This window comes from Erythrolamprus reginae, chromosome 2 (genome assembly GCF_031021105.1).
Source record: "Erythrolamprus reginae isolate rEryReg1 chromosome 2, rEryReg1.hap1, whole genome shotgun sequence".
Lineage (NCBI taxonomy): Eukaryota > Metazoa > Chordata > Lepidosauria > Squamata > Dipsadidae > Erythrolamprus > Erythrolamprus reginae.
In genome coordinates, this window is record NC_091951.1 from 324406229 (window position 1) to 324550407 (window position 144179).

Sequence of the window (144179 nt, forward strand, 5' to 3'; positions counted from 1 at the left end):
ATTTAGTTTGCTTATTTAGCCAATTTCCTGATTTATCCCCCAATAGGTCTATGAGATGAGTTTGGTTGTAAAAGTGTAATTGGCTCAAAGAATTTCAAGTCAATTCCATTGTTAAATGAGGATTTCAACTCTGGTTTAGCAACTAGTTCATAATTGTACGTATTTCAGTGGTAGCAAAACGCTATCTCTCAAAGATGCTTTTCAAAAGGCTACTGGACTTTCTTGTTTTTTTCCTTGAAAACATTTTGCTTTTCATCTAAGTTCTGATTGAATGATATTTAGACGTTCAACATTCAACAACAAAGGGTAGTTTTTCAATATCTTCATTGTAGACACACACACCCTGCACAATTGAAACCTCATATATTTATTATCTAAACATTTTAACATTCCAAAAGTGAAAATTCTGGGCAATTAAAAGTTGCATATAATTGTTCTGTCGGGCTCTCTGGTAGAATCCTCCCAAAAATTCACAAGTACAAATTTCAGACACACACACGTTTGAAAATTCAAAACAATGTTCTTTATAATGAAAATTCACTTAAACTAAGCCCTCTTTTGGTATAGCAAAGAGCACTCGTCTCCAAACAAATTTATACAAGTCCCTTATCAGTCCTGTGATACTTAGCTTGCAGCTGTGAGGCAATTCAAAGTCCTTCTTTCACAAAGTGAAACACACCTTGCTCTGGTTTAGTTTCAAAGCAGGGAAAAATCAGCACACAAAAAGTCAAAGTCAGTAAAGCAATCATGAAACACAACAAACGATCAGATAATCCTCCACAATGGCCAAACCCACAGGCTGCTATTTATAGCAGCCTCACTAATTACCACAGCCCCACCCAACCACAGGTGGCCTCATTTTCTTTGATAATAATCTCTCAGTTGTTGTTGCCTACGCATCGCTCTCCGCATGCGTGGCTGTATCATTAACTCTTGTTCTGAATCCAAGGAGAAGCTAGATAATTGATCTCCTTCTGAGCTGTCTGCCACACTCTCATCCTCCATGTCACTCATGTCTTCTTGGTCAGAGGAGCCTTCATCAGCAGATTCCACCGGGGGCAAAACAGGCCTGCAGCATGTGGATGTCTCCCCCACATCCACAGTCCTTGGGGCAGGAGCTGGGCCAGAGCTAACCACAACAATAATTATCTAAAAAAGTTGCATATAATTATCTAAATGAAAGTGTGATTCATGTTAAAGGAAAGTGAGATTTTGAATGTGCTGTTCAAATATATACTCTCTCGAAAACGTCCAAAGATATTTCACCAGAAGAGCCCTTCACTCCTCCACTCGAAACAGAATACCCTATGAAAATAGACTAACTATCCTGGGTCTAGAAAGCCTAGAACTGCGGCGCCTAAAACATGATTTAAGTATTGCCCACAAGATCATATGCTGCAACGTCCTTCCGGTCAACGACTACTTCAGCTTCAACCGCAACAACACAAGAGCACTCAACAGATTCAAACTTAATATTAACCGCTCCAAACTTGACTGTAAAAAATACGACTTCAACAATCGAGTTGTCGAAGCGTGGAACTCATTACCGGACTCAATAGTGTCAACTCCCAACCCCCAACATTTCTCCCTTAGACTCTCCACAATTGACCTCTCCAGGTTCCTAAGAGGCCAGTAAGGGGCGTATATAAGTGCACTGATGTGCCTTTCATCCCCTGTCCAATTGTCTTCCCTTACCTTATCTATCTATCTATCTATCTATCTATCTATCTATCTATCTATCTATCTATCTATCTATCTATCTACATATATATATATACATATATCATATATATTCTCTCCTTATTTCTTATATCATATATATCCTCTTTTTCCTTCTATCTTTATATATATTACTTAATGCCTACTCTCTTCCATATGTATTGTATATTGGACAAAGAATAAATAAATAAAAAAATAAAAAAATAAAATAAATAAAATAAATAAATAAATATGTGTTTTTAAAATCAAGACCTGTAATATAGGAATATGGCTTTTGTCAGATTTGATGAGCTTTCTGGTTAGCTGCAGTAAAGATATACTGTGTACATGTGCCGAAATAGTGATTTTTGCAGTAAGGTGTAACACAAAAATATAATAAAACTTCATGCTGACTGCAATTGGGTATGTTGACAATAGCAACAGCACGGCTGATCAATAATAGAATACGGGGAAAAAATGAATTCATAAAACGTCGAAACTTGGAACGAAAGAAATATGAGGCAAGCTTGTCATAAAAGTTCAAAATTGGTTAACTGTAAAGAAAAGTTTCTGTTTGCATATTGACAGAGTTGGTGAAGAACAGCACCCTCCCATTGGCAGGACAAAAGGCATTCAAGTAGAAAAACACAAAAAGTTTGATATGCAATGTGAAATATTCCCTCGATGAATGCTCAAAAGCTTCTGTGGAGAACAATGAGCCTGTGGTCACTGCTGTACACAAAATACCTCATGAAGGACTGAAATAAAATTGGCTGCAGTTGGCAGTACCACCACAGAAGCTATTCTTAACTTGGTTTTTCGTTTGCCTATATTTCTCCCTGCCTTCATTCCAGCTGCATTTTTGTTAGTCTTATTATTTTATTTTATTTATTTTATTTATTTATTTTGTCAAACAATTATAGGGTGATAATTTTTATATATTTATATATTTTTATATATTTTTATATATTTTTATATATTTTTATATATTTTATATATTTTATATATTTTTATATTTTTAATATATTTTTATATATAAGGGTTTCTCTTAAAGTCTACCACCATTTCTACGGTTTTGAACACACTCAAAACCGTAGAAATGGTGGTAGACTTTAAGAGAAACCCTTCCACCCTTCCACCTCTCACAATACTAGACAACACAGTATCAACAGTAGAGACCTTCAAATTTCTAGGTTCTATCATATCTCAAGACCTAAAATGGTCACCTAACATCAAAAACATCATCAAAAAAGCACAACAAAGAATGTTCTTTCTGCGCCAGCTCAGGAAGCTCAAACTGCCCAAGGAGCTGCTGATTCAGTTCTACAGAGGAATCATTGAGTCTGTCATCTGCACCTCTATAACTGTCTGGTTTGGTGATGCAACCCAACAGGACCGACACAGACTTCAGAGGATAATCAGAATTGCAGAAAAAACAATTGCTGCCAATCTGCCTTCCATTGAGGACCTGTATACTGCACGAGTCAAAAAGAGGGCGGGTAAAATATTTACTGACCCCTCACATCCTGGACACAAATTGTTTCAACTCCTACCCTCAAAACGTCGCTACAGAGCACTGCACACCAAGACAACTGGACACAAGAACAGTTTTTTTCCCGAACGCCATCAGTCTACTAAACAAATAATTCCCTCAACACTGTCAGACTTTCTACTAAATCTGCACTTCTATTCTACTAGTTTTTCTCATCATTCCTATCACCCATTTCCTCCCATGTTGACTGTATGACTGTAACTTGTTGCGTATATCCTAAGATTTTTATTAATATTGCTTCTTCATTGCTTATTTGACCCCTATGACAATCATTAAGTGTTGTACCACATGATTCTTGACAAATGTATATTTTATTTTATGTACGTTGAGAGCATATGCACCAAGACAAATTCCTTGTGTGTCCAATCACACTTGGCCAATAAAAATTCTATTCTATTCTATAAAACATTAGATAAGTAATGATAAAAAGTAACAAAAGAATACAATAGGACAGGGAAGGTAGGCACAGTGGTGCGCTTATGCACACCCCTTACAGACTTCTTAGAAAGGGGGAGAGGTCAATTGTAGATAGTCTAAGGCTAAAGGTTTTGGGGTTAGGAGTAGAAACCACAGAATCAGGTAGTGCATTCCAGGCGTTGATTACTCTGTTGCTGAAGTCGTATTTTTTGCAGTCAAGTTTGGAGCGGTTGACATTTAGTTTAAATTGATTTCGTGCTCGTGTGTTGTTGCGGTTGAAGGTGAAGTAGTTGTTAACAGGTAGGACATTTTGGTATATGATTTTATGAACTATAATTAAGTCGGAACGGAGATGACGGATATTGCTCCCACAATTCGAGTCCTCATTTTACCCATCTTGGAAGGCTGGAAGGCTGTCAACCTTGAGCTGGTGATGAGATTTGAACCGCTGACCTACAGATCTACAGTCAGCTTCAGTGGCCTGCAGTACAGCACTGTACCTGCTGTGCCACTCCGGCTCCATAAATATACATAAAGGACACAAATCTACTTCCAGTAACAAAACTGTTTTAGAGACACAACTTGTGATATGGAAAAGTACTCTCTCAGTGGCTTTTGATACAATCAACCATAGTTTCCTCCTGAGCTGGCTCTGTGGGTTTGGGACTGGCTTCTTTTTATAGGTAATTCTTGACTTATAACATGTCATTTAGCAACCATTCACATTTATGACCGGACACACCAAAATGCTACTTACAATCAAGTTTAAAGCAAGCCCTGGTGGTGAGGTGATCACATTTTGGGCAGGCAGCAATTAGCTCACCTTCATGGTCATTTGCAGGGTCCTGCAATCATGTGACTGTAATTTTCAACATTTTTGACTGGTTTCTGGAATCACAACTGGTTTCTGGCAAAAAATGCTTATGGGGTAAAATGGATTGCTTACTAATCAAGGCATTCATTTAATGTCTGTGCTGTTTGCTTAACAACCAATGCAAAAATTTTGCAAAATTGGGTCCAGTCTCATCATGACTTGCTTAATGACCAAAATGATTTACTATTGTAATGACAGAACCAATTAGGGTGATAAGTCATGTTCTAGCTGTATAATGGTTTCTCTCCTCTGGGGCTGGTTCCCGTTAGTGTTAAGTGGACAGAGGCCCCTCTTGCATGGGGTGGCAGCAGGGGTGGGCAGCAGGCAGGACAGGGTGGAACGCAATTCCACCGGTGGAAATGAAGATGCATGCGCAACTCCAGCTGATCGGTGGCTGTCACTTCCTGGATTACTGGTCTCTGCTCGACTTTCCTTTTTCCCCCTGCTGCTGCTGCTGCTGCTGCGCTCCTTGCTTTTTTCCTCTTTCCTCCTTCCTGGCCTCGGATGACCTTCCCTCTCTCCTGCCTGGCTTCCCTCCAGCCTCACGCAGCCATCTCCTGCCTGAGGTGCAAGCAGAAGGCGTGGGTGGAAGCAGCGCTGGCAGCTTTTATGCTTCTGGCAGCAGCCATTTGCCTAGCTACCTAGCCTGAGGTGGGGGGGGGCGACCCAGGAAGGAGAGCACGGGAAATCCGAAGCAAATTGTCACCCCAGCGAGCGACACTGATAAGATTGTAGGTCGAGGACTTAACTGTTCACTTGATCGTTCAGGCCACTCCCACCTGGTCACATGGCCGGCAAGCCACTCCTACCCAGTCACGTGACCATTAAGCCACACCCACAAAATAAGCCACGCCCACAGTGCGGCAGTAAAACTTTTAGCTGCCCATTACTGGGTGGCAGAGATTTGGAGATTTGTGGGTTTGCCTTAACTCTAACTTTAACCCAAAATGACTTCATTTTTCAATAGAGTTTTCCCATGCAATGGGCCTAGGGCCTCTCGGAGAGAAGGGAGCACCTGGAAAGCAAGCTGGTTGCTACAGCATAAAAGAGGCACTTTAAGTTGATGCAATGTTGGTTTTGGGGCCAGATCTCCCAGGGCCTAACCTTATCCCATGTATACAACAGAGATACTGAACGAAAGGCAAAATATCTGGTAAGATCCTGCTTATTGCTTAAAAGCAATAGAAAGGTAAGGCAATGATTCCAAATATTAGAGGTGAAAGAGATGTCAATTTTACAAATTTTATTCTATATAGTAAACCAAAGAACTTATTTTAAAAAAAGATACAGAGGCTTTTAAAAATAAAAATTAATTTATCACTTTGCTTTTTAATATCTATGTGGAATCCCTGGCTTATGCCATTAGATATCATCGGGAGATCTATGGAGTAATGCATAATTTATTTGAACACAAATTGATTTTAGTTTCAAATGACATTATTTTGTTTATTTCTAAACTTCATATCCTTATCCCAGTCTTGCAAAAGAAGCCTTTATTGAAATAGAGGATGTTAACTGATCCAAAAATGGAGTTGATGCTTACATATGGGAGGAAATCATAGTACAAAGTCCATGCCTCTTTTATTTGCTGCCCTTTTAAAAGAAAGTAATTATTTTCCACTGTAAATTGAATAAGAATACATTTTATGCTTGATTTATTTTTCCTCAAGTGTTTGTTTTACAGATGAAATCAAACACAAAGAATCAGCACCCTCTAGTGCAGTTCCAAAACAATGCTTTTATTGTGTAGGCAAGGAAACAAAAACTTGCTCACAAATTGTGTTGAACAATTGTTAAACGAAATTAATAAATATACTTTTTACACAAAAAATGACAATGATATTTGAGTTAAAACATTTAAATAAACCAAATTATTTAGAAATATCTGAAGCCACTGGTTATTGATGGGTTTATCTGTAACTGGAGGTTGGTTATTACATTGGCATCCTTCAGTCTCAAAAGACCGTACCAATTCTTCCAAAATTTTTCCCTTCATTACCCAAAACTATTTTCAGAATTTTGTTCTGTGTTCAGAGTTTTGTTTTGAGTTCTTTATGAAAGAAAGAGTGGAAAATTCTACTTCACACATGTACAGTAGATGCTTGAAAAAAGCAATAATTGCATTACAGCCTCTTCAGCTACCATATAATTCATTGTGAATTGTTAACCAACTCCAAATACTGATCGCTTGACCTAATGCTTGATTGCCTGCAAAACCATTAAAAGGTTTGTGTGCAGTTATTCCCCCCACCCCCAATAACATTTTAACCCAGTTTTGGGTAATTTACTCAGTTTTGGGAAACACTGATTCATATAGTGGATCTTTATTGCAAATTTCCAAAAATCTCTTTTGTTTGCCGTGAATATAGGTAAAATAAATAACATTTGTAAGGAGCAGATATATTCAGGAACTGGTGCATTAGTTAATTAAATGGTTCATCAATTGGCTATATCAAGACATAGCATAACATGAACTAACATGTGAAAAAAATATAAATATGCCAAGGTTTACAACAAAATGTGCAAATAGTCCTTGATTTATAAATAGCCATTTAGCAATCCAAGTTACATCCCTTCCCAAGGTACTTATGACCTGGTTCTTAAGTTCCAATGGTGGGATCTCTCTTGCAGTCATGTGACTACATGTTTGAATGCTCAGAAACTGGGCTGCATTTACAATTGTTTGCACTCTCATCACATGACAATTTTCAATGTTTTTGCCAAAAGCTATTATTTCTGAATTTTGACAAAAACGTCCTATGGCAAACAATTAGCGGTAGTTCATTTAATGACAACTACAAAGAAGTTTGTAAAATAGAACTGCATTACAATCTTCACAATTTATGACCGTAATGGGCAGGCTCTCTTACTGTTCTAAGACAAGGAGTACCTGTATCCCAATAGATAGTCCCCTTTTTGAGTGACCCTGATCTTTTCTATGGAGCAAGCTCTCAGCTGAACATTTAAGACTATACATTTGGCAGTTCTGTTGGCTAGATATTTAGTAATGTAATGAAGGAGGTAAGATAAAGTTATGATTGTAGATTGTTTTGTGACGTAAACAGTTTAAGAAACGGGTCCTGATTGAAGCACATAATTGACATTCGAAGAAACCATGCATAGTGTCTTCTATATTGGGACCTCAATTTTCTCTCAGTTTTCCCAATTTCCACAATTTTCTCTCATTGCATGGTGGAATCTCACCACCGGCACAAAGTTGACTCAGTTTTCCATCCTGCTGAGGTGGGTAAAATGAGAACCCAGATTTATTATTTTATTTATTTATTTATTTTGTCCAATACACAATGAGAGTTTTATATATACACACATGATGAAGATTATAGAGGAGATACTCATAGTAAATATATCTAGGAAAGAATAGAAAAGAAGATATAGGAATAGAACATATCAATGAAAGAATAGAAGAAGAGATATAGGAAAAGAAGAAAGGAATAGGAGATATAGGAGAGCAATAGGACAGGGGACGGAAGGCACTCTAGTGCACTTGTACTCGCCCCTTACTGACCTCTTAGGAATCTGGATTGTTGGGGGCAATATGCTGATTCTGTAAACCACTTAGAGAGGGCTGTAAAAGCACTTTGAAGTGGTATATAAGTCTAAATGCTGTTGCTATTGCTAATTGCCCAAATTGCATTTGCAAAGATACCTTAAGGATGGTGATTGGTGCTTTTCTTTCTTGCTGGCTGGTGATTTTTACTGGAAAGAGCAAAGAAACCAAGGAACCCACTGATTGCTTTCCTTAGTAAATCTGTAAGGAAAACAGTGTAAGGTTGTACAAAGTTTGCTGACATACTTTTCTGCTGCCCCAGTGAGAGGAGGAGGAAAGGTCTCTAAATTGATTATGAAGAAAAACCCATTAATAATAACAAATAGTGCCAATTTTATTAGGATCAGTACTATACAAATCCTGCCCTGAATAATTGTTAATAATGAATAGTGTAGAATAAAAGGCTTTATTTTTGCTTTTCCCCAGCCTTTATTAGATTTCTCTCCCTTCATCCCTAATCATTAGTTATTTGGGATGTGAATGGTGAGGTTTGTAACTTAACACAATTGGTCAGCCCTAGGTTTGAATTTAATGTGTTTAGATATACAGTGGTGCCTCTTCTTATGAACTTAATTCGTTCCGTGACTAGGTTCGTATGTAGAAAAGTTCGTAAGAAGAAGCAATTGTCCCCATAGGAATCAATGTAAAAGCAAAGAATGTGTGCAACCTCATCCCAAAAGTCACCCCTTTTGCCTTGCGCTGCTGGGAATCCCCGCCTCCGGACTTTCATTGCCAGCCAAAGCATCCGTTCCTGCCTTGATGGGATTTCCCTAAGCCTCCCTTCGCTGGAAAACCCCACCTCCGGACTTCCGTTGCCAACCGAAGCGCCCGTTCTTGCGTTGCTGGGATTTCCCGGAGCCTCCCCTTGCTGGGAAACCCCACCTCCAGACTTCCATTGCCAGCTGAAGCACCCATTCTTGCATTGCTGGGATTTCCCTGAGCCTCCCCTCGCTGGGAAACCCCACCTCCAGACTTCCATTGCCAGCCGAAGCGCCCGTTCTTGCGTTGCTGGGATTTCCCTGAGCCTCCCCTCGCTGGGATTCAAAGCAGCGCTGGCAAAAATGAAGGGACTCCCAGCAAAGGGAGCCTCAGGAGAATCCCAGCAATGCAAGAACGGGCGCTTCGGCTGGCAACGGAAGTCCAGAGATGGGGTTTCCCACTGAGGGGAGGCTCAGGGGAATCCTAGGACTTCGGCTGGCAATGGAAGTCCAGAGGCGGGGCATCCCGGCGGTGGCAGCTCGGGTTCGTAAGGTGAAAATAGTTCTGAAGAAGAGGCAAAAAAATCTTAAACACCAGGTTCGTATCTCGAAAAGTTCGTTAGTAGAGGCGTTCGTAAGAAGAGGTACCACTGTATTAGCTTGCTGTAGAGAAAGCAGACAGAAAGAAGATATATATGTAATGTTTTATTTTTTAAAGTTTTGATGGACAAATCCAAGTAATAATTGTCCAATCAGAACTTTGTCACTTGGGCAACCAGGAAGATCTAGGCAGATTTAGAATAACTCACCTGTAACAGCAAATATGAGTTTGGAGGTTGATTTTTAGCCAAAAAACGACAACACAAAATCAACAAACCCATGTTTCTATGTCTATTAGTAAAAGTTTAGCATTTATTCGTTTGAATGTAATTACAGCCTCTTAACTTGTCATTGTTTAACCATATTCACAGTTTCCCAAAGCCTTCAACTGTCACAATTTTGTTCCAAAAAACCAGTTAATGTTACTAGGTGACAAGACCATAATTAGGTATCATAGTTTACAAAAAGCCAAACACTTCAAACACGGAAATAAGTACCAAAAGGTGTAATCAACTGTACACTGCCCACATGATAAACAATCTTTATTCTATTATGCACAAAGAAACACACAGTTCATTATAGGGGCAAAGCCCCAGATCATTTTCGTTATTTGGCAACAGCGGTGAGTCATTTATCATGGACTACTTTGAAGAACTTTGAAGGTCCTCAAAATATGATGAAGAAAAGTACCTACATTAACATGGTTAGAAAGTAAAGGGAGTTATTATTTTACAGTCACGTTTGACAATTTTGCTGGGATTTATTTGGTTTGCGCCCAACTGAATCTCTCTCCCACAAAAAATGTTTATGGATTATGTAGACATTGTGTACGGGTAGAAACAAAAGTGGGAAAAACTGAATATACAAAATTATCTTTAATTCAAATTGGCGTTGGATCAAACATTTTATAATCCTGGGGGAAACTAAACTGATATTGTACTTGAATTTCCTAGATAGTCTTTCCAACTTGAAAATCCCAAAGCCTAAATTAGAAGAGTTAGTAAGGTTGATCTCAAAGATATAGGTTACGTAGTTATTTCCTTCCAATTTTTTCATTAATTAATTAATTCATTGTATTTATATGCCACTCCTTCCAAAAGGACTCTGAGCAGCTAACAATCAGAATAAATACAACAACAATAAAAACAGTTAAAATACAACAATAAAAACACTTAAAATCTAATGATAAAAATTATTATTAAAAATATTAATTAAAAAATACTTCACGGGTTTTTTCCCTATACCATGGTTTTTCCCGCTTGATGACATCATATGTCATCGCCAAACGTTCATCTGCCTTTAATAACTTTTAAAAAAAAACTTTAATAAATAAACATGGTGAGTAATAATCTAAATACTGTAGTTGCTAAGGGAATGGGAAATTGCAATTTAGGGGTTTAAAGTGCTAAGGGAAGGCTTGTGATACTGTTCATAGCCAAAAATAGTGTATTTACTTCCGCATCTCTACTTCGTGGAAATTCGACTTTCGCGGGCTGTCTCAGAACGCATCCCCCGCGAAAATCAAGGGAACACTGTATACTGAATCACAAGCAGTATCCCCGCCCCAGATTTTATACATGCCACACAAATGCTTGGTTCCTGATTAGCCTTGTGCAGTGATGTCTGCAGGAAGAGGTCATAAAAGTCAAGATGGTGGCCACAGCCATTCAATTGAACCTCCCCCTTCCACCAGCACACACACCCGTTGTTGTGCTTTCTGAGGCCCATGATTTCTATATAATGCTACTTCAGCCCATGAAGATATTTTAAAAGGATTTATTACATTGCTTTCTTTCTCACGCTTAATAGGCAGTCCTCAATTTAGACCCAATGGAGCCCAACAACCTGTCTTGAGTCATTGCAGTTGTTAAGTTACTAAATGGTTGTTGAATGAATTTGGCTTCCCCATTGACTTTGCTTATCAGAAGTTTGCAAAAGGTGATCACATGGCCCTGGGACACTGCAGCTAAATGGCATGGTTGCCATGTGTCCAAAATTTGATCATGTGACTGTTGGGATGTTGCACAGTCATAAGTGTGAAAAACATTCTTAAGTCACTTTTTTTCAATGTCACTATATCTTTGAATGGTCACTAAAAAAATGATTGTAAGTCAAGGACTATCTGTATTTGGCTCACTGGAGACAAAACACAGAAACTAATGAGCGATTGGAGAAGAAGGCTTATTCTTCCATCAGTCTAAAGTAGCCAATAAATATCTGATTCCACCCATTACTGATACACCTGGTTACTTCTGACACAATGGACGGCAATAGCATAATTCATCTTTTCCACTCTTTGCAATGGTAAGTGAATACATCTGGCTTAAGAGGAAACACAATTTTTACATGTACAATTTAATCTTATTTAAGACTTTCATCCATGCATTGGTAAAGATGAAAACAATGTGATAGGGACACATCATAAGAAAGAAAGATGTTGCCAGGGTATGTTTGTACCATATATGAACACAGGAAATTGCTATGAACTGACTATACTGTCCAGTATTCCTCAACCTTGGTAGTTTAAGACAATGTTTCCCAACCTTGACAACTTGAAGATATCTGGACTTTAACTCCCAGAATTCCCCAGCCAGCATTCGCTGGCTGGGGAATTCTGGGAATTGAAGTCCAAATATCTTCAAGATTTATTTATTTATTTATTTTATTTATTTTGTCCAATACACAATGAGGGTTTTAGTGGGTATATATCTATATACACATAGTAAAATACATGATGAAGGTTATAGAGGAGATACTCATAGTAAAATATATCTAAGAAATAATAGAAAAGAAGGTATAGTAATAGAACATATCAATGAAAGAATAGAAGAGATATAGGAATAGAAGAAAGGTATATGAGATATAGGAGAGCAATAGGACAGGGGACGGAAGGCACTCTAGTGCACTTGTACTCGCCAAGGTTGGGAAACATTGGTTTAAGATATATGGACTTCAACTCCCAGAATTCCTCAGTCATGCTACCAGAGGAATTCTGGGACTTCAAGTTCATACATCTTAAAATTGTCTCTCTCTGTATGGATACCAATTGGTAGCAAAATTCTTCAGGGTTTATTCCAGTCCACCTTAAGAGGGTTGAATTTGAGCCAAATTAATAGTTGTTCTGCTAAATGACCACCCACCCCTTCCATGTTCCTGAATTATTTACAATGTAATGGGAGGCAATTTCATAATATAATGTTTCTGTGCACAAAAAGATTATCTCCGTATAGAAAATACATTTGATTTTCTACGTGGGGGATTAATTTTTTTTAACATAGACATCACCTATAGGAACACTTGATTTGTTTACTCCTCTTTGTTATTTTTGTAAATTTTCAAATCTCCACTCAACCCTAACTCTTTTGGGATAAATCCAAACTATAACTAGTTTGACCAGAATGCTGCAATTTAAACTGATTGCTTCATGAAATTCTATTCACAATTTTCTTTTCTTAGTTTCCTAAATATGTGAGGTAGAACATTGCCTCAAAGTTGAGCAATCTTGGCTGATGTCTACAGTGTGGAGTTTGAAGGCGCATATACTGTACATTCCTTATTTATTTTTAATGGTCTCTTATGAAAAGTTAAGCCGTGACTTATTTTTAAAAAAGTTTTATTTATAAAACAAATAGACAAGACATACATATAATATAGAAACAAGTACGTGACAGATCTTCTAGTATACACATTTAAATTCCCTTATTAATACGTATGTATGTATTTATTTGACTTCTATGTCGCCCAATACCGATATGTATGTATGTATGTATGTATGTATGTATGTATGTATGTATGTATGTATGCATGTATATCTATTTACATCACTCTTGGGTTCCCTTAATTTACAGTCCTGGAAGTCCTTTTCCCCCACCAAAAACATAATTTAAATTATGCTGGCCCCTTCCATCACTTTGTACCGTCCAGTCTCACCGCCATTACAGTCTCCACTACAGTGCGTAGACTGTAGTTCCTCTGGTGGCCGGAAGTTGCAATAGCGGGAGTATACTGTTGTACCATAGAAGTGCCGTCGTTTGTGTGTGTGTGTGCCATACTGACAGGTACCGTACTGTAATCAGTGTACCGTATGGTACACTTTCTTTGGGGGTGTCAGCTTTTCTGCCTGTGAATTTGTCTTATTTGAGAAATATAAGGCACCCCCCGAAAATAAGACGTAGCACAACTTTTGGAGCAAAAATTAATATAAGACAGTGTCTTATTTTCGGGGAAACACGGTATTACTGAATAGAATATTAGTCTGGAGAAATGAACCTTAATATAGCATCTAAGTCAGTGGTGGATTTAAATTTTTTTACTACCGATTTTGTGGCCGTGGCTTGGTGGGTGTGATGTGGCTTGGTAGGGTGGCAGGGGAAGGATACTGTAAAATCTCCACTCCCACCCCACTCCAGGAGAAGGACACTTCAAAATCCCAATTTCCTCCAGCTCAGCTGGGACTCGGAAGCAGCGAATAGATGGGGCCGGGCCAGTCCAAGGTAGTATTTACTGGTTCTCTGAACTACTCAAAAGTTCTGCTACTAGTTCTACAGAACTGGTCAGAACCTGCTGAATCCTATTTCTGATGTAAATGGGTTTTTAAAGGAAAAGTGCTTTAAAACATCTGCAAAGTTCACTTTCTGCACTGCTCACCTACATTTTTAAGGAATACAGCTGCACCTAAGAAGGCCTTATTTCCAGTTAAAAAAGCAAAGCCTTTATTTATTTTATTTTTCATCTTTATTTACAACTAGAAAGGAAAGGAAGAAAACTGCCGGGTAAGCCTGAATGCTCTCAGCTCCCCTCCACCAAATAAATAAACAAAAAGAATAATTGGAGAATAAAGTAACTGAAATGAAGCCCCCTGTGAGGGAATGAATGGCTGAAGAGCCTTGGCTAGGCATCCTGCAATGCAGGGGTCTCCAACCTTGGCTTGGAGGACTTCAATTCCCCAGCTTTGCAGGGAAATTCTGGGAATTCTTTGCTAGGGAATTCTGGGAATTCTATGCTGGGGAACTCTGGAAATTCTTTGCTGAGAAATTCTTTGCTAGGGAACTCTGGGAATCTTTGCTAGGAAATTTTGGGAATCCTTTGCTGGGGAATTCTGGGGATTCTTTGCTAGGAAACTCTGGGAATCCTTTGCTAGGGAATTCTGGGAATTCTATGCTGGGGAACTCTGGGAATCCTTTGCTAGGGAATTCTGGGAATTCTATGCTGGGGAACTCTGGGAATCCTTTGCTAGGGAATTCTATGCTGGGGAACTCTGGGAATTCTTTGCTGGGGAATTCTGGGAGTTGAAGTCCACCAGGTTTAAAGTGGCCGAGGTTGGAGACTCCTGTTCCAGTGCAATCATTTCCTATAATCCGATTTGCCAATTCTGGGCCCTGACCTCATCCTTGGAAACCCATTCAGAGCAGAATCGCAACAACAAATGCTTTTTTTTCTTTTTAAACGGGACTCACTCCAAACCTGGCATTTCGGGCTCTTTCTTCATCCATCCTATAACGGAGCGCCACAAAAAGAGGCTTCCCCCCCCGCCTCCCTTCCCCGCTTCTTCGCCCGCCGCCGCGCTCTTTGGCGCGGTTAGGGAAAGCGCTCCCCGCGCTGGGACAAACAGAGGCGTCTCCAACGTTGCCGGACAGCCGAAGCGGGCCTTTGCCCGGGGATATCAGCGGCCTAACCCGGCAAGCAAAGGCGCAAATAGAGCCCGCTCTCCCGCGCGCCCGCCCCCGCAAGTCGCGCGCCGCGGCCTTCCCACAGAAGGGAACTTTTTTTCCCGTCGTCAGACAACTCAAGGCAGCCAATTGGAAGCCGGAGCGAGGAATTCCCGCTCCGTTTGCCGCTTGTTCTGTCCCTTTAAAAATGATGCCATGGAAATGGGGCTTCATCTGGCTTTGGGAAACAGAGGAAGGCGGCGGGCAGGCTCCCTACGGGGTCTCCATTAGCCCAAGCGCCTCCTTTCAAAAAAATATATCATGAAGCAAAGGTTGGAGCGGACGGAAGAAACACGATCCCCCCCTAAATGACCGCACCTACAGGAGCAGTAGGCAAAAAATAATAATAATAATTAGGTGCTCGCAAGATGTTGGGAAAAGTTCATGCTTCACCTCAGTGGGGCTCTGGGGTGGTCGTGGTGGGGAATAATTCGGAAAAGCAATGCGGTTTGTTCAACGTCAGGAAAAGCTAAGTAACTTTCTTCAGAAGGTGGAGGGGAAGCTTCAAAGATGCGCATTGCCGGAGGGTCAAGCCAGATGAAGTCGTGTTGTAAATCTCAGTCCAGTTGGGTCGTCGTTTTAAAGAGCAATTCAGCTGGAGGGAATCATCCCGCCCACTAATTAGATTTTACACCTATTTATGCACAGTAGAGTAGAGTAGAGTAGTCTATAGAATTGATTGTTTCCTCATTGCTTATTTGACCCCTATGATAATCCTTAAGTGTTGTACCTAATGATTCTTGACAAATGTATATTTTCTTTTATGTACACTGAGAGCATATGCACCAAAGACAAATTCCTTGTGTGGCCAATCACACTTGGTCAATAAAGAATTCTGTCCTGTTCTGTCCTGTCCTATTCTATTCCATGCTATGCTATGCCATGCCATGCCATGCCATGTATGCTATGCTATGCTATGCTATTCTATACTCTTTTTAAATAGAAAAGGTTGGTCCCAATCCTGCTGGGTTTTTTGGAAAATCTTTAAGAATGGGCTGTTCTCTCAGGCCTGGGAGTTAGATGAACCTATAGTTTATTGTTATTATTGTTGATGTTTATTCTTTTTATTCTGGGTCTGTATTATTTTTAATTAGAGCCGGGATGACGCAGCAGGTAGAGTGCTGTACTGTAGGCCACTGAAGCTGGCTGTAGATCTATAGGTCAGCGGTTCAGATCTCATCACCGGTTCAAGGTTGACTCAGCCTTCCATCCTTCCGAGGTGGGTAAAATAAGGACCCGGATTGTGGGAGCAATATGCTGGCTCTATTAAAAAGTGCTATTGCTAACATGTTGAAAACCACCCTGAGTCTAAGGAGAGGGGCGGCATAAAAATCTAATAAATAAAATAAAAATAAATAAAAAATAAATTACATCAATATTCCTAGAATCACTGGTGTAAGAAGCATGGTGAAATAAATTGAATGGCATAATAGAATGAGAAGGACAATTTGAACATGAGAAGAGAGATGTGTCACTTTGGCAGTGCAATATTAGCTGGCTGTTTAAGTATCTTTTGTGTTACAGCAGCTGGTTGCACTCCAGAGTGCTGCATTCCAATGTGCTGCAGAAATCCTGGAAGTGTGTCCTTCATGAATCTGTTCATTGGATTAATTAACACCTCTGCTCTATTTAAGAAATCCAATTGTTTCAACCTCTTTCAGATATTCGTTTGGCTAGCATCCTTAGTCTGGTCAGCTTCAGCACATTATTTTATCCCCTGGTAAGGGCTTAAAAAAAACTAATTTGGAAAGAGTAACAATGAAAGAGCTGGGAAAATCATTAGCACTTGGTTAGGACTGGAGAAAAATAGCTTCCATTCAGAGTATAAGACATATCTGAATTTTCTGCCTCTTTTAGGGAGGAAAAAATGTGTCTTATACTCCGGTAGTTGTTCAATTGCATTTCAGGATCGACTCTGAAACGTTTGAGTCTTCCATTCAAATCAACGATTTGCCACTTTTAAAATACAGATAACTTTTATTGCTTTATCGATGTATAAAATAAAAATAAAAATAGGAAATTAAGGAAAACAAAGGGGGTGGGGAGAAAATACGAGGTTCAAGAGAAGAAAGATAAAGGCATTGAATTCTGACTCTTTGGCATAGGACAAGATAACGACTTTACCACATTTTTATTAGACTCTAGATAATCATTAAAAATTGTAAAACATTTTAGAGAATGAATGAATGAATCGAGGGAGGGAGGGAGGCAAGAATAGTATTTTCGTATTTAGTTGCAGTCTTCCTAATCTTCATGACCTATTGTTATGAAGCCTCCATTTATAAATAAATGTTTGATTATAGTAGTACTTTTAACCACCTTGAAAGCTGTAGCACTGATCTAAGATAATTTGTCCCTCAAGTACCTATTCTCTGGCGTGATGCATCCTGTGATTGATAGGCAGTGTAGACTTAGCTGGCTGCTTTGTTTAATTCTAGCAGTCACTATCACACTGTTACCTATTGCAGGAACTGTTGGTTGTCAGAGAGAGAATAACATAAAGTTGTGTGTGTAGTGGAATGGCAGTGTATTGTTAGCTGGATGAATATCCAGATGGCACCAGCTGACATTCAACTGCCAGCCTACGGCACATATTTTGGTCATCAGATGACTTGGTGTAGCAAAATCTTCAAAAACTGTTTGTCATCGAGAAGGTTTATTAGTGTTTAACATTCTAACATTGCGCGTGATGGCACAGTGGTTTGAATGCAGTATTGAGGCTAACTGTTGGCGCTGCCAGAAGTTCGACTCCTTCGATCCTGCAATTTGAATTAGAATATAATGTCCTTCACTCAAGGTTGACTCAGCCTTCCTTTCTTCTGAGGTTGGTAAAATGAGGATCCAGATTGTTTTGGGCAATATGTTGACTTGGTAAATCACTTAGGGCTCTATAAAGCACGGTGAAGCTATATATAAGTTTACGTATTATTGCTTTCTGCAAATGACCCATGTTGGGATATTTCTTTTATTAGGCTACCTCAAGGGTAGGCAAAGTTGGCTCTTCTATGACTTGTGTACTTCAACTCCCAGAATTCCTGAGCCAATCATGCTAGCTCAGGAATTCTGGGAGTTGAAGTCCACATGTCATACAAGAGCCAACTTTGCCTATCCCTCGGCTAGCTCAAAGGTTTATAGGTAAAACTGAAAATATTTTTCTGTGCACTAATTATTCAATGGAAGTTTCTTTGATGTTCTTCATTCTGAATTTAATCATTTGAGTTTATACTATGTGTGAGATGATTTGGCAGTGTACCTCTTAGTTAGCTGTTGTACATAGTCCAGCAACTAAGTACACTTCCATATTATTGCACAACTTAACATCATTTTGAGGCTAATATGTTAAAGTTGCTTGTAGGGAGAGAAGGGCATAGCCATAATTGTAATTAAACATTTTTAAGGTATGCAGTTCTTTGAAAAAGTGCATTAAGATTTTAATCTATTTTGTTCCAGATTGGCCTGAAAGACATGAATTTTTCAAACTATTGCCAAAATTAATAGTAGGATTGTATGTATTTATTTTATTTTCATTTCCAGTATGTAAATGAATCTAAGCTCAGATGTATTAAATAGATTTGCAATTCTTCTTAGTATAGGTAATCCTTGACTTATAACAATTTATTTAGTGACTGAAGTTACAATGGCAATGAAAAAAGTGACTTATTACAATTTTTCATGCTTACAACCATTGCACATGATGAAATTCCAGATGCTTGGTAATATTTATGACAGTTGGAGTGTCCTAGGGCAGTGGTGTAATCAATTTTTTTTTACTACTCATTCTGTGAGTGTGGTTTGGTGGGCATGGTGTGGCAGGGGAAGGATACTTCAAAATTTCCATTCCCACCCAACTCCTGGGGGAAGGATATCGCAAAATCTCCATTCCCATCCCACTCTGGGCAGAGGTGGTATTTGCTGGTTCTCCGAACTACTCAAAATTTATGCTACCGGTTCTCCAGATCCTGCTGGATTCCATCCCTGTCCTGGGGTCATGTGATCACCTTTTAGAAACATAGAAACATAGAAGTCTGATGGCAGAAAAAGACCTCATGGTCCATCTAGTCTGCCCTTATACTATTTTCTGTATTTTATCTTACAATGGATATATGTTTATCCCAGGCATGTTTAAATTCAGTTACTGTGGATTTACCAACCACGTCTGCTGGAATTTTGTTCCAAGGATCTACTACTCTTTCAGTAAAATAATATTTTCTCATGTCGCTTTTGATCTTTCCCCCAACTAACTTCAGATTGTGCCCCCTTGTTCTTGTGTTCACTTTCCTATTAAAAACACTTCCCTCCTGAACCTTATTTAACCTTTTAGCATATTTAAATGTTTTGATCATGTCCCCCCTTTTCCTTCTGTCCTCCAGACTATACAGATTGAGTTCACTAAGTCTTTCCTGATATGTTTTATGCTTAAGACCTTCCACCATTCTTGTAGCCCTTCAGAAACCTTCTGACAAGCAAAATCAATGGGGAAGCCAGATTCACTTAATAACTGAGTTGTTAACTTAGTTGCAGTGATTCACTTACCATAATCTCTTGCTGTGATTCACTTACTGTGATAAATGGACAAAACTCACTTAACAACTGTCTCACTTAGCAACAGAAATGTTGGGCTCAATTGTTAAGTTGAGGATTACCTGTATATAAAGTGTTTTATTGTTTGGGCTGCTTAGGGATAAGAATTATACAGAGATTTAGTATAAATATTTGGATTATTGCTAAGCCTTTCCCTTTCATTTAAAACTTTACTATCAAAGGATGGTCAGAACAAAGTCAGGAGTACTTGGGCCGGTAAGTAAAGTCCTTGCAACTTTAAAACCGTAATTTTTTTGGGTGGGAATTTCCTTTGTATCAATTTCAGTTCCTGGTACCTGCTACAAAAATAGTTCACCCTTGCATCCTTCTTAGGGCCGAGAGAAAATGACCGGATCAAGGGACCCAGCTGACTTCATGTCCGAGGTAGGACTAGAGCTCACAGTCTTACTGTTTCTAGTCTGATTCCTTTAATTGCCAAATTGTTTTTCTCTAAAGTCACAGTAACATAATAATTGTGTTTGTATGTAAAATCCTAGCAGGAACTGGTTTAGGAAAGCAATATTTATTGTGAACTCTTTCCTCCTTATAAAGTCTCTTACATTGGTAATAATCAGATTTCCTAACCCGATATCCCAGTAAACCATGTCCAAGGCTCATTTGGGTAAAGTGCTTAGGACAGTATTAAAGACTCAACTTCTTTTGTTCTCAGCATCGTTCGTAGTTCTAAACAGAAAAAAAAGTTCTGTTTCTCGGTTTACATGGCATTAAATGTCAGGAAAGATCATTGATAGCTCAGCATTTGCCATATTTGAGCAGGAACGTACTAAGGCTGGATGGTGAAGTTGCCCAATGAATCTGCAAGGCAAAATGACTTCCTCAAAGTTCTTCCCTCTTTTTTATAATGATCTCCCTAATCAGAGCAGCTATATCCTGCTTGATGTTTTCTATGGGTTCTTCAGGCTTGAAGTATTTCACGAGTTTACCTTCAGGGCTGATGAGATATTTCCAGAAATTCCATTTAGGTTCCTTTTTAGAAGCATCTGCAGGAATAACATAAGATGGAGAAATTTATTTATTTATTTATTTGTTTGTTTGTTTGTTTGTTTGTTTGTTTGTTTGTTTGTTCGTTCATTCATTCATTCATTCATTTATTTATATTTGTATGCCGTCCCTCTCCGTAGACTCAGGGCGGCTCACAGCAATAATAAACAATATATAACAAATCTAATAATTTAAGAGAAACGCTAAAAACCCCATTATTAAAAGCAAACATACACACAAAAATACCATACATAAACTGTATAGGCCCGGGGGAGATGTCTCAATTCTCCCATGCCTGACGGCAGAGGTAGGTTTTAAGGAGTTTACGAAAGGCAAGGTGGGTGGGTGCAATTCTAATCTCTGGGGGTAGCTGGTTCCAGAGGGTTGGGGCCGCCACAGAGAAGACTCTTCCCCTGGGTCCCGCCAAACGGCATTGTTTTGTTGACGGGACCCGGAGAAGGCCAACTCTGTGGGATCTAATCGATCGCTGGGATTCATGCGGCAGAAGGCGATCCTGGAGATATTCTGGCTCGATTTTAGGTCACAGACCGCAGGGATGTAATTTGGAAAAATGTAGGCACTCAGTTAGGATCATGCTTTAATCCAGGGGTAGGCAAAGTTGGCTCTTCTATGATATGTAGACTTCAACTCCCAAAATTCCTGAGCTAGCATAATTGGCTCAGTAATTCTGGGAATTTGAAGTCCATAAGTCATAGAAGAGCCAACTTTGCCTACCCCTGCTTTAATCAAATCAGAATTTATGCATTTCATTTTCTCATTCTTTTTATAGACTAATTTGAAACTGTCAGCTTGTTCAAGTAGTCCTTGACCTATGACCATCATTGAGCCCAAGACTTCTATTGTTAAACAAGACAGTTAAGTGAGGTTACCCTCCCCATTTTACGACAATTTTTGCCACCTTGGTTAAATGAATCATTTCAGTTTTTAAGTTAGTAACACGATCGTTAGGTGAATCCGGCTTCCATATTGATTTTGCTGGTCAGAAAGTAACATCATATAACTCTGGGACACTACAGCCATCATAAATGCATGCCGGTTGCCAAGTATCCGAATTTTGATCGCGTGACCATGAGGATGCTGCAGTGGTTGTCAACAGTATTGGGTTCTTGGGTGAACACAAGAACAAGGGGACACAATCTGAAGTTAGTTGGGGGAAAGATCAAAAGCAACATGAGAAAATATTATTTTACTGAAAGAGGAGTAGATCCTTGGAACAAACTTCCAGCAGACGTGGTTGGTAAATCCACAGTAACTGAATTTAAACATGCCTGGGATAAACATATATCCATTGTAAGATAAAATACAGGAAATAGTATAAGGGCAGACTAGATGGACCATGAGGTCTTTTTCTGCCGTCAGTCTTCTATGTTTCTAATATGGGCCACACTGCGCACCGCTAGAGAAAATGGAGCTGTGCATGCAGCTCTGCTTCTCCGGCGTGGGCACACATTCTTCCCAGCGAGAGTTTCCTTCTGAGCATGCGCAGGAATCAATATCTTGCAAGGGGGCACACACGTGCGTGAGATTTCTGTATTTTTTTGCTTCTGCGCATGCATGGAAGCAAAAACCTTGAGTCTGCAAGGAGAAGGGCAGCATATTTAATTTAATTTAATTTATTAGATTTGTATGCCGCCCCTTTCCGCAAACACGGGGTGGCTCACAACAGTAATAAAACAATGTATAATGTGACAAATTTAATGTTTAAAAGAAAACACATAAAAACCCTACATTTAAAAACCATGCAACACAAGCATACCATACATAAAACTATATAAGCCTGGGGGAGATGTCTCAATTCCCCCATGCCTGGCGATATAGGTGGGTCTTAAGCAATTTACGAAAAACAAGGAGGGTGGGGGCAGTTCTAATCTCTGGGGGGGAGTTGATTCCAGAGGGGTGGGGCTGCCACATAGAAGGCTCTTCCCCTGGGGCCCACCAGATGACATTGTTTAGTCGACGGGACCGGGAGAAGACCGACTCTGTGGGACCTTATCGACCGCTGGGATTCACATAAATATGATAAAATTTTAAAAAAATGGAAATGCCTCTAGAGTTAATTTGATATTCGTGTACTCTTTTTTCAGAAATGATCTCTGGATAACTGGGGGCTGCCCCAGATATCTATCAAGTATTTCTGGTTAATAACCAATGCTTTATTTATTTAATTTATTTATTATATTTGTCAAACAAGTACAGAGTTATAGTTTGTATTAACATAACAAGATATAAAGAAGTGATAAAAAGGATAATGGGACAGAAGGACAGAGCCGGGATGGCGCAGCAGGTAGAGTGCTGTACTGCAGGCCACTGAAGCTGACTGTAGATCTGTAGGTCAGCGGTTCAAATCTCATCACCGGCTCAAGGTTGACTCAGCCTTCCATACTTTCCGAGGTGGGTAAAATGAGGACCCGGATTGTGGGGGCAATATGCCGGCTCTCTTAAAAAGTGCTGTTGCTAACATGTTGTAAGCCGCCCTGAGTCTAAGGAGAAGGGCGGCATAAAAATCGAATGAATGAATGAATGAATGAATAAATAAATAAATAAATAAATAAATAAATAAATAATGGTAGGCACAATAGTGCGCTTATGCACACCCCTTACAGACCTCTTAGAAAAGGGGAGAGGTCAACACTAGATATTGTTAATAAAGTTATAATGTGTATACTGTTATAATGTAACAGTAGATAATGTTATTCAATGTGTAGAATAGAGCCAGAATGTATGAAGTGAAATTACTAGCAGAAGAAAATAGATATAATCAAATTTAGGGCTCGGGGACTGTGCTGTTTAAGCAATTTTATTGTGATATTTGTTTTTTTTGGGGGGGGGGGGTGAGGTTTGCCTTGATTTATTTCTAGAACTGGGTGTGCCTGGCCCAAAATCAGCTATTCAGCTTCATGGCATAGACCAGTGTTTTCCAACCTTGGCAACTTATTTATTCATTCATTCATTCATTCATTCATTCATTCATTCATTCATTCATTCATTCATTCATTCATTCATTCATTCATTCAATTTTTATGCCGCACTTCTCCTTAGACTCAGGGCGGCTTACAACATGTTAGCAATAGCACTTTTTAAACAGAGCCAGCATATTGCCCCCACAATCCGGGTCCTTATTTTACCCACCTCGGAAGGATGGAAGGCTGAGTCAACCTTGAGCCGGTGATTTGAACCGCTGACCTTCAGATCTACAAGTCAGCTTCAGTGGCCTGCAGTACAGCACTCTACCTGCTGCGCCACCCCGGCTCATTCGCTGGCTGGGGAATTCTGGGAGTTGAAGTCCAAATATCTTCAATTTGCCAAGGTTGGGAAACACTGGCATAGGCCCTCTAGAACCCATAGTCTCCTGGTGTACAACATGGTGCCTTTAATATTGCACAACCTGGTTCTTCAATTTGGTTTATGTGAACACTATTTCCTATAATTCTTCATACTTTCCAATCAACGTTTCAGGAATCAAGCCGTTCTTGTTTCTACCACATCTGTATATTGCTTCATACAGTACAAATGTATGAAGTTTCTCATCAACTCCATTCAACTGTGACTTTGTCAGTCTTTGCCTACCAATTGACTCATTCACTCTACCTTTATAATTGATTTGTAGTTTGATCTTGTTACACCTAATACATGTCAGAACAGTTCCAGTGTTACCTGGCACTGCCAGACTAGTGTATACACATAGATTCTCTGCATCGATGAGCGCAAAAAATAAAAGAATTCTATAAATATCATTAGAGTGGATGAGAATGAGCCCTGGGTATATAAGCACTTCTTGTTATTCATTTGCAGGTCTTCCTTGTTTTTCTTGGTATCAATTTTAAACGCAAAAGCTTCATTTGGGGAAAATAATAATAATAAAGCAGACTTCTGTAAGGTACATAAATTAGGCAAGTCAATCTTTACATACAGACTAGACAAGAGTCACTATTTTGCAGTGGGCTGGTTAGTGATGTGCCTGTGTCTTCAAATCAGTTTTTGACTCCTGGAGGCTTCCTAGACTAGTCTCTGCAGTCTACTTGCTTTCCCTACCACCTGACTGCACTGTTCACCCATTTTGAGACTGTCAGAAATCACTACCCCTAAATCCTTCTGACGTTTTTGCTAACACAGAACTGCCAATACAATACTCAGATTGGGGAAAAGGAATCCTCAATCTAAGTATTGTATTGGCAGTTCTGTGTTAGCAAAAACTTCAGAAGAAAAGGATTTAGGGGTAGTGATTTCTGACAGTCTCAAAATGGGTGAACAGTGCAGTCAGGGAGTAGGGAAAGCAAGTAGGATGCTTGGCTGCATAGCTAGAGGTATAACAAGCAGGAAGAGGGAGATTGTGATCCCGATATATAGAGTGCTGGTGAGACCACATTTGGAATACTGTGTTCAGTTCTGGAGACCTCACCTACAAAAAGATATTGACAAAATTGAACGGGTCCAAAGACAGACTACAAGAATGGTGGAAGGTCTTAAGCATAAAACGTATCAGGAAAGACTTAATGAACTCAATCTGTATACTCTGGAGGACAGAAGGAAAAGGGGGGACATGACTGAAACATTTAAATATGTTAAAGGGTTAAATAAGGTCCAGGAGGTAAATGTTTTTAATAGGAAAGTGAACACAAGAATAAGGGGACACAATCTGAAGTTAGTTGGGGGAAAGATCAAAAGCAACATGAGAAAATATTATTTTACTGAAAGAGTAGTAGATCCTTGGAACAAACTTCCAGCAGACGTGGTAGATAAATCCACAGTAACTGAAACTTCCAGCAGACGTGGTATATAAATCCACGTAACTGACGTGGTAGATAAATCCACAGTAACTGAATTTAAACATGCCTGGGATAAACATATATCCATCCTAAGATAAAATACAGAAAATAGTATAAGGGCAGACTAGATGGACCATGAGGTCTTTTTCTGCCGTCAGTCTTCTATGTTTTTATGTTTTCTTGGCAAGATTTTCAGGACCAATTTGCCATTGCCTCTTTCTAGCGCTGAACAAAAGTTTATCCCAAGATTATTCAGCATGCCTAAGGCAGGACTAGAATTTCCAGCCTCCCAGCTTCTAGCTTGATGCCTTAACCACTAAACCACATTGGCTGTCAGGGATTAGTCATTGGAGAAGGCAAAGAACTGCACAATGTAAATAAATATATTGTAATTCAAATTGCAGATTTATTTAGATAATCCTTTTTCTGGGATTTTTGCTGGTGTTCTGTTGTACTTTTCAAGAATATTTGAAGAGATTTGGAGTGACTGTTTTTTATGTTTTTTTGGGTTTATAGACTTTTAAATTAATTAATTGGATCTAAGATAGTGTATATTGTTCATTATATGTTGTAAGCCGCCCGAGTCCTCCGAGAGGGGCAGCATAAAAGTCAAATAAATAAGTACATAAGTAAGTAAGTACGTAAGTAAGTAAGTAAGTAAGTAAGTAAGTAAGTAAGTAAGTAAGTAAGTAAGTAAGTAAATTGGTAAATAAGTAAATAAGTAAATAAGTAAGTAAGTAAATAAATAAGTAAATAAGTAAATAAATAAGTAAATAAGTTTTCTTTTTAATAATTATGTTTTTTTTTTAATAACGAGTTCTTAGTGACTTTTAATTATTAGATTTGTTATATATTGTGTTATTATTGTTGTGAGCCGCCCCGAGTCTACCGAAGAGGGGCGGCATACAAATCTAATAAATAATAATAATAATAATAATAATAATAATAATAATAATAATAATTAAATAAACAATAGAAACAATTTTTTAAACAGAAACTGCAAACCCAGCGAACATGAAGTCTGGATATGTTTCTGCCTAACAGTAACACTACAGTAAAAGACACAATATGCAGCTTAAGAGAGACACAATCTTACCTATCAGAAATTTAAAAGCTGGTGATGCTTCAGAACCTAGAATTTTTATTTTACTGAAGATGGGGAATGTCACTCCATAATTCGACTTAGCAAAATAAATGATCTCATTGTCCAGACTTGGCTCCATTTCCCCAAACTGATTGCAAGGGAAGGCCAACACAGTGAAATGGGATGATCCAAATTCTCGCTGGAGTTCCTGCAGCATGAGATAATTTTTTTCTGTGTGCTGGCAGTAACTAGCCACGTTTACAACCAGAGTTGCCTTGAAACAAATAAAAAAATTAGAAAAGAAGTTTAAAAAGATGGCTGATGAGACTGGTGCTGATAAGTATCTTCTTATCTCGTATACCTGGTGACTTGCAATGTCAGGGCCCTGGCCTCAGGCTACTGTTGCTTAATGCCAAGTTTGTTGTCAACAAAGCCACCCTCGTTCAGGATTTAATTCTGGAAGAGGGGGCTGACCTGGTATGCATAACTGAGACCTTGCTGGGCCATATGGGGTGTTCCCCTTTCAGAGATCTGCCCGGATGGGTTGCAGGTTTTACATCAGCCGCAACTCCAGGGAAGGGGAACACCCCATCTTTTTAATGTCACCCTTCTCCTTAGACTCAGGGTGTCTTACAACATGTTAGCAATAGCACTTTTTAACAGAGCCAGCATAATGCCCCCACAATCTGGGTCCTCATTTTACCCACCACGGAAGGATAGAAGGCTGTTCTCATAGGATCCCTGCCCTGGAGATAGTTGGATGCGAGTCTCTCTTCTTGAGGCTGGAGTTTGTGTAGCATTGCAAGCAATTGTGGGATTCAATTTTTTTACTATCAGTTCTGTGGGTGTGGCTTGATTGGCATGGTGTGGCTTGATAGATGTGGCTTGGTGGGTGTGGCAGGGGAGGATACTGTAAAATCTCCATTCTTACCCCACACTGGGGAAAGATTACTGCAAAATCCCCATTTTCTCCCTATCAGCTGGGAGGCAGAGAATAGATGGGGGCAGGGGCAGTCACAGGTGGTATTTACCTATTCTCCAAATTATTCAAAATTTCCGGTGAAACCCACCTCTGATTGCAAAATGAGTGTAATCTTTATGCATGCAAAATGAGTGCAATCTTAATGCAAACATTAAGAACAATCTAACTTCAATTGTTCAAATGAATGTATATATTTAATCACAAAATTCAACATTGGTTCACTGACAAAAACACACACCTACTCACTATGCTCACGTTTGCAGTCTTTATAATAAAACAAAGTACATTATTGGTAGTAATCAGATGCATTTGAAAATTTTAAAATTTGGATCTGATTCAACAGATTTTAAGTTTTTAAACTTTGCAGACACATCTGATAGCTATTAACAGAGTCTGGTTTGATAAGCCAGTTCTTACATGATTTTTATTTTTATTATAAAAACTGCAAATGTAAGCAGTATTCCTGGTCCCTAAAATTAGATAGTGGAGAAAATGAACCACTGAAACTTTTCAGTTTATCCCAGCAAGTATTCAGTACCTTGGATTTCTCTTTCCAGATGTTCTTAATGTGCTACTATTGCCCAGAAAGAATACAGCAGCAACCCTGACGGACCATCTAAAAAAATTGAAATTACAGTACTTACTTTGCCTCGGTACTTCTCCAAGGATGTGGTTCTTCCTTTCCAATCCTTCACTTCAAAGGCATAAAAGTCTTTGTACCTGGGTTTTAAGAACTTGAGCTGCAGCAGGCTCAGCAAAGCTGTGCATAACACCAGAGAAATGAAAATAATTAAAACCTTGTTTTTCAGCTTTGAGCTTTTTAGCGTGTGCGTTGTTAGAGGCAGAGACGGCTCCATTTTGGAGAACTTTTTAGGGGAAGTTTCAGCAGGCCTGGAATGTGAGGAGGAGCTGAAGCCCAGCCCCAGAAAGATGGGATTGGAAGAAATCTGAGGATGGGAAGGAGGGAGGGAGGGAGAGGGAGAGGGAGAGGGAGAGAGAGAGAGAGAGAGAGAGAGAGAGAGAACAGACTGGCTGAATTTTTTATTTTGTTTTGCTGTTCAAATTTGATTGTATAAGAGGTTCTTACAGATCGGATGCTGTTTGTGAAGTATCGACACCAGTGTTCCTCAATCTTGGCAACTTTAGGATGGGTGGACTTTAACTCCCAGGCATTTTAGAACTTGGACGACCTATCTTAAACTTTCCAAAGTTGAGAAATCCTAATCATATTAGGACACTTTAACAGATGTCCATTTGGGCCCATTGCCCTAACATCACTAAATCCCCTGTGTTTAAAAGTACACCAGCTTTCTCCAATCGAGCCATCCAGATACAAGTGTTTAGAAGTTCTCATAAGCTCCCAATCATCGATCTAATTGGAGCATAATGGGAGCTGATGTGTTATACATCCTATGGCAGGGATGGCGAACCTTTTTTGCTCTGTTGCCAAAAGGGCACATACATACCCATACCCATAATGCAATGTCCTCACCCTGTGCATGTGCATACAACCCCACCCCCACTGCCTCCCCAGCAGTGACAGGCCCCATCCGGTACGAATGGGATCAGTGATCTGTTAGGACTTTTTAATGGATTCTGGAGGCTGGTGTGCACATGAAAGTGCCCAACACATGCACATGTGCCCCTGTGCAAGATTTCATTTCTGCGCATGCACCCAAAGCAAAATCTCATGTGAGGATACTTGCGCAGGTGAGATTTCGGCAATTTTTGCCCTTTTTTTGCTTCTGCGCAAAAAGCACCTTTGGGATAACCATGACTTGGATCACTGGGAATCTCTATGGACTTTTGCTGAAAACAGTTTCTAACCAAGAACTCCTATCCCGGCTGTCATTTAAAAACTGCAGAGTGAAGAAGCTGCCTTACCAAATGCTAGTTGTTAGTCGCTCAGTTTCCACAAGATGGCAGCAAATGTGTAACCAAAGTCAAAGCACATCATTTCTGGGATGCCCGTTTTCCATCTCATAAAACAGACCTGACTGGTTGGGAAGACTAACCATTTTAGATTGGGAGTATGAGACACACTGAGATGCTGCCAAGGGGAAGACATAAGAGAGCCTTGGCTGCTTTCAAAAGTTGTTGCTAAATGACAATGTTTAATGTAACAACAGTGGAAGGTTAGGTCCCACAGAGTCGGCCTTCTTCAGGTTCAGTCGACTAAACAATGTCGTCTGGCGGGACCCAGGGGAAGAGCCTTCTCTGTGGGGGCCCCGACCCTCTGGAACCAGCTCCCCCCTGAGATTAGGATTGCCCCCACCCTCCTTGCCTTTCGTAAACTCCTTAAGACCCATCTCTGCCATCAGGCATGGGGGAACTAAAACACCTCCCCCTTGCCCATGTTGTGTTGTTGATTGATTGACTGTGTGCCTGTTTTTTATATATATTGGGATTGTTTTAGGAAATTACTAATTTTAAATTGTAATTAGATTGGTGGGCATTCGATTTTTATTATGTACTGTTTTTTATTATTGTTGTGAGCCACCCCGAGTTTGCAGAGAGGGGCGGCATATAAATCCAATAAATCTAATCTAATCTAATCTAAGATTATTAAACAGTTGCCTCATAATCATGTGAATACTGGTTGCTTTTTGTAAAGTGTAAATATAAATGAAAAGAACTTGCATTTAGTTTTGCCCAGCCCCGACAGGTCTTTCTTCTGATGCAGTTCCTGACATGCTTCTTAAAGAGCATGGACAATTTCGATTGGGAAGATGTTGATCGCTCCTACTAGAATAACCTGCCTGCTGATATCGGAAGAAATAGGTTGAATGACTGAAAATGGGCATGTAATAATATGTCGGTACTTCTCATCCCTAGCAGCTTCCCAGTCAACTCTGAGAATTTCCCAGCCAGCATGCTTTCATCCTATTGGTTGGTTATGACCTATAAAGCCCTTCATGGCATCGGACCAGAATATCTCCGGGACCGCCTTCTGCCGCACGAATCTCAGCGACCGATTAGGTCCCACAGAGTTGGCCTTCTCCGGGTCCCGTCGACTAAACAATGTCGTCTGGCGGGTCCCAGGGGAAGAGCCTTCTCTGTGGCGGCCCCGGCTCTCTGGAACCAGCTCCCCCCGGAGATTAGAACTGCCCCACCCTCCTTGCCTTAAATTCCTTAAAACACACCTCTGCCATCAGGCATGGGGGAATTGAGGCATTTCCCCCCTCCCCCGAGCCTATACAATTTATGTATGGTATGTCTGTGTGTATATCTGGTTTAATAATGGGGTTTTTAAATTTTTTAAATTGATTAGATTTGTTGTGAATTGTTTTATTATAGGTTGTGAGCAGCCCTGAGTCTACGGAGAGGGGCGGCATACAAATCTAATAAATGAATGAATGAATGAATGAATGAATGAATGAATGAACGAACGAACAAGCAAACCAACCAACCAGCCAGCCAGCCAGCCAGCCAGCCAGCCAGCCAGCCAGCCAGCCAGCCAGCCAGCCAGCCAGCCAGCCAGCCAGCCAGCCAGCCAGCCAGCCAGCCAGCCAGCCAGCCAGCCAGCCAGCCAGCCAGCCAACCAATCAATCCTGGATGAAGAATTCTGGGAGTTGAAGCACACACAGCTTAAAACTGCCAAGATTGAGAAGCACTGCTATAAGTTGAATCGTATTAAGCAATAATGTTGGTTCTCTATGTGAGGAACATTGATGAAACACCCCTTTCCTATCTACTATATAGAAATTTGCATAATTGTAATTAAAGCAATAAGAATCTGCAGAGGCCATAGAGTGACTTCAATCCAGTTAGGTTAAAATGACTTTTCTTATCCAGATTGGACCTCTCAGTTTAATCAGTAGCACTCTTATTCCTGAATTTCTGTAATTATGGACTACTTATAATAGTTGCCATACTCTCTCTCTCTCTCTCTCTCTCTCTCTGTGTTGTTTCTTCCATGCAATTTTCAGAGATTCCTGGCGATGTTTTGATGAGGTCCCACTCGTCATCTTCAGGCTGGTACTTTCGGCTTTGTGCTAGGGTGAACGAAAAAGCACAACAAAGAAAGCACCAGCCTGAAGATGATGAGTGGGACCTCATCGAAACATCGCCAGGAATCTCTGAAACTTACACACTCAAATATGCCAAGACCTTCATACCTGTACCTGTGAAAATCTACGAAAACAAATATGTACAGTGTTCCCTCGCTTTTCACGGGGGATGCGTTCCGAAACCGCCCGTGAAAGTCGAATTTCCGCGAAGTAGAGATGCGGAAGTAAATACACTATTTTTGGCTATGAATAGTATCACAAGCCTTCCCTTAACACTTTAAACCCCTAAATTGCAATTTTCCATTCCCTTAGCATCCATTTAGATTATTACTCACCATGTTTATTTATTAAAGTTTATTAAAAAAAATATTTATTAAAAGCAGATGAAAATTTGGTGATGACATATGACGTCATCAGGTGGGAAAAACTGGTATAGGGAAAAAACCCGCAAAGTATTTTTTAATTCATATTTTTGAAAAGCCGTGGTATAGACTTTTCGCAAAGTTTGAACCCGCGAAAATCGAGGGAACACTGTATATGTAAATAATCTATATAATATCCATATCTTTATCTAACAGTTTCCAGGACTTTTGAACTAAATCATAGTCAAGTTTGTGGCTTTGAGCACTATTGAAGGAGATTGGCTGTGACGTCTGCTTTTTATCTGCTTTGTGTTTGTTTATTGTTCTTCACACCATTCAAGGCGGTTGCTTTGAAGGTGAGCAGTTTGCCTGACTAAAAGTGTGTTTGGCTCCTCTTTTACTTTTGATAAAAACAGTGTTATTGACTTACAACTGTGTGTGTCTGAATTCCTACCTTTGAACTTAATTGAGGGTTCGTGCCAAGAAGCCTGGCAGAACAAATGGGCTATGGCTCCTGTTGTGGTTAGCTCTGGCCCAGCTCCTGCCCCAAGGACAGTGGATGTGGGGGAGACATCCACATGCCGCAGGCCTGTTTTGCTCCTTGTGGAATCTGCTGATGAAGGCTCCTCTGACCAAGAAGACATGAGTGACCGGGAGGAGGAGAGTGTGGCAGACAGCTCAGAAGGAGATCAATTATCTCTCTCCTCCTTGGATTTGGAACAAGAGTTAATGATACAGCCACGCATGCGGAGAGCGATGCATAGGCAGCAACAACTGAGAGATTATTATCAAAGAAAATGAGGCCACCTGTGGTTGGGTGGGGCTGTGGACCTGTGGTAATTATAAATAGCAGCCTGTGGGATTGGCCATTGTGGAGGATTATCTGATCGTTGTGTTTCGTGCCTGCTTTGCTGACTTCGACCTTGGTGAGTTGCTTTTTCCCTGCTTTGAAACTAAAGCAGAGCAAAGTGTATTTCGCTTTGTGAAAGAAGAAGGACTGTGAATTGCCTCACAGCTGCAAGCTAAGTATCTCAGAACTGATAAGGGACTTGTACAAATTACCAGTTTGTTTGGAGATGAGTATTCTTTGCTATACAAAAAGAGGGCTTAATTTAAGTGAATTTTCATTATAAAGAACATTGTTTTGAATTTTCAAACGTGTGTGTGTCTGAAATTCGTATCTGTGAATTTTCGGGAGGATTCTACCAGAGAGCCTGACAGAACAGCTCCCAGATCTTCTCAGCCAGCCTAACTAATGCTGATGATTTGTGGAGTTGGATCACAGAAACAGAAAAGCATTCAGACCAGAAGAGATTTTATTTTATTTTATTTTATTTTATTTTATTTTATTTTATTTTATTTTATTTTATTTTATTTTATTTTATTTTATTTTATTTTATTTTATTTTATTTTATTTTATTTTATTTTATTTTATTTTATTTTATTTTATTTTATTTTATTTTATTTTATTTTATTTTATTTTATTTTATTTTATTTTATTTTATTTTATTTTATTTTATTTTATTTTATTTTATTTTATTTTATTTTATTTTATTTTATTTTATTTTATTTTATTTTATTTTATTTTATTTTATTTTATTTTATTTTATTTTATTTTATTTTATTTTATTTTATTTTATTTTATTTTATTTTATTTTATTTTATTTTATTTTATTTTATTTTATTTTATTTTATTTTATTTTATTTTATTTTATTTTATTTTATTTTATTTTATTTTATTTTATTTTATTTTATTTTATTTTATTTTATTTTATTTTATTTTATTTTATTTTATTTTATTTTATTTTATTTTATTTTATTTTATTTTATTTTATTTTATTTTATTTTATTTTATTTTATTTTATTTTTTTACTTACTTACTTACTTATTTATTTATTTATTACATTTGTATGCCGCCCTTCTCCGAAGACTCAGGGTGGCTTACAAGAAGATTATTTTTACTATGTGGGTTCACAATTTTAAAAAAAACACACACCTTGATATTTGGCTATGCTAGCTATCAGTATTAGGACTTAAGTCAATAGTAGGTTGAGGAAATATAATCTAACAGCTCCTTAAGTAATTATACTTAGAATATTAGTCATGGTGTTTCGGTAAGGACCAAATATTATCGCATGAGAGTTTCTCCACAGTTTCTTAGATTTTCTCCCCCAGAAGGTCACGTATTCAGTCTGTTGCGTAGTTCAGAGACAAAGCAGGTGCTGTGATGTGGGGAGTCATTTCCTGACATGGTTTGTGAGAAATAAAACCAACTTCAGCGTCTCATCAGTGAAGTGGTCTCGCCTTGGTTCTGTGGTTAAAAGCCTTACATCAACAAACACATTAATTGGTTTGACGAATAAGGAAAGCATTTTGCTGTAAGAAAAGAAAAAATGACATTGCAAAAATGGAACCCATGAATAGAATGAAAAACAGAAAGTTTACTGAAGCCCAAACTTTATTACATTTCAAAAGCAAAGCTTTAATTATCCAAATTAAATAAATATTAGGCTTAACTATGAATAGAGAACTCTCATTTGCTGCAGCTAACATTTATTTTTCTTGTATGTTATATGTTTAATCCAACCTGTTGGAAGAGTTCACATTAGCAGATTGTGAAAATAATACTTGCCTTAAATTCTTATTCCTGAGCATCCAAGAAGCATCTAAAGATTCACAAACATTGCATAAGCGTTCTAAAAATTAAGAAGTGTCAGCAAAATCAAAACGTTTTCTTTAATTTCAGTTGGAAAGAAAGGCAATGGCCTTTATTCCTGAATTATCATCCCACTTCCAAACTATGCAGAAAATCAGCTTAACAAATGTAGCACCAAGATTCCAGTTGGAAATTGTTTCCCTGTCAATTAACTAATAGGAACCAGGACTTATAACACTAGCACTTTAGGATGAAGGAGGATGTAAGACATTGCTCCTTTAAGCATGGACTATTGTAAATTTGTATTAAATATCTTAAAACATAATAGTTTCTGAATACTGATATATTTACATCTTTCTTAAGGAAGGCATGGTAATTATATGTAATAGCCATAGATTTGTAATACAGTGGTACCTCATGATACGAACTTAATTGGTTCCAGGAGGAGGTTCGTAAGGTGAAAAGTTCGTAAGATGAAACAATGTTTCCCATAGGAATCAATGTAAAAGCAAATAATGCATGCAAATCCTTCAGGAAAATCCCAAACTTTAGAAGGGAGGCGAACAGAGGGCAGGGAGGAGCAGCTAAAGGGGGTGGGTGGAAGAAGCAAGGCTAGGCTAAAGGGTGAGTGGGAAAGAAGAAAGGCAAGGGGGGCACCCCTCCCTTTTCTTTCTTCAAAAGACACCCTTTCAGTGCCTCTGCAAGCACGCTGTTCTCTGCAAACTCTTTTCCCCTCCAAGCCACCCCTTCCTTTTCTTTCTTCAAAAAAGGGAAAAAAAGAAAGAAACCCCTTCATCCCAGCAGCAGCGGCTTGTGTTTGTAAGGTGAAAATAGTTCAGAAGAAGAGGCAAAAAAATCTTAAACACTGGGTTCGTATCTTGAAACGTTCGTTAGAAGAGGCGTTCGTAAGATGAGGTACCACTGTATATATATATTAGGTCCCACAGAGTTGGCCTTCTCCAGGTCCTGTCGATTAAACAATGTCGTCTGGCGGGACCCAGGGGAAGAGCCTTGTGATGGTGAACCTTTTTTTCCTTGGGTGCCAAAAGAGTGCGCGTGTGCACACTATCGCACACGCGCGAGTGCCCACACCCATAATTCAATGCCTGGGGAAGGCAAAAAACAGCTTCCCCCACCCCCTGGAGATCCTCTGGAGGCTGGAAATGGCCTGTTTCCCAACTTCTGGTGGGCCCAATAGGCTTGTGTTTTGCCCTCCCGAGGCTCCAAAGATTTCCCTGGAATCAGTAGAGAGTAAAAACACCCTCCCCCATTCCCCCCAGAGGCTCTCTGGAAGCCAAAAATGCCCTCCCGGAGCCTCTGTGTTAGCCAAAAATCAGCTGGCTGGCAAACACATTCACGTTAGAACTGAGCTAGGGTAACGGCTCGCCTGCCAGTAGATATGGCTCCGCGTGCCACCTGTGGCACCTGTGCCATAGGTTCTCCATCACTGTCATAGAATGTCAATATTAGAAGCATAAAATAATTTGACTTTTTAAAATCCTAATTGGAATGTAACATTAAAAAAAATAAACTGCTGCAGATTATATCAAAGTATTTGTCAATCTTGAGTAGTTACTTAAAGTTAAAGTAGGGTTAACCTAGGATCTGAGCAACTCATAGTTAAATGGAATTTATTAGAGTGCCTGGAAAGAAGATTAGCCTCAAACATCAGCTTTTGAGGTTGACTTCGTTAAAATGATACCATTTTTTGACTAGTTTTTAAATGAGTCATGTACCACTAATTCGTAAAATAATTCTGAATGCTAGTTTCATTTTCCAGCAGGGTTTTAGACTTCTCATTGCAAATTCAAAGGCAGCTAAATGTTACCTCGCATCAATATAGGGAAATTTAAAAGAACCGAGTCCAATGTGTTGAATTTTCTGGTTGCTCATCTGATTAGCAATGTTTTCCAGTTCTTTTCAAAATTTGGTATCCCATTTGCCATCCCATGCTGCTCCAGAATGGCCAAAGGAAGACAATAAAGAGAGCAGAATGTATTGGCTCAGGATGATGGGAATTGTAATTCAACACATTAAGAAGACTCTAGGCCAGGACTTTCAAACCTGCGACTGTGGGCTGGATGTGTGTCGTGCTGGCCATGCCCACACCCTGGTTATTGAAGGGGGGGAAATTCCGATATGTCATGTGATGCTGCTGTGACAATGGGAGTTTGAGATCCCTGCCCTAGGCCAAATGAATATCTCTGTATTGTTTATTTGATAATGTTCGGGTGGGCCTCTCCTTGCTGTAAGCCCATGAAGAATGTAGCAATGGCTTACCAATGGCTGATACTGGATATAAAGTTCTTTCACTAGTAAATGATGTTTTCTGCTGTTATCCATAGCAGGTTCAATGCTAGGATATACAGTATTTATCACCCTAATACCCCAAAAGTTCATTATTACATTGGGATTCTCGATGCTGGTTTACACTGTTTAAGATAGGGTTGTCCAACCTTGGCAATTTTAAAAATTGTGGATGTCAGGCCGAAGCCATCGTTTGAGTTGGAGACTTGTGGCTCGCCACATATTATGCATTAGGCTGTAGTCAGTGAAGGGCTGCAAAACTTTTTATTACCAGACTGTGGGCGTGGCTTATTTTTATGGGTGTGGCTTGCCAGCCATATGACCAGGTGGGAGTGGCTTGATGATCATGTGACTGGAGGGGTGGCTTAAAAATCATGTGACTGGCTTAAAGGTGGCCAACTTGACGTCACTCATGTCAAGGATTTGAGTTAGGGTGCCTGTCCTCTCTTCACCTCAAAGAAATACAATTGCCCTATCTATTTACTATTACTGAACATCCAAAATATACTATTTAATTCTATGTATATATGCCATATCTGTACATACATATTTTATTTATTTATTAATTTATTTACTTACTTACTTACTTACTTACTTACTTACTTACTTATTTATTGGATTTGTATGTCGCCCCTCTCCGCAGGCACACAAAAATATACATTATTTACTATATAAACTGTATGTATATGTACATACACATGCATGCACAGCTCTTGTAAAATTATTCACATTCAACCTCATTTACTGTGATAGCAAAAACATACCCAAAGCCCAAAAGGGAAAAAAAGAAAAAAATTCAAAATTTTTCTACCGGTTCTGCATACCTGACCATACCTGTAGGAGCTATCATTGTCTGTAGTAGTGCTGTGGGAATTTGGGAGGGGCTGCTGCATGAGGGGTGAAGAATGTAGCCATAACAAATTCCTTCTAGATTCTGAAGGTCATCCTTTGTTCGACACCTGTCTGGAAGTTGATGGGAGTAACCAACACGTTGGCATGAAGGAGACTGGTTAATGTGATGGACTTGTGGGTGGGGGAACAAAGGAATTGGATGGAGAAACCTATGGGATTTCAGATGTGCCAACATGGCTCTGCTAATAAATTGGAACTTTAAAGAATATTATGCCTTGGACTCTGATTTAATTTTGGATGCTATTTGGAACCCTGACAGTGGATTTCAATTCCCATAATTTTTTGCTTTGTGTAGCACCATACTATGTTAGCAACCAAGAACAAGAATTTTTTTAAAAATCCAGCCTGGAATTATGTAATGGACACAGTGAAGCTATATCATCTTGGAGGGGTTGACCATATTGGCAACATTTTGTTTATGTGGTTGCTAAGACTCAACTCTGACTTGATGGCCCATAATTAGTCCTGAAGCCACAGGGGAGGATGAAATACGTTGAGGAAAGTCAGAGTAATTTATTTCCAGATCTGCAATTTCTCTGTTCCAATTTATATTTTTATTGGCTTTTCCCCTTCTGCATAAAGTTCAAATATTTACAGAATTGGGAATGACCAGGGAGCAATTGGGGGAGGGGCGAGAGAAATGATAACAGAAGTAGGGAAGAACTTAAGCAGATTTCCTCTTTATTATTTCTTAATTGAAATGGCTCCTTAATCAAACAGTTTTTAATCATTTATTTATTTACTTATTTACTTACTTACTTATTTACTTACTTATTTACTTACTTACTTACTTACTTACTTACTTACTTACTTACTTACTTACTTACTTACTTACTTATTTATTAGATTTGTAGAGTGCTGGTGAGACCACATTTGGAATACTGTGTTCAGTTCTGGAGACCTCACCTACAAAAAGATATTGACAAAATTGAATGGGTCCAAAGACGGACTACAAGAATGGTGGAAGGTCTTAAGCATAAAACGTATCAGGAAAGACTTAATGAACTCAATCTGTATAGTCTGGAGGACAGAAGGAAAAGGGGGGACATGATCGAAACATTTAAATATGTTAAAGGGTTAAATAAGATCCAGGAGGGAAGTGTTTTTAATAGGAAAGTGAACACAAGAACAAGGGGACACAATCTGAAGTTAGTTGGGGGAAAGATCAAAAGCAACATGAGAAAATATTATTTTACTGAAAGAGTAGTAGATCCTTGGAACAAACTTCCAGCAGACGTGGTAGATAAATCCACAGTAACTGAATTTAAACATGCCTGGGATAAACATATATCCATCCCAAGATAAAATACAGGAAATAGTATAAGGGCAGACTAGATGGATCATGAGGTCTTTTTCTGCTGTCAGTCTTCTATGTTTCTATGTTTCTATGTATGCCGCCCCTCTCCCTGTGGAATATTTGTATCCAGAGTCCTTACTGATTAAACCTAATATCTACCACGAAGCACAAGTATTAGGGGTAATATGTTAAGAAGTAGCATTGCGTGGAGCTGATCACTTCTCAGGGTTTCATTGGTTGCCTTTGCTTGTTGAGCATGGCAGGTCTTTCCTCCATGTAGGCCAAGTGAAATGTTTATGCCTATAACCTTCAACATCTTGAATTTCCAATGACCTACACCAGTGTCCTCTTTGTGGACTTCAGTTCAGCATTCAATACCATCGTACCAGACATTCTCTTAACCAAACTAAATCAGCTAGCGGTACCTGAACACACTTGTAAGTGAATCACAAGCTTCCTAACAGACAGGAAGCAGCAGGTGAAGCTAGGAAAAATCACATCAGATATATGTACAATTAGCACAGGTGCCCCCCAAGGCTGTGTACTCTCACCACTTCTCTTCTCTCTATACACTAATGACTGCATCTCATACGATCCATCTGTTAAACTACTGAAGTTTGCAGATGATACAACAGTGATCGGACTCATTTGAGACAACGATGAATCCGCATACAGACGGGAAGTTGAACAACTATCCTTGTCGTGTGACCAGAACAATCTAGAACTGAACACACTCAAAACCGTAGAAATGGTGGTAGACTTTAAGAGAAACCCTTCCACCCTTCCACCTCTCACAATACTAGACAACACAGTATCAACAGTAGAGACCTTCAAATTTCTAGGTTCTATCATATCTCAAGACCTAAAATGGTCACCTAACATCAAAAACATAATCAAAAAAGCACAACAAAGAATGTTCTTTCTGCGCCAGCTCAGGAAGCTCAAACTGCCCAAGGAGCTGCTGATTCAGTTCTACAGAGGAATCATTGAGTCTGTCATCTGCACCTCTATAACTGTCTGGTTTGGTGCTGCAACCCAACAGGACCGACACAGACTTCAGAGGATAATCAGAATTGCAGAAAAAACAATTGCTGCCAATCTGCCTTCCATTGAGGACCTGTATACTGCACGAGTCAAAAAGAGGGCGGGTAAAATATTTACTGACCCCTCACATCCTGGACACAAATTGTTTCAACTCCTACCCTCAAAACGTCGCTACAGAGCACTGCACACCAAGACAACTAGACACAAGAACAGTTTTTTCCCGAACGCCATCACTCTACTAAACAAATAATTCCCTCAACACTGTCAGACTTTCTACTAAATCTGCACTTCTATTCTACTAGTTTTTCTCATCATTTCCTCCCATGTTGACTGTATGACTGTAACTTGTTGCGTATATCCTAAGATTTTTATTAATATTGCTTCTTCATTGCTTATTTGACCCCTATGACAATCATTAAGTGTTGTACCATATGATTCTTGACAAATGTATATTTTATTTTATGTACGTTGAGAGCATATGCACCATGACAAATTCCTTGTGTGTCCAATCACACTTGGCCAATAAAAATTCTATTCTATTCTATTCTTCTCTCTTGGTTTGCCTAGAACAGGAGTGTCAAGCTTACCGTCCATGGGCCACATGTGTCATGCACTGGCTGCCCCCACTCCCATTTTAGTGAAGGGGAAAATGTGGTGATATGTCATGTGATGACAACGTGATGACACAAGTTTGACACCCCTGGCCTATAAGGCAGGGATGAAATGCTACCGGTTCGCCCTAACCAGTAGTAAAAAAAAATGCTTTTAAAAGATTTTTTTTAAAAAAGGTTCAGATGATCAGTGGTAACAATCAGCTATGCGATCATTGGAACTTTTTTTTTACTTTTTAAAAACATTTTTACTACTACTACTACCAGCACCACACAGAACTACTGGTTATGGTGAATAGGTAAACTTGCTGTAGGTAAATTTAGGTTATTTTTTTCTGGTTTATTCCTGCTGCTCTGTTCAAAACCACTATACACTTGTCCTGTTTATGAGTCTGTGTGACTCACACCGAAAATTCTTTATTTTAAGTGCTTATATTTGGTCAATTTGAAAACCTCTTTCCCTTGGAAACTAGGTTGAACATTTCTGCACACAATGAAATGAAAATTGAAATAAAAAATAATGCTTATTGGTTTATTTTGCTCATAAAAGACCACACACCCCTTTTCTTGTGAATTTATTTTCAATTTATAGATAGTTTTGCCTGAAAACAACGTACAATTTTATTAAATTCGATGTGGAATTACTAGTTTGAACATTTCTGAACATAATGATATGAAAATTGAACTGAAAAAAATGATGCTTATTTGTTTATTTTGCTCATAAAAGGGCAACCCCCGTTTTTTCAGGCATGTCGCTTTATAAATTTTTCTAGGCCTCTAATTCCAAATATTTTGAATAACTTTGGCATTAAATTACCAGTTTGAACATTTCTGAACATAATGAAATGAAAATTGAACTGAAAACATTGATGCTTATTTGTTTATTTTGCACATAAAAGTCACCCCACTGTGTTCAATTATTTCAATTTATATAAAAATCATGCTGTTAATTTCAAAATTACATACTTGTTTTTAGTAAAATGGATTTCTTTCATAAAATTAGTTGTCTGGCTGTCATGTGTTTGCTTTTCAAAAGGATATTCCCAATATTTCTAGCCAAATCTATATAAAAAGTGAAATTAATGGCACACAGCAAGGCCGAGGGGGGTGGCCCTTTTGTGACCAAAATAAACAAATAAGCATAATTTTTTCAGTTCATTTCTATTTTTCTTATGATCAGGAATATTCAATTTAGTATATAAAAATTTTGGGGGAAATTCCTTAGAGATTTGTAATCTAAAAAAAATATAAACTGACAAGAAATGCTCAAAAAATGGGGGGGGGGGTTGGACTTTTTGATCTAAATAAAAATATAAGCATCAATATTTTCAGTTCAATTTTCATATCATTATGTTCAGAAATGTTCAATCTAGCTTCCTAGTGAAAAAAGCTTTCAAAAAGGCTAAATTTAAGTACCTAATTCTTTTTCCTTTTTGGTCCGGGTCGTATACGACCAGAAACAGACTCAATGTGAGTTTCTTTTGCCCAGAAAAAAGTTAGCCCACCCCGCACCCCCAAAAAATATTTTTATGATGATCAGCAATGTTAAATTGAGTAAATGAATGCCTAAGATATTGAAAATATTTCGGATTTGGAATCTAAATATTTTTTTAAGTGAAAATGGTTGCAAGCAGCTGGGGCGGGGGAGACATTATTTCTGATTTAAAAACCCCAATAAGCATCATTTTTTTCAGTTCATTTCTATTTTTCTTATGATCAGGAATGTTCAAACTAGTAATCCCACACTTTTAGTAAAATTGTACACATTTTGCAGGCTAAACTATCTATAAATTGAAATAAAATTCACAAAAAAGGGGGCGGGCGGGCCTTTATGAACAAAATAAACCAAAAAGCATAATTTTTTTATTTCAATTTTCATTTCATTGTGTGCAGAAATGTTCAATCTAGTTTCCAAAGGAAAGAAGTTTTCAAATTGATCAAATATTAGCACTTAAAATAAAGAACTTTCGGTGCAAGTCACAGAGACTTGTAAACAGTACAAGTGTGACTTTTTTTGCCCAGAAAAAACTAAGCCCCCCCCACCCCCCCCAAAAAAAATTCTCATAGAGAGAACCCCTGAAATGATGAAAAGTCATGAAATTTCAAGTTTCAGAAATGCAGGGAAATTTTTTTACAGGGTCTCAAACTTCGATTTTGTATTACATAGACTCGAACAGAACAACAGGGTTAAATGATGTGCAAGCCAGCAAATCCTGCAGCAAATCAAAATTTGCAAGATGGCAGTCCCAAAGGTGCTTCTTCAGGAGGTAACTAGGCTTTCTTATTTTTTTCCTTTGGAAGACGTTTTGCTTCTCATCCAAGAAGCTTCTTCAGCTCTGAGAGGATAGTGGGGAATGGAAGAATTTATATTCCTTGCATAGCTGGCAATCTGCATTCCTTTAGAGTTGTGATGGTGAACCTATGGCATGCATGCTAGAAGTGGCACACAGAATAACAGAGTCATTAATGCTGGAATGCGCTACCTGACTCTGGTTTCTTCCCCAACTTTACCCTTAGACTGTCTACTGTTGATCTCACCCCATTCCTAAGTAGTCTTTAAGGAGCACGCACAAGCACACTAGCATGCCTCCTGTCCCTGTCCTAATGTTCCTTTTATTTGTATCCATTTCATATATTCATAGCTATATTTATATCTGTTCTTGATGAAATAAATGAAAAATAAAAGAAATAAATTTTTCTTCTTGCAGGGTAGGTTTTTCAATGAGCAGGTAATGCATGTATGCTGCCCCTCTCTGTAGACTCAGGGCGGCTCACAGCAATGATAAAAACAATGTACAACAAATCTAATATCTAAAAACCCCTTATTTAAAAAGCAAGACATACACACAAACATACCATGCATAAACTATATAGGCCAGGGGGAGATGTCTCAATTCCCCCATGCCTGACGCCAGACCTGGGTTTTAAGGAGTTTACAAAAGGCAAGGAGGGTGGGGGCAATCCTAATCTCCGGCGGGAGCTGGTTCCAGAGGGTCGGGGCTGCCACAGAAAAGGCTCTTCCCCTGGGTCCCACCAGATGACATTGTTTAGTTGACGGGACCCGGAGAAGGCCAACTCTGTGGGACCTAACTGGTTGCTGGGATTCATGCGGCAGAAGACGGTTCCGGAGATATTCTGGTCCGATGCCATGAAGGGCTTTATAGGTCATAACTACTCAAGACTCGCTTATGCCGCCAGGCATGGGGGAGTTAAGATATTCCTTCCCCCTAGGCCATTACAAGTTATGCATGGTATGTTTGTGTGTATGTTTGGTTTTATAATAAGGGTTTTTAGTTGTTTTATTAATTGGATTGTTACATGCTGTTTTTTATCATTGTTGTTAGCCGCCCCGAGTCTACGGAGAGGGGTGGCATACAAATCCAATAAATAAATAAATAAAATAAATAACCAACACTTTGAATTGTGACCGGAAACTGATTGGCAACCAATGCAGACTGCGGAGTGTTGGTGTAGCATAGGCATACCTGGGGCTACATTTCATATATTCATAGCTATATTTATACTTATACCTGTTCTTAACAAAATAAATGAAAAATAAAAAAATAAAAATTTTCTTCTTGCAGGGTAGGTTTTTCAATGAGCAGGTAATGCAAACGCTGGAGGCCAATAATACAAATGCCGGAAGCAGAATTTTCTATTTCATACTCAAAGCATTTATTTTTTGTAAAAAAAAACTTTTTTCCCAGAGAATAAAAATCTACTCTAGCACCAATGGACTGAAAATTAAAACTAGCCTGGAGAGGCTGAGTTTCAGGACCAACCTCAAACAGTATAGAGTCTGTAGCTGGTATAGCTAGCACTGAATGAGTTACCACTGTTCTCTTCTCCATATGTAAAAGGGAAGCTGTAGTGCAGGGACCGAGGTGGGAAAATGGGTGATTAAGCAGTCACAAGCTAATAAAAAAAGCTCCCTCAATAATTATTTAGTGAATTTTCATTTATGATGGTCTTTATCCAGGAGATATAGGTGTCAGTGAGCAGAGTATAGATGCCAGGGTATTCAGGATGGTCACATTTTTTAACAAATGAGACAATGCCTCTTTGCTGATTGCTGCATACCAAAGGCCCACCGCCATCGCCCTGAGAATAAAAAAGACAAACGGTGTGTGTTACCATTTACAAAAGCTAAGACAGCTCTGCTGATGTTTACAGGAAAAGTAACGGAAATCAGTAATTAGATGACCCTAAATCTAATTTTTTCTTTTCCTAGGATGACACAATTGAAATTCAATAGCAAGATAACAACTCTGGCTAGTAAAATTTCTATTTATGTTTAACAATTTAAATGTATACAATTCCAAAGAAGCTTGGTAGATTTATTTTGCACAAATCTCATTTTCCCCATGAAATGCCTTCCATTAAGGACCTGAATACTGCACGAGTCAAAAAGTGAAAATATTTACTGACCCCTCGCGTCCTGGACGATTACTAAGATGGACGATTACTAAGGAAATGGCAGTATTAGTAAAAAGTAGTGAGATGGGAGAATACAGAGAAATAAAACAAGCAGCGATAGAAAGCGCTCAGGCGGTAATAGTCTTGGGGTGGACAGATGCGACAAAATGGACAATGTAAAATTGGTATAGGTATGTGGTGGACCACATTCAATTCGAGATTATGGATAAAAGGATGAATTCGATTAATGAAACTGATTTGCAACGGCTGATGGGGCAATGGGACAAGGTGTATATGGCAAGTAGGATCCGAAACCATGCTATAAGAAACAAGTTGGAATCACTCTGTAATATGTAAAGAAATATTTCACTCTTGGGTTTAAATGATTTATACAAGAAATACCCCCAACTGGTGGTGGGGTATGATTGATTGTCTGGTAGTGGGCACAATCACTGAGAACATGTTATATGTTATATGTTGTGTGTGTGTTTTACATTATAAAAATAAATAAAAATATTAATAAAAAAAGACATAAAGTGTTTCAACTCTTACCCTCAAAACATCGCTAAAGAGCACTGCACACCAAGACAACTAGACACAAGAACAGTTTTTCCCCAAACACTGTCACTCTACTAAACAAATAATTCCATCAGACTATTTACTAAGTCTGCACTACTATTACTATTAGTTTGTTCTACTCATTCCTATAATCTTTTCCACTTATGATTGTATGACTGTAACTTGTTGCTTGTACCTTAAGATTTGTATTAATATTGTTTCCTCATTGGTTATTTGACCCCTATGACAATCATTAAGTGTTGTGCCTCATGATTCTTGACAAATGTATCTTTTCTTTTATGTACACTGAGAGCATATGTACCAAGACAAATTCCTTGTATGTCCAATCACACTTGGTCAATAAAGAATTCTATTCTAAAAAGAAATAAAAAGTGGCAGAAAATGTTGCTTTTGCCACATTCATGGCATTCTTTATACCACTTCTGGGGTCCTTGGAAAAAAAAATAATTTTAAAAATTCATTTGTGGAAGAAAAAAGTTTCCTATTCCTAAGACATATCACACCATAAATGGGGATCTGATGTGTCATGTTCTAAATTTAATTGATTCTGAGTAATCAGCAACACTGACTTCAAAATGGCAGGCATGGTCAAGGAATCAAAGTCCTGCCCATTTTTAACAGGCAACATCCCACATGTCTCATACATACATAATCATGCCAAACCAATCTCATTTCATTCTCCAACACAGTGACTAAATTAGTAGGCCAGGGAAATACTGGGGACACAGTATACTTAAACTTCAGCAAAGCATTTGACAAAGTGGACCACAACCTACTTCTTTGTATGTTAGAAAAAATGGGATAGACAGTATGGACTGACCATACTGAATGAGTAGTCCTCAATGGGTCTAAACTCGCAGAGGATCCTCACTCAGTCAAAGACCTAAGTGCCAAAGCCCACTGCAACAGCATTGCAAAAAAAAAAAAGAACTAAGAGTCACAAATTTAATTCTACGCAGCTTCTTCTCTAGAAACACCGATCTACTAATCAGAGCATACAAAACATTTGTCAGACCAATTCTTGAATACAGCTCACCTGTATGGAATCCACACTGCATAACAGACATTAATACAATTGAAGGAGTCCAGAAATACTTCAGAGGTAGAGTCCTCCACTTGTCCTCACACAACAAATTACCTTACTCCTCCAGACTTCATTTACTATGTTTAGAAAATTTACAGCTATGCCACCTCCGAACTGTTTTAACTGTTGTTCATAAAATCATACATCACAATGTACTCCTTGTTAGTGACTACTTCCCCTTTAACAACAACACAAGAGTACGCAATAGATACAAACTAAATGTAAATAGCTCCAAACTAGACTGCAGAAAATACAATTTCAGCGATAGAGTGGTTAACGCCTGGAATTCATTACCGGACTCTGTTGTTTCCTTCCCCAATCCCAAAATCTTCAATCTTACTTTATCTACAATAGACCTCTCCCCTTTTCTAAGAGGTCTGTAAGCGGCATGTATATGTGCACCTTTGTGCCTACCGTTCCGGTCCTAATGTCTCTTTATCTTTTCTATTTCTACTTTATACTTGCATTACGTTAAACATACTACAATACAATACTATATTTGTATGACAAACAAACAAACAATAAATAAATAAATAAATAAATAAAATAAATAAGTCTACCTGGAGAGAAGTAAACACCGGGGTACAAAAAGGTTCCCTCTTAGGCCCAGTACTTTAATATCTTTAATATTTTCATAAACAACCTAAAACATAGGTTCATAAACAACCTGAAACATAGGTTTCATAAACAACCTAAAACATAGGTTCATAAACAACAACATAAAGAGTACTTTAATATCTTCATAAACAACCTAGATGAGGGGATAGAAGGGGAACTAATCAAATTTGCAAATGATACTAAGTTGTCAGAAATAGCTAACACACTAGAGAACAGGCTCTAGATCCAGATGGATCTTGATAGACTTGAACACTGGACCCTATCTAACAAAAGTAAGGTAAGAAAAAACATATATATAATCAATACAATCCTAAACTACATTAATAGAGGGATACAATCTAAGTCTAGGGATGTACTAATTCCACTTTATATAAAGCCTTAGTTAGACCACACCTAGAGTCCTGTTTCCAGGTTTTGGTCGCTACACTACACAAAGGACATTGAGAAAGTACAGAGGAGAGCAACCAGGATGATTAGGGGACTGGAAATTAAAACATACATAGAGCGATTACAAGAACTAGGCATGGTTAGTCTGGTCCCATGGATCAGGAGAGACAAGATAGCAGTGTTCCAATACTTGAGGGACTGCCACAAAAAGAGGGGTGGGGTACAGGCTATTTTCCAAGGCATCAGAAAGCCAGACAAGGAATAAACTGACCAAGGAGTGATTCAACCTGGAAATGAGGAGAAACTTTCTGACATTGAGACAATCAACCAGTGGAACAGTTTGACTTCAGAAGTCACGAGAGCTCCAACAATTGAGACTTGCAAGAGGAAATTGGACTGCTGTTTATCTGAAATGGTGTAGCAACTCCTGCTTGAGTGGGGGTTTGGACTAGATGACCTACAACAACAGGGATCTCCAAACCAGTTCACTGTCCCTCAGACTGTTGGAGGGCCGGACTATAAAAAAACCCTATGAACAAATCCCTATCCACACTGCACATACCTTATTTAAAGTAAAAAACAAAATGGGAACAAATATAATATTTAAAATAAAGAAGTAATAAGTAGTTAATAATTAAGTAATTTATACTTCTTTATTAACAAGTAAATTTAAACTTAAATCAACAAACTCCATTTCTCCTTCCTTCCTTCCCTCCCTTCTTCCTCTCCACTTCTCTCTTCCCTCTTCCTTTTCTCTCATTTGTTTCATTTTCCTCTCCCTCGTTCTTTCCCTCCATCATTTTCTCATTTTCTTTCTCTCTTTCCATCTCTCCCTCTTCCTTTCTCTCTCCCTCTCTATCTCTTCCTTTTTTCTCTCTGTCCCTCTCTCTCTTCTCTTTCTCTCACTTTCTCTCTAACTCTCCCTCTTTGTATCTCTCACTTTCTCTCTCTCCCCCTCTCTCTATTTCTCCCTTTCTAGCTCTCCTCTTCATTTCTCTCTCCCTCTCTATTTCTCCCTCTTTCTCTCTCTTATTATATCAATCGGTAAAATCTCGTGTGCTGCCGCGGGCTGGTTAAAAGACCTCAGCGGGCCACATCCGGCCCGCGGGCCGTAGTTTGGGGACCGCTGACCTACAAGATCCCTTACAACTCTGTTACTCTGTTAAAGTCTATTAAAGTCTCTGTTAAAGTGATCTGGCAAGCAATCTTAATCTGCACAGAGTTATCTTACCACACATAAATCCTTCCCACTGCTCTTCTGTCCAGCACACACCATCTCCATTGTCACTGAAGGATGGGAATTATAATGTTTCTTGTCATTGCAGACAGCTCTGGCAATGATGGTGACGTTAACTGCATGGAACTTCTTAAATCTCCTTCTTTTACTAGTAGTTCCCCATCCTTTGACTATGCAGGAAGTTCCTTCTTTGATATCATGGGTAGAGTTAGGAAGTGGAATGACGTTTACTTTAAGCTTCGATGCTATAATATGAAGCTGGTAAAAAAAGAAAAAGAATATCTAACTTGAATTTATAAGTTTTGATAGAGGCTGATGATTATATCACTCTCTAATCTATCTCAGATTTGTGGGGAATTAATCTTATTTTCTTACCAGTTGGTGCACTCTCTCACTCCAATAAAAGGGCTTATTTGGAGTCTGCAGATGAGAGGTAAATCTCATTTCCAGTGCTGAGATAGGTAACTCTTTTCTACTATAGAGCAGAGATAAATCTTTCCTCTTCCTTAATGCTGGGACAGGTGAAACGAGAAAATATGGGAAACTGAAATAAACGAGCCAAAAAAACCAGGCTGCACAGAACTCTGTTTATTGCTATTAAATGCAACTCTCTATTAAAGTTTTCGCTAACTAAAAAGGCACGAACGGTCTGAGTGAATGTGTGGGCGTCTCTATCTATTTATACTGTCAAGCCTAGCAATGTGAACTTTAGGTAAACTTAGCATATTAACATATTTACATATTCAACAGAAACCAATGGAGCTGGGGAAAGAAGTAGGTAAAATGAAAATTTTGAAAACTCTATTTGGCCTATAATCCATGGATTCCTTGCCTGGCTTATAGCACACCCCAAAATAACTGATGGAATTCAAAGTTAGTTCCAGATAGCACATTGGTATTTATCAGAAAAGAGTAAGTACTTTTGCAGAGAAATACCTCTAATATCCCCAGATTGCTCACCATATTATAGCTATAAATTATCACTTTTGAATGCCTGCTAAGTGAAGGAGACAAAATGAAATTGAGTAGTCATACGAAACAACACACAATACATTTTTGATAATGGAGTTTTAGCCTAGCGTGGGAAAAAGTTTGCTCTTACAAATTGCCCAACTGTTATAGTTCTAGATGCATTCCCAGGAAATTAGTCGGCAATCTGAACAAGCAAAAACTCTCTTGAGTGGCTTGCAGGCCTGTACCACCCAGACTGTGGAAGTTCCAATTTTGGGATCTTGTTGAAGTTAAAGTCTTTTTCACTTCCATTTTTCCATTTAACGCTTTGGTTCTTATTTTAATTACCGTATTTTTCAGAGCATAAGACACACCAGAGTGTAAGATACACCTTAGTTTTGGGGGAAGAAAATAGGGAAAAGAATCTTCTTACCAGATATTCATCTGACTAGCATCCTTAGTCTAGCTTTAGCACATTATTTTATCCCCTGGTTATGGCTTAAAAAAAAAAACTTATTTGAAGAGAGTAACAATGAAAGAACTTGCAAGCCAGTAAGAGCTGGGAACATCATTATCACCTGGAAAGAAACATTCGGAGCAAGTAGAGCAATGGAAAAAACCCTGCAAAGACTTAGGACTTGAAAAACATTCTTTGCAGAGAGTAACAATGAAAGAGCTTGCAAGCCAGTAAGAGCTGGGAACATCATTATCACCTGGAAAGAAACATTCGGAGCAAGTAGAGCAATGGAAAAAACCCTGCAAAGACTTAGGACTTGAAAAACATTCTTTGCAGAGAGTAACAATGAAAGAGCTTGCAAGCCAGTAAGAGCTAGGAACATTGTTAGCGCCTGGTTAGGGCTGGAAAGAAACATTCAGAGCAAGTAGAGAATGAACCCCCCCCCCCTAATTATCAGCCTCTTTTAGGGAGGAATAAGGTGCATCTTATACTCCAAAAATACGGTATGCATTTTGGATTCTTGGCTCTGGTAATTTTGAGGTTTTTAGGTTTTTCACACTATCATTCTACAATAATGATCATTCCTGACTTGCTAAACCTAATTGGTTTGATTATTTTATTGTGTTATTTCTTTATAAAATTGTAAACTGATTTGTTGTGTTTGGTCAAGAGCCAAGAAATAAACAAGTATACATATATATATATATATACTACAAGGACCATGCTCATATCCGAGTCTGCGGAGAGGGGAGGCATACAAATCTAAATAAACATAAACATAAATAAACACAGTGCTATAGTCTTTTTTCCTTAGAATATTCATAATCTATTTACAGATTTACCTTCAAAAGCATGATGTCATTTTCATATGTTTTTGGATTAAATCCTGGGTAAAAAAAGATTTTAGTAATGTTTATAAACTCTTTTTTTTCATCTTTAATTAGGGCTTGTCTTCCAACACCAATATGTGTTTCGTCGTTCCTAAAAAAGATAAGTTAGAGTATGTAGTAATTCAATATATGGTAGTAATATTTATCTTCTTATATCTGTCCTTCCTCCTACTTTCATACAATTGGATTACTATGCTATTATGTCTTTGTATATGTTGTGAGCCGCCCCGAGTCTTCGGAGAGGGGCAGAATACAAATACAAACAAACAAACAAACAAACAAACAAACAAACAAACAAACAAACAAACAAACAAATGTTTTTCTTTGGGCATTTTCCCCAAAACATTCTCAATGTTTGAAATTCCACTTTATTCATCACATCTGGGGCAGTGATGGGCTCTTACAGGTACAGTCAGGTGCGCAGAACTGATAAAAACATTTTGATCAGGTACGCAGAACCAGTAGAAAAACTTTGATCCCCCCCCCCCTTTGGGCTCTGGGTATGTTTTTCCTATCACAGTAAATGAGGTTGAATGTATATAATTTTAGAAGAGCTGTGTATGTGTGTGTGTATGTGTGTACATACGCATAAAGTTTATATAGTAGATAATGTATATTTTTGTGTGTCTGTGTGTAATATGCTTTTACACATATGGCATATATACATAGAATTAAAAAGTATATTTTGGATGTTCAGTAACAGATGGTGAAATTTTATCTCTTTGAGACGAGGAGAGGCCAGGCACCCTAACCCTAACCCTTGATGTGAGTGACGTCAAGTTGGCCACCTTTGGGCCAGTCACATGATTTTTAAGCCACTCCCAATCACATGATAGTCAAGCCACTCCCACCTGGTCACATGGCTGGCAAGCCACACCCACAAAATAAGCCACGACCACAGTGTGGTAGTAAAATTTTTTGCAACCCTCTCTTCACTGGTCTGGGGGACCATATTTATTTATTTATTCAATTTTTATGCCACGCAACTCCCTAGGGACTCTAACTCCAAACATCTGGAATATGTAGTCTAAGGATGAGTTCCACTTTTCTTCACCACCGCTTAACATTGTGCGTGCATGTGTCCCCACTTGAAATTTCCATAGTGAGATTCAGACCAAAGCACAGTTGAGGAGCTCATCAGCTCTGCTTTGGGTAAAGAAATAAAGGTGAGTATTAGCCCGGGGTGGGCGGGAAGGCTCTTTTTAAAGCAGAGAAAGAAGAGAAGCCACGCAAAGCTGTAAAATTCCACTGAATTTTTTTTAAAAAATGGCAGCACCATGGAGCAACACCACCCAAACTGGATCTGTGATGCCATTTTCATGTCACCAGCAGGTCGCTAACGGTTCAGGTGGTCTGGTCCGAACCATGAGGAACGCACCCAGGGGTGGGCTATGTTATGGTTGGCTCTGACCCAGCTCCTGCCCCAAGGAATGTGGAGGTGGATGCAGGGGAAACATCAACATGTCATAGGCCTGTTTTATTGCTGACAGAGTCAGGGAGTGAAGTTTCCTCGGAAGAAGAAGAAGGTGGGGGTGACTTGGAAGAGGGGAGTTTGGCAGACAGCCCAGGAGATCAATCATCCTTATCATCTCTGGATTCTGAACAAGAATGTATGACACATCCACGCATGCATAGAGTGATGCATAGGAGACAACAACTGAAGGATTATTACAGGAGATAAATGAGGCCACCTGTGGTTGCGTGGGGCTGCTGTAATTAGTGCTACAGATAAAAGAGCAGCCTGCTGTTTTAGCCTCATGGCAGTTTATCTGATTCTTTGTTTTGTCAAGATCGTGGTTTTTGTGCTGTTCATTGTTTTGTCAAGATCGTGGTTTTTGTGCTGTTCAAGATTGTGTGTGGACTCTCTGGACTTTAGAATTGGACTCAATTTCCCAGTTACTGGGTGAGCAATTGGATTGCATTTGGCCTGTGTCTTGTGTGTACCAGAAAATCCCTTTGACATTTAAAAAGGGAGCTGTTTCTGTTTTTCTGTTGATAAAGACTTTTGGGTTTTCCTTCTATTGTGTGGTGTGTGTCTTTCTGGACTAATTACCCTATAATTACAGGTGGTTGAGACACACCAGCAGAACAGGCTATTGCCCTGATGGGGCGGGGGGAATGCAGTGGGATAGCGAAAATGGAGCTCCACCCCAGAGCACCCAATTTGCATTGAAAGATGTTGAAAGAAAATGCAGGGTGTCCTGCATAAGTCACGTCCATAGTGTGGTAATAAAAATTTTGGTAGCCCTTCACTGAATGCACCCCTGATGTAGTCACTATCAAAGAACAACTGCTGCCTATCCCAAGTCCTTGGGAAAAATTCAGTGGGTGGCAGAAATACCAAACCCAGTCTAGCTGACTGTGCAGTGAACCATAATAACAGCAACGTTAACAAGAATTGTCTGTTTGCATAGCTAACATTCACACATTGATAGAGGTTCTTATAGCATTCAAGATTGACTGCAGGCCAGAAACAAGCCTTGGAGTGATATAGATTTAGCAATGTAAATATGATGAAACTACAGGGATGGATTTTTTTAACACAAACATAACATTGGAACATTATTCTTCCAAAAGTGTCAGAAGATGAATCTCACTTTCCTTTTTTCTTAAAGTCTATCTTCCATTTCACATTTCTCAGTTACAATGGGATATCTATTCCCTGTGATTTATTGACTGATTGATTGATTGATTGATTGATATTGATCAATTGTATTTTTCTAAGTTAGTTCAAACCCTATGGGAGGTAACTCTTTCTAGCAATTTATATTAGAAATCAACTCTAGCCATTGGGATGGAAAATGTCTAACAGGGCTGCCTAAAGCAGTGTTTCCCAACCTTGGCAACTTGAAGATATCTGGACTTAAACTCCCAGAATTCCCCAGCCAGCGAATGCTGGGAGTTGAAGTCCAAATATCTTCAAGTTGCCAAGGTTGGGAAACACTGGCCTAAAGTATGCTTGAACAGATGCAATTGCAAGAAAAAAATTGAACAAAATATGGATACTCACGGAAAGCAATGGGCTGCTGTTAACACCCAATCCTGTTTGATCAATGTTCCTGCACATAATAAATGTTTGTGTTTGATGAGACCAACCATATATGGTATTGAATGTTCTTCTTCGTCCTCAGATAAATCTGCAGATTGGCCTGTGTGAAAAGCCAGTTGGATCAGGTTGAATAAGCACATCATGCTATGGATTAATTATGAACTAATTATTGAAAAGCTCCATTCACGGATTGCAAGGAAGAAAGCAAATAAAGATGATCACACTAGTTCTGCTTCTTCTGTTTTCATATTTATGGTGAAGTTTCAGTTGCTAGAATTTCTTAGAACAATTTAGAACCTTGCCAATGAAAATTTTAGTACAGTGATACCTCGTCTTACAAACGCCTCATCATACAAACTTTTCGAGATACAAACCCGGGGTTTAAGATTTTTTTGCCTCTTCTTACAAACTATTTTCACCTTACAAACCCACCGCTGCCGCTGGGATGCCCCACTTCCAGACTTCCGTTGCCAGCAAAGCACCCGTTTTTGCGTTGCTGGGATTCCCCTGAGGCTCCCCTCCATGGGAAACCCCATCTTCAGACTTCCGTTGCCAGCAGAGCACTCGTTTTTGTGATGCTGGGAATCCCCTGCTGGGATTCCCCTGCAGCATCGCAAAAACACAGAAGTCCAGAGGTGGGGTTTCCCATGGAGGGGAGCCTCAGGGCAATCCCAGCAGCGAAAAAAACGGGTGCTTCGGCTGGCAAAAGGGTTGAATTTTGGGCTTGCATGCATTAATCGCTTTTCCATTGATTCCTATGGAAAACATTGTTTTATCTTACAAACTTTTCACCTTAAGAACCTCGTCCCGGAACCAATTAAGTTTGTAAGACAAGGTATCACTGTATATCATATAGCAGGCACGACAAAGATGACTTTCTGATTCACAAATTACTCTGTATGTGCAAAGAGTGACAGAAGAGGTTAACGTTAGAGCAATTATTCCTTCTATTCTGATATTTACAATATATTTTCAGTTACAATTGAGGAATTTATTGCGATTTCGGATTTCATTTCACAGTCTGAGATTGTGTTATGGGAGGTCTAATAAAATGAATGTTGGGAAGGTTTGTTCATATACAAAATGGCAGCCAGTTGCTAACCCGCCATTTTATTGAAGGAAACATGTAAGGTTGCTTCTTGTCATAGAAGGCTCACTCCCCATCCCAAGTTGACTTTCTTGGGGGGGGGGCAATAGACTAGTGGGACATCATTCTTTGCAAGACAGAGGAACCAACCTGTTCTTAAACAAAATCTACATGCTTCAAACGTATTATAGTTATAACCTTTAAGCCACCAGCTTGAGCTGTGAAAGAATATTATTAGAGAGAAATACAATTAAAGTATACTGCTCAAAAAGGGAACACTTAAACAACACAATATAACTCCAAGTAAATCAAACTTCTGTGAAATCAAACTGTCCACTTAGGAAGCAACACTGATTGACAATCAATTGCACATGTTGTCAGCCCATTCAACTTTGTACAGAACAAAGTATTCAATGAGAATATTTCATTCATTCAGATCTAGGATGTGTTCTTTGAGTGTTCCCTTTATTTTTTTTGAGCAGTGTATTTGGCATTTGGATAAGCAAAATTCAAATGTATGAATAGCAACCTCAAGTGCAAAATGAATGGAAACACTTTGAAGCTTTGTTGAGAATGCTTTCCTATTTTGGAGACAAGCTATTCTTTTTCTCAAGGTGTCAGCAGGATCCAATGCTTTTATCAAAACAATCAATCAGAATAGAACTGGAAGGGACTTTGGGGGTGTTCTAGTCCAACCCCCTGCTCAAGCAGGAGATCCTATACCAGTGATAGCAAACCTATGGTACGGGTGCTACAGGTGGCACGCAGAGCTATATCTGCTGGCACGCGAACCGTTGCCCTAGCTCAGCTCCAAGGTGCATGTTTGTGCTGGCCAGCTGATTTTTGTCTTGCACAGAGGCTCTGGGAGGGCGTTTTTTGGCTTCCAGAGAGCCTCCGAAGGGATGTGGGAGGTCATTTTTACCCTCCCCTGGCTCCAGGGAAGCCTCTAGGGAGAGCGAAACATGAGCCTACTGGACCCACCAGAAGTTGGGAAACTGGTCATTTCCAGCCTCCAGAGGGCCTGTCGGGGGGAAGGGGAAGCTATTTCCCCCCCCCAGTCATTGAATTATGGATGTTGGCACTTGCGCTTGCATGATAGCATGTGCGCCTACTCTTTTGGCACACAAGGAAAAAAAAGGGTTCGCCATCACTGCCCTATACCAGTGATGACGAATCTTTTTTTACTCATGTGCCAAAAGGGTGTGCATGCCCAAGATAGCACGCGTGCGCATTCCCACACCCATAATGCACTCCCCCCACATCCATGCACCCCTATGCTCTCTCCCTGCACATGCACGCAGACCTTACCGAAACTTCTAGAGCTTATGGATGTTGAAAAATGGTCCCAATGGGCCTACTGGAAATTCGCTTCTGTACTTTCGATAGGCCTGTTGTGCCATTTTTTGCCTTCAAAAAAGGCGAAAATGGCTTTTCCCCGCCCTCTGGAAGGCCAAAAATCAGCTATGAACATGTGAGCTGGAGCTGACATAGAGCAACACTTTGCGTGCCCTTTGTGGCACCCGTGGCATAGGTTCGCCATCACTGCCCTATACCATTTCCGGTGGCTGTTCAGTCTTTTCTTAAAAATCTCCAGCGATGAAGAACATAAGGACATAAGGACATAAGAAGAGCCATGCAGAAACAGGCCAAAGCCCATCGAGTCCAGCATTCTGTGTCACACAGTGGCCCACCAATTGTCCATGGGGATCTTGAGCAGAAAGAGAAGGCAAAACCCTCCCTTTCCCTTGACCCCCAACAAATGGTACTCAAATCCTGCCTGCCTCAACCAACATAGAGGCGGCACATGGACATCCGTTTCAATAACCACTGATACACTTGGCATCCATGAATCTGTCTAATCCTGCCTTGAAGCTATCAAGGCTGACAGCTGTCACAACCTCTTCTGGAAGTGAATTCCATAAACCAACAACCCTCTGGGTGAAGAAATATTTCTCTTTATTTGTCCTCACTTTCTTGCCTATGAGCTTTAGGGAGTGCCCCCTTGTCCTAGTATTGTGTGATAGAGAAAATAAATTTTCTCCGTCCACCTTTTCTATCCCATGCATGATTTTATACACTTCGATCAAGTCACCCCTTAAATGCTGTCTTTCAAAGCTGAAGAGACCATGGCGTTGCAACCTGGTTTCATAAGGGAGGTGCTCCATTTCCTTGATCATACTTGTTACCCTTTGAAGCATCTACAACTTCTGAAAGCAAGCTGTTCCACTGGTTAGTTGTCCTCACTGTTAGGAAGTTTCTCTTTAATTTCAGGTTGCTTCTCTCCTTGATTTATTTTATATTGTACAGTAGTTATCATCACAAACCAGCATAACAAAACTGTGAATCCTATCAAGAATTTCTTACTACTGCCGTACCATTATGTTCTACTACCGTGTTAGATATGTTTTAAATCTGATTGATGCAGCATTTTGGGATGCAAATTATAGATAGCAGTGTTATATATGTTCTGTTTGGGAATGTTGCGAAATGAAACGTCTCCTATGTCTTATTTTCGGAGGATGCCTTATAGTAGGCAATTCTACGAAACCTCTCCTATGTCTTACTTTCAGGGGTGACTTAATTTCAGGGAAACAGGGTAGTTGGAGATGATCAAGGAGCTGGTGATGAGAGAATCTTCTGTTTGAGAGGTATTTATTTATTTATTCATTCATTCATTCATTCATTCATCTATCCATCCATCCATCCATCCATCCATCCATCCATCCATCCATCCATTCATTCATTCATTCATTCAATTTTTATGCCACCCTTCTCCTTAGACTCAGGGCAGCTTACAACTGTTTTAACAGAGCTAGGCTATTGCCCCCACCTCAGAAGGATGGAAGGCTGAGTCAACCTTGAGCCGGTGATGAGATTTGAATCGCTGACCTTCAGATCTACAAGTCAGCTTCAGTGGCCTGCAGTACAGCACTCTACCTACTGCGCCACCCTGGCTCATATTTTATTTCTTAAGTTCCCACTATGGCAAACCTCCCATTCACCTTTAAGCAATTGCTTTTGTGCAAAGGCAAAGTGAGGAAAATATATTCACAAAATAACACTTACCCCTCTGGTTTCTGAGGAACAAAATGGTAATAGAAAAGCACCAAACAAACAAAAGCTCCATTGGTGCTACTTTGAGTTCAACAACAAGAAGATATTCAGTATAGACTGAACATACAAAAAAACCCCCAGAATTCATTTGCTAAATGCATTCTTGGCAAGTTCAGAAACATTCACTGATAATAAAAAGTCTTTGGAGAAGGAGATTTCATTTCTAGACGGCAGAATTTAGCAAGGTGGGCAGCAGAGGAAGAGAAAGAGAAAGAAATTAGCTGTAGCTATTAGTGTTGTCACACACAAAAAAGGGTAGGTTACAATACTGAAGGCAAAACACTAAACCTGGAGAAAGACTGAACGAGTCTACTAGAGGCCCACATGATTATGACATCAACATTCTATTCCTCCAGCAACTTCTAGAATTGTGTGATGGGATGCAGGTTCATCATTCTTTGGGACAGATCTTTAGAAGATGACTATATCCATCAATAAAAACTCTGGAGGAAGATGCTGCCCCTAAGACTTATATGGTGCATTCCCTATTGGGTCAACTGGTTTTTTTTATTTTATTTTATTTTATTAATAGAGTTGAAAGGGACCGTTAGGTCATCGAGTCCAACCCCCTGCCTGAGCAGGAAACCCTACAGCACCCCAGCCAAATGGAAGTCCAATCTCCTCTTGAAGGTGTCCAGAGTTGGGGAGTTCACCACCTCCCCTGGCAGGCAGTTCCATTGGTTGATCACTCTGACCGTCAGGAAGTTCTTCCTTATTTCCAGGTTGAATCTCTCCTTGGTCAGCTTCCAACCATTGTTCCTCGTCCGGCCCTCTGGTGCCCTGGGGAATAAAGAGACCCCCTCCTCACCGTGGCAACCCCTCAAGTATCTGTAAACTGCTATCATGTCCCCTCTAGACCTTCTAGGCTGTCCATGCCCAGTTCTCTCAATCTCTCTTCATAAGTCTTGGTTTCGAGTCCCCTAATCATTTTGGTTGCTCTTTTTTGCACCTTCTCCAGAGTTTCGGTGTCTTTTTTGTAGTGAGGTGACCAAAATTGGATGCAGTACTCCAGGTGGGGTCTGACCAGGGCATAGTAGAGTGGTATTAGTACTTCCCTGGTCTTGGAGCGTATTCTTCTGTTGACTTTTTTGGCTGCTGCTGCACATTGCTGACTCATGTTTAGTTGATTGTCCACCAAGACTCCAAGATCTCTTTCGCAGTCACTACTGCTGAGTGGGGTATCTCCCAGGCTGTATGTATGTCTAGGGTTCTTTTTGCTGAGGTGGAGGACTCTGCATTTGTCGGTGTTGAACCTCATTTTGTTGGTATGGGCCCACTGTGATAGTCTGTCTAGGTCTTCTTGTACTCTGAGCCTGTCCTCAAGGGTGTTGGCTACCCCCGCCAGCTTGGTGTCATCTGCAAATTTTATTAGTTCCCCTTTTATTCCCTCGTCCAGGTCGTTGATGAAGATGTTAAAGAGCCCTGTGGTACTCCACTGTCTACTTTTTTCCATGTGGATTTGGTGCTGTTGAGGACAACTCGTTGGGTGCGGTTGGTCAGCCAACTGTTTATCCATCTACATGTGTAGTAATCTACTCCATTTTTTTCTAGTTTGTGGATTAGGAGATTGTGGTCGACTTTATCGAAAGCCTTACTGAAGTCCAAGTATATGAGGTCCACTGAGTTGCGTTGGTCAACTGACTTGGTTATGGTGTTGAAAAATGATATGAGATTGGTTTGGCATGATTTGTTTCTGATGAATCCGTGCTGGCTATTGGATATGATCTTGTTTGTTTCTAGGAAGTGGGTAAGTTGTTTTTTGATTATTTTCTCCAGTATTTTTCCAGGTATAGAGGTCAGACTGATTGGTCTGTAGTTACCTGGGTCGGTCTTTTTGCCTTTTTTGTGGATGGGGACTACGTCAGCTTGCTTCCAGTCTTCTGGTAGGTCTCCAGTGATCCAGGATATTTGGTAGATGAGGAGGAGTGGTTCCGCTATGGTGTCTGCCAATTCTTTTAGGACTTTGGGGTGAAGTCTGTCTGGCCCTGGTGATTTGTATTCGTTGAGTTCCCTCAGGTAGTCCCTCACTGTGCTTTTGTCTATGTTGAGTTCGGTTCTGGGGCAGTTTGTTGCAGTTAAATTGCAGATTGGTTGGAGGGAGGTTCCCTTTTGTGTGAAGACTGATGCAAAGTAGGCGTTGAGTACCTGTGCTTGGTCATTGCTGTCTGTGATTTCTCTACCCTCTTCGTTTTTTAGTGTGACGATTGTTTCTTTGATTTTCTTCTTATTGTTGATGTGTTGGAAGAATCTTTTTTTGTTGTCTTTGACTTCCGCTGCAAGGTGTTGTTCATATTGTGCCTTTGCTGTTTTTATTTTTTGTTTGCAGGAACTGGCTGTTTGCTGATATTCCGCTTTGGTTATGAGTCCTTCTTTCCATTGTTTGTACTTAGCTTTTTTTCCTTTTATGTCATCTGCGAGGGCTTTGTTTAGCCATGCAGGTTTAGTTTTGGTTTTCCTGTTTTTCCTTTTCATGGGGATTGCGTTGTTTTGGGCGTCTATGATGCTGTTTTTTAGGATCACCCAGGCTTCCTGAGTGGTTTTTCCTTCTAAGAGTTCGTTCCAGGGGCATTGTTCAAGGTTCGCTCTGAGCTTGTTAAAGTCCGCTTTTCTGAAGTCTGGGACTGTAGTGGTGTTGGGTATAGTAGCTAGTGATTGCACTATGTTGAATTTGAGGATGACGTGGTCGCTCTCTCCCAGTTTCCCTTCTTCTTCTGTTCCCTCTATTGTTTCTTCCCTGTTTGTTAGTATTAGGTCTAATATAGCATTCCCTCTGGTTCCTGTTTCAACTTTTTGGGTTAGAAAGTTGTCAGCTAGACTGGAAAGAAATTTGGCAGACTTTCTGCTTGGTGCTGAGTTAGTTTTCCAGTTGATGTCTGAGTAGTTGAAGTCCCCCATTATTGTCGTGCTGTGTTTGTTGCATATGTCTGTTAGTTGGCATGTGAAGAGGTCGTCCATTGTGTCTGTTTGATTGGGTGGTCTGTAGTATACTCCAATTGTGGTGTTGCTCTTTTTTTCTTTTATGTTGACCCATATGATTTCTAGGGGGTTATCATCTTTGGTTGGATGTAATTCTGTGGCAGTGTAGTGGTCTTTGATGTATAGTGCAACACCTCCTCCTTTCTTGTTTGACCTGTTCTTCTTGAAGAGGTTGTAACCCATTATCTGTGTGTTCCAGGTGTGTGTTTCGTCCCACCAGGTTTCTGTGATTCCAATTAGATCATATTGGCCCTCGTGTATTAATAATTCCAGTTCATCCTGTTTGTTTCCCAAGCTTTGTGCGTTCGTGTACAGGCATTTTAGATGTTTGTGTTTGTTTGCAGGTAGAAATTTTTTATTCTCAGGTTTGTTTGTAGGCTTGTCCCATTCCCCTTCCTTGTTTTGTTCAGTGTTTTGTCGTATAGTTTGGTCACCCTCCCCTCTCAGAGCTAGTTTAAAGCCCTCCTGATGAGTTGGGCTAGTCGGTTGCCTAGGAGGTTCTTCCCCGCTCTAGTGAGGTGTAGCCCGTCGCTTGCTAGAAGCCCTTCTTGGAGATAGTGCAGGCCATGGTCAAGGAAGCCGAAGTTCTTATGGCGACACCATCCTTTAAGCCAGTGATTTATCTGTGGGATTTTGCGTTCTCTGGCGGGGTGTCGTCCTCTAGTGGGGAGGATGGAAGAAAAAAAAACCTGAGCACCTGTTTTTCTGATTGTGTTGCCCAAGTGGTCATAGTCTTTCATAATTTGGTTCATGTCTTTCCCTGTGTCGTTGGTTCCCGCATGAATCACCAATAGTGGGTAGTAGTCCGTGGGTTTGAGTATTTTGGTGAGGTTTTCAGTTATGTCAGATATTTTAGCTCCAGGGAGGCAGCACACCTCTCTAGGTTGGTTGTCTGGTCTGCAGATGGGAGGCTCAGTTCCCCTGAGGATTGAGTCTCCAATTACCAGTACTCTCCTTTTCTTTTTGGCTGGCTTGGGGTGAGGGAGGTTAGCTTCTGTTGTTGAGGCTTTTGGTGGAGTTGTGCTGTGCTTGGTTCTTGGTGGTTCTTTGTCAGATGTTTGCAGGTTTTCTTGTTCCGAGAGTACTGAATATTTGTTGCTTGTAGGCAGTGGGGTTGGGAGGAGGAGGGTTGGAGTTGGTGGAGGCTTGTTTTTTCGTCTTAGGGTGATGTGTGTCCAGCTATTTACTGCTTCTGGGGCGTGGATTTGGCTTAGCTCCTCTGGGGTGTTGGTTTTGTTGGGAGTCTGATGGATTTTCTCTTTGTGATGTTGGTGCTTCAGGGTTGTTAGGTTTTTCTCTAGGTTTTCGATTTTTTCCTCAAGTAGCTGCATGAGTTTGCATTTGTTGCAGGTAAAGTTTTGGAGGTTTGAGGGGAGGAGTGAGTACATGGAGCACAAACTGCAGCACACCATGGATTCAGTTCCGTCTTCATCTATGCTTGTTCGGGGAGTGACTTCTGTGTGCATGGTTGGTGTATCTTCTCTCTCTCTCTTTGTGTTGTTCTTTATGTGTGTGGTAGGTTGCAGGGTGGGTGCGGGAGAGAGCAGAGGTGACATGTCTGCTCTTGTTGCTGGGTTGGTGATTTCCTCTGCTTCCCTGGTCAGCAAACCCGGTGTTCTTTTGCCTCGCGATGAGCTTTTAGCTTCTTCCCAGCATGCACCAGGAGTATGCAAATTACCCCCTGAAGCTCATATTCCTGGGTGGTGAGTTCCTCTGCTTCCCTGGTCAGCAAACCCGGTGTTCTTTTGCCTCGCGGTGAGCTTTTAGCTTCTTCCCAGCATGCACCAGGAGTATGCAAATTACCCCCTGAAGCTCAGATTCCTGGGTGGTGAGTTCCTCTGCTTCCCTGGTCAGCAAACCCGGTGTTCTTTTGCCTCGCGGTGAGCTTTTAGCTTCTTCCCAGCATGCACCAGGAGTATGCAAATTACCCCCTGAAGCTCAGATTCCTGGTGACTGACTTCTTTAAATCTTCTGTAGAAGCTCACTATGTAATACTTAAAAGGAGTAAAGAGTGATTCTGTTTTCATGAGAATTGTATATTTTAACCCCATTAATAGGCATCTTAATTTATACATTCTAGTCTATTCTAAAAATTATTGGCTTTGTAGAGTAGAAAGTTAGCATCCATCCCTCTTCTAGGAAAATGAGATATTTTAGGAAATATTAAAAGGGCAGAGTATTTCCCCTAAAAGGGAGGCAGAATCTCACACTACACACTTTGTCAATAGCCCATTAAGGCCGGGACCAGTCTATTCTATATAACAAAGATCTACCTCCTTCAGACAGAGCCATAGTAGGAATTGCCCAAAGCTCTTTCATTACAAGAGTCAACCAAGGCCAGGTCTCAAAAGACAACCAACAAAGTTACCCCTGCATGGCTCCATTGGGATCTGTTAACCAATTGGAACAGAAGCTCAACTTCAAAGGCCGACAGAGGGTATAAATTTCTCTCTCTCTCTCTTCCTCATGTGCTTTTTTACCCAGGACCTCAAAAACCATGTGGTCCAGAGAGGGATTCCTCCCAGTTCAGACAGGTTCTATGGAATTGGTAGTAACTTGGCGGCTGCCACATCCCTGAACTGGCTCTCTCAGCACTGCCGCCATTTTGTTTTTTGCTTCTGTGCATATGCAGTAGCTGGGATTTAGCACTGTGCATGCGGAGCATCAGGAAGCGAACCGGCAGTGAGGTAATCCAGAACCAGTGATAGACCACGAAACTTTTTACTACCACACTGTGGGCATGGCTTATGCATTTTGTTTCAACATCTTTCAGTGCAAATTGGGTGCTCTGGGGTGGAGCTCCAAATTTTACTACCGGAACTGCGTTCCTGACCGTTCCCTGAGGAGCCCATCACTGGTCAGAACCCACCCCTGATGTGGTCCTGTCCACCATTAAATCACCTTTTCAAGCAGTCTCCATGTTTTCAGTGCCTTCAGTCCACTTGGAACTGAACTCAAATGGGCATTTCTTCCAACAGTAACGAGGACAAGCTAAAGTAGGTAGGTTCATGTACTGCAGAGATGCATATAGAGATATTTTACATTATTTTTCACTTTTCCTATAATTTTCAAGCCTCTATTACTTCTTGACAGTTGGTGAGAAGCAGATGAGGTTGGTAGACTAGGCAAGCATAAAATCATTTGCACAGAAAGTTTCATTTCATGTCGTTGTAGAGTTAATTGTGATCAAAAGATGAAAGAAAATTTTTAGAAATTTTCTGTTGATAAATTATGGGTGTTGAGAAGTGTGAGCTGTGGGCGTTTATCTGTTTGAGAAAGAGACTCCTGAAAGAACATTGCTACAACTTGTATTATTCAAGGACTTATACTGAACTTTGGACAATTCATAGTTAAAGAACTTTTGAGGATTTTTTGGTGTGGGTGGCTGTGGAGATTTGCAGCCATCTTATCTGCTCTTTTGTTTTGGCATGCTGCCACATTAAAGGATTTTTTTTTCCTGGTGAGAGTAATGTGATCCTCTCCGAGTTTGTGTTTTCAAGATTGCTTGATAAACTTGCTTTAATTTCTTTGTGACTGTGTGTGTGTTTGAAATTCATTCCAAACTCACTAGAGGCTAATTGTCAAGGGCCCGGCATAACAGAATAAACTCCCACCTATCAAATACACACTGACAAAGTTTGGTGGGCTATTCCTCTTTGTTTTTTCCTGTGTTTGTTTGGATGGCTGAAAGCATGGCAGAAATTCAGGCTGTATTTGAGGCTTTACGTCAGGAAATTCAGGCCCTGATACAGACGATGGCTGACCTTCAAAATCAGATGATGCAATTAACTCAACAGCCAGCCCCGCCAGTTCAGCAGGTTGTTCAAGTTCCACAGCATAGATAGATAGATAGATAGATAGATAGATAGATAGATAGATAGATAGATACATACATACAAACATACATACATACATACATACATACATACATACATACATACATATTAACATCTTGAATCAAGCCTGGGTAAAAGACCCCATATGTCCATCCTATCCTTGCATAGACTATCCTTGCATAGTACAGTATTTTCTTGTGTTCTTGCAATTGTATTGGCAGGGTTCAGATATCACACTGCAGTGCACACACACATGTATACACCCACACCCACACCTATTCGTTATTGTTTCAAACGTGGCTTTAACGAAAGCGATTCGGAAGTGAGATTGAGTGAAGAATGAAATAAATTCTTTTTTGCTTCAGTTTATAAGCAGAAATACATATGAAATGCTTCCTGATATCAAGCTGCTCTTGCTATATAAAATGTTAAGCAAGTGTCTCATACACTACTGTTCCCAAACACAAGAGTAGTATAAATCATCCAAGGGGTCATATGTTTGATTCCCACCAGCCTCTGTTAAACTTCTTTGAAATAGATTCTTTAAGTGTTGACTAAGTTCATGTTCTTTAAGTGTTGACCAAATTCATGAAAAGCTTTTGATGAGCTGGGTTCCTCCTGAATGTACATTCCCTTACATAAATTTCCAATAGTACCCCATTCTTTACTTATGATTTTCTATGTGTAATTCTCCTTTTACTAATAGTGGATGCTCTGGAGAATTTATGAATTAAATGATTGTGTGTTACAGGGATTACTGTTATTCAGTGATGTCATAATGATTTCTAGAACCCAGTGTTGGTACCTGGATTTCCTTTGTGGTTTCAATTCAAAATGAAATTGCTCTGAAGATGACTTCACATACTACAAAGAAATATTGTCTAAGAACAGAAAAGTCCTACTCACATAGTTGTTCTTAAACTGTAACCTTAGAGGTTCTAACTGAATTTATAATGTTTAATGTTATAATTTTTATAATTATGTTTAAACAATTAATGGATATTAAAATGGATTCCCTACTGGTTATAAGCTTGGCCTAATGCTAATCTTAAAATGAGGGTAGAAAGGTATGGTTGACCTGAGTTTCAAAGGAAAGAAGGAAAAAAACTCTGTACAGTTTCTCTGTACATACCCTGGAGCAAGTGTACAGTGGTATCTCTACTTACGAACTTAATTTGTTCCGTGACTGGGTTCTTAAGCAGAAACGTTTATAAGAAGACGCAATTTTTCTTCATAGGAATCAATGTAAAAGCAAATAATGCATGCGACTGGGGAAACCACAGGGAGGGAGGAGGCCCTGTTTCCTCCCAAGAGATTCCTACAGAGGTTCCATGGAGGCTTCTCCCTGCCTTTTCCGGCCCTGTTTCCTCCCAGGGTATTCCCCCCCCCCCCCGACCATTTATGTGTGGATGTGACTGAGTTAATTGACTGCTTTTTAATGTAATGGGACTTTAGCTTATAGTTTTAACTAATTAGATTTGTATTCATATTGTTTTTTTATTGTATTCTGTGAACCGCCCCGAGTCTTTGGAGAAGGGCAGCATACAAGTCTAATAAATGATAATAATAATAATAATAATAATAATAATAATAATAATAATTCCTAGAGGGGCCCCACAGAGGCTTATCCCCACCTTTTCTGGCCCTGTTTCCTCCGAAGAGATTCCTAGAGAGGTCCCACAGAGGCTTCTCCCTGCCTTTTCCTGCCCTGTTTCCTCCCAGGAGATTCCTAGAGAGGCCCCATGGATGTTTCTCCCGGCCTTTTTCGGCCCTGTTTCCTCCCTGAGGGTGTGTGTGTGGGAGATACTCTGGCCTCTCCTTCTTTTTCTCCTCCAGGAGCGGTTACAGTTTTGGAGGTTTGGGTTCGCAAGTGGAAAATGGCTTGTGAGAAGAGGCAAAAAAATCTTGAATACCCGGTTCGTATCTAGAAAAGTTTGTACGTATGGGCGTTCATAGGTAGAGGTACCACTGTATATCCATCTCTCTGTTCTAATTTCTCCCCAAATGCTTAACAAAAGTCAAGAACACTTCTTGACTTCTTTCTTCTGAGCAGTGCGTGAAAAGATTTGAGCTTGCTGGCTTGGTGTCCTCTCACTCCCTCTACGTTTATCATACCACATGTCTTGCAGATAAACTCCTCTTGTAGTCAATCCCCTGCCTCATATCATCTCGGACAAATTCTTGTCCAGCCTTTGTTTGAAAAGATTGAATGATGATGTCTGCATGCACAGAAGGAAAAAGCCAGAATTTTTTTTAAAAAAGGGGGCGGTGCCCACCGACCGGTACTGACCTAACCGGATCCATGACATCATTGTGACATCACCAGCAGATTGCTACCAGTTCGAGTGAACAGGACAGAACCGGGAGGAACCTACCTCTGAAACACTGGATACATAGCACAGATGAATGACAACAACAAAAGAACCAATAACAAGACGGTTTTCAACAGGATTTATTTTCTTCTGCTTTCTGGAAATAAACTCCCATTTCATTTGAGATAAATATCCACAGTAACTGAATTTAAACATGCCTGGGATAAACATATATCCAGTGTAAGATAAAAATACAGGAAATAGTATAAGGGCAGACTAGATGGACCATGAGGTCTTTTTCTGCCGTCAGTCTTCTATGTTTCTATGTTTCTAATATGGGAATTACACACAGAGAGTAAAATAAAGATAAATGATTTCTAGAACCTTATGCTTAGCTTTTATAAAGGAAATTTCTGAGCCAAATTTCATTTAGCTGGCAGGCTCAGTGTTTTTGTGTGAACTCAGTATGGTGTTTTTAGTCAAAGGCATCTGGAGGGAAAAGGCTGGAAACCATAATTAATGAATATAATAAAAAAAAGAATGCCAGCATCAAACAATAATTCTATAAACTGCCTTGTATAACACTCTTTATCCAATTAGAATATTTATGTGTCAGAAGGGTGTAGACACCAGGATACCGAGACTCTCCACATTTTCTGCCAAAGGAAACGATGCCTCTTTGTTCCCCTTTGCATATCAAAGGACCACCAGAATCACCCTGCACAAGGGAGAAAAAGGGGTGGGTGGGGAGAAGAGAGATTTTGCATTATTTGCAGGTGTTGTATTTAATTTATTTATTTGTAAAGTCTCTATGTTGCCCATCTGGCTGGTACAGCGACTCTATATGATTTTCGCTTTTAATGGACAATGATAATATACAATAATGAAGGATTCATGTCATTGCCATCTCCTGGTTAGACTACTATATTTATTTATTTATCTATTTATCTATTTATTACTGCTTACAGTCATGAGAATAAATACCAATAATATAACAGACAAAAGCGATAAATACAAAACCAGTATAATTTTATACCCCTAAAAGAAACATATATACACTAACTCATTCACGATCTCAGGCTCGCTGGAAAAGCCTGATCTTGCTAGCCTTTCCCAAAGGCTAGTAGGGAAGGGGTAATGCAAATTTCTGGGGGCAGTTGGTTCCAAAGGGTTGGAGCTGCCACAGAAAAGGCATAAGTCACTTTTTCCAGGGCCGTTGTGACTTTGAACGGTCAGTAAATGAACCGTTGTACATCAAGGATAACATGCCTTCCCACCTAGTTGTTTTTTGTGGAGCTTCAAAATGGACTCCTGATCTGCTTCTAAATGAGTGCACTGATCAGACAGATAATCCTCAACTTCTGTTCTGATCCCAATGGAGGCCAACATTTCTATCTCCTGGGTAAGACGGTTATTAAGTGAGTTCTGCCTCACTTTACTTCCTTTCTTGTCACAGTCGTTAAGTGAATCCCTGCAGTTGCTTGTCAGAAGATCCCAAAGGATGTTCACATAACCCTGGGACATTGCCACCATCATAACTACGGACCAGTTGTCAAGTGTCCAAAGTTTGATCCAATAACCCCTTTATTTTTCTAACAAAGCCCTTCCTTCCTAGAAGGAAGAATAGAAAGAATAAAATGGAAAAAAGGATTAAAAGGGGATACAAAAAATAAAAAAGAAAAGGGTTCAGTACAAAGTTCTGCTCAGATTAAAGAAGTTGGAGTTTGAGAAGGGTTGATTAAGCTTGCAGTATTATTTTGTTGGCTATTTTTTTAACTTTATTTATTTTTTCTATTTAGATATATGAATTTAGGAATTGCTGATCTGTTTTAATAAAGTTAGAAGTATTGATTATAAGATACATAGTAGGTGATACTGATTTGGATTAATGCATAAATAGAATTGAATTTAGAATTGTTGGGGAGATTAATGATGTTAATGATTTTTAATTGATTGAAAATAGAGAATATTTAGAATTTTTTTCCTTTTTTTCCTTTTCTCAAATAGACTGAAATTTAAGATTAATAATTAAGTAAGAAATGTAGATAAGTATTAATTGGCTAAATGTCAAATGGGCTGAAATAATTTTTAAATTTGGGGTTAGGTAAATGTACTATTTAGAGGGGGGGAGGAAGTCTGAAATTTGTATATGTTTATGTTTTGTTTTTAATTTTCTTTTGTTGACATCTGATTGGCTATATAAGGTTTTCTTGGTTTATAGAAAAATGTATAAAGAAAGAACGAAGCACTTTGGCAATTTAATGGTTATTAAGTTAGAAATATAATTGGTATTGCACTTTTTGAAGAAACATTAAGGAGGGAATTTAATTAAAAGCGAATATATGTAACTGAATGACAAAATTAGAAAAAAAACATTTGCAACTTTTTTGATGATTGATATTAGTTACTAACAAAATACAGTAATACCTCATCTTACGAACTTAATTTGTTCCGGAAGTAGGTTCATAAGGCGAAAAGTTCGTAAGACGAGAAATTGTTTCCCATAGGAAACAATGTAAAAGCGATTAATGCGTGCAAAAAGAAAAAAAAAATCGCAAAATGGCGCTCCGCTGGCTGGCGCTGCCTAGCTGTCACCTTTTAAAACAGCAGGGGGCTTCTCGGCGTTCTCCCGAACCCGAACCCGAACTTTTCGGGTTCGGGAGGCCACTGAGAAGCGCTGCCGCCCAGCTGTCACCTTCTGAAACGGACGTCTTTGTGACGACAAAGCTCTGCCCATGAAATTCCCTATTAGATTCCCCACCTCCTTTCCAGCCTCCAGATCGGTCGAAAATGCCACCGCTGATTGCAAAAACGGTGCTCCGCCAAGTGGCGCCGCCTGTCTGTAACCTTCTGAAACAGCCAAGCGTTTCTCGGCGGCCTCCGGAACCCGAACCCGAACTTCTGGGTTTGACATTCAGGAGAACACCGAGAAGCCCCCGGCTGCTTCAGAAGATGACAGCCAGGCAGCGGCGCTTCTCAGCGGCCTCCCGAACCAGAAAAGTTCGGGTTCGGGAGAATGCCAAGAAGCCCCCTGGCTGTTTTAAAAGGTGACAGCCGAGCGGCGATGCCCAGTGGAGCACCATTTTGCGATCTGCGGTGTGTTCGTAAGCCAAAAAAAGTTCGTAAGAAGAGGCAAAAAACCCCCGGGTTCGTATCACAAGGGTTTCGTATCACAAGGGTTTCGTATCACAAGGGTTTCGTATCACAAGATACCACTGTAATGCATTTTATTCATGGAAAATTAGATGGTACACTGTATTGTTTGAATGTATGTTTAGACAAAAATTTTAAAATAATGTAACCCCCCCCCAAAGTCCTTCCTTAATCCATCCCTCCATTCATTTCATTCTTCCTCCTTCCCTCCTCCCTCCCTTCCTTCCTGCCTCCATTTCTCCTTCCTTCCTTCCTTCCTTCCTTCCTTCCTTCCTTCCACTCCACTTCTTTCTTTCCCTCCCTCTCTTTCCCCTTTCTTTCTCTCCACTTCTCTTTCTCTCTTTTTCCTCTTTCCCCTTTCTCTCATTGTTTCCCTCCAGGTCTCTCTCATTTCTGTGTACCTCTCCTTCTCTCCCCTTCTCTCTCTCATTTGTTTCTTCTTCCTTTTTGCTCTCATTTCTCTCACTTTCAGTTCTGTTTTTCTGTTTTTCCTCTCCATTTTTTCCTCTCCCTTCTCTCTCTCATTTGTTTCCCCTCTTCTCCCTCTCTCATTCTCTCTGTCTCTCTCAATCTTTCTCTCATTTCTCTCCCCCTTTTCTCTCATTTGCCTCTATTTTCTCTCCCTCATTCTTTCCCTCCATAATTTTCTCATTTCTCTCCCTTTCTCTCTCTCATTCTCTCCCCCTCAAACTCCACCACTCTTTGCCTCTTTACTTCGCGCAGCCAGCAGCAGTGTGTAGAAGGGGGGGAATGTGCGGACATCTCTCTGGTCCCTTCAGCCCGGAGATGGTGGCCATGGGCTCCAAGTGCCTCTTCTTTCCAGAGCGGCACCCCCGCCAAGAAGAAAGACCGAACGGACGATTGGCATGGGTGGGTGTGGTCTGGAGAGCTGGAGAAAATGGGTGGGGCTCTGACCCACGGGAGTTTCTTCCTGCCTGACAGCTTGGTTGCCAGTTGAAGCTGTCAGGCGGGGAGAAACAATTTTATTTTTGGGTGCAGAGCCACACAGTCACGTGGCCGCACACCTTACAGGAAACAGTGGTCCCATGTAGAGCGTGTTGCAATAATCAAAGCTAACTTTGGAACTGTGTCCTTCCAATTTTGGATGGCATGGAGGGGGCCTCGCAAATGCCCCATTCAGTGCCCAATTCAGGTGGAAAAATGGGGCCAGATTTTATATATAAGAATTATATTATTATACCTATGATTGATTGTAAGCGGTTGAAAGTATAACAAAAATCTTACACTACTAACCACAGCGTACAAAACTTTTGTCAGACCAATCCTTGAATACAGCTTTTCAGTCTGGAATCTACACCAGATTTCGGACATAAACACTCTAGAACAGTGTTTCCCAACCAGTGTGCCGCAGCACACTAGTGTGCCACGGGACATGGTCAGGTGTGCCGCGAGCCCGGCCTGGTTGGAGGTTCCCTGGCGGTGATGGAAAGTGAGCTTTTGGGGCCCGGTGGGAGGGCACCAGACACTGTTGCTTCTAAGCTGTGTGGGCGTGCGCCCGTACAGCCATTAGGAAAACCCCCCCGGCAGAAATTTTTGAAGTTGTGCAAAGCCACGCAGTCCTAAATCACTCCCTTCTCCAGCCAGCAAAGTCGGCTGCCCAGGAAAGCGCCACGTTTGAAAAGCGTGTGTTTAAAAAGCGCACCGCTTTCCCAGGCAGCTGGCTTGCTGGCCGGAGAAGCGAGCGATCCGGGACTGCGTGGCTTTGCACCGTGATGAAAACAACAGTGCCGTGGTGGCTTCCAAGTGCCGCCCTTCGCCCCACCACCCGTTCCTGCAGGTAGAAGTCGGGCGGGGTACCGGGAGGCGGAGGCGGCACGTGGCCGGGCGCTGAGCGCCATGGACACCTGGGAGGGCGAAGGGTTGAATGTGGCTGCTGCCTCTTAGGTGGAGGTGAAGGCAACGGCAGAGTTTGCGCTGGGGCCATGTGGGGCCGCTGATCCAGGGGGCCGCGGACCGGCAAGCTGCCCTCCACTCTCTCTCCACTCTCTCTCTCTCTTTCTCTCTATGTTGCCGGCGTGGTGCACGAGAGAAAGAGAGAGAGAGAAAAAGGAGAGTTAGAGAGAAAGCAAGAGAGAAAGAGAGAGAAGGAAAGCAAGAGAGAAAGAGAGAGAGAGAAAGCAAGGGGGGAGAGAGAGAAAGAGTGTGTGTGTGAGAGAAAGCAAGAGAGAGAGAAAGCAAGAAAGAGGAAGAGAGAGAGAGAGAGAAAGAAAGAAAGAGAAGGAAAGCAAGAGAGAGAGAGAAAGCAAGGGAGAGAGAAAGAAAGAAATAGAGAGAGAAAGAGAGAAAGCAAGAGAGAAAGAGAAGGAAAGCAAGAGAGAAAGAGAGAGAGAAAGCAAGAGAGAGAAAGCAAGGGAGACAGAAAGAGAGAGAGTGTGTGTTTGAGAGAAAGCAAGAGAGAGAGGAAGAGAGAAGGAAAGCAAGAGAGAGTAAAAGAGATAGCAAGAGAGACAGAAAGAGAGAGAGAAAGAATGCAAGAGAGAGAAAGCAAGAAAGAGAGAAAGAGGGAGTGAAGGAAGGTGAGAGAAAGAGCAAAAAAGAGAGGAAGGAAGGAAGAAAGAAAGGGATGGAGAGAGAGAGGGAAAGAAAGAGGGGGGAGAAATAGGGTGAAAGGGAGGAAGAGAGAGTTTTTTGGTCCAAACTTTTTTAGCCCCCCCCCTTCAATGTTCCCCAGGATTTTGTAAGTGTGAATAATGTGCTACGGCTCAAAAAAGGTTGGGAAACACTGCTCTAGAAAATGTCCAGAGATACTTTACCAGAAGATCCCTTCACTCCTCTACTTGAAAAAGAATATCTTACAAAACTAGACTTACATTCCTAGATTTTCGGTGATTTTTTGCTTCCACGCATGCACAGGAAGCAAATCTCATGCAGGGCAAGTGCGCCTGACCCCGCCTGACCACCACCTATACCCGCCACCCATCCCGGTAAACTGAGGCAAGTGCGGACCCTCATTGATTGGGATCAAGAGTTGAGGACTAGCTGTACTTTAAAAAAAAAGAATCATCACATGCTATAATACTGTACTGTCAATCTGGAAGGATATATTATTCCAGATGTTTTTGTGATTGAATTTATGATGGGAAGATTTTACTAATGTTACAGTTTAAGGCTTTGATTTCTTAGAATACCAGAGGCATGCAGGTATGATTACTCATTCGTTCAAATTCTGCTTTCAGTATACTACTTTTGAGTTTCAAACATTCAGAGCAGGTAGATGGATATACTTACAGCACATGCGTCCTTGCCTCCTTTCTTGTCACCAGCACAGACCATATTCATTGTCACTGGAGGTTTGCTATCATAGTGCTTTTGATCATTGCAGGTGTTTCTTGCAATGACAGTGACATCAACTTCCTGGAGGACATCTGGTGGTTTTCTAGATCCACTCTTAGTAACCCCCCAGCCAGCTACCAGGCACTGTGTTCCTTCCTTAAGGTCACTATACACCCGAGGAAGCTTGACAATGGCGACGTTCTTGTTAAGTTTTGCTTGTTCATTAAGCTTAAATAAGACAAGAGGGAAGGTCAAAAAGATTAATCTTTACATTAATAGTCAATATGGTGTGTAATGCATCACATGTTAGACTTGCAACTTGGAGAGTTCCCTATCTCAGCCTAACCTACATTGCAATATTGTGCAGACTCAATGGGTCTGAGAAGCAACATTTATACCATCTGAGCTGCTTGCAATAAAAACAAACCATAATAAGAATAGTAACAACATTAATACTTTGAACTTCTTCAATATGGGTAACTGCTGATCATTTATATAGAAATAAGAATTCCTCCCACTTGCTCTCCATCTCTGGAATGAAAGAGAAAAGCAATTAATTAATTGCTATTAATCCAATTAAAAAATAATAATAATGTTTCCAACATTTTAGTGTGAGAATATTATTTATTCCACTTCTGCCATTGTCAGTGGTGATTCCTATGCCAATCAAATGGGCCTCAACTGTCAGGTTCCTCTTATGGGCTGCTTGCCAACCCTTTGAAGTAGGCCAGATCAACAACATGAATAAATAATTGTTTGTTTAGACCAGACTACCTCCGGAACTGCCTGCTACTGCACGAATCCCAGCGACCGATAAGGTCCCACAGAGTTGGCCTTCTCCGGGTCCTGTCGACTAAACAATGTTATTTGGCGGGCCCCAGGGGAAGAGCCTTCTCTGTGGCGGCCCCGGCCCTCTGGAACCAGCTCTCCCTGGAGATTAGAATTGCCCCCACCCTCCCTGTCTTTCTTAAACTACTCAAGACTCATTTATACCTCCAGGCATGGGGGAGTTGAGATATTCCTTCCCCCTAGGCCATTACAAGTTATGCATGGTATGTCTGTGTGTATGTTTGGTTTTATAATAAGGGTTTTTAGTTGTTTTATTATTGGATTGTCACATGCTGTTTTTATCATTGTTGTTAGCCGCCCCGAGTCTACGGAGAGGGGCAGCATACAAATCCAATAAATTATTATTATTATTATTATTATTATTATTATTATTATTATTATTATTATTTCCCCCCTCCTTTCTCCAGGCTAGAGCTACATCCCTTGTATTTAGCTGCTTTCTGCAAGGGTATGTATATCTGTGTCAAGGCTTCCTCCGTCCAATTCCTAGGAATGGAAAAACCCTTGGCTCCATAGATTCAGAGAAAAGGTACTTTTACTATGAGGGAACCAAATGCAAAAAGTTTCAGGCAAGATCTGAGGCAAAACGTAAAGCAGCAAATTGAAACAAACTGTAGAGCTCAACCCCCTTGTAGCTAGGTAATTCTAGCTCTGCATACCAAAGTTAGAAGAAATGACCTTGGAGAGATAAGCAAAGCCCAGACTGTAGTTGCAAAATTGTAATGAAAAATTATCCACTGATGCCACCCCTATGACAGCTAGCAGCAGGCTAGCTGACATTCGGCCCCTCATTACAGAGGTTTTAGACATACAGTGTTCCCTCGATTTTCACGGGGGATGCGTTCCGAGACCGCCTGCGAAAGTCAAATTTCCGCAAAGTAGAGATGCGGAAGTAAATACACTATTTTTGGCTATGAACAGTATCCCAAGCCTTCCCTTCCCTTAACACTTTAAACCCCTAAATTACAATTTCCCATTCCATTAGCAACCATTTAGATTATTACTCACCATGTATATTTATTAAAGGTTATTAAAAATTATTAAAGGCAGACGAAAATTTGACGATGGCACATGATGTCATCGGGTGAGAAAAAACATGGTATAGGAAAAAAACCCTGCAAAGTATTTTTTAATTAATATTTTTTAAAAACCGTGGTATAGACTTTTTGCGAAGTTCGAACCCGTGGAAATCAAGGGAACACTGTACATATAAAATTTATACAATTAAAACAAACAACACATCTCAAGAATGATCTCAACAATCTCCAATCCAGGTCGTCCTCAACTTTCAACCATTTGTTTAGCTGGTATTTGAGATTATGATTTATTTATTTATTTTTGGATTTGTATGCCGCCCCTCTCTGCAGACAGTATATAATAATAATCCAATAATAAACATGGCACTCAAAAAAGTGACCAGTTCTCATACTTATGTCCATTGAAGCACCCCTGTGGTCATGTGATAAACATTTGCTCCCTTGGCAAACGGCATGGATTTATATGATGGTTGTATCCACTGTTCCCTCTAAGGTGTGTGGCCGTGCGGCTGCGCACCCAAAAAATAACTGCCGCACAGTAGTTTCCAATGCTGTGGTCCTGGATGCCGTTTCTCCCCACCTGACAGCTGCAACCGGTGGTGCCAGATCTGCCCCTCCCAAGACCGGATTCCCCACCGCAGCGCCCGCCCACCCTCCCACGTTGCAGAGTCTGTGATGGCAAAGTAAGAGCATGTGATCGCTATTTGCAGCTTTCCTAGTTGGCTTCTGACCAGCAGAGTCAGTAGAGGGAAGCTGGATTTTAATGTTTCACTTAACACCTGCAATGATTAACTTAATCAAATGTAAAATAATGCACTTGGGGAAAAGGAATCCTCAATCTGAGTATTGTATTGGCAGTTCTGTGTTAGCAAATACTTCAGAAGAAAAGGATTTAGGGGTAGTGATTTCTGACAGTCTCAAAATGGGTGAACAGTGCAGTCAGGCGGAAGGGAAAGCAAGTAGGATGCTTGGCTGCATAGCTAGAGGTATAACAAGCAGGAAGAGGGAGATTGTGATCCCGCTGTATAGAGCGCTGGTGAGACCCCATTTGGAATACTGTGTTCAGTTCTGGAGACCTCACCTACAAAAAGATATTGACAAAATTGAACGGGTCCAAAGACGGGCTACAAGAATGGTGGAAGGTCTTAAGCATAAAACGTATCAGGAAAGACTTAATGAACTCAATCTGTATAGTCTGGAGGACAGAAGGAAAAGGGGGGACATGATCGAAACATTTAAATATATTAAAGGGTTAAATAAGGTCCAGGAGGGAAGTGTTTTTAATAGGAAAGTGAACAGAAGAACAAGGGGACACAATCTGAAGTTAGTTGGGGGAAAGATCAAAAACAACATGAGAAAATATTATTTTACTGAAAGAGTAGTAGATCCTTGGAACAAACTTCCAGCAGACGTGGTAGATAAATCCACAGTAACTGAATTTAAACATGCCTGGGATAAACATATATCCATCCTAAGATAAAATACAGAAAGTAGTATAAGGGCAGACTAGATGGACCATGAGGTCTTTTTCTGCCGTCAGACTTCTATGTTTCTATGTTTCTAATAACCATAGCAAAAAAACCAGTCATAAAATTTGCCATGAGTTATTTAACAACCACCTCATTTATAAATAGAAGTTCCAATCCCAAATATGGTTGTAAGTTAAGGACTTCCTGTACCCGTAAAGAAAAGGAGAAACCATCCTTTACATGTATATTATTTATATATATCCTTTAGAATATACCTGAAGAAGCATAATGTCATTCTCCTTTGTGGCACTATCATAGCACGGGTGAGGAATCTTCCTTTTAACTATGAAAACTTGCTTTGTTGGGTCTTTTTCTGAATGAATTCCAAGAATAACTTTAGTTTGATTTGTTCTAAAAAGGAAAGATAATAAAATAAATATTGAGTAAATTTTATTTCTAGCAGGTATAAGATGTTATAATCTCAGCTGAAGGATTAGGGTTAGTTTCATTATTAGGCAGTTCAATATTCTGTGTTTCTTCAGAAATAAATTCTACTGTATTTAACATTTATTTATATCCTGGAACATTAATTTAAGATTTGGAGACAGCAACAATACGTGAACGTTCACAGCTATATAATGGATATTCTAGAGGTGGACAATCAAAGGGAAGTCAAATTATATGCCAATAACACCAATAATGTGCACGGAGGTATGTGTTATTAATGTCATGCTTAACTTTACATGGAAAAGAAATATTGGGAAGAGGGATTTTGAGAGAATAGAAAAATTCTCTAATACCATCTATGAAAATTGATTCCAGTTTCTGACTAATAAGTATGCCAGCACAATCTTGTCTCCTATTTTGACCAGGTTTTTGGTTTATCCCAGTGTATCCCTACTGTGCTTCTAGCACTTTACCTGGTTAGAGCCTGACCATCTAAACAAGATTTGGGGAGTGGGAGTGAGGTCAAAATAATTCCTTTTGGATTTTATGATCATGGAATTCAAATCAAAATCCACAGTAACTGAATTAAACATGCCTGGTATAAACATATATCCATCCTAAGATAAAATACAGGAAATAGTAAAAGGGCAAACTAGATGGACCATGAGGTCTTTTTCTGTCCTCAATCTACTATGTTTCTATGAATTAGAAAAAAAAGTATCAAGAATACATATTTTCTTTTCTTTTAATTCCTTTTCGGTCTCCCCCTTTTGTATTTTCAATCTCTTTTTGTACATATTTATTGTATTGAAAAATTCTAGTAACACACACGCAGACAGGTACATATATATATATACACAAACCTAGATTGAATTTCTTTGCTTTGTTGTCACCACTAAAATTTATGTCCAGAAGCTGGAATCAGTGAACAATTTACCTGAAAGATTATAACCACCAGAACAATTTTACTTGAGTTGAAACTATAGGTTTGTTCATCCCTAAATTTCAGGGCTATGTTATCTTGAAAAAAATAAAAATAAAACAACATTTTAAAAATAAGCAAATAAAAAGCTAGCAAAACTTCCAAACTTACATTTTGCAGTGAGCTGCTGTTAATACCCAATTTGATTTGATGAGGGTCCCCCCACAAAGCATTGGGCCAGTAATCTTGGCCATAAAAGGTCTTGAATGTGGAACTGATTCTCTTCCTCCAATGATCTGGGCACAGTCATCTAAATAGAATGAAAAAGCCAAGCTAATCACAACTTTAACTTTAAGTTAATCCATTAGCTAAAGAGGAAAAAGAAGCCAACACAAGATGCAAATGATTCATCATACAAAGTGCTCACAGATTGTGTTATGATGGGGTATCACAAACCAATCAAAGCAATCTTCCTTTTTTGCACTTATTAACACATTTCATTCCTTTAGATTGCAGCACTTCCAGTTTTGATATGTTATTTTGAACTTTTAGGGATTACATCTGGAGAACATCGGATCAAAAAGTATACTTCTATTGTGCTTGGTAATAGCTAAATGTTATGATTACTTTTCAGACTTTTGTAAAAAGTGCATTTTTTGTATGACATCTTGTGTACTGAATATCTGAATGAATTGTGACATGTGTCTGTAAGGGCATTACTTCACAATGTTACCGGATAGCCTGACAATCCTATTCTAAAAAGCTAAATGTTCTGCATGCTTTCTAGACAATAAAGACATTTGATTTAAATATAAACTTAGTTTATTAAGTTTAATTTAAACTTTAATTTAAAATTAATTGGTATTTAATTTTAGTGCTTGAGCAAATCAGAGTCTCATGATATGCTTAAAATTAAGTACCAATTAATTTTAAATTAAGTGCCAATTAATTTTAAATTAAGTACCAATTAATTTTAAATTAAGTACCAATTAATTTTAAATTAAAGTTTAAATTAAACTTAATAAACTAAGTTTATATTTGAATCAAATTTATTTATTGATGCATACAATGCAAAGTTAGTTAATACTTTTATTTATGTTGTGCTTTATTGAAAGAAATAGAAAAGAGAGAACAAGAATGAAGGAGTAATAACAGAGATAAGAAGACAACAATAAAAATTCTCCCTGTTTCTCTCTCCCCCCTTCATCCAATCTTTGTTGAGGAAGATTGATGCTTCTTCTGTTCTCATCTGGGTTTATATTCTCTGCCAACACTTTCCCAATAACCAATTTAATGTCCACATCTCCAATTAGTCAACAGGATGTCAGGACATCTCTGCTGCAGACATTCAAAGGGAAAAAGCAATACAGAGGGAGCAAACTTATTAATTACTGATAAAGGCTATTCACATTGCCCTTATGCTTTGAAACTGTGGGTTTCTGATGCAATAATACAAATCCTTAATAATTAAATCCTGCAATCCTGCACCACATACCCTCCCCCCCCAAAAAAACCCCATTGAAAGTCTTGAGAAAGTGCAGAAGAGAGCAACTAGAAACTAAAACATACGAAGAACAGTTGTAGGAACTGGGCATGGGCATTCTGGCAAAGAGAACGACCTGGGATGACATGATAACAGTGTTCCAATACCTGAGGGACTTCCACAGAGGGTGTGTGTGTGTCAGGCTGTTTTCCAAGGCACCAGAAGGTCAGACAAGGAATAAGGGCTAGAAGTCGACCAAGGAGAGATTCAATCTGGAAATATGGAGAAACTTTCAAATGGAGATTGGACTGCCATTTGTCGGAAATGGTGTAGGGACTCCTCCTTGAGTGGGGGGTCAGACTAGATGACCTACCAGGTCCCTTCCAACTCTAAGAAATCTAAATCTAAATCAATTTGTATGCAAGGATAAACCCAACATTTTACTCAAGTTGTCCTTTCCTGATACAATTCTAAACTCTGGTACTATGTGGGTTAGGTGTGATATGGTCAAAAGCAAAAATCTCATTAATGTGATACAACTGTGTATTAATGTTAACCACACTTGTCACTTAAAGACTGTGAAGTTGCATGAACAGGACAAAAGATGTTAGATTTGGACTCTTCTGTGTGTAGTTATATGTTTGTGTTTGTGCATGTATATAAAACTATATGCAATACATATTTCCAGAATCTTACAATAGTTGCTTTCCCCCCATTACTCATGGTTTTTCTAGTATCTGTAATAAAACTACCTTCTTAATAACTGTAGCTTTGAATATTTTCTGTGGGTCTTCTAAAATGCCAGTATCAGTGCAGCCTGAAGATGACCTGAGCTATTTTCTCTCCATCACTGTCCAAATTCAAAGAGAAATCCATACATTTGAAAGAAACTGGGTTTCCCCTTTCATTGATTGTTCTGAAGGGACATTATCAGAAATGAAAAGGAATGAACAACAAAAAAAGTAGTATAATTTAGCACTTACCTCTGGGAATGCCGAGGAGAAAAATCACAACAGTGAACCACAAGCCCATTAGAAGGACCATCTCTGCTTTTTTGTGTTTCTCCACATCAAAGTACAGAATGTATATATACTGAGGATGATAAGGAAGTGGTTGTTGGTTTTAGGTTATAAAGGGCGTTCTTTTACACAATGTGAAACTGGAACACAATAAGATGTTCAAAGTTATTTTCATTTTCATTTCTAGTATGGCGACTTTTTCATACTTAACCAACATGGTTAATGAGGTGGAAATGAAAAGACATGAGACAATACTTGTTAAGCTTTCATGTTTGCCTTTAACTATGTGTGTGAGAGATGTGTGGTTTGGGTTGCTGAGTAAAAATTGTAGGATGAGGCTATGGAACAAGTAAAATATCATATATAGGTGATAATTTACTCTTTATTCCGAGAAAAGGTTGCATGAATAAAAGAAATATGAGTTTCTTAAAATGTCCAGTTTACATACACGAAGATAAAATGTTTGATGTGTGGCTGCTTCTCCAGGTTTATCTGCCTTATTGTTACCATGTCACAGAAGATACCATAAAGATACTATTTTAGAAAGAAGGTTGCAGTCTACCTAATAGTCATTTCTGCCGAGCAGGGGGCTCACAAACCCATTGTATGTCATGTTGCTAAATTACGGTACATTGTTCACTTTTCCCTTTCTAGTTTGATCGGGCATTTTACCATCTTTCCAATAAATTGGGTTTCCAAAGAGTTCTTATTTAAGCAGGTTATAAGTTATATTCTACGCAGGCTTATCTGCCTTATTGTCCCCGTGTCGCAGAAGATACCATAAAGATACTATTATAGAAAGAAGGTTGCAGTCTACCTAATAGTCATTTCTGAAAATGACTATTAGTCTTTCGGCTGAAGACTAAACCTTTGCCTTGAAAGTGTAAAAATATAGGGCACTCTGGTGAAATAATGGTAGGTAGATGGGAAATACCTGGGAGACAAAGCACAGAAACATTGCTGAGAATGTGGTCAGATAAGAGTCAGAAAAGCTCATAGACAGGCAGAGTAAGAGACCCTCCCTAGTTTCTTGGGATGTAAAGGAGATGGGAGAGAATTCAGCTTTCAGACTTACAGGATCCTGTCCATGTAGCCTTATTTTAAAAAGTGGAATTAATTTATCTGGTTCACTTGGTGGGGATGACAGATAATGTAATAAAACTGAATTGTATGATGTGTCTATTTTTTATATGTGTTTGTTTGTTATTTGTTTCAAAGAATTCAATATTTTTTTTAAAAAAAAACTGAGTGAAGGGAATGTGTAGCATTTCCAAATCTCCTCCTCCTCCTCCTCCTCCTCCTCCTCCTCCTCCTCCTCCTCCTCCTTGGGAGGTGTTTAGTAAATGCGTGTTCTCCGTTGGGTATCTTGGGATGATTGGCAGATTCTCTCCAAGGGCTCATGGCGCCTTTAATTCGATCTGAGCAATTTGGGGAGAACCTGCCTTTGGGTCTCGCCCATTCTAATCACCTTTAAGGGGTTGGACAGCGAGACCTCCCACATGCATGGCATGGCTGGGATCCAGGTGAGGGCGCGGCCCCTTCACCCGGATCAGCATGGAGCTACGCCCATAGTTGCCCCGGAAGTTTTTGTGACATCATTTCCGCCCTGGAAGTAATTCAGTTGACCTCTGTGGGTCCATGTTAGGTTGAATTAAATTAATTAAATATTAATTAATTTTAATTAATAAAAATGACCCACTTTTAAATCCAGCTCTGTGTCTGCGTCGTTATTCTGCCTTTGCAGCAATTGGCAGCCCTATAGGTTATCCCTTATGAACACTTTTATTTTTGCATTCTGCTGGTTGGCTTCCACAACTGTATGGCAAATTAGTGAAGTCTACTTGTTACCTTTTGAGCGCATTCACAAGAAAGACTGGTCATGACTAAATAAACTGACCTATTTAATCTTCTTTTTCGCATTGGTTAAAATCCTACATAAAGCTAAATACATGCCTTTAATTCCAGTGAGATTTTAAATGGCCTAATTATAGTTGGAATTGCTATCCTTTAAAATAATCTAATAAGGAATTTGAGAATCAGGACCTAGTAACTATGATATTAAATATGTTTATATTATAATGGCATGTTCTCACAATGTCTTTGAGATTATATGGGGCCTTCCATATTCCATGCTAGTTTCTTAGATTTGTATGCCACCCTGAGTCTTCGGAGAGGGGCGACATACAAATCTAACAAATTATTATGATTATTATTTGTTGTGGTTCAGCCTGAGGCAGATCAAAGACCAGCTACGTCTCTGCTGGCTCCATGCCTGGAAGAGGCTGACAGCGAAGAGGAGGGGTCTGAGCAGTCGGACGGGGGAGAGTACAGTCAGGAATGTGACGAGGAAGAACAGCATGGGAGCCCCGGGGAGGGGCTCTCCCCAGCCAGTAGCTTGGAGTCTTTGGAGTCATTAAGTGACGAAGCACAAGTTGTCATTAACATGCGACAGAGACGTTTAGATAAAAGGAAGGATCAATTGAAGAAATATTATCAGCATTGAATAAGGAACACCAGGGCTTGGGTGTGGTCCTCATTAGCAGGGAAGGGTTTATGAGGCAGGCAAACTCTTGAAGCCATGTGGAGTGTTATCAGTTTGGAGTTGCTGTAACCTGCATTGTTTCTCGGCGTCTCTGTTCCTGGCTTGTGGCCCAGCAGTCTTGAAGACCCGTGGGAGGTGTATGTCTTTTATCTACAGCCTCGTCTTGGCAGCAAGAATCCTATATTGATGCATGGACAATTGCCTTCGTGTATATATTTGGAGTTCCAGTGTTTTCCTGCTTTGTAAGGACATTTTCTGTTAGCTTCGTTTCTCTTGAACATTATAAAACTGTATTTGAATTTTACCGGTGTGTCTGGCTTATCTTTTTGGGTTGGTCATAGCTTCCGGAGTGACCCAGACAGAACAGTATTATTATTATTATTATTATTATTATTATTATTATTATTATTATTATTATTATTGTTGTTGTTGTTTTTATTGTTTTTGTTATTGTTGTTATTGTTGTTATTTTTGTTATTGTTTTTATTGTTGCTATTAAGATAATTTTAATGTTGTTGGTGAACAATGCTGAGATGAACACAAAAAGGAACAGGAATGTTTTGAGAATGGAACCTGCTCTCTGTGGCTAAGATAAATCTTTGGTTTATCTTCCAAATCGATTCATTTATTCACATAGCTGTGCTATCAAAGAAAACTTCCTTTTGGTAATGTGATCTGAGAGTAAGGAAAGAAATGTTTACAGAACTAAGATTGCCAGTTTGCAACAATGCCACCAAAATACAAATGACATTTGCTATTCAAGAAGTGATATTTCTTCTTGTTTAGACCCTACTGTAATTGGCATTCAGTTATACCTGTGTGCAAGAAAGGTCTACAAAACACCTTTGGACTCTGTGCTGCTATAAATAATAAAACAACTCTGTTCTTGCTTCCTTCCTGTTGCCTTTACCCACAGCTGCAATTCTACTGCTTTAGTCCATAATTCATTTTTTTTCTTTAAGAAGAAGAATCTTCAAAACTATATTTTATGATGGAAGGATCAAAAGGTAGATTGGTATGGAATGGAGGTGAATGGAAATAAATGCAAAATAACAAAGAAGTCATTTAAAGTGTCAGGTAAATATAGAAGAAGCAGATTAAATGCATCATAAGAATATTATTTATTTATTTATTTATTTATTGGATTTGTATGCCGCCCCTCTCCGTAGACTCAGGGTGGCTAACAACAGTAATAAAAACAGCATATACATTGGAGGACAGGACTCTGTCAAGGACCTTGGAGTATTCATATCTAATGAGCTAAGTGTCAGAGCCCACTGTAACAACATTGCCAAAAATGCACTAAGAGTTATCAATCTAATCTTGCATAGCTTTTTCTCAGGCAATATTAATCTACTAACCAGAGTTTACAAAAATTTGCTATACCAATTCTTGAATACAGCTCACCTGTTTGGAACCCACACTGCATATCAGATATCAATATAACAGAGAGAGTCCAAAAATATTTCACAAGAAGAATCCTCCATTCCTCTGCTTGCAACAGAATACCTTAATTCCACCAGACTTGAAATTTTGGGCTTAGCTAGCCTAGAACTTTGGCGTCTTGGATCGGACCTAAATATAGTTCATAAAATCATTTATCACAATGTCCTACCTGTCAACGATTTCTTCAGCTTCAACCGCAACAATACATGAGCACACAATCGATTCAAGCGTAATGTAAACCTAATGTTTCCTCCCAGGAGATTCCTACAGAAGTCCCATGGAGGCTTCTCCCTGCCTTTTCCGGCCCTGTTTCCTCCCAGGAGATTCCCCCCCCCCCTCTGACCATTAAATGTTATGTATGGATGTGACTGAGTTAATAGAAACATAGAAACATAGAAGTCTGACGGCAGAAAAAGACCTCATGGTCCATCTAGTCTGCCCTTATACTATTTTCTGTATTTTATCTTAGGATGGATATATGTTTATCCCAGGCATGTTTAAATTCAGTTACTGTGGATTTACCTACCACATCTGCTGGAAGTTTGTTCCAAGGATCTACTACTCTTTCAGTAAAATTAAGTCTTTCCTGATACGTTTTATGCTTAAGACCTTCCACCATTCTTGTAGCCCGTCTTTGGACCCGTTCAATTTTGTCAATATCTTTTTGTAGGTGAGGTCTCCAGAACTGAACACAGTATTCCAAATGTGGTCTCACCATCATTCTATATAGTGGGATCATAATCTCCCTCTTCCTGCTTGTTATACCTCTAGCTATGCAGCCAAGCATCCTACTTGCTTTCTCTAATTAATTGACTGCTTTTTAATGTAATGGGATTTTAGCTTATAGTTTTTTAACTAATTAGAGTTGTATTCATATTGTTTTTTGTATTGTATTCTGTGAGCCGCCCCGAGTCTTTGGAGAAGGGCAGCATACAAGTCTAATAAATGATAATAATAATAATTCCTAGAGAGGCCCCATGGAGGCTTCTCCCTGCCTTAGCCGGCCCTGTTTCCTCCCCGAGTGTGTGTGTGTGTGTGTGTGTGTGTGTGTGTGACGCTCTGGCCTCTCCTTCTTTTTCTCCTCCAGGAGCGGTTACAGTTTTGGAGGCTCGGGTTCATAAGTGGAAAATGGTTTGTGAGAAGAGGCAAAAAAATCTTGAACACCCCGTTCGCATCTAGAAAAGTTTGTAGGTATGGGCATTCGTAGGTAGAGGTACCACTGTATATCCATCTCTCTGTTCTAATTTCTCCCCAAATGCTTAACAAAAGTCAAGAACACTCCTTGACTTCTTTCTTCCGAGCAGTCCGTGAAAAGATTTGAGCTTGCTGGCTTGGTGTCCTCTCACTCCCTCTACGTTTATCATACCACATGTCTTGCAGATAAACTCATAGAAACATAGAAACATAGAAGACTGACGGCAGAAAAAGACCTCATGGTCCATCTAGTCTGCCCTTATACTATTTCCTGTATTTTATCTTACAATGGATATATGTTTATCCCAGGCCTGTTTAAATTCAGTTACTGTGGATTTACCAACCACGTCTGCTGGAAGTTTGTTCCAAGCATCTACTACTCTTTCGGTAAAATAATATTTTCTCACGTTGCTTTTGATCTTTTCCCCAACTAACTTCAGATAACTCCCCTTGTAGTCAATCCCCTGCCTCATATCATCTCGGACAAATTCTTGTCCAGCCTTTATTTGAAACGATTGAATGATGATGTCTGCATGCACAGAAGGAAAAAGCCAGAATTTTTTTTAAAATTTTTTTTAAAGGTGGTGGTGCCCACGAACCAGCATTTACCTAACCGGATCCATGACATCATTGTGACATCACCAGCAGATTGCTACCAGTTCGAGTGAACTGGACAGAACCAGGAGGAACCTACCTCTGAAACACTGGATACATAGCACAGATGAATGACAACAACAAAAGAACCAATAACAAGACGGTTTTCAACAGGATTTATTTTCTTCTGCTTTCTGGAAATAAACTCCCATTTCATTTGTGATAAATATGGGAATTACTTTATCTAGCAAGGTAATTACCCACACACAGAGAGTAAAATAAAGATAAATGATTTCTAGAACCTTATGCTTAGCTTTTATAAAGGAAATTTCTGAGCCAAATTTCATTTAGCTGGCAGGCTCAGTATTTTTGTGTCAGCTTAGTATGGTGTTATTAGTCAAAGGCATCTGGAGGGAAAAGGCTGGAAACCATAATGAATGAATATAATAAAAAAAGAATGCCAGCATCAAACAATAATTCTATAAACTGCCTTGTATAACACTCTTTATCCATTTATAATATTTATGTGTCAGAAGGGTGTAGACACCAGGATACTGAGCTTTTCCACAGTTTTTGCCAAAGGAAACGATGGCTCTTTGTTCCCCTTTGCATATCAAAGGACCACCAGAATCACCCTGCACAAGGGAGAAAAAGGGGTGGGTGGGGAGAAGAGAGATTTTGCATTATTTGCAGGTGTTGTATTTAATTTATTTATTTGTAAAATCTCTATGTTGCCCATCTGGCTGGTACAGCGACTCTATATGATTTTCGCTTTTAATGGACAATGATAATATACAATAATGAAGGATTCATGTCATTGCCATCTCCTGGTTAGACTACTATATTTATTTATTTATCTATTTATTTATCTATTTATTACTGCTTACAGTCATGAGAATAAATACCAATAATATAACAGACAAGAGCGATAAATACACAACCAGTATAATTTTATACCCCTAAAAGAAACATATATACACTAACTAATTCACGATCCCAGGCTCGCTGGAAAAGCCTGATCTTACTAGCCTTTCCCAAAGGCTAGTAGGGAAGGGATAATGCAAATTTCTGGGGGCAGTTGGTTCCAAAGGGTTGGAGCTGCCACAGAAAAGGCTCTTCCTTGTGGCCCCACCAACCGATATTGTTTGTCAGATGAGACCTGGAGAAGGCCAACTCTGTGCGTCCTGATTGGTCGTAGGGAAGTATGAGGTAGTAGGCGGTCCCGTAAATTGCCTGGTCCTAAGCCATGTAGGCCTTTAAAGGTAATAACCCACACTTTGAATTGTGTCTGGAGACCAATTGGTAGCTAATACACCTCGCAGAGGGATGGAGTTATATAGGTGTTCCTTGGTATCCTACTATGGCTCGCGAGGTTGCATTTTGAACCAGCTCTAGTCTCCGAACGCGTTTCAAGGGTAGTCCCATGCAATGTTCCCTCTAATTTTTTTCCGGTTTGGGCGGAAAAGTATAATGTCTGATCGGCACATTTTCATGAGTCTTCGGAGAAGGGCGGCATACAAATCTAATAAATTGAATTGAATTGAATTCATGCCTGGGCGTGGATTGGTTAGAAACTCAGTTGTTAAGAGAATCTTGCTTCTCTGCCACCACTCCTCCACTGTCTTTGCTTGTGAGACGGTCACAAAAGGGGGTCATGTGACCTCAAGACACAGCAACGGTCATAAATATGAATTGGTGGCCATGTATTGATCACATGATCAAAGGGGTGGACGTCTTCGTGACGTCAAAGCTCCGCCCATGGAATTCCCCATTGGGATTCCCCACCTCCTTTCCTGCCTCCAGATCGGCCAAAAACGCTGCCGCTGATCGCAAAAACGGCGCTCTGCTGAGTGGCGGCGCCCGGCTGTAACCTTATGAAACAGCCGGTCGCTTCTCGGCGGACTCCGGAACCCAAACCCGAACCTGAAAAGTTCAGGTTCGAGTTCGGGAGAACGCCGAGAAGCCCCCCGGCTGTTTTAAAAGGTGACAGCCGGGCGGCGGCGCCCAGTGGAGCACCATTTTGCGATCTGCGGTGGGTTCATAAGCCGAAAAAAGTTCGTAAGAAGAGGCAAAAAATTTCTGAACCCCGGGTTCGTATCACGAGGGGTTCATATCACGAGGAACCACTGTATAAGGTTTTCTTGGTTTATAGAAAAATGTATAAAGAAAGAAGGAAGCACTTTGGCAATTTAATGGTTAATAAGTTAGAAATATAATTGGTATTGTACTTTTTGAAGAAACATTAAGGAGGGAATTTAATTAAAAGAGAATGTATGTAACTGGAAGACAAAATTAGAAAAAAAACCATTTGCAACTTTTTTGATGATTGATATTAGTTACTAACAAAATACTGTACTTTATTCATGGAAAATTAGATGGTACACTGTATTGTTTGAATGTATGTTGAGACAATTTTTTTAAAAAAATTTAACCCCCCCCCAGTCGTTCCTTAATCCCTCCCTCCATTCATTTCATTCTTTCTCCTTCCCTGCCTCCCTGCCTCCCTCCCTTCCTTCCTGCCTCCATTTCTCCTCCCTGCCTCCCTCCCTCCCCTCCTTCCTTCCTTTCCACTTCTCTCATTCCCTCCCTCTCTTTCACTTTTCTTTCTTTCTCTCTACTTCTCTCTCTCTTTTTCCTCTTTTCCCTTTCTCTCATTGTTTCCCTCCAGGACTCTCTCATTTCTGTGTACCTCTCCTTCTCCCCCTTCTCTCTCTCATTTGTTTCTCCTTCCTTTTTGCTCTCATTTCTCTCACATTCATTTCTGTTTTTCTCTATCTTTCCTCTCCCTTTTTCTTTCTCTCCCTTCTCTCTCATTTGTTTCCCCTCTTCTCCCTCTCTCATTCTCTCTCTCTCTCAATCTTTCTCTCATTTGCCTCTATTTTCTCTCCCTCATTAGAAAAATAGAAACATAGAAACATAGAAGACTGACGGCAGAAAAAGACCTCATGGTCCATCTAGTCTGCCCTTATACTATTTCCTGTATTTTATCTTACAATATATGTTTTTCCCAGGCATGTTTAAATTCAGTTACTGTGGATTTACCAACCACGTCTGCTGGAAGTTTGTTCCAAGGATCTACTAGTCTTTCAGTAAAATAATATTTTCTCATGTTGCCTTTGATCTTTCCCCCAACTAACTTCAGATTGTGTTCCCTTGTTCTTGTGTTCACTTTCCTATTAAAAACAATTCCCTCCTGAACCTTATTTAACCCTTTAACATATTTAAATGTTTCGATCATGTCCCCCCCTTTTCCTTCTGTCCTCCAGACTATACAGATTGAGTTCATTAAGTCTTTCCTGATACGTTTTATACTTAAGACCTTCCACCATTCTTGTAGCCCGTCTTTGGACCCATTAAATTTTGTCAATATCTTTTTGTAGGTGAGGTCTCCAGAACTGAACACAGTACTACAAATGTGGTCTCACCAGCGCTCTATATAAGGGGATCACAACCTCACTCTTCCTGCTTGTTATACTTCTAGCTATGCAGCCAAGCATCCTACTTGCTTTTCCTACCGTCCGACCACACTGCTCACCCATTTTGAGACTGTCAGAAATCACTACCCCTAAATCCTTCTCTTCTGAAGTTTTTGCTAACACAGAACTGCCAATGCAATACTCAGATTGAGGATTCCTTTTCCCCAAGTGCATTATTTTACATTTGGAAACATTAAACTGCAGTTTCCATTGCTTTGACCATTTATCTAGTAAAGCTAAATCATTTACCATATTACAGACCCCTCCAGGAATATCAACCTTATTGCACACTTTAGAGTCATCGGCAAATAGGCAAACCTTCCCTACCAGACATTCCCCTATGTCACTCACAAACATATCAAAAAGAATAGGACCCAGAACAGACCCTTGTGGCACACCGCTTGTAACCTGTCTCTGCTCAGAATACTCGTCATTAACAATAACTCTCTGATGTCTACGCTTCAGCCAGCTTGAACTCCACTGAACTATCCAGGGATTAAGTCCAATCTTCACTAATTTATCTATCAGCTCTTTATGTGGAACCGTATCAAAGGCTTTGCTGAAGTCCAGATAGGCAATATCCACGGCACCACCTTGATCCAACATAATCAAATAAATCAATGAGATTAGTCTGACATGATTTGCCTTCAGTAAAGCCATGCTGATTTGGGTCCAATAAGTTATTTTTTTTTAGGTGCTGATTTATCCTCTTTTTGAGTAGAGTCTCCATCATTTTAACTATAACTGATATCAAGCTAACTGGCCTGTAGTTACCAGTTTCTTCTCTACTGCCCTTCTTGTGGATAGGCACAACACTGGCCATTCTCCAATCCTCAGGAACATTTCCTGTTAACAGGGATTGGTTAAACAAATCAGTCAGGGGGGTAGAGTTCTTTAAGAACTCTGGGGTGAATGCCATCTGGACCCATTGCCTTATTTATCTTTAATCGTTCAAGTTCTTCTAAGACATCGGCTTTTACGATCACTGGAGCTGAATCCGTACAGCTGAAAGCAATGTTATATCCCTCTATAGTATTATCCCTCTATAGTATATTATTTCTTTCCCTCCATCATTTTCTCATTTCACTCCCTTTCTCTCTCTCATTCCCTCCCCCTCAAACTCCACCACTCTTTGCCTCTTTACTTCGCGCAGCCAGCAGCAGTGTGTAGAAGGGGGGAAAATGTGCGGACATCGCTCCGGTCCCTTCAGTCCGGAGATGGTGGCCGGGGGCTCCGTGTGCCTCTTCTTTCCAGAGCGGCACCCCCGCCAAGAAGAAAGACTGTATGGAGGATCGGCATGGGTGGGAGCAAATTGGTGGGGCTCTGACCCACGGGAGTTTCTTCCTGCCTGACAGCTTGGTTGCCAGTTGAAGCTGTCAGGTGGGGAGAAACAATTTTGTTTTTGGGTGCAGAGCCACACAGCCGCGCAGCCGCACACATTACAGGAAACAGTGGTCCCATGTAGAGCATGTGGCAATAATCAAAGCTAACTTTGGAACTGTGTCTCCACTTGAAAAAGAATACTCTACGAAACTAGACTTACATTCCTAGATTTTCGCTGATTTTTTGCTTCCGCGCATGTGCCTGAGCCCCGCCTGCATGCACGTGCCTGCCAGCCGCCCATCTATACCCGCCACCCATCCCGGTAAATTGAGGCAAGTGCGGTCCCTCATTGGTTGGGATCATGAGTTGAGGACTGGCTGTACTTAAAAAAAAAAGAATCATCACATACTATAATACTGTCAATCTGGAAGGATATATTATTCCAGATATTTTTGTGATTGAATTTATGATGGGAAGATTTTACTAATGTTACAGTTGAAGGCTTTGATTTCTTAGAATACTAGAGGCATGCAGGTACGATTACTCATTCGTTCAAATTCTGCTTTCAGTATACTATTTTTGAGTTTCAAACATTCAGAGCAGGTAGATGGATATACTTACAGCACATGCGTCCTTGCCTCCTTTCTTGTCACCAGCACAGACCATATTCATTGTCACTTGATGGTGGTGATAATAGTGCTGTCGATCATTGCAGGTGCTTCTTGCAATGACAGTGACATTAACTTCACGGAGGACGTCTGATGGTATTCTAGATTCACTCTCAATAACCCCCCAGCCAGCTACCAGGCACTGTGTTCCTTCCTGAAGGTCACCATACGCCCAGTTGACGATGGCGACGTTCTTGTTAAGTTTTGCTTCTTTATCAAGCTTAAATGAGACAAGAGGGAAGGTCAAAAAGATTAATCTTTACATTAATAATCAATATGGTGTGTAATGCATCACATGTTAGACTTGCAACTTGGAGAGTTCCCTATCTCAGCCTGACCTACATTGCAATATTGTGCAGACTCAATGGGTCCAAGAAGCAACATTTATACCATCTGAGCTGCTTGCAATAAAAACAAACCATAATAGGAATAGTAACAACATTAATACTTTGAACGTATGGGTAATTTTACACCTGCTGATCATTTATATAGAAATAAGAATTCCTCCCTCTTGCTCTCCATCTCTGAAATGAAAGAGAAAAGCAATTAATTAATTGCTATTAATCCAATAAAAATAATAATAACATTTCCAACATATTAGTGTGAGAATATTCTTTATTTCACTACTGCCATTGTCAGTGGTGATTCCTATGGGCCCCAACTGTCAGGCTCCTCTTATGGGCTGCTTGCCAACCCTTTGAAGTAGGCCAGATCAACAACACGAATAAATAATTGTTTCTTCTTCGCTTCCTTTCTCAAGGCTAGAGCTAAATCTCATGTATTTAGCTGCTTTCTGCAAGGGTATGTATATCTGTGTCAAGGCTTCCTACATCCAATTCCTAGGAATGGAAAAACCCTTGGCTCCATAGATTCAGAGAAAAGGTACTTTTACTATGAGGGAACCAAATGCAAAAAGTTTCAGGCAAGATCTGAGGCAAAACATAAAGCAGCAAATTGAAACAAACTGTAGAGCTCAACCCCCTTTTAGCTAGGTAACTCTGGCTCTGCATACCAAAGTTAGAAGAAATGACCTTGGAGAGATAAGCAAAGCCCAGACTGCAGTTGCAAAACTGTAATGAAAAATTCTCCACTGACCCCACCCCTATGACAGCTAGCAGCAGGCTAGCTGACATTCGGCCCCTCATTAAAGAGGTTTTAGACATATAATGTTCCCTCGATTTTCACAGGGGATGCATTCTGAGACTGCCCGCGAAAGTCAAATTTCCGCGAAGTAGAGATGCGGAAGTAAATACACAATCTTTGGCTATGAACAGTATCACAAGCCTTCCCTTAACACTTTAAACCCCTAAATTACAATTTCCCATTCCATTAGCAACCATTTAGATTATTACTCACCATGTATATTTATTAAAGGTTATTAAAAAAATATTTATTAAAGGCAGACGAAAGTTTGGCGATGACATATGATGTCATCGGGCAAGAAAAACCATGGTATAGGAAAAAAACCTGTGAAGTATTTTTTTAATTAATATTTTTTTAAACCGTGGTATAGACTTTTCGTGAAGTTCGAACCCGCGGAAATCGAGGGAACACTGTACATATAAAATTTATACAATTAAAACAAACAACACATCTCAACAATGATCTCAACAATCTCCAATCCAGGTAGTCCTCAACTTTCAACCATTTGTTTAGCTGGTTTAGATTATGATGGCACTCAAAAAAAGTGACCAGTTCTCATACTTATGTCCATTGAAGCACCACTGTCGTCATATGATCAACATTTGTTCCCTTGGCAAATGGCATGGATTTCTATGATGGTCTAAGGTGCGTGGCCGTGCGGCTGCGCATCCAAAAATGAACTGCAGTGCAGTGTTTTCCAACGCTATGGAGCAGGATGCCGTTTCTCCCCACCTGACAGCTGCAACCAGCAGTGCCAGATCTGCCCCTCCCAAGACCGGATTCCCCACAGCAGCGCCCGCCCGCCTGCCCACATTGCAGAGTCTGTGGTGGCATACTAAGGGCATGTGATTGCTATTAGCAGCTTTCCTAGTTGGCTTCTGACCAGCAGAGTCAGTAGAGGGAAGCTGGATTTGAATGTTTCACTTAACACCTGCAATGATTAACTTAATAACCATAGCAAAAAAAAAGTCATAAAATTTGCCATGAGTTATTTAACAACCACCTCACTTATAAATAGAAGTTCCAATCCCAAATATGGTTGTAAGTTAAGGACTCCCTGTACCCATAAAGAAAAGGAGAAACCATCCTTTACATGTATATTATTTATGTATATCCTTTAGAATGTACCTGAAGAAGCTTAATGTCATTCTCCCTTGTGGCACTATCATAGCACGGGTGAGGAATGTCCCTTTTAACTCTGAAAACTTGCTTTGGTGAGTCTTTTTCTGAATGAATTCCAAGAATAACTTCAGTGCGATCTGTTCTAAAAAGGAAAGACAGTAAAATAAAAATTGAGTAAAGTTCATTTTTAGCAAGTATAACACGTTATAATCTCAGCTGAAGGATATTAAGTTTCATTATTAGGCAGTTCAATATTCTGTGTTTCTTCAGAAATAAATTCTACTGTATTTAACATTGTTTATATCCTGGCACATTAATTTAAGATATGGAGACAGCAAGTTTTACTTTAATTTTTATTGCAGTATTATTTCAACAGGGAAAGTTAATATATATATTGTCAGAAGATGCAAAATACTTTCAATGGCCTATTTCTGGCTACGTTAGGGGGTGGGCAGCAGGCAGGATGGGAGTGGAATGCTGTTCCACCAGTGGAAATTTATTTATTTACTGGATTTGTATGCCGCCCCTCTCCGAGGACTTGGGGTGGCTCATAATATAAATGAAGCTGTGTGCCCAGCTCCAGTTGACCATCCCAGGGGGTGCATTTCCTCCCCCCTCTTTTCTCAACAGCTGATTGCCACCCATTCACCTAGCTACCCAGACTGAGGCAGGTTGTGACCCAGGAAGGAGAGTGCAGGAAACATGAAGCAAATTGTCATCCCAGAGACCGACACTGGGGAGGTTGTAAATCAAGGACTTAACAGTTCACTTGAACGATGATGATCGTTCTAGCCACTCCCACCTAGTCACATGGCTGGCAAGCCACTCCTACCCAGTCACAGGACCATCAAGCCGCACCCACAAAATAAGCCACACCTTCAGTGTGTCAGTAAAACTTTGACTGCCCATTACTGGCTACGTTCAATAACAAATTACGTGAACGTTCACAGCTATATAATGGATATTCTAGAGGTGGACAATCAAAGGGAAGACAAATTATATGCCAATAACACCAATAATGTGCACGGAGGTGTGTTTTATTAATGTCATGCTTAACTTTATATGGAAAAGAAATATTGGGAAAGGGATTTTGAGAAAATAGAAAAATTCTCTAATACCATCTATGAAAATTGATTCCAATTTCTGACTAATAAGTATGCCAGCACAATCTTGTCTCCTATTTTGACCAGGTTTTTGGTTTATCCCAGTTTATCCCAGTTTGTCCCTACTGTGCTTCTAGCATTTCATCTGGTTAGAGCCTGACCATCTAAACAAGATTTGGGGAGTGGGAGTGAGGTCAAAATTATTCCGTTTGGATTTTATGATCATGGAATTCAAATCAAAATCCACAGTAACTGAATTAAACATGCCTGGTATAAACATATATCCACCCTAAGATAAAATACGGGAAATAGTATAAGGGCAGACTAGATGGACCATGAGGTCTTTTTCTGCCGTCAATCTTCTATGTTTCTATGAATTAGAAAAAAAGTATCAGGAATACATATTTTCTTCTCTTTTAATTCCTTTTCTGTCCCCCCAGCTTTTTTAGTATTTTCAGTCTCTTTTTGTACATATTTATGGTATTGAGAAATTCTAGTAACACACACACAGACATGTACAGTGTTCCCTCGCTTTTCGCGGGGGATGCGTTCTGAGACCGCCTGCGAAAGTCGAATTTCCACAAAGTAGAGATGCGGAAGTAAATACACTATTTTTGGCTATGAACAGTGTCACAAGCCTTCCCTTAACACTTTAAACCCCTTAATTGCAATTTTCCATTCCCTTAGCAACCATTTAGATTATTACTCCCCATGTTTATTTATTAAAGTTTATTTAAAAAAATGTTTATTAAAGGCAGACGAAAGTTTGGTGATGACATATGACGTCATCGGGTGGGAAAAACCATGGTATAGAGAAAAAACCCGCAAAGTATTTTTTAATTAATATTTTTGAAAAACCGTGGTATAGACTTTCCGCGAAGTTTGAACCCGCGAAAATCGAGAGAACACTGTACATACAATCTACGGTTATCTACGGTTGACCTATCCAGATTCCTAAGAGGTCAGTAAGGGGCGACTACAAGTGCACTAGAGTGCCTTCCGTCCCCTGTCCTATTGCTCTCCTATACCTTTCTTCTATTCCTATATCTCTTCTTCTATTCTTTCATTGATATGTTCTATTCCTATATCTTCTTTTCAATTCTTTCTTAGATATATTTTACAATGAGTATCTCGTCTATAACCTTCTTCATGTATTTTTCTCTCTGTGTGTGTGTGTGTGTGTATATTTATTTATTTATTTATTTATTATTTGGATTTGTATGCCGCCCCTCTCCGAAGACTCGGGGCGGCTCACAACAAGTGAAAACAAATCATAAATAATCCAATTAATTAAAATATTTAAAGATTTAAAAAAACCCATATACTAACAGACACACACACAAGCATATATACACACTCAAAATATTACACGGGGCAAAACCCGAACTCAGAACAATCTACATACATATACCCGTGAAAATCTACGAAAACACACATATATATATATATATATACCCACTAAAACCCTCATTGTGTATTGGACAAAATAAATACATATATATATATATATATATATATATATATATATATATATATATATATATATATATATCTAAACATACACAAACATAAATTGAATTTCTTTGCTTTGTTGTCACCACTAACATTTATGCCCAGAAGCTGGGATCAGGGAACAATTTACCTGAAAGATTATAACCACCAGAACAATTTTACTTGAGTTGAAACTTTAGGTTTGCTCATCCCGAAATTGCATATTATCTTGAAAAAAATAAAAATAAAACAACAATTTAAAAATAAATAAATAAAAACCTAGGAAAACATCCAAACTTACATTTTGCAGTGAGCTGCTGTTAATACCCAATTTGATTTGATGAGGGTCCCCCCACAAAGCATTGGGCCAGTAATCTTGGCCATAAAAGGTCTTGAATGTGGAACTGATTCTTTTCCTCCAATGATCTGGGCACAGTCATCTAAATAGAATGAAGAAGCCAAGCTAATCACAACTTTAACTTTAAGTTAATCCATTAGCTAAAGAGGAAAAAGAAGCCAACACAACATGCAAATGTTTCATCATACAAAGTGCTCACAGGTTGTGTTATGATGGGGTATCACCAACCAATCAAAGCAATCTTCCTTTTTTGCACTTATTCACACATTCCATTCCTTTAGATTGCAGTACATACCAGTTTTGGTATGTTATCTTGAAGTTTTAGGGATTACATCTGGAGAACACCGGATCAAAGAAGTACACTTCTATTGTGCTTGGTAATAGCTAAATGTAATGATTACTTTTCAGACTTTTGTAAAAAGTCTATTTTTTGTATGACATCTTGTGTACTGAATATCTGAATGAATTGTGACATGTGTCTGTAAGAGCATTACTTCACAATGTTACCGGATAGCCTGACAATCCTATTCTAAAAAGCTAAATGTTCTGCATGCTTTGTAGACAATAAAGACATTTGATTTAAATATAAACTTAGTTTATTAAGTTTAATTTAAACTTTAATTTAAAATTAATTGGTATTTAATTTTAGTACTTGAGCAAATCAGAGTCTCATGAAAAGCTTAAAATTAAGTACCAATTAATTTTAAATTAAAGTTTAAGTTAAACTTAATAAACTAAGTTTATATTTGAATCAAATGTCTTTATTGATGCATACAATACAAAGTTAGTTAATACTTTTATTTATGTTGTGCTTTATTGAAAGAAATAGAACAGAGAGAACAAGAATGAAGGAGTAATAACAGAGAAAAGATAAGAAAACAACAATAAAAATTCTCCCTGTTTCTCTCTCCCCCCTTCATTCGGATTTGTTGAGGAAGATTGATGCTTCTTCTGTTCTCATCTGGGTTTTTATTCTCTGCCAACACTTTCCCAATAACCCATTCAATGGCCACATCTCCAATTAGTCAACAGGATGTCACGACATCTCTGCTGCAGACACTCAAAAGGAAAAAGCAATATAAAGGGAGCAAACTTATTAATTACTGATAAAGGCTAGTCACATTGCCCTTATGCTTTGAGACTGTGGGTTTCTGATGCAATAATACAAATGCTTAATAATTAAATACTGCAATCCTGCACCATGTCTACAAAAATAACCCCCAACGTTGAAACTCTAGAGAAAGTGCAGAAGAGAGCAACCAGGATGATAAGGGGACTAGAAACTAAAACATACGAAGAACAGTTGCAGGAACTGGGCATGGGCATTTTGGCGAAGAGAATGACCTGGGATGACATGATAACAATGTTCCAATACCTGAGGGGCTTCCACAGAGGGTGTGTGTGTGTCAGGCTGTTTTCCAAGGCACCAGAATTCCAGACAAGGAATAAGGGATAGAAATCGACCAAGGAGAGATTCAATCTGGAAATATCGAGAAACTTTCTGATGGTGAGAGTGATCAACCAGTGGAACAGCTTGCCTGTGGAGGTTGTGAGAACTCCACCACTTGAGACTTTCAAAGGGAGGTTGGACTGCCATTTGTCGGAAATGGGGTAGGGACTCCTGCTTGAGTGGGGGGTCAGACTGGATGACCTACAAGGTCCCTTCCAACTCTAATAAATCTAAATCTAAATCAATTTGTATGCAACATTTTACTCAAGTTGTCCTTTCCTGATACAATTCTAAACTCTGGTACTATGTGGGTTAGGTGTGATATGGTCAAAAGCAAAAATCTCATTAATCTGATAAAACAACTGTGTATTGATGTTAACCACACTTGTCACTTAAAGACTGTGAACTTGCATGAACAGGACAAAAGATGTTAGATTTGGACTCTTCTATACATATTTCCTGAATCTTACAATAGTTGCTTTTCCCCCATTACTCATGGTTTTTCTAGTATCTGTAATAAAACTACCTTCTTAATAACTGTAGCTTTGAATATTTTCTGTGGGTCTTCTAAATTGCCAGTATCAGTGCAGCCTGAAGGTGACCTGAGCTATTTTCTCTTCATCACTGTCCAAATTCAAAGAGAAATCCATACATTTGAAAGAAACTGGGTTTCCCCTTTCATTGATTGTTCTGAAGGGACATTATCAGAAATGAAAAGGAATGAAGAACAAAAAAAGTAGTATAATTTAGCACTTACCTCTGGGAATGCCGAGGAGAAAAATCACAACAGTGAACCACAAGCCCATTAGAAGGACCATCTCTGCTTTTTTGTGTTTCTCCACATCAAAGTACAGAATGTATATATACTGAGGATGATAAGGAAGTGGTTGTTGGTTTTAGGTTATAGAGGGCGTTCTTTTACACAATGTGAAACTGGAACACAATAAGATGTTCAAAGTTATTTTCATTTTCATTTCTAGTATGGCGACTTTTTCATACTTAACCAACATGGTTAATGAGGTGGAAAAGAAAAGACATGAGACAATACTTGTTAAGCTTTCATGTTTGCCTTTAACTATGTGTGTGAGAGATGTGTGGTTTGGGTTGCTGAGTAAAAATTGTAGGATGAGGCTATGGAACAAGTAAAATATCATATATAGGTGATAATTTACTCTTTATTCCGAGAAAAGGTTGCATGAATAAAATAAATATGAGTTTCCTAAAATGTCCAGTTTACATGAAGATAAAATGTTTGATGTGTGGCTGCTTCTCCAGGTTTATCTGCCTTATTGACACCATATCACAGAAGATACCATAAAGATACGATTTTAGAAAGAAGGTTGCAGTCTACCTAATAGTCGTTTCTGAAAATGACTACAGTGATCCCTCGATTAGCACGGTCTCGATTAGTGCGAAATGCTACAACACGGTTTTTCACAAAATATTAATTAAAAAATACTCCACGGTTTTTTTTGCTATACCACGGTTTTTCCCACCCGATGACGTCATACGTCATCACCAAGAGTCACTTCTCTGTCTCTTTCTCTTTCTTTCCTGTCACTATGCTTCAATCATTTTCTCATTTCTCTTTTTTCTCCCCTTTTTTCTATCATTTCTCTCTCTCTTTCTTCCTCTCTCACACTCTTATTCCTTGTGTGAGGCAACATAAATGTTTACATTGTGTCCAGAGTAATTCCAGTCTTGAAATTGGACAGCAGATGGACACCTGGGGATTATAATTCATGTGATCTGAAAACCCAATTCGGGATGTTCGATTTTGACATTCCAAGCAGTTTCGGATTTGATAGGCTAAAAACTAATTTGAGGAAGGGCTTGTCGTCCTTGGGGCTGGACAGAGCAGCTGAGCCCAAAGCAGCCTTTTTAAAAAATAAACTACACATTTCTTCAACAATTAACTCTCCCAAATCTACTTTTATGAGGGCAGCAGCAGCGGTAGCTGCATTTTTATGGTTCCCTGTGCCCCCTCTTTCGGACGTTGCTGTCCCAAGAACTCCTCTTTTCATTTGACCCCCCCCTCCACTAAATGGAATGTGTCACCAGCAGAGATTTCGTTGGGAGACGGGAGACACGCGCAGGATCCCCCCTTCCCCAGCAGTCATTTTCTTCCCCACGTAGCAAGGTCTCTTTCTAGGGATCTGTGTGCTTTCTTTTGTTGATTTTCCAAACTGGTAACTAGTTGGGGAGCTGTTGGGGAGGGCTCTGCCGGGAAGGCCTCTCAGCTGCAGAGCCGAATGGGGGCGGAGGCAACAGCGGAGCCCGGCGCTGGGGCCATGCGAGGCTGTTCATCCAGGGGGGCGTGGACTGGCAAGTCGCCCTCCTTTCTCTCTCTTTCTCAAGATCGCTTGCTGCTTGCCTATTGCAGCGAAGGAGGCGAAGCAAGGCTCCAAGCTGCAAAGCGGCAAGCGGCAAGCGATCTTGGGGATTCCCCTTTGCCTGGGCGGCGGGAAGACCAAGGGAAGGTTCCTTCAGCCGCCCAACACCTGATCCGCTCCGCAGCGCGGCAGCAGCGAGGAGCCGAAGATGGGGTTTCCCCTTTGCCTTTACCCCATCTTCGGCTCCTCGCTGCTTCCGCGCTGCGGAGCAGATCAGCTGTTGGGCGGCTGAAGGAACTTTCCCTTGGTCTTCCCCGCCGCCCACACGCAAACTCCACCATCTGCGCATGTGCGGCCATGAAAAAAATGGCGCACATGCGCAGATGGTGGTTTTTACTTCCGCATCCAGTATAACACGGAAATCGGTTAGCGCGGGAGGTCTTGGAACGTAACCCCCGCGCTAACCGAGAGATCACTGTACTACCCTTTCGGCTGAAGACTAAACTTTTGCCTTGAAAGCGTAAAAATATAGGGCACTCTGGTGAAGTGATTGTAGGTAGATGGGAAATACCTGGGAGACAAAACAGAGAGACATTGCTGAGAATGTGGTCAGATAAGAGTCAGAAAAGCTCATAGACAGGCAGAGCAAGAGACCCTCCCTAGTTTCTTGGGATGTAAAGGAGATGGGAGAGAATTCAGCTTTCAGACTTACATGATCCTGTCCATGTAGCCTTATTTTAAAAAGTGGAATTAATTTATCTGGTTCACTTGGTGGGGATGATAGATAATGCAATAAAACTGGATTGTATGATGTGTCTATTATTTATATGTGTTTCTTTGTTATTTGTTTCAAAAATTCAATATTTTTTTAAAAAAAACTCAGCGAAGGGAATGTGTAGCATTTCCAAATCTCCTCCTCCTCCTCCTCCTCCTCCTCCTCCTCCTCCTCCTCCTCCTCCTCCTCCTCCTCCTCCTTGGGAAGTGTTTAGCAACTGCGTGTTCTCCGTTGGGCATCTTGGGATGATTGGCAGATTCTCTCCAAGGGCTCATGGTGCCTTTAATTCGATCTGAACAATTTGGGGACAACCTGCCTTTGGGTCTCGCCCATTCTAATCACCTGTAAGGGGTTGGACAGCGAGACCTCCCACATGCATGGCATGGCTGGGATCCCGGTGAGGGCGCGGCCCCTTCACCCGGATCAGCATGGAGCTACGCCCATAGTTGCCCCGGAAGTTTTTGTGACATCATTTCCGCCCCGGAAGTAATTCAGTTGACCTCTGTGGGTCCATGTTAGGTTGAATTAAATTAATTAAATATTAATTAATTTTAATTAATAAAAATGACCCACTTTTAAATGCAGCTCTGTGTCTGCGTCGTTATTCTGCCTTTGCAGCAATTGGCAGCCCTATAGGTTATCCCTTATGAACACTTTTATTTTTGCATTCTGCTGGTTGGCTTCCACAACTGTATGGCAAATTAGTGAAGTCTACTTGTTACCTTTTGAGCGCATTCACAAGAAAGACTGGTCATGACTAAATAAACTGACCTATTTAATCTTCTTTTTCGCATTGGTTAAAATCCTACATAAAGCTAAATACATGCCTTTAATTCCAGTGAGATTTTAAATGGCCTAATTATAGTTGGAATTGCTATCCTTTAAAGTAATCTAATAAGGAATTTGAGAATCAGGACCTAGTAACTATGATATTAAATATGTTTATATTATAATGGCATGTTCTCACAATGTCTTTGAGATTATATGGGGCCTTCCATATTCCATGCTAGTTTCTTAGATTTGTATGCCACCCTGAGTCTTCGGAGAGGGGCGGCATACAAATCTAACAAATTATTATTATTATTATTTGTTGTGGTTCAGCCTGAGGCAGATCAAAGACCAGCTACGTCTCTGCTGGCTCCATGCCCGGAAGAGGCTGACAGCGAAGAGGAGGGGTCTGAGCAGTCGGACGGGGGAGAGTACAGTCAGGAATGTGACGAGGAAGAACAGCATGGGAGCCCCGGGGAGGGGCTCTCCCCAGCCAGTAGCTTGGAGTCTTTGGAGTCATTAAGTGACGAAGCACAAGTTGCCATTAACATGCGACAGAGACGTTTAGATAAAAGGAAGGATCAATTGAAGAAATATTATCAGCATTGAATAAGGAACACCAGGGCTTGGGTGTGGTCCTCATTAGCAGGGAAGGGTTTATGAGGCAGGCAAACTCTTGAAGCCATGTGGAGTGTTATCAGTTTGGAGTTGCTGTAACCTGCATTGTTTCTCGGCGTCTCTGTTCCTGGCTTGTGGCCCAGCAGTCTTGAAGACCCGTGGGAGGTGTATGTCTTTTATCTACAGCCTCGTCTTGGCAGCAAGAATCCTATATTGATGCATGGACAATTGCCTTCGTGTATATATTTGGAGTTCCAGTGTTTTCCTGCTTTGTAAGGACATTTTCTGTTAGCTTCGTTTCTCTTGAACATTACAAAACTGTATTCGAATTTTACCGGTGTGTCTGGCTTATCTTTTTGGGTTGGTCATAGCTTCCGGAGTGACCCAGACAGAACAGTATTATTATTATTATTATTATTATTATTATTATTATTATTATTATTATTATTATTATTATTGTTGTTGTTGTTGTTGTTTTTGTTATTGTTGTTATTGTTTTTATTGTTCCTATTAAGATAATTTTAATGTTGTTGGTGAACAATGCTGAGATGAATACAAAAAGGAAGGGGTTTTTTTGGGAACAGGAATGTTTTGAGAATGGAACCTGCTCTCTGTGGCTAAGATAAATCTTTGGTTTATCTTCCAAATCGATTCATTTATTCACATAGCTGTGCTATCAAAGAAAACTTCCTTTTGGTAATGTGATCTGAGAGTAAGGAAAGAAATGTTTACAGAACTAAGATTGCCAGTTTGCAACAATGCCACCAAAAAACAAATGACATTTGCTATTCAAGAAGTGATATTTCTTCTTGTTTAGACCCTACTGTAATTGGCATTCAGTTATACCTGTGTGCAAGAAAGGTCTACAAAACACCTTAGGACTCTGTGCTGCTATAAATAATAAAACAACTCTGTTCTTGCTTCCTTCCTGTTGCCTTTACCCACAGCTGCAATTCTACTGCTTTAGTCCATAATTAATTTTTTTTCTTTAAGAAGAAGAATCTTCAAAACTATATTTTATGATGGAAGGATCAAAAGGTAGATTGGTATGGAATGGAGGTGAATGGAAATAAATGCAAAATAACAAAGAAGTCATTTAAAGTGTCAGGTAAATATAGAAGAAGCAGATTAAACGCATCATAAGAATATTTATTTATTTATTTATTTATTTATTTATTTATTTATTTATTTATTTATTTATTTATTTATTTGTTTGTTTGTTTATTTATTTATTTATATGCCGCCCCTCTCCGTAGACTTGGGGCGGCTAACAACAGTAATAAAAACAGTATATACATTGGAGGACAGGACTCTGTCAAGGAACTTGGAGTATTCATATCTAATGAGATAAGTGTCAGAGCCCACTGTAACAACATTGCCAAAAATGCACTAAGAGTTATCAATCTAATTTTGCATAGCTTTTTCTCAGGCAATATTAATCTACTAACCAGAGTTTACAAAAAATTGCTACACCAATTCTTGAATACAGCTCACCTGCTTGGAACCCACACTGCATATCAGATATCAATATAACAGAGAGTGTCCAAAAATATTTCACAAGAAGAATCCTCCATTCCTCTGCTCGCAACAGAATACCTTATTCCACCAGACTTGAAATTTTGGGCTTAGATAGCCTAGAACTTTGTCGTCTTGGATCGGACCTAAATATAGTTCATAAAATCATTTATCACAATGTCCTACCTGTCAACGATTTCTTCAGCTTCAACCGCAACAATACATGAGCACACAATCGATTCAAACGTAATGTAAACCTAATGTTTCCTCCCAGGAGATTCCTACAGAGGTCCCATGGACGCTTCTCCCTGCCTTTTCCGGCCCTGTTTCCTCCCAGGAGATTCCCCCCCCCTTTGCCCATTAAATGTTATGTATGGATGTGACTGAGTTAATTGACTGCTTTTTAATGTAATGGGATTTTAGCTTATAGCTTTAACTAATTAGAGTTGTATTCATATTGTTTTTTTTGTTGTATTCTGTGAGCCGCCCTGAGTCTTTGGAGAAGGGCAGCATACAAGTCTAATAAATGATAATAATAATAATTCCTAGAGAGGCCCCACGGAGGCTTCTCCCTGCCTTTTCCGGCCCTGTTTCCTCCCCGAGTGTGTGTGTGTGTGTGTGTGTGTGTGTGTGTGTGTGACGCTCTGACCTCTCCTTCTTTTTCTCCTCCAGGAGCGGTTACAGTTTTGGAGGGTCGGGTTCGTAAGTGGAAAATGGGTTGTGAGAAGAGGCAAAATAATCTTGAACACCCGGTTCGTATCTAGAAAAGTTTGTACGTATGGGCATTCGTAGGTAGAGGTACCATTGTATATCCATCTCTCTGTTCTAATTTCTCCCCAAATGCTTAACAAAAGTCAAGAACACTCCTTGACTTCTTTCTTCCGAGCAGTGCGTGAAAAGATTGTGAGCTTGCTGGTATAGTGTCCTCTCACTCCCTCTACGTTTATCATACCACATGTCTTGCAGATAAACTCATAGAAAAATAGAAACATAGAAGACTGACGGCAGAAAAAGACCTCATGGTCCATCTAGTCTGCCGTTATACTATTTCCTGTATTTTATCTTACAATGGATATATGTTTATCCCAGGCATGTTTAAATTCAGTTACTGTGGATTTACCAACCACGTCTGCTGGAAGTTTGTTCCAAGCATCTACTACTGTTTCGGTAAAATAATATTTTCTCACGTTGCTTTTGATCTTTTCCCCAACTAACTTCAGATAACTCCTCTTGTAGTCAATCCCCTGCCTCATATCATCTCGGACAAATTCTTGTCCAGCCTTTATTTGAAAAGATTGAATGATGATGTCTGCATGCACAGAAGGAAAAAGCCAGAATTTTTTTTTAATTTTTTTTTTAAAGGTGGTGGTGCCCACGAACCAGCATTTACCTAACCGGATCCATGACATCATTGTGACATCACCAGCAGATTGCTACCAGTTCGAGTGAACTGGACAGAACCAGGAGGAACCTACCTCTGAAACACTGGATACATAGCACAGATGAATGACAACAACAAAAGAACCAATAACAAGACGGTTTTCAACAGGATTTATTTTCTTCTGCTTTCTGGAAATAAACTCCCATTTCATTTGAGATAAATATCCACAGTAACTGAATTTCATTTAGCTGGCAGGCTCAGTGTTTTTATGTGAACTCAGTATGGTGGTTTTAGTCAAAGGCATCTGGAGGGAAAAGGCTGGAAACCATAATGAATGAATATAATAAAAAAAGAATGCCAGCATCAAACAATAATTCTATAAACTGCCTTGTATAACACTCTTTATCCAATTAGAATATTTATGTGTCAGAAGGGTGTAGACACCAGGATACTGAGACTCTCCACAATTTCTGCCAAAGGAAACGATGGCTCTTTGTTTCCCTTTGCATATCAAAGGACCACCAGAATCACCCTGCACAAGGGAGAAAAAGGGGTGGGAGAAGAGAGATTTTGCATTATTTGCAGATGTTGTATTTTATTTATTTATTTGTAAAGTCTCTATGTTGCTCATCTGGCTGCTACAGCGACTCTATATGCTTCTCTCTTTTAAGGGACAATGATAATATACAATAATGAAGGATTCATGTCATTGCCATCTCCTGGTTAGACTACTATATTTATTTATTTATCTATTTATTTATCTATTTATTACTGCTTACAGTCATGAGAATAAATACCAATAATATAACAGACAAGAGCGATAAATACAAAACCAGTATAATTTTATACCCCTAAAAGAAACATATATACACTAACTAATTCACGATCCCAGGCTCGCTGGAAAAGCCTGATCTTACTAGCCTTTCCCAAAGGCTAGTAGGGAAGGGATAATGCAAATTTCTGGGGGCAGTTGGTTCCAAAGGGTTGGAGCTGCCACAGAAAAGGCTCTTCCTTGTGGCCCCACCAACCGATATTGTTTGTCAGATGAGACCTGGAGAAGGCCAACTCTGTGCGTCCTGATTGGTCGTAGGGAAGTATGAGGTAGTAGGCGGTCCCGTAAATTGCCTGGTCCTAAGCCATGTAGGCCTTTAAAGGTAATAACCCACACTTTGAATTGTGTCTGGAGACCAATTGGTACCTAATACACCTCGCAGAGGGATGGAGTTATATAGGTGTTCCTTGGTATCCTACTATAGCTCGCGCGATTGCATTTTGAACCAGCTGTAGTCTCCGAACGCGTTTCAAGGGCGGAAAAGTATAATGTCTGATCGGCACATTTTCATGAGTCTTCGGAGAGGGGCGGCATACAAATCTAATAAATTGAATTGAATTGAATTCATGCCTGGGCGTGGATTGGTTAGAAACTCAGTTGTTAAGAGAATCTTGCTTCTCTGCCACCACTCCTCCACTGTCTTTGCTTGTGAGACGGTCGCAAAAGGGGGTCATGTGACCTCAAGATACAGCAACGGTCATAAATATGAATTGGTGGCCATGTATTGATCACATGATCAAAGGGGTGGACGTCTTCGTGACGTCAAAGCTCCGCCCATGGAATTCCCTATTGGGATTCCCCACCTCCTTTCCTGCCTCCAGATCGGCCAAAAACGCTGCCGCCGATCGCAAAAACGGCGCTCTGCTGAGTGGCGGCGCCCGGCTGTAACCTTATGAAACAGCCGGTTGCTTCTCGGCAGACTCCAGAACCCAAACCCGAACCTGAAAAGTTCAGGTTCGAGTTCGGGAGAACGCCAAGAAGCCCCCCGGCTGTTTTAAAAGGTGACAGCCGGGCGGCGGCGCCCAGTGGAGCACCATTTTATTTATTTATTTATTTATTATTTGGATTTGTATGCCGCCCCTCTCCGAAAACTCGGGGCGGCTCACAACAAGTGAAAAGACAATCAATACATAATCCAATTCATTAAAATATTATAAATTTAAGAAAAACCCCTATACTAACATACACACACACAAGCATACCATATATAAATTCAACGTGCCCAGGGGAGGATGTTTAGTTTCCACATGCCTGACGGCAAAGGTGGGTTTTGAGGAGTTTACGGAAGGCAGGAAGAGTAGGGGCAGTTCTGATCTCCGGGGGGAGTTGGTTCCAGAGAGCCGGTGCCGCCACAGAGAAGGCTCTCCCCCTGGGGCCCGCCAACCGACATTGTTTAGTTGACGGGACCCGGAGGAGGCCCACTCTGCGGTGGGTTCATAAGCCGAAAAAAGTTCGTAAGAAGAGGCAAAAAATTTCTGAACCCCGGGTTCGTATCACGAGGGGTTCATATCACGAGGTACCACTGTATAAGGTTTTCTTGGTTTATAGAAAAATGTATAAAGAAAGAAGGAAGCACTTTGGCAATTTAATGGTTAATAAGTTAGAAATATAATTGGTATTGTACTTTTTGAAGAAACATTAAGGAGGGAATTTAATTAAAAGAGAATGTATGTAACTGGAAGACAAAATTAGAAAAAAAACGTTTGCAACTTTTTTGATGATTGATATTAGTTACTAACAAAATACTGTACTTTATTCATGGAAAATTAGATGGTACACTGTATTGTTTGAATGTATGTTGAGACAAATTTTTTAAAAAAATTTAACCCCCCCCCAGTCGTTCCTTAATCCGTCCCTCCATTCATTTCATTCTTTCTCCTTCCCTGCCTCCCTGCCTCCCTCCCTTCCTTCCTGCCTCCATTTCTCCTCCCTCCCTCCCTTCCTTCCCTCCTTCCTTCCTTCCTCTCCACTTCTCTCGTTCCCTCCCTCTCTTTCACTTTTCTTTCTTTCTCTCCACTTCTCTCTCTCTTTTTCCTCTTTTCCCTTTCTCTCATTGTTTCCCTCCAGGACTCTCTCATTTCTGTGTATCTCTCCTTCTCCCCCCTTCTCTCTCTCATTTGTTTCTCCTTCCTTTTTGCTCTCATTTCTCTCACTTTCATTTCTGTTTTTCTCTCTCTTTCCTCTCCCTTTTTCTTTCTCTCCCTTCTCTCTCATTTGTTTCCCCTCTTCTCCCTCTCTCATTCTCTCTCTCTCTCTCTCAATCTTTCTCTCATTTTCCTCTATTTTCTCTCCCTCATTAGAAAAATAGAAACATAGAAACATAGAAGACTGACGGCAGAAAAAGACCTCATGGTCCATCTAGTCTGTATGTTTTTCCCAGGCATGTTTAAACTCAGTTACTATGGATTTACCAACCACGTCTGCTGGAAGTTTGTTCCAAGGATCTACTACTCTTTCAGTAAAATAATATTTTCTCATGTTGCCTTTGATCTTTCCCCCAACTAACTTCAGATTGTGTTCCCTTGTTCTTGTGTTCACTTTCCTATTAAAAACAATTCCCTCCTGAACCTTATTTAACCCTTTAACATATTTAAATGTTTCGATCATGTCCCCCCTTTTCCTTCTGTCCTCCAGACTATACAGATTGAGTTCATTAAGTCTTCCCTGATACGTTTTATGCTTAAGACCTTCCACCATTCTTGTAGCCCGTCTTTGGACCCATTAAATTTTGTCAATATCTTTTTGTAGGTGAGGTCTCCAGAACTGAACACAGTACTACAAATGTGGTCTCACCAGCGCTCTATATAAGGGGATCACAACCTCACTCTTCCTGCTTGTTATACTTCTAGCTATGCAGCCAAGCATCCTACTTGCTTTTCCTACCGCCCGACCACACTGCTCACCCATTTTGAGACTGTCAGAAATCACTACCCCTAAATCCTTCTCTTCTGAAGTTTTTGCTAACACAGAACTGCCAATGCAATACTCAGATTGAGGATTCCTTTTCCCCAAGTGCATTATTTTACATTTGGAAACATTAAACTGCAGTTTCCATTGCTTTGACCATTTATCTAGTAAAGCTAAATCATTTACCATATTACGGACCTCTCCAGGAATATCAACCCTATTGCACACTTTAGAGTCATCGGCAAATAGGCAAACCTTCCCTACCAGACCTTCCCCTATGTCACTCACAAACATATCAAAAAGAATAGGACCCAGAACAGACCCTTGTGGCACACCGCTTGTAACCTGACTCTGCTCAGAATACTCGTCATTAACAATAACTCTCTGATGTCTACGCTTCAGCCAGCTTGAACTCCACTGAACTATCCAGGGATTAAGTCCAATCTTCACTAATTTATCTATCAGCTCTTTATGTGGAACTGTATCAAAGGCTTTGCTGAAGTCCAGATAGGCAATATCCACGGAACCACCTTGATCCAACACCTTTGGGACATAATCAAATAAATCAATGAGATTAGTCTGACATGATTTGCCTTCAGTAAAGCCATGCTGATTTGGGTCCAATAAGTTATTTTTGTTTAGGTGCTGATTTATCCTCTTTTTGAGTAGAGTCTCCATCATTTTAACTATAACTGATGTCAAGCTAACTGGCCTGTAGTTACCAGTTTCTTCTCTACTGCCCTTCTTGTGGATAGGCACAACACTGGCCATTCTCCAATCCTCAGGAACATTTCCTGTTAACAGGGATTGGTTAAACAAATCAGTCAGGGGGGTAGCAATGACAGATCTGAGTTCTTTAAGAACTCTGGGGTGAATGCCATCTGGACCCATTGCCTTATTTATCTTTAATCGTTCAAGTTCTTCTAAGACATCGGCTTTTAAGATCACTGGAGCTGAATCCGTACAGCTGGAAGCAATGTTATATCCCTCTATAGTATTATCCCTCTATAGTATATTATTTCTTTCCCTCCATCATTTTCTCATTTCACTCCCTTTCTCTCTCTCATTCCCTCTCCCTCAAACTCCACCACTCTTTGCCTCTTTACTTCGCGCAGCCAGCAGCAGTGTGTAGAAGGGGGGAAAATGTGCGGACATCGCTCCGGTCCCTTCAGCCCGGAGATGGTGGCCGGGGGCTCCGTGTGCCTCTTCTTTCCAGAGCGGCACCCCCGCCAAGAAGAAAGACTGTATGGAGGATTGGCATGGGTGGGTGTGGTCTGGATAGCTGGAGCAAATTGGTGGGGCTCTGACCCACGGGAGTTTCTTCCTGCCTGACAGCTTGGTTGCCAGTTGAAGCTGTCAGGTGGGGAGAAACAATTTTGTTTTTGGGTGCAGAGCCACACAGCCGCGCAGCCGCACACATTACAGGAAACAGTGGTCCCATGTAGAGCGTGTTGCAATAATCAAAGCTAACTTTGGAACTGTGTCTCCACTTGAAAAAGAATACTCTACGAAACTAGACTTACATTCCTGGATTTTCGCTGATTTTTTGCTTCCGCGCATGCGCCTGAGCCCCGCCTGCATGCACGTGCCTGCCAGCCGCCCATCTATACCCGCCACCCATCCCGGTAAACTGAGGCAAGTGCGGTCCCTCATTGGTTGGGATCATGAGTTGAGGACTGGCTGTACTTAAAAAAAAAAGAATCATCACATACTATAATACTGTCAATCTGGAAGGATATATTATTCCAGATATTTTTGTGATTGAATTTATGATGGGAAGATTTTACTAATGTTACAGTTGAAGGCTTTGATTTCTTAGAATACTAGAGGCATGCAGGTACGATTACTCATTCGTTCAAATTCTGCTTTCAGTATACTATTTTTGAGTTTCAAACATTCAGAGCAGGTAGATGGATATACTTACAGCACATGCGTCCTTGCCTCCTTTCTTGTCACCAGCACAGACCATATTCATTGTCACTCGATGGAGGTGATAATAGTGCTCTCGATCATTGCAGGTGCTTCTTGCAATGACAGTGACATCAACTTCACGGAGGACCTCTGATGGTATTGTAGATTCACTCTCATTAACCCCCCAGCCAGCTACCAGGCACTGCGTTCCTTCCTTAAGGTCACCATGCGCCCACTTGACGATGACGACGTTCTTGTTAAGTTTTGCTTCTTTATCAAGCTTAAATGAGACAAGAGGGAAGGTCAAAAAGATTAATCTTTACATTAATAGTCAATATGGTGTGTAATGCATCACATGTTAGACTTGCAACTTGGAGAGTTCCCTATCTCAGCCTGACCTACATTGCAATATTGTGCAGACTCAATGGGTCCGAGAAGCAACATTTATACCATCTGAGCTGCTTCCAATAAAAACAAACCATAATAGGAATAGTAACAACATTAATACTTTGAACGTATGGGTAATTTTACACCTGCTGATAATTTATATAGAAATAAGAATTCCTCCCTCTTGCTCTCCATCTCTGAAATGAAAGAGAAAAGCAATTAATTAATTGCTATTAATCCAATAAAAATAATAATAACATTTCCAACATATTAGTGTGAGAATATTCTTTATTTCACTACTGCCATTGTCAGTGGTGATTCCTATGGGCCCCAACTGTCAGGGTCCTCTTATGGGCTGCTTGCCAACCCTTTGAAGTAGGCCAGATCAACAACACGAATAAATAATTGTTTCTTCTTCGCTTCCTTTCTCAAGGCTAGAGCTAAATCTCATGTATTTAGCTGCTTTCTGCAAGGGTATGTATATCTGTGTCAAGGCTTCCTACATCCAATTCCTAGGAATGGAAAAACCCTTGGCTCCATAGATTCAGAGAAAAGGTACTTTTACTATGAGGGAACCAAATGCAAAAAGTTTCAGGCAAGATCTGAGGCAAAACATAAAGCAGCAAATTGAAACAAACTGTAGAGCTCAACCCCCTTTTAGCTAGGTAACTCTGGCTCTGCATACCAAAGTTAGAAGAAATGACCTTGGAGAGATAAGCAAAGCCCAGACTGCAGTTGCAAAACTGTAATGAAAAATTCTCCACTGACCCCACCCCTATGACAGCTAGCAGCAGGCTAGCTGACATTCGGCCCCTCATTAAAGAGGTTTTAGACATATAATGTTCCCTCGATTTTCACAGGGGATGCATTCTGAGACTGCCCGCGAAAGTCAAATTTCCGCAAAGTAGAGATGCGGAAGTAAATACACAATCTTTGGCTATGAACAGTATCACAAGCCTTCCCTTAACACTTTAAACCCCTAAATTACAATTTCCCATTCCATTAGCAACCATTTAGATTATTACTCACCATGTATATTTATTAAAGGTTATTAAAAAAATATTTATTAAAGGCAGACGAAAGTTTGGCGATGACATATGATGTCATCGGGCAAGAAAAACCATGGTATAGGAAAAAAACCTGTGAAGTATTTTTTTAATTAATATTTTTTTAAACCGTGGTATAGACTTTTCGTGAAGTTCGAACCCGCGGAAATCGAGGGAACACTGTACATATAAAATTTATACAATTAAAACAAACAACACATCTCAACAATGATCTCAACAATCTCCAATCCAGGTAGTCCTCAACTTTCAACCATTTGTTTAGCTGGTTTAGATTATGATGGCACTCAAAAAAAGTGACCAGTTCTCATACTTATGTCCATTGAAGCACCACTGTCGTCATATGATCAACATTTGTTCCCTTGGCAAATGGCATGGATTTCTATGATGGTCTAAGGTGCGTGGCCGTGCGGCTGCGCATCCAAAAATGAACTGCAGTGCAGTGTTTTCCAACGCTATGGAGCAGGATGCCGTTTCTCCCCACCTGACAGCTGCAACCAGCAGTGCCAGATCTGCCCCTCCCAAGACCGGATTCCCCACAGCAGCGCCTGCCCGCCTGCCCACATTGCAGAGTCTGTGGTGGCATACTAAGGGCATGTGATTGCTATTAGCAGCTTTCCTAGTTGGCTTCTGACCAGCAGAGTCAGTAGAGGGAAGCTGGATTTGAATGTTTCACTTAACACCTGCAATGATTAACTTAATAACCATAGCAAAAAAAAAGTCATAAAATTTGCCATGAGTTATTTAACAACCACCTCACTTATAAATAGAAGTTCCAATCCCAAATATGGTTGTAAGTTAAGGACTCCCTGTACCCATAAAGAAAAGGAGAAACCATCCTTTACATGTATATTATTTATGTATATCCTTTAGAATGTACCTGAAGAAGCTTAATGTCATTCTCCCTTGTGACACTATCATAGCACGGGTGAGGAATGTTCCTTTTAACTCTGAAAACTTGCTTTGTTGAGTCTTTTTCTGAATGAATTCCAAGAATAACTTCAGTGCGATCTGTTCTAAAAAGGAAAGACAATAAAATAAAAATTGAGTAAAGTTCATTTCTAGCAAGTATAAGATGTTATAATCTCAGCTGAAGGATATTAAGTTTCATGATTAGGCAGTTCTATATTCTGTGTTTCTTCAGAAATAAATTCTACTGTATTTAACATTGTTTATATCCTGGCACATTAATTTAAGATTTGGAGACAGCAAGTTTTACTTTAATTTTTATTGCAGTATTATTTCAACAGTGAAAGTTAATATATATATTGTCAGAAGATGCAAAATACTTTCAATGTCCTATTTCTGGCTACGTTAGGGGGTGGGCAGCAGGCAGGATGGGGTGGAACGCTGTTCCACCAGTGGAAATGTATTTATTTATTGGATTTGTATGCCGCCCCTCTCTGAGGACTTGGGGTGGCTCATAATATAAATGAAGCTGTGTGCCCAGCTCCAGTTGACCATCCCAGGGGGTGCATTTCTTCCCCCCTCTTTTCTCAACAGCTGATTGCCACCCATTTGCCTAGCTACCCAGACTGAGGCAGGTTGTGACCCAGGAAGGAGAGTGCAGGAAACGCGAAGCAAATTGTCATCCCAGAGAGCGACACTGGGGAGGTTGTAAATCAAGGACCTAACAGTTCACTTGAATGATGATGATCGTTCTAGCCACTCCCACCTAGTCATATGGCTGGCAAGCCACTCCTACCCAGTCACAGGACCATCAAGCCGCACCCACAAAATAAGCCACACCCACAGTGTGTCAGTAAAACTTTGACTGCCCATTACTGGCTACGTTCAATAACAAATTACGTGAACGTTCACAGCTATATAATGGATATTCTAGAGGTGGACAATCAAAGGGAAGACAAATTATATGCCAATAACACCAATAATGTGCACGGAGGTTTGTGTTATTAATGTCATGCTTAACTTTACATGGAAAAGAAATATTGGGAAAGGGATTTTGAGAAAATAGAAAAATTCTCTAATACCATCTATGAAAATTGATTCCAATTTCTGACTAATAAGTATGCCAGCACAATCTTGTCTCCTATTTTGACCAGGTTTTCATCTGGTTATAGCCTGACCATCTAAACAAGATTTGGGAAGTGGGAGTGAGGTCAAAATTATTCCTTTTGGATTTTATGATCATGGAATTCAAATCAAAACCCACAGTAACTGAATTAAACATGCATGGTATAAACATATATCCACCCTAAGATAAAATACAAGAAATAGTATAAGGGCAGACTAGATGGACCATGAGGTCTTTTTCTGCCGTCAATCTTCTATGTTTCTATGAATTAGGAAAAAAGTATCAGGAATACATATTTTCTTCTCTTTTAATTCCTTTTCTGTCTCCCCAGCTTTTTTAGTATTTTCAATCTCTTTTTGTACATATTTATTGTACTGAGAAATTCTAGTAACACACACACAGACATGTACATACAATCCAAGGTTATCTACGGTTGACCTATCCAGATTCCTAAGAGGTCAGTAAGGGGCGACTACAAGTGCACTAGAGTGCCTTCCGTCCCCTGTCCTATTGCTCTCCTATACCTTTCTTCTATTCCTATATCTCTTCTTCTATTCTTTCATTGATATGTTGTATTCTTATATCTTCTTTTCAATTCTTTCTTAGATATATTTTACAATGAGTATCTCGTCTATAACCTTCTTCATGTATTTTTCTGTGTGTGTGTGTATGTATGTGTGTGTGTGTATATATATATATATATATATATATATATATATATATATACACACACATACATACATACATATATATGTCACATGTTTAAGCTGAATTTGAAAATTAAGGGAGACTAGGATAGATCTATTTCGGCCTTATTTTGGCCTCATCAGCTAGCCATACCCACTGGGACTTGAACCTGCAACCTTTGCCTTGTAAGGCAGAGAATTATCCTCTAGGCTACAATATCCAATCCCTTCAGCTCTGTACCAGGGAAGGGTTACATTTTGTGTCGAATCACCCTGGTATATTGAAGGAACATCACAGCTCCTTTTTTGCCTCTCGGCCCAACCCAGGGCCATTTCCAAGGCAGTTAATACATATATATATATACATACACACTCAAAATATTACACGGGGAAAACCCGAACTCAGAACAATCTACATACATATACCCGTGAAAATCGACAAAAACATATATATATATATACATTCAAAGCAAATCTCCACCCCCACACTACATACTAGGAAGAAATGTCAGTTGCTAACATTCCATTTAAAACAACACAAAGATTGGAACTACAGCCTGAAGATGGTGAATGTGATTTCGCCGAAACGTCGCATAGACATGCAAAACATTACACAGGGCAAAACCCGAACTCAGAACAATCTACATATATATATATATATATATATATATATATATATATATATATATATATATATATATATTTGTTTTCGTAAATTTTCACGGGTATATGTATGTAGATTGTTCTGAGTTCGGGTTTTGCCCTGTGTAATATTTTGCATGTTTATGCGACGTTTCGGTGAAATCACATTCACCATCATCAGGCTGAAGTTTCCAAGCTTCGTGCTGTTCCATTTTACAACAGCACGAAGCTTGGAAACTTCAGCCTGATGATGGTACCCTCATTGTGTATTGGACAAAATAAATACATAAATATATATATAAACATACACAAACATAAATTGAATTTCTTTGCTTTGTTGTCACCACTAACATTTATGCCCAGAAGCTGGGATCAGTGAACAATTTACGTGAAAGATTATAACCACCAGAACAATTTTACTTGAGTTGAAACTTTAGGTTTGCTCATCCCTAATTTTCATATTATCTTGAAAAAAATAAAAATAAAACAACATTTTAAAAATAAATAAATAAAAACCTAGGAAAACATCCAAACTTACATTTTGCAGTGAGCTGCTGTTAATACCCAATTTGATTCGATGAGGGTCCCCCCACAAAGCTCTGAGCCAGTAATCTTGGCCATAAAAGGTCTTGAATGTGGAACTGATTCTCTTCCTCCAATGATCTGGGCACAGTCATCTAAATAGAATGAAGAAGCCAAGCTAATCAGGAGTCGCAAAATGCAACTTTAAGTTAATCCATTAGCTAAAGAGGAAAAAGAAGCCAACATAACATGCAAATGTTTCATCATACAAAGTGCTCACAGATTGTGTTATGATGGGGTGTCGCAAACCACATCTGGAGAACACCGGATCAAAGAAGTACACTTCTATTGTGCTTGGTAATAGCTAAATGTAATGATTACTTTTCAGACTTTTGTAAAAAGTGTATTTTTTTGTGTGACATCTTGTGTACTGAATATCTGAATGAATTGTGACATGTGTCTGTAAGAGCATTAGTTCACAACGTTACCGGATAGCCTGACAATCCTATTCTAAAAAGCTAAATGTTCTGCATGACAATAAAGACATTTGATTTAAATATAAACTTAGTTTATTAAATTTAATTTAAACTTTAATTTAAAATTAATTGGTATTTAATTTTAGTACTTCAGCAAATCAGAGTCTCATGAAATGCTTAAAATTAAGTACCAATTAATTTTAAATTAAGAACCAATTAATTTTAAATTAAGAACCAGTTAATTTTAAATTAAAGTTTAAATTAAACTTAATAAACTAAGTTTATATTTAAGTTCACTTTCACCCTTTTTTATATTATCACATGTCTATTTTTCTTCCTATGTATTTGTGTATTGGACAAATGAATAAATTAAAAAAATGTCTTTATTGATGGATACAATGCAAAGTTAGTTAATACTTTTATTTATGTTGTGCTTTATTGAAAGAAATAGAACAGAGAGAACAAGAATGAAGGAGTAATAACAGAGAAAAGATAAGAAGACAAGAATAAAAATTCTCCCTGTTTCTCTCTCCCCCCTTCATCCGATCTTTGTTGAGGAAGATTGATGCTTCTTCTGTTCTCATCTGGGTTTATATTCTCTGCCAACACTTTCCCAATAACCAATTCAATGGCCACATCTCTAATTAGTCAACAGGATGTCAGGACATCTCTGCTGCAGACACTCAAAGGGAAAAAGCAATACAAAGGGAGCAAACTTATTAATTACTGATAAAGGCTATTCACATTGCCCTTATACTTTGAGATTGTGGGTTTCTGATGCAATAATACAAATGCTTAATAATTAAATACTGCAATCCTGCACCATGTCTACAAAAATAACCCCCAATGTTGAAACTCTAGAGAAAGTGCAGAAGAGAGCAACCAGGATGATAAGGGGACTAGAAACTAAAACATATGAAGAACAGTTGCAGGAACTGGGCACGGGCATTCTGGCGAAGAGAATGACCTGGGATGACATGATAACAGTGTTCCAATACCTGAGGGGCTTCAACAGAAGGTGTGTGTGTGTTTCAGGCTGTTTTCCAAGGCACCAGAAGGCCAGACAAGGAATAAGGGATAGAAATCGACCAAGGAGAGATTCAATCTGGAAATATGGAGAAACTTTCTGATGGTGAGAGTGATCAACCAGTGGAACAGCTTGCCTGTGGAAGTTGTGAGAGCTCCACAACTTGAGACTTTCAAAGGGAGATTGGACTGCCATTTATCGGAAATGGTGTAGGGACTCCTGCTTGAGTGGGGGGGTCAGACTAGATGACCTACAAGGTCCCTTCCAACTCTAATAAATCTAAATCTAAATCTAAATCAATTTGTATGCAAGGATAAACCCAACATTTTACTCAAGTTGTCCTTTCCTGATACAATTCTAAACTCTGGTACTATGTGGGTTAGGTGTGATATGGTGTGATATGGTCAAAAGCAAAAATCTCATTAATGTGATACAACTGTGTATTGATGTTAACCACACTTGTCACTTAAAGACCGTGAAGTTGCATGAACAGGACAAAAGATGTTAGATTTGGACTCTTCTGTGTGTAGTTATATGTTTGTGTTTGTGCATGTATATAAAACTATATGCAATACATATTTCCAGAATCTTACAATAGTTGCTTTCCCCCCATTACTCATGGTTTTTCTAGTATCTGTAATAAAACTACCTTCTTAATAACTGTAGCTTTGAATATTTTCTGTGGATCTTCTAAAATGCCAATATCAGTGCAGCCTGAAGATGACCTGAGCTATTTTCTCTTCATCACTGTCCAAATTCAAAGAGAAATCCATACATTTGAAAGAAACTGGGTTTCCCCTTTCATTGATTGTTCTGAAGGGACATTATCAGAAATGAAAAGGAATGAACAACAAAAAAAGTAGTATAATTTAGCACTTACCTCTGGGAATGCCGAGGAGAAAAATCACAACAGTGAACCACAAGCCCATTAGAAGGACCATCTCTGCTTTTTTGTGTTTCTCCACATCAAAGTACAGAATGTATATATACTGAGGATGATAAGGAAGTGGTTGTTGGTTTTAGGTTATAGAGGGCGTTCTTTTACACAATGTGAAACTGGAACACAATAAGATGTTCAAAGTTATTTTCATTTTCATTCCTAGTATGATGACTTTTTCATACTTAACCAACATGGTTAATGAGGTGGAAAAGAAAAGACATGAGACAATACTTGTTAAGCTTTCATGTTTGCCTTTAACTATGTGTGTGAGAGATGTGTGGTTTGGGTTGCTGAGTAAAAATTGTAGGATGAGGCTATGGAACAAGTAAAATATCATATATAGGTGATAATTTACTCTTTATTCCGAGAAAAGGTTGCATTAATAAAATAAATATGAGTTTCTTAAAATGTCCAGTTTACATACATGAAGAGAAAATGTTTGATGTGTGGCTGCTTCTCCAGATTTATCTGCCTTATTGTTACCATGTCACAGAAGATACCATAAAGATACTATTTTAGAAAGAAGGTTGCAGTCTACCTAATAGTCATTTCTGCCGAGCAGGGGGCTCACAAACCCATTGTATGTCATGTTGCTAAATTACGGTACATTGTTCACTTTTCCCTTTCTAGTTTGATCGGGCATTTTACCATCTTTCCAATAAATTGGGTTTCCAAAGAGTTCTTATTTAAGCAGGTTATAAGTTATATTCTACGCAGGCTTATCTGCCTTATTGTCCCCGTGTCGCAGAAGATACCATAAAGATACTATTATAGAAAGAAGGTTGCAGTCTACCTAATAGTCATTTCTGAAAATGACTATTAGTCTTTCGGCTGAAGACTAAACCTTTGCCTTGAAAGTGTAAAAATATAGGGCACTCTGGTGAAGTAATGGTAGGTAGATGGGAAATACCTGGGAGACAAAGCAGAGAAACATTGCTGAGAATGTGGTCAGATAAGAGTCAGAAAAGCTCATAGATAGGCAGAGCAAGAGACCCTCCCTAGTTTCTTGGGATGTAAAGGAGATGGGAGAGAATTCAGCTTTCAGACTTACAGGATCCTGTCCATGTAGCCTTATTTTAAAAAGTGGAATTAATTTATCTGGTTCACTTGGTGGGGATGATAGATAATGTAATAAAACTGAATTGTATGATGTGTCTATTTTTTATATGTGTTTGTTATTTGTTTCAAAGAATTCAATATTTTTTTTTTAAAAAAACTGAGTGAAGGGAATGTGTAGCATTTCCAAATCTCCTCCTCCTCCTCCTCCTCTTCCTCCTCCTTGGGAGGTGTTTAGTAAATGCGTGTTCTCCGTTGGGTATCTTGGGATGATTGGCAGATTCTCTCCAAGGGCTCATGGCGCCTTTAATTCGATCTGAGCAATTTGGGGAGAACCTGCCTTTGGGTCTCGCCCATTCTAATCACCTTTAAGGGGTTGGACAGTGAGACCTCCCACATGCATGGCATGGCTGGGATCCAGGTGAGGGTGCGGCCCCTTCACCCGGATCAGCATGGAGCTACGCCCATAGTTGCCCCGGAAGTTTTTGTGACATCATTTCCGCCCCGGAAGTAATTCAGTTGACCTCTGTGGGTCCATGTTAGGTTGAATTAAATTAATTAAATATTAATTAATTTTAATTAATAAAAATGACCCACTTTTAAATCCAGCTCTGTGTTTGCATCGTTATTCCGCCTCTGCTGCAATTGGCAGCCCTATAGGTTATCCCTTATGAACACTTTTATTTTTGCATTCTGCTGGTTGGCTTTCACAACTGTATGGCAAATTAGTGAAGTCTACTTGTTACCTTTTGAGCGCATTCACAAAAAGACTTGTCATGACTAAATAAACTGACCTATTTAATCTTCTTTTTTGCTTTGGTTAAAATCCTACATAAAGCTAAATACATTCCTTTAATTCCAGTGAGATTTTAAATGGCCTAATTATAGTTGGAATTGCTATCCTTTAAAATAATATAATAAGGAATTTGAGAATCAGGACCTAGTAACTATGATATTAAATATGTTTATATTATAATGGCATGTTCTCACAATGTGTTTGAGATTATATGGGGCCTTCCATATTCCATGCTAGTTTCTAAGATTTGTATGCCGCCCCGAGTCTTCGGAGAGGGGCGGCATACAAATCTAACAAATTATTATTATTATTATTATTATTATTATTATTATTATTATTATGAGTCCTCCATTCCTCTGCTCACAACAGAATACCTTATTCCACCAGACTTGAAATTTTGGGCTTAGATAGCCTAGAACTTTGTCGTCTTGGATCGGACCTAAATATAGTTAATAAAATCATTTATCACAATGTCCTACCTGTCAACGATTTCTTCAGCTTCAACAACAACAATACATGAGCAAACAATCGATTCAAACGTAATGTAAACCTAATGTTTCCTCCCAGGAGATTCCTACAGAGGTCCCATGGAGGCTTCTCCCTGCCTTTTCCGGCCCTGTTTCCTCCCAGGAGATCCCCCCCCTCTGACTATTAAATGTTATGTATGAATGTGACTGAGTTAATTGACTGCTTTTTAATGTAATGGGATTTTAGCTTATAGTTTTAACTAATTAGAGTTGTATTCATATTGTTTTTTGTATTGTATTCTGTGAGCCGCTCCGAGTCTTCAGAGAAGAGCAGCATACAAGTCTAATAAATGATAATAATAATAATTCCTAGAGAGGCCCCATGGAGGCTTCTCCCTGTCTTTTCCGGCCCTGTTTCCTCCCTGAGTGTGTGTGTGTGGGATATGCTCTGGACTCTCCTTCTTTTTCTCCTCCAGGAGCGGTTACAGTTTTGGAGGCTCGGGTTCGTAAGTGGAAAATGGCTTGTGAGAAGAGGCAAAAAAATCTTGAACACCCAGTTCGTATCTAGAAATGTTTGTACGTATGGGTGTTCGTAGGTAGAGGTACCACTGTATATCCATCTCTCTGTTCTAATTTCTCCCCAAATGCTTAACAAAAGTCAAGAACACTCCTTAACTTCTTTCTTCCGAGCAATGCGTGAAAAGATTTGAGATTTCTGGTTTGGTGTCCTCTCCCTCCCTCTACGTTTATCATACCACATGTCTTGCAGATAAACTCATAGAAACATAGAAGTCTGATGGCAGAAAAGGACCTCATGGTCCATCTAGTCTGCCCTTATACTATTTCCTGTATTGTATCTTACAATGGATGTATGTTTATCCCAGACATGTTTAAATTCAGTTACTGTGGATTTACCAACCACGTCTGCTGGAAGTTTGTTCCAAGGATCTACTACTCTTTCAGTAAAATAATATTTTCTCACGTTGCTTTTGATCTTTCCCCCAACTAACTTCCTCTTGTAGTCAATCCCCTGCCTCATATCATCTCGGACAAATTCTCGTCCAGCCTTTGTTTGAAAAGATTGAATGATGATGTCTGCATGCAGGTGGGTCTACGCATGCATCCGAGCTAGACGCACCGAGAGAAAGCTCCCCCATATGAAGAAGTAAAAGTAAAGATTAACCCTCAACAACCCTCTCTAGCTTGGTGAAAGTGGATTGAGAGGAGAGCGAACTAAACAAGCTGTGGAAAAACTATATTAGAAGGAGTCAAAAGTTGAAGCAAGGGACTGTTTTTTACGTGTCTGCGTGAAGAAGCGAGAACAAAGGGAAGATGGCGTCTACCGAGGAGTTGGAGGGAAAGATGGATTCGCTTCTTAAAGGCTTTGCTGACATGGGGAAGCTGCTCCAAGAGATGAAAAAGGATTTATCTACATTGGGAACTGGAATGACGGAATTGAAAGAGCATTCCAAAGCACAAGATCAAAGAATTGGGAAACTGGAGGTGGGGAAATCTCGCCAGGAACTCCGCATCATAAATCTGGAAGATAGACAGCGCCGATCTAATCTACGCCTGAGAGGTTTCCCCAAAGAATTTGCGGAGAGCAAACAACTTGTTCAAGAAATCCTTCAGTGGTTCACTGAGAATAAAGTTAAATGTGAGCTGCAAGAATTCGAAAGAGCGCATTGGGCTTTCGGATCCCGCAAGCCTGGGGGCTCAAAGGACATTGTGGTAAGATTTGTTTCAGAGAGAAGAGCTGCAGAATTATTTAAAGAGTTGAAACAGATTTTAAACTTACGTTATAAAGCTTCTCCAATACGTGTTTTAAAAGATTTGTCTGCTGAGACCCTCAAGATGAGAAACCAGATGAGAGAGGTGTCTTCCCAACTGTATGAAAATGGAATTAGATTTTCTTGGCGCTATCCTGCTACAATATACGTGTTTAAGGATTCCAAGGCTTTTCAGGCAAGATCGTTAGAAGAGGGAAGAAAGCTGCTTTCCCAATTGGGGCTAAATTTGGATGGTGCATTCCAGAGTCAGTCATCGGCAGATTGATCAGAGGCAGTGGAAAAAGAATGGTCTCTCCAACCGTCTCGTGAAACAGAGCAAAGTAAGGAGGAGAAAATAGCTGTTCTTCAAAGAGAGCTGGCCTTGCTCCAAGCAGAGAAGAAAGACGAGCCAAGGGTGACTCCACAGAAGAAAAAAAAAAACTGAACTGAGTTGACTTGCAAAGTTGGTACTAAGTTTTTCAACTAATTAATCCTTTTTTTCTTGTACTTCTTTTTTGGTTATTACTGCTAGTTAATAAGGGGAGAGAGAGGAGGGAAGGAGGGGGGAATCTTTTATTATGTTGTAAAATGGGGAGGAAGGGAGGGGCTTTCTGAGGGAACGCAGATCCAGGAGTGCCTCTTAGTAACGAAAGTTTTTTTCGTTGCCCCCCCTGGAGGGGGGGGGGGTCGGGTTAGAGGCACTAGGGTGTGGATTCAATGTAATTAAAAATACTTTTCCGGTAGGCTCTGTGTTGTTGGAAGGGGAAATGCATTTAAAGTATGTAAATGGGTGATTTAAGGTTGTTATCGTTGAATGTAAATGGTCTCTCATCACAGAAAAAACGTTATAGGATCATGAAGCTGGCAAAGGACTGTAAGGCAGATATTTTATTTTTATCTGAAACTCATAAGGGAAGGGAAAAAACAGATAGATTAGTCACAAATACTGAGTGGCAGAAAGTTTACGAGTCAAAAGGAACGAATAAGGCAAGAGGAGTTGCCATCTTGTTTCACAGGAGTATGCATTTTCAGTTAAGCAATATTAAAAGGGACAAAGATGGCAGAATGTTATTTATTAAGGGGAAAATGAGAAATGAGTTAGTAACCTTAGCGGTAATTTACGCTCCCAACGTAAATGCAAAACAATTTATAATGAATGTAAAACGGAAACTAGATGATTTTATGGAAGGCATAGTGATCTTAGCAGGCGATTTTAATTTGGAACTAACAGCAGGAAAGGGGGAAAAGAAAAATTTACATTTAAATAAAATTAATATGATGGATCTTCATGAGAATATAGTTAACAGAGACACCTTTTATTCTGCAAGACATAATAAATTTAGCTGTATAGACTATATGTTAATTAATAAAACAGATAAGGTAAAGTTAAAAAAAGCTGAAGTTAAAACTATCTGGCTATCAGATCACGCTCCTCTCCTGGCTGAGTTAGAGATTGTGGTTTGTAGGAAACAAAGGATTTGGAGGTACAACCCCATTGTCTCAGCAAATGAGGAAAGTAGAATTAAATTACAAAGGGAGCTTAATGAATTCTTTTGTATTAGAAACATAGAAACATAGAAACATAGAAGTCTGACGGCAGAAAAAGACCTCATGGTCCATCTAGTCTGCCCTTATACTATTTTCTGTATTTTATCTTAGGATGGATATATGTTTATCCCAGGCATGTTTAAATTCAGTTACTGTGGATTTATCTACCACGTCTGCTGGAAGTTTGTTCCATGGATCTACTACTCTTTCAGTAAAATAATATTTTCTCATGTTGCTTTTGATCTTTCCCCCAACTAACTTCAGATTGTGTCCCCTTGTTCTTGTGTTCACTTTCCTATTAAAAACACTTCCCTCCTGGACCTTATTTAACCCTTTAATATATTTAAATGTTTCGATCATGTCCCCCCTTTTCCTTCTGTCCTCCAGACTATACAGATTGAGTTTATTAAGTCTTTCCTGATACGTTTTATGCTTAAGACCTTCCACCATTCTTGTAGCCTGTCTTTGGACCCGTTCAATTTTGTCAATATCTTTTTGTAGGTGAGGTCTCCAGAACTGAACACAGTATTCCAAATGTGGTCTCACCAGCATTCTATATAGTGGGATCATAATCTCCCTCTTCCTGCTTGTTATACCTCTAGCTATGCAGCCAAGCATCCTACTTGCTTTCCCTACCGCCTGACTGCACTGTTCACCCATTTTGAGACTGTCAGAAATCACTACCCCTAAATCCTTTTCTTTTGAAGTATTTGCCAACACAGAACTGCCAATACAATACTCAGATTGAGGATTCCTTTTCCCCAAGTGCATTATTTTACATTTGGAAACATTAAACTGCAGTTTCCATTGCTTAGACCATTTATCTAGTAAAGCTAAATCATTTACCATATTACAGACGCCTCCAGGAATATCAACCCTATTGCACACTTTAGAGTCATCGGCAAATAGGCAAACCTTCCCTACCAAACCTTCCCCTATGTCACTCACAAATATATTAAAAAGAATAGGACCCAGAACAGACCCTTGTGGCACACCGCTTGTAACCTGACTCTGCTCAGAATACTCGCCATTAACAATAACTCTCTGATGTCTACGCTTCAGCCAGCTGCAAATCCATTGAACTATCCAGGGATTAAGTCCAATCTTCACTAATTTATCTATCAGCTCTTTATGTGGAACCGTATCAAAGGCTTTGCTGAAGTCCAGGTAGGCAATATCCACGGCACCACCTTCATCCAACACCTTTGTGACATAGTCAAAGAAATCAATGAGATTAGTCTGACATGATTTGCCTTCAGTAAAGCCATGCTGATTTGGGTCCAATAAGTTATTGTTTTTTAGGTGCTGATTTATCCTCTTTTTGAGTAGAGTCTCCATCATTTTAACTGCAACTGATGTCAAGCTAACTGGCCTGTAGTTACCAGCTTCTTCTCTACTGCCCTTCTTGTGAATAGGCACAACACTGGCCATTCTCCAATCCTCAGGAACTTCTCCTGTTAACAAGGATTGGTTAAACAAATCAGTCAGGGGGGTAGTAATGACAGATCTGAGTTCTTTAAGAACTCTGGGGTGGATGCCATCTGGACCCATTGCCTTATTTATCTTTAATCGTTCAAGTTCTTCTAAGACATCGGCTTCTAAGATCACTGGAGCTGAATCTGTACAGCTGGAAGCAATGCTATATCCCTCTATAGTATTATTTTGTAAGGTGTCTTTTGAGAAAACTGAACAGAAGTAGCTATTGAAATGGTCAGCGATCTCCTTATTCCCATCAATGTATGTATTATTCCCGGTACTAAGCTTTGTGATGCCGCAGTTTTTCTTCTTCTTATCATTAATATATCTGAAGAAGGTTTTATCCCCCTTCTTTACAGATTTGGCAATTTCTTCCTTTTTTGAGGTATTAATGCAACAGGTGAGATTAAACAAACAACAGTTTGGGATACACATAAAGCAGTAATGAGGGGTAATTGCATTGGTACTGAAGCTTTTACAGTGGTCCCCCGATTATTGCGAGGGTTCCGTTCCAGGACCCCTCGCAATGATCGGGTTTTCGCGAAGTAGCGCTGCGGAAGTAAAAACACCATCTGCGCATGCGCAGATGGTGTTTTTACTTCCGCCGCAGCAGCGAGGAGCCGACGATTGGGGTTTCCCCGCCGCCCATGCAAACTCCTCGCTGCTGCCGCGCCCGCCGCTTGTCCGCCGCCTGACTGCCCGCGTGCCCGCCCTTCACCCGCCCACGCCGTTCGCTCGCGCCGCTTCCCAGCTGAGTCCTCAAGCCAAGCGCAGAAGTTCGCCTTTGGCACTTGGCTTGAGGACTCAGTTGGGAAGCGGCACGGGTGTTTTAAAACGTCGCCGCCGGCATGGGGGGCTTGCTAGCACCCCCCCGAACCCCCAACCCGGAGAAGATCAGTATGGATTTGTAAAAGGAAAGAATATTTATGAACCAATAAGAAATGTGGTCAACGTTTTACACCATGCTACCAGTACCAAAAGGAAATTAAGTATTTTAAAATTAGATGTCTACAAGGCTTTTGACAAAGTTAACCATGACTACCTATTTCAATTATGTAAAGACTTAAATATGGGAGACATATTTTGTAGAGTTATAGAAACAATATACAAGGACAATGTGGCCCAAATCAGAGTAAATGGCAATAGAACAGAAATGGTTAAAATTCAGAACGGAACTAAGCAGGGTTGCCCACTTTCCCCAATGTTATTTGCTTTAGCAATTGAGACCTTAGCAAACAAAATTAGAAATGATAAGGAATGGAGAGGATACCAAATAGGGGAACTTGAATTGAAATTAAATTTATTTGCAGATGATGCCATAGTGATGTCTGAAACCCCAATTGAAATGATGAAAAGAATAATGATACTACTTCAAGAATTTAAAGACCAATCTGGACTTAAGGTTAATATAGATAAATCAGAGATAATATGTTTAAATACTGGCCCTAAAGAACAAATTGAGATTCAAAAAATTTCAGGATTAAAATTAGGTTGTAAAAAAATGAAATATTTGGGAATTTGGTTATTTAAGAATCCAACAAAAACAGTCACGACCAATTATAATCTAATATGGAAAAAAATCCAGAAGCAGATTAAAAATTGGAAGGGTAAAAAGTTAGGAAGAATGGCTAAGATTAGAGCCCTTAAGATGATGATAATACCAAAAATGATGTATGTGTTCCAGGTTCTACCGGGTAGTTTCCCTGAGGCAAAATTAAGAGAATGGGATAATAGACTAAACTTTTGGATTGAAGGAAATAAAAAACCAAGAATAAGGAAGCATTGGCAATTTGCACAAGAGAAGGAGGGAGGATGGGGCAGTCCATGTCTATTATTATATAGGAATGCTTTTCAAATGGAAAGGTTAATGGAGCTACAGTTATGGGAGGAAAAGAAATGGGTAAAAATAGAAAAAGAAATTAATAATATAAATAACAAAGAACTATTATTTAAAAATTGGAGTAGAATCGAAACCAGTACCCTAAGTGACCCCCTTAAAGCATGTTTAGAAATATGGCTTAAATGGCAGAGGAAAAGTGGAATAAAGGTATCCAGGTTATCAACGTTACATGTATTGAATATAGGGGATGATGTTAATCTAAGTAGAATTATTAAAGTATTGAATAGTAAAGGGATAACGAGAATTGAACAATTATATGAGAAATATGGTAGAGTTAGTAGATCCAGATTGGAATGGTGGATTGGTAAACAGAAATGGTTGCAGATTAATGCAATATGTACATATTTAAATAAAAGAGAGAACAAAGAAGCCTTCTTACGGGAAGAAAATAGTTTAGAAAAAATACTAAGTGAAAAGATAAATGAAAGTAAAGCACAAGCCGGTAATATATATAGAATGCTATTGCAGATGGAAGAAGAAGTAATAAAAAGTTTAACAAGATGTTGGCAGGACGATTTACAAATAGATGAAAGAGAAATGAAAGAAATAATAGAAAAGGTATATAAGATTAAAAATACGAGAGTTAGAGAGATGAGAAGAAAAATTCTACATAAATGGTATTACTGTATACACCTGTACAAATTGCACACTTCCAGGGGAAAGAGAAGGGTAAATGTTGGCATGGGTGCCAGAGTAAAGGAGTTTTTATGCATATGATATGGGAATGTGCAGAAATTCAGAAATTCTGGAATGTAGTGCAGAATGAAATTAATACAATGTTAAACATTAACTGGATTATTACAAAAGAAATAGCAATTTTAATTAAATATAGGGAACTAGGAGAATTTAAGGAAATTAAAACTGCAGCATTGGAAAGTGCTTAAGCAGTGATAGTATTAGGTTGGAAAGATTCTACAAAATGGACAGTACAAAATTGGTACTGGTATATGGTGGACCACATACATTTTGAAATTATGGAAATAAAACTAAATAATTTTGATGAGAATAAATTGGAGAAGCTGATGGTGCGATGGAACAAAGTAAAAGACTATATGTTAAGTAGAATCTGTGATGTTAATATGAAAAATAAATTACAATCACTCTTTTAGTAATATTTGTTCAAGACAGCCAAGGATTAATAGATAGATAAATATGCAAAAAATTTTTTTGAATCCTTCTGTAGGGGTGGTGGGGGAGATGGGGTGTGTGTGTTGTTAGGTGATGGGCACATGCACTGTGCACTGTTTAATGTTTGTTTTATGTCAATCTATAAAGTCAATAAAAAAATTTAATAAAAAAAAAAGATGATGTCTGCATGCACAGAAGGAAAAAGCCAGAATTTTTTAAATTTTTTTTTAAAAAGGTGGTGGTGCCCACGAACCAACACTTTCCTAACTGGACCCATGACATCATTGTGACATCACCAGCAGATTGCTACCCGTTCGAGTGAACTGGACAGAACTGGGAGGAACCTACCTCTGAAACACTGGATACATAGCACAGATGAATGACAACAACAAAAGAACCAATAACAAGACGGTTTTCAACAGGATTTATTTTCTTCTGCTTTCTGGAAATAAACTCCTATTTCATTTGTGATAAATATGGGAATTACTTTATCTAGCAAGGTAAATACCCACACACAGAGAGCAAAATAAAGATAAATGATTTCTAGAACCTTATGCTTAGTTTTTATAAAGGAAATTTCTGAGCCAAATTTCATTTAGCTGGCAGGCTCAGTATTTTTGTGTCAGCTTAGTATGGTGTTATTAGTCAAATGCACCTGGAGGGAAAAGGCTGGAAACCATAATGAATGAATATAATAAAAAAAGAATGCCAGCATCAAACAATAATTCTATAAACTGCCTTGTATAACACTCTTTATCCAATTAGAATATTTATATGTCAGAAGGGTGTAGACACCAGGATACTGAGACTCTCCACAATTTTTGCCAAAGGAAACGATGGCTCTTTGTTCCCCTTCGCATATCAAAGGACCACCAGAATCACCCTGCACAAGGGAGAAAAAGGGGTGGGTGGGGAGAAGAGAGATTTTGCATTATTTGCAGGTGTTGTATTTAATTTACTTATTTGTAAAGTCTCTATGTTTCTGTGGCTGGTACAGCGACTCTATATGCTTTTCGCTTTTAATGGACAATGATAATATACAATAATGAAGGATTCATGTCATTGCCATCTCCTGGTTAGACTACTATATTTATTTATTTATCTATTTATTACTGCTTACAGTCATGAGAATAAATACCAATAATATAACAGACAAGAGCGATAAATACGAAACCAGTATAATTTTATACCCCTAAAAGAAACATATATACACTAACTCATTCACGATCCCAGGCTCTCTGGAAAAGCCTGATCTTACTAGCCTTTCCCAAAGGCTAGTAGGGAAGGGATAAAGCAAATTTCTGGGGGCAGTTGGTTCCAAAGGGTTGGAGCTGCCACAGAAAAGGCTCTTCCTTGTGGCTCCACCAACCAATATTGTTTGGCAGATGGGACCTGGAGAAGGCCAACTCTGTGCGTCCTGATTGGTCATAGGGAAGTATGTGGTATAATGTCTGATTGGCACATTTTCATGCCTGAGTGTGGATCGGTTAGAAACTCGGTTGTTAAGAGAATCTGGCTGCTCTGCTCCCCCTTCCCCACTGTCTTTGCTTGTGACACTGTCGCAAAAGGGGGTCACATGACCTCAAGACACAACAACGGTCATAAGTATGAAATGGCGGCCAAGTATTGATCACGCGATCGTGGGGCTGCTGCAAAGGTTGTAAGTGTGAAAAAGGGGCATAAGTCACTTTTTCCAGGGCCGTTGTGACTTTGAACAGTCAGTAAATGAACCGTTGTAAATCGAGGACAACCTGTCTTCCCCCCTAGATGTTTTTTGTGGAGCTTCAAAATGGACTCCTGATCTGCTTCTAATCTGCACTGATCTGCACTGATCAGACAGATAATCCTCAACTTTTGTTCTGATCCCAATGAAGGCCAACGTTTCCATCTCCTGGTAAGACGGTTATTAAGTGAGTTCTGCCTCACTTTACTCCCTTTCTTGCCACAGTCGCTAAGTGAATCCCTGCAGTTGCTTGTCAGAAGATCCCAAAAGATGTTCACATAACCCTATTACATTGCCACCATCATAACTATGGACCAGTTGTCAAGTGTCCAAAGTTTGATCCAATAACCCCTTTATTTTTCTAACAAAGCACTTCCTTCCTAGAAGGAAGAATAGAAAGAATAAAATGGAAAAGAGGATTAAAAGGGGATACAAAAAATAAAAAAGAAAAGGGTTCAGTACAAAGTTCTGCTCAGATTAAAGAAATTGGAGTTTGAGAAGGGTTGATTGAGCTTGCAGTATTATTTTGTTAGCTCTTTTTTTAACTTCCTCCCTCCCTCCTTCCCTCCCTCCCTCCCTCCCTCCCTCCCTTCCTTCCTGCCTCCATTTCTCCTTCCTCCCTCCCTCCCCTCCTCCCTCCCACCCTTCCCCCCATCCCTCCTTCCTTCCTTCCTTCCTCTCCACTTCTCTCTTTCCCTCCCTCTCTTTCACTTTTCTTTCTTTCTATCCACTTCTCTCTCTCTCTTTTTCCTATTTTCTCTTTCTCTCATTGTTTCCCTCCAGGTCTCTCTCATTTCTGTGTACCTCTCCGTTCTCCCCCTTCTCTCTCTCATTTGTTTATCCTTCCTTTTTGCTCTCATTTCTCTCACTTTCATTTCTGTTTTTCTCTCTCTTTCCTCTCCCTTTTTCTTTCTCTCCCTTCTCTCTCATTTGTTTCCCCTCTTCTCCCTCTCTCATTCTCTCTCTCTATCTTTCTCTCATTTCTCTCCCTCTTTTGCCTCTATTTTCTCTCCCTCATTAGAAAAATAGAAACATAGAAACATAGAAGACTGATGGCAGAAAAAGACCTCATGGTCCATCTAGTCTGCCCTTATACTATTTCCTGTATTTTATCTTACAATATATGTTTATCCCAGGCATGTTTAAATTCAGTTACTGTGGATTTACCAAACACGTCTGCTGGAAGTTTGTTCCAAGGATCTACTACTCTTTCAGTAAAATAATATTTTCTCATGTTGCCTTTGATCTTTTCCATAACTAACTTCAGATTGTGTCCCCTTGTTCTTGTGTTCACTTTCCTATTAAAAACACTTCCCTCCTGAACCTTATTTAACCCTTTAACATATTTAAATGTTTCGATCATGTCCCCCCCCCTTTCCTTCTGTCCTCCAGACTATACAGATTGAGTTCATTAAGTCTTTCCTGATACGTTTTATGCTTAAGACCTTCCACCATTCTTGTAGCCCGTCTTTGGACCCATTCAATTTTGTCAATATCTTTTTGTAGGTGAGGTCTCCAGAACTGAACACAGTACTACAAATGTGGTCTCACCAGCGCTCTATATAAGGGGATCACAACCTCCCTCTTCCTGCTTGTTATACTTCTAGCTATGCAGCCAAGCATCCTACTTGCTTTTCCTACCGCCCGACCACACTGCTCACCCATTTTGAGACTGTCAGAAATCACTACCCCTAAATCCTTCTCTTCTGAAGTTTTTGCTAACACAGAACTGCCAATGCAATACTCAGATTGAGGATTCCTTTTCCCCAAGTGCATTATTTTACATTTGGAAACATTAAACTGCAGTTTCCATTGCTTTGACCATTTATCTAGTAACGCTAAATCATTTACCATATTACGGACCTCTCCAGGAATATCAACCCTATTGCACACTTTAGAGTCATCGGCAAATAGGCAAACCTTCCCTACCAGACCTTCCCCTATGTCACTCACAAACATATCAAAAAGAATAGGACCCAGAACAGACCCTTGTGGCACACCGCTTGTAACCTGTCTCTGATGTCAAGCTAACTGGCCTGTAGTTACCAGCTTCTTCTCTACTGCCCTTCTTGTGGATAGGCACAACACTGGCCATTCTCCAATTCTCAGGAACATCTCCTGTTAACAGGGATTGGTTAAACAAATCAGTCAGGGGGGTAGCAATGACAGATCTGAGTTCTTTAAGAACTCTGGGGTGGATGCCATCTGGACCCATTGCCTTATTTATCTTTAATCGTTCAAGTTCTTCTAAGACATTGGCTTCTAAGATAACTGGAGCTGAATCCGTACAGCTGGAAGCAATGCTATATCCCTCTATAGTATTATCCCTCTATAGTATATTATTTCTTTCCCTCCATCATTTTCTCATTTCTCTCCCTTTCTCTCTCTCATTCCCTCCCCCTCAAACTCCACCACTCTTTGCCTCTTTACTTCGCGCAGCCAGCAGCAGGGTGTAGAAGGGGGGGAAATGTGCGGACATCGCTCCGGTCCCTTCAGCTCGGAGATGGTGGCCGGGGGCACCGTGTGCCTCTTCTTTCCAGAGCGGCACCCCCGTTAAGAAGAAAGACTGTACGGAGGATCGGCATGGGTGGGTGTGGTCTGGATAGCTGGAGCAAATTGGTGGGGCTCTGACCCACGGGAGTTTCTTCCTGCTTGACAGCTTGGTTGCCAGTTGAAGCTGTCAGTTGGGGAGAAACAATTTTGTTTTCGGGTGCAGAGCCACATAGCCGTGCAGCCGCACACCTTACAGGAAACAGTGGTCCCATGTAGAGCGTGTTGCAATAATCAAAGCTAACTTTGGAACTGTGTCCTTCCAATTTTGGATGGCTGGGAGGGGGCCTCGCAAATGCCCCATTCAGTGCCCAATTCAGGTGGAAAAATGGGGCCACATTTGATATGTTAGAAATGTATAATTATACCTATGATTGATTGTAAGCGGTTGAAAGTATAACAAAAATCTTACACTATTAACCAGAGCATACAAAACTTTTGCCAGACCAATCCTTGAATACAGCTTTTCAGTATGGAACCCACACCAGATTTCGGACATAAACACTCTAGAAAATGTCCAGAGATACTTTACCAGAAAATCCCTTCACTCCTCCACTTGCAAAAGAATATCCTACAAATCTAGATTTACATTCCTAGATTTTCGCTGATTTTTTGCTTCCGCGCATTCGCCTGAGCCCCGCCTGCATGCACGTGCCTGCCAGCCGCCCACCTATACCCACCACCCATCCCGATAAACTGAGGCATATGCGGCCCCTCATTGGTTGGGATCATGAGTTGAGGACTGGCTGTACTTTTCAAAAAAAGAATCATCACATACTATAATACTGTCAATCTGGAAGGATCTATTATTCCAGATGTTGTGATTGAATTTATGATGGGAAGATTTTACTAATGTTACAGTATAGGGCTTTGATTTCTTAGAATACCAGAGGCATGCAGGTATGATTACTCATTCGTTCAAATTCTGCTTTCAGTATACTATTTTTGAGTTTCAAACATTCAGAGCAGGTAGATGGATATACAGTACTTACAGTACATGCGTCCCTGCCTCCTTTCTTGTCACCAGCACAGACCATATTCATTGTCACTGGAGGGTGTCTATCATAGTGCTTTTGATCATTGCAGGTGCTTCTTGCAATGACAGTGACATTAACTTCACGGAGGACGTCTGATGGTATTTTAGATTCACTCTCAATAACCCCCCAGCCAGCTACCAGGCACTGTGTTCCTTCCTGAAGGTCACCATACGCCCAGTTGACGATGGCGACGTTCTTGTTAAGTTTTGCTTCTTTATCAAGCTTAAATGAGACAAGAGGGAATGTCAAAAAGATTAATCTTTACATTAATAGTCAATATGGTGTGTAATGCATCACATGTTAGACTTGCAACTTGGAGAGTTCCCTATCTCAGCCTGACCTACATTGCAATATTGTGCAGACTCAATGGGTCCGAGAAGCAACATTTATACCATCTGAGCTGCTTGCAATAAAAACAAACCATAATAGGAATAGTAGCAACATTAATACTTTTAACGTATGGGTAATTTTACACCTGCTGATCATTTATATAGAAATAAGAATTCCTCCCTCTTGCTCTCCATCTCTGGATTGAAAGAGAAAAGCAATCAATTAATTGCTATTAATCCAATTAAAAATAATAATAACATTTCCAACATATTAGTGTGAGAATATTCTTTATTTCACTTCTGCCATTGTCAGTGGTGATTCCTATGCCAATCAAATGGGCCTCAACTGTCAGGTTCCTCTTATGGGCTGCTTGCCAGCCCTTTGAAGTAGGCCAGATCAACAACATGAATAAATAATTGTTTCTTCTTCGCTTCCTTTCTCAAGGCTAGAGCTGAATCCCTTGTATTTAGCTGCTTTCTGCAAGGGTATGTATATCTGTTTTAAGGCTTCCTCCGCGAAGTAGAGATGCGGAAGTAAATACACAATTTTTGGCTATGAACAGTATCACAAGCCTTCCCTTAACACTTTAAACCCCTAAATTACAATTTCCCATTTCATTAGCAACCATTTAGATTATTACTCACCATGCTTATTTATTAAAGTTTATTAAAAATATATATTTTTAAAGGCAGACAAAAGTTTGGCGATGACATATGATGTCATGGGGCAAAAAACCCCATGGTATAGGAAAAAAATCCTGCGAAGTATTTTTTAATTAATATTTTTTAAAACCGTGGTATAGACTTTTCGTGAAGTTCGAACCCGTGGAAATCGAGGGAACACTGTACATATAAAATTTATACAATTAAAACAAAGAACACATCTCAACAATGATCTCAACAATCTCCAATCCAGGTAGTCCTCAACTTTCAACCATTTGTTTAGCTGGTTTAGATTATGATGGCACTCAAAAAAAGTGACCAGTTCTCATACTTATGTCCATTGAAGCACCACTGTCATCATGTGATCAACATTTGTTCCCTTGGCAAATGGCATGGATTTATATGATGGTTGTGTCCACTGTTCCCTCTAAGGTGCGTGGCTGTGCGGCTGCGCATCCAAAAACGAACTGCAGTGCAGTGTTTTCCAACACTTTGGAGCGGGATGCCATTTCTCCCCACCTGACAGCTGCAACCAGTGGTGCCAGATCTGCCCCTCCCAAGACCGGATTCCCCACCGCAGCGCCCGCCTGCCCACATTGCAGAGTCTGTGGTGGCATACTAAGGGCATGTGATTGCTATTAGCAGCTTTCCTAGTTGGCTTCTGACCAGCAGAGTCAGTAGAGGGAAGCTGGATTTGAATGTTTCACTTAACACCTGCAATGATTAACTTAATAACCATAGCAAAAAAAAACAGTCATAAAATTTGCCATGAGTTATTTAATAACCACCTCACTTATAAATAGAAGTTCCAATCCCAAATATGGTTGTAAGTTAAGGACTCCCTGTACCCATAAAGAAAAGGAGAAACCATCCTTTACATGTATATTATTTATATATATCCTTTAGAATATACCTGAAGAAGCATAATGTCATTCTCCTTTGTGACACTATCAAAGTACGGGTGAGGAATTTCCCTGTTAACTTTGAAAACTTGCTTTGTTAGGTCTTTTTCTGAATGAATTCCAAGAATAACTTTAGTTTGATTTGTTCTAAAAAGGAAAGACAATAAAATAAAAATTGAGTAAAGTTCATTTCTAGCATGTATAATATGTTATAATCTCAGCTGAAGGATATTAAGTTTCATGATTAGGCAGTTCTATATTCTGTGTTTATTCAGAAATAAATTCTACTGTATTTAACATTGTTTATATCCTGGCACATTAATTTAAGATTTGGAGACCACAGGTTTTACTTCAATTTTCATTGCAGTATTATTTCAACAGTGAAAGTTAATATATATATATTGTCAGAAGATGCAAAATACTTTCAATGGCCTATTTCTGGCTACGTTAGGGGCTGGGCAGCAGGCAGGATGGGGTGGAACACTGTTCCAGCAGTGGAAATTATTTATTTATTGGATTTGTATGCCGCCCCTCTCCGAGGACTTGGGGTGGCTCAAAATATAAATGAAGCTGTGTGCCCAGCTCCAGTTGACCATCCCACCCTCTCGTCCTCCTCAAAAAGCGGCAGGGAGACCAGCACCAGCAGGGGTTGCAGGGGGTGCATTTCCTCCCCCCATATAGACAATCTAAGGGAAGTCAAATTATATGCCAATAACACCAATAATGTGCACGGAGGTGTGTGTTATTAATGTCATGCTTAACTTTACATGGAAAAGAAATATTGGGAAAGGGATTTTGAGAAAATAGAAAAATTCTCTAATACCATCTATGAAAATTGATTCCAATTTCTGACCAATAAGTATGCCAGCACAATCTTGTCTCCTATTTTGACCAGGTTTTTGGTTTATCACAGTTTGTCCCTACTGTGCTTCTAGCATTTCATCTGGTTAGAGCCCGACCATCTAAACAAGATTTGGGGGGTGGGATTGAGGTCAAAATAATTCCTTTTGGATTTTATGATCATGGAATTCAAATCAAAATCCACAGTAACTGAATTAAACATGCCTGGTATAAACATATATCCACCCTGTTGTGATTCCGTCTGAGGCCCCTCAGGGAACGGCTGATCCTCTGCCGGCTTCCTGCTCAGAGGGGGAGGATGAGGAACAGGAGGTTCAGGCAGACGGGGAGGAGGAATCTCAGGCTGAGGAAGAGGGAGGACAGCCAGAGTCCCCCGAGAGAGAGCTCTCCCCAGCAAGCAGCCTGGATTCCTTAGAGGAAAATGCACAAGCCATAATCGATCTGCGACAGAGAAGAGCAACACAACGAAGGGACCAATTAGCTAGGTACTTTCAGCACTAAAGAGGCAACAGCTGGGTTTGGGTGTGGTGCTCTCTGGAAAGGCTGAAAAGGCAGACCCACCCTTCCTGGCTTGTGGAGTATTATCTTTGGGAGTCTTGGGACCTGGCTGTGAACTTTGGCGTCTTGGAATTCTGGTTTGTGACTTTGACTACTGAAACCTTGGGGGGAAAAGGTGGGGGTCTTATTCTCTACAGTGGTGGGTGTGCCAGCAAGAAGTCTGCTGTATTGTCTGGCCATCAGGACTCTGCTGTGAAGTTTCATAGCCTGCCTGTTGGGAAGAACAGGTTTTTCTCTGTGTTTATTTTTCCAGTTATAAAGTGCTTTTGCTTTTACCAGCGTGTCTGGCTGTTTTTTCCAGTTGGTGTTGAAGTCTGGGGGCACCCAGACAGAACACACCCTAAGATAAAATAAAGGAAATAGTATAAGGGCAGACTAGATGGACCATGAGGTCTTTTTCTGCCCTCAATCTTCTATGTTTCTATGAATTAGAAAAAAAGTATCAGGAATACATATTTTCTTCTCTTTTAATTCCTTTTCTGTCGTCCCCCCCCCCTTTTTAGTATTTTCAATCTCTTTTTGTACATATTTATTGTACTGAGAAATTCTAGTAACACACACAGACATGTACATACAATCTATGGTTATCTACGGTTGACCTATCCAGATTCCTAAGAGGTCAGTAAGGGGCGACTACAAGTGCACTACAGTGCCTTCCGTCCCCTGTCCTATTGCTCTCCTATATCTCCTATACCTTTCTCCTATTCCTATATCTTCTTTTCTATTCTTTCTTAGATATATTTTACAATGAGTATCTCCTCTATAACCTTCTTCATGTATTTTTCTATGTGTGTGTGTGTGTGTGTGTGTGTGTGTGTGTGTGTGTGTGTATATATATATGTGAATGATGAGGCAGCAGCCATCTCGATCACCGGAACATAGAAACTTTAATAAAACCACTTAGCTTTCGTTAGCGTGCTGCTAACTTCGTCAGAGTATTAAAATGCCATGGGAGACAATCACCTTTATAAAGCATTATTCAGTCTGCTCATTGCCCGCGTCATAGGGCCACACCCTTCCCTCCCCTCTGCGGCAAGCCTAATTGTGGGCTTGCTCATGCTGGTTAAAGGGGGATCTACCGCTTTTACTCGTGTCTGTTGCCTCTTTCCCTCCCCAAGGGAGGAGGTGGAGTTATGAGGCAATACTTCGGAGGTGTTTGGTATTACTTTTTTCCCCCCATTATCGTTGTTACTTTCTATAGTGGTACATGTCTGCTCTTGCAATTTTTTTGCCCATGCCCTCGTCTTAGGTCTGCACTGTTCTAATCCCCCCTTGTCCCCTGTGTTGGAACTGCATTGTGCCCTTCCCCCTCTACCTCCATGTTGCTCCAGTATGTTCCCTTGCTTCCCGTTGGGGGTTGCTCTACCCTCATTTAGCTGGTTTCTATGCCCGGCCTGGGGAATTCTGTTAGGGGCTTTATCCAATCCTAATGACCTATCCCCTTTAAGTCGTTGCTGGTGCCTTAAAGCCTGGTATGCCGATGGCATATCAATATGTCTATTTAAAGTGTTGTATCCTGAAATGGCTACCTTGTAACGCTGTAAATAGTTTGTTCCTCTTTTCCAGCGCTGTCTGAGCCCAAGCAGGAAGTCGCTCCTGATTGGCTCAGACGCGGCCGGCTCTCGCTTTGGCGGGAACCGCAAAAGTATAAAAGAAGCGGCTTCTCCCTGCAGAGCCAGTCGGTACTCGCTGAATCGTCACTTTACCTTGCTGAGCTGTCACTTATTCTCTGAGCTGAATAAAAGTACCGATTGCTCAAACCCTGTCTCTGGGTCTACTTCACTGGCGACGAACGAACGGAAGAACTTCGCGTGCAACATGGACAAAATCCAGATCGGCCAGGCTCCAGAACTTTTCGATGCCGAGAAAATGACTTGGGACGAGTACATGGCCACCTTCGAGATATTCCTCGAGGCGGCGGGAATGCAGGACGCCGGAGCCGATCGCAGACGGGCTATTTTTCTAAACTACTGCGGCGCAGAGATCCGTAGACTTGCCCAAACTCTCACCGAACCAGAACAAGCAAGAGCCACAGCGTGGGACGTCCTTCAACAGAAACTAGCGAGCCATTTTAAACCAACCAGACCAGCCGTGGTTTACCGGCATCAATTTCACATGATGGCTCAGAGAGAAACCGAGTCGATAAGCCAATTCACAACGCGGCTTCGAACGGTACTCGCTCAATGCAAGTTTCAAGATCCGGAAGCTCGCCTCACCGACGCCTTGATTTTCGGCATGAAGAACCACACAGTGAGAAGTAAACTCCTCACCGAAGATGAGCCGACTCTACAAACCGTAATCAAATTAGCGCAAACCGCGGAAGCAGCCGACGCAGCGGCAAGAGAATTAAAAGAGCACGGAAGGCGAGAAACCATTGCCAAGATCGACGCCGAGTCTCCCAGCGCCATGGGAACAGACGTCCGCGGCCAGCTAACTAGCAACGGGGACGACTGCCTCCTCCTGCAAGACCAACCGAGACACCCTAGAGCTACTCATCCAGCCCCCTGCGCGGGCTGCCGGGGAAATCACCAGCGCCATCGATGCCCGTTCCGCGACACCACTTGCCGCCGTTGCAACCGGAGAGGCCACATCGCCATCGCATGCAGGGCAACGGCACCAGAAGAAACTTTTGCCACACAACAATACCAGCGACCCCAAAACCACCCCCCCCAATCGCGAGAAAGGAGACCGTTCCGCAACTCGGGTCAAAGGAATTACCCCACCGCTAACCGAGACTACAATAGAGGTAACTCTCAATATTCCGTGAATAACACGGCAACCAAAAAGGGGGCTAAAATTGTTATCTCGTTGTTGCTAAATAACCAGCCTTGCTCAATGGAGCTAGATACGGGTTCGAGATATACCATCATGCCCTGGGAAAAATTTAAGCTATATATGCCTAATGTGTCTGAGGCTGACCTAATTCAAACCTCTTTGGTGATCAGAGACTTCCAAGGGGGGGTAATCTCGGTCCTGGGAACTGCAAATGTACCTATTGTATTTAAGAATGTCAAATGTACCCTTCCCATGCTTATTGTGACGGGGGCCAAACACTCCCTGCTAGGGCTAGCATGGATGGAACCGTTGGGGATTGAAATTTCGGGTGTGTATAATGTAAACTGTGATATTATGCCTAACTTTGTGAAAGAGTTCCCTGAAGTGTTCAGCCCCACCTTAGGATTATATAAGGGAACCCCCATATCTTTCTCTATTGACCCCAAGGTCCCACCAGTTAGACTGAAACCTCGCAGGGTTCCCCTCCCGCTTCTCCCCAAGCTAGACTTACAGCTGGACAAACTCATTAGTCAAGGTATCTTGGTCCCTGTGGAACAGGGGCCATGGGAAACTCCCATAGTGACACCCCTGAAGCCAGATGGCTCCTTAAGAGTTTGCGCTGATTACAAATCAACCCTGAATAAGGCACTCCAACACCACCCCTACCCCATTCCGGTTGTGCAACAACTCTTACACTCCCTGGGGGAGGGGAAAAGGTTCGCAAAGATCGACCTGGCGCAGGCTTACCAGCAACTTCCGGTCGATGAACAAACAGCAAACGCTCAAACAATTGTAACGCACAGGGGGGCTTTCAAATGCACGAGGTTACAGTTTGGGGTGAGCATAGCCCCAGGGATATTCCAGAGCATCATGGAACGCCTATTGTCAGGGGTAAATGGGGCCATCCCATATTTTGATGACATCTTAATTGCAGGGGAAAACCAGGAACAAGTGAACAAAAGAATAAGGGAAGTACTTAAGAGGCTACAGGACAAAGGGTTACGAATCAAGCCTGATAAATGTGTCTGGGGAACTAACAGTATTGAATTCCTAGGATATAAAATAGATAAGGAAGGTATCCACCCCACAACTGAGAAGCTGAGAGCAATTAGAGAAGCCCCAGAGCCACGAGATAAGAGTGAGTTGCAAGCATTTTTGGGCCTCCTTAATTTTTATTCCGTTTTTTTAAAGCAGAAGGCAACAGTAGCAGAGCCTCTCCATCGTTTACTCCAGAAGGAAGCCCGCTGGACATGGGGGAAAATTGAACGTGAAGCCTTTGCTCAAATAAAAAATTTACTAACTTCTAAAAGTGTAGTAGTCCAATATAGTGCCTCACTACCCATTAGGCTCACGTGCGACGCTTCGCCGTACGGCATAGGAGGAGTCCTAGCTCACGTTCTACCTAATCAGACAGAGGCCCCAATAGCATTTTTTTCAAGAACCATGACCAGCACGGAGAGAAATTATAGCCAGTTAGACAAGGAGGCTCTGGCATTAGTGGCAGGGGTAAAGAAGTTTCACAATTACATTTTTGGAAGAAATTTTGAGCTAGTCACTGACCACAAACCCCTACTAGGCCTGCTAGCCCCCAACAAGCCCACTCCACCTTTTATGTCTCCAAGACTAATCAGATGGGCCCTTTTCCTCTCTGGGTATCAGTATGAGCTCACCCACAAGGGGGGGAAGGAAATCAATCATGCAGACGGCCTCAGCAGATGCCCCATAGCAGACTTGGTAGAAGACCCTGTTCCAACCACAGACGTGCTAATGATAGAACTCGAGGAAAACCCACTAACCACAGCAAAAGAGGTAGCTGCACACACGCAGCAAGACCAAATCCTGAAACAAGTAGTGAACTGTGTTCTAAAGGGATGGCAAAATGATATTGTTAAACCTGAATTGTGTGATTTTAAGAACAAAAGGCTTGAATTGTCATATGTAAAAGGTTGTTTGCTGTGGGGGGATAGAGTGATCATCCCCAAACGCCTAAGGGAAAAGGTACTCAGAATGTTACACGTGGGCCATCCTGGGATTGTCAGGATGAAGAGCCTAGCAAGGGGGCATTTATGGTGGCCAGGGCTTGATGCTGATATTGAAAGTTGGGTTTCAAAGTGTGACCCGTGCCAAGAGTCTAGGCCCAATCCCCCCAAAACAACTCCGGCTGAGTGGGAACAGCCTGCTGGCCCTTGGTCTAGGATCCACATTGATTTTGCTGGCCCAGTGGGGTCTCAGTATTTCCTAATAGTGGTTGATGCTTTCTCCAAATGGTTGGAAATAATAGCAATGAACAACATAACCACAAGTGCCACTATCAAGGTATTGAGCAGACTGTTTGCATCCCATGGTTGCCCTGATCTATTGGTGTCTGACAATGGACCGCAACTAACAGCCAGGCAATTCGAATTATTCCTAGATGGCCTGGGGGTCAGACATGCCCTCATCTCGCCTTACTCGCCCTGGGCTAACGGGTTGGCAGAACGTTACGTAAGGGTGGCA

At 40.0% G+C, this 144179-nt stretch overlaps 6 protein-coding genes across 6 annotated transcripts in view; all 6 read right to left on the bottom strand.

Annotated features, from left to right (window-relative positions):
* Positions 1-18703: 18703 nt before the first annotated feature.
* GPX8 (glutathione peroxidase 8 (putative)) lies at positions 18704-28488 on the bottom strand. The gene is made up of 3 exons (XM_070743348.1): positions 28196-28488; positions 26582-26843; positions 18704-20697 (listed from the first exon to the last, which is right to left on the bottom strand). The coding sequence occupies exons 1-3, from the start codon at positions 28406-28408 to the stop codon at positions 20534-20536; spliced, it is 639 nt and encodes a 212-aa protein (XP_070599449.1). The 5' UTR covers positions 28409-28488; the 3' UTR covers positions 18704-20533.
* Positions 28489-44683: 16195 nt separating this feature from the next.
* LOC139159608 (granzyme A-like) lies at positions 44684-54558 on the bottom strand. Its single transcript, XM_070736908.1, has 4 exons — positions 54380-54558; positions 51322-51460; positions 49066-49329; positions 44684-44851 (listed from the first exon to the last, which is right to left on the bottom strand). Exons 1-4 carry the CDS (start codon positions 54556-54558, stop codon positions 44684-44686), a joined length of 750 nt encoding a protein of 249 aa, XP_070593009.1.
* Positions 54559-67868: 13310 nt separating this feature from the next.
* Positions 67869-81452, bottom strand: LOC139159027 (granzyme A-like). The gene is made up of 5 exons (XM_070736376.1): positions 81381-81452; positions 79086-79224; positions 77821-77956; positions 74146-74418; positions 67869-68461 (listed from the first exon to the last, which is right to left on the bottom strand). The coding sequence occupies exons 1-5, from the start codon at positions 81439-81441 to the stop codon at positions 68306-68308; spliced, it is 765 nt and encodes a 254-aa protein (XP_070592477.1). The 5' UTR covers positions 81442-81452; the 3' UTR covers positions 67869-68305.
* A 5855-nt stretch (positions 81453-87307) lies between these two features.
* Positions 87308-100155, bottom strand: LOC139159028 (granzyme A-like). Its single transcript, XM_070736377.1, has 5 exons — positions 100084-100155; positions 97820-97958; positions 94931-95066; positions 92613-92879; positions 87308-87827 (listed from the first exon to the last, which is right to left on the bottom strand). The coding sequence occupies exons 1-5, from the start codon at positions 100142-100144 to the stop codon at positions 87672-87674; spliced, it is 759 nt and encodes a 252-aa protein (XP_070592478.1). The 5' UTR covers positions 100145-100155; the 3' UTR covers positions 87308-87671.
* A 6747-nt stretch (positions 100156-106902) lies between these two features.
* LOC139159029 (granzyme A-like) lies at positions 106903-120157 on the bottom strand. The gene is made up of 5 exons (XM_070736378.1): positions 120086-120157; positions 117719-117857; positions 114698-114833; positions 112380-112646; positions 106903-107248 (listed from the first exon to the last, which is right to left on the bottom strand). The coding sequence occupies exons 1-5, from the start codon at positions 120144-120146 to the stop codon at positions 107093-107095; spliced, it is 759 nt and encodes a 252-aa protein (XP_070592479.1). The 5' UTR covers positions 120147-120157; the 3' UTR covers positions 106903-107092.
* Positions 120158-130846: 10689 nt separating this feature from the next.
* Positions 130847-144179, bottom strand: part of LOC139159610 (granzyme A-like) — a 21639-nt gene continuing 8306 nt past the window's right edge. Inside the window, exons 3-5 of the mRNA XM_070736909.1 lie at positions 137501-137636; positions 135551-135817; positions 130847-131168 (exon numbers count right to left, since the gene is read on the bottom strand). Of these exons, the coding sequence (XP_070593010.1) occupies positions 131013-131168; positions 135551-135817; positions 137501-137636 (559 nt within the window). The 3' untranslated portion in view covers positions 130847-131012. The remainder of the gene's footprint in view (positions 131169-135550; positions 135818-137500; positions 137637-144179) is intronic.

Excerpts from the sequence above, each read along its gene's own strand:
- LOC139159027 (XM_070736376.1), bottom strand. The coding sequence starts at position 81,441 with ATGGTCCTTCTAATGGGCTTGTGGTTCACTGTTGTGATTTTTCTCCTC. Across the intron at positions 74,419-77,820 it reads ATGACATTATGCTTCTTCAG|CTTAATGAACAAGCAAAACT; the intron begins GTATATTCTAAA and ends GTCTTATTTAAG. Across the intron at positions 68,462-74,145 it reads GAGGCAAGGACGCATGTGCT|GGTGATTCTGGTGGTCCTTT; the intron begins GTAAGTATATCC and ends TCCCTTGTGCAG.
- LOC139159608 (XM_070736908.1), bottom strand. The coding sequence starts at position 54,558 with ATGTGCTTATTCAACCTGATCCAACTGGCTTTTCACACAGGCCAATCT. Across the intron at positions 51,461-54,379 it reads ACAGCAGCCCATTGCTTTCC|GAACGACGAAACACATATTG; the intron begins GTGAGTATCCAT and ends TATCTTTTTTAG. Across the intron at positions 49,330-51,321 it reads ATGACATCATGCTTTTGAAG|CTTCATATTATAGCATCGAA; the intron begins GTAAATCTGTAA and ends TTTTTTTACCAG.
- LOC139159029 (XM_070736378.1), bottom strand. The coding sequence starts at position 120,146 with ATGGTCCTTCTAATGGGCTTGTGGTTCACTGTTGTGATTTTTCTCCTC. Across the intron at positions 117,858-120,085 it reads TCTCCTCGGCATTCCCAGAG|ATGACTGTGCCCAGATCATT; the intron begins GTAAGTGCTAAA and ends CATTCTATTTAG. Across the intron at positions 112,647-114,697 it reads ATGACATTAAGCTTCTTCAG|CTTGATAAAGAAGCAAAACT; the intron begins GTACATTCTAAA and ends GTCTCATTTAAG.
- LOC139159028 (XM_070736377.1), bottom strand. The coding sequence starts at position 100,144 with ATGGTCCTTCTAATGGGCTTGTGGTTCACTGTTGTGATTTTTCTCCTC. Across the intron at positions 92,880-94,930 it reads ATGACATTAAGCTTCTTCAG|CTTGATAAAGAAGCAAAACT; the intron begins GTACATTCTAAA and ends GTCTCATTTAAG. Across the intron at positions 87,828-92,612 it reads GAGGCAAGGACGCATGTGCT|GGTGATTCTGGTGGTCCTTT; the intron begins GTAAGTATATCC and ends TCCCTTGTGCAG.
- GPX8 (XM_070743348.1), bottom strand. The coding sequence starts at position 28,408 with ATGGAGCCGTCTCTGCCTCTAACAACGCACACGCTAAAAAGCTCAAAG. Across the intron at positions 26,844-28,195 it reads TGGAGAAGTACCGAGGCAAA|GCAACTCTGGTTGTAAACGT; the intron begins GTAAGTACTGTA and ends ATTTGTTTCAAG. Across the intron at positions 20,698-26,581 it reads AGCTTTTAAATTTCTGATAG|ATGCTTCTAAAAAGGAACCT; the intron begins GTAAGATTGTGT and ends TTATTCCTGCAG.